General features: G+C 40.9%; 1 protein-coding gene across 6 annotated transcripts; it reads right to left on the bottom strand.

Annotated features, from left to right (window-relative positions):
* Positions 1 to 63,348: 63,348 nt before the first annotated feature.
* LOC131257018 (uncharacterized) lies at positions 63,349 to 142,801 on the bottom strand. Of its 6 annotated transcripts, none has more exons than XR_009177050.1 (16): positions 142,400 to 142,801; positions 140,993 to 141,055; positions 115,165 to 115,220; positions 112,735 to 112,815; positions 112,527 to 112,600; positions 112,020 to 112,102; positions 111,701 to 111,807; positions 102,897 to 103,039; positions 102,752 to 102,799; positions 96,652 to 96,704; positions 93,354 to 93,438; positions 93,197 to 93,263; positions 92,969 to 93,079; positions 67,613 to 67,744; positions 67,155 to 67,312; positions 63,349 to 63,589 (listed from the first exon to the last, which is right to left on the bottom strand). XR_009177050.1 is itself a non-coding variant. In XM_058258178.1 (15 exons), exons 1-15 carry the CDS (start codon positions 142,588 to 142,590, stop codon positions 63,513 to 63,515), a joined length of 1,371 nt encoding a protein of 456 aa, XP_058114161.1. In that variant the 5' UTR covers positions 142,591 to 142,801; the 3' UTR covers positions 63,349 to 63,512. The 6 variants fall into 6 exon arrangements, 4 of the variants coding, with proteins under 4 accessions (XP_058114161.1, XP_058114163.1, XP_058114165.1 ...); XR_009177049.1 differs by having other exon boundaries at positions 67,626 to 67,744; XM_058258178.1 differs by lacking the exon at positions 67,155 to 67,312.
* Between the last annotated feature and the right edge of the window lie 1,378 nt (positions 142,802 to 144,179).

Here is a 144,179-nt window from a genome sequence, read left to right as displayed (position 1 = left end):
TTCATTATCGACCTTGTGCCCAGTGCGACACCAATATCTCTTCCGACTTATTGCATGACTCCATGTGAGATGGAGGAACTGAGGAAACAGATTGATGATCTGTTAGATGATGGCTTCATACGGCCGAGTATGTCTCCTTGGGGAGCACTCGTGTTGTTCGTAAAGAAGAAGGATGGATCTCTGCGATTATGTATTGATTATTGCAGATTGAACCAAGTGACGGTGAAGAACAAGTATCCCTTGCCCAGTATTTTTCGAAGATCGATCTATAGTCAGGGTATCATCAGTTGCGCGTCAGGGATAAGGACGTGAAGAAGACGGCTTTCAGGACCAGTTTTGGGCACTATGAGTTCCTCGTGATGTCGTTCGGCCTTACAAATACTTCGGCTGTGTTCATGGACCTGATGAACAGAGTATTTCGACCGTTTCTTTACCGATTCGTCATTGTGTTTATTGATGACATCCTGATATACTCCAAGAGTTAGGAAGATCACGAGGAGCACTTGCGGGCAGTCTTCGATACACTCAGGAAAAATCAGTTGTTTGCATAGTACAAGAAGTGCGATTTCTAAAAAGAAGAAGTCAAGTTCCTGGGACATGTGGTATCCAATGAAGGGATAATTGTGGACCTTGCTAAGGTAGCCGCAATTCAGGACTAGGAGCAACCCGGTTCGATTACCGAGGTGAGGAGTTTTCTTGGTCCGCCAAGTTACTATCGACGGTTCATTCAGGATTTCTTGAAGATAGCTAGACCTTTGTCTCATCTGACACGGAATGATCTGAAGTTCATCTGGAATGAAAAAGCGGAAGCAGCTTTTCAGGAGCTGAAGGACAGGTTGACGTCTGCCCTTGTGCTAGTATTGCCAGAGCAAGGGGTCAAGTATGTTATATATATAGACGCGTCTCGTGTTGGTTTGGGTTGTGTCCTTATGCAGAAGGACAGGGTGATTGCATATGCCTCAAGACAGTTGAGGAAACACGAGGAGAACTACCCTATGCACGACTTAGAGTTAGCAACCGTCATCTTTGCACTGAAGCTCTGGAGACATTACCTCTACAGAGAGGAGTTCGAGCTCTTTTGCGATCACAAGAGCCTCAGATACATATTCACTCAGCGAGACCTGAATATGAGGCAGCGACGATGGATGGAGACCCTGAAGGACTTCAAGTTCGAAGTCTCTTACCATCCTGGTAAGGCCAATCTTGTGGCAGACGGGCTGAGCCGCAAGAAGGCATTGGCGTTTGCGGCTCCGTTGATGGTGGCAGAGTGGGACATGGTAGAATTTGTGCGAGACTTTGAGCAGAAACTCACAGTGGAGGAGCCGCATGAGGGCATCACACATATTCGAGTATAGCCCCTTATTGATGACATGATTATCGTAGCTCAGGCAGATGATGAGCTATTGGCGAAGATGAGAGACCAGATTAGTGCAGATGAGGACTCAGAATGGAGAGTTGGCACGGATGGAGGCTTACGTTACCGTGGCCGCCTATGCGTCCCGAACCTCCCTGACTTGAGGAAAGAAGTTCTTGAGGCTGCTCACAATTTAAGGATGGCAATGCATCCAGACAGTACGAAGATGTATCGCGACGTAAAAAGGTCGTACTGGTGGGACAACATGAAGGCCCACATAGCAGATTACGTGTCCCATTGTCTCACATGCCAGCAGGTCAAGGCAGAGCATCGCCGACCTCCTGGACTACTTCAGCCCATGCCCATAACAGAATGGAAGTGGAATTTCATCTCTATGGATTTCATCTCAGGGCTACCGAAGACGAGGAAGGGTTATGACTCTATTTGGCTGATCGTGGACCAGTTGACGAAATCAGCCCATTTCCTCCCGATTAAAGTCTCGAGCTCCACAGATGAGTTGGTTAGGCTATACATCAAGGAGTTCATACGTCTGCATGGAGTCCCTTTGGAGATCGTATCAGACCAGGACACACGATTTACATCCATTTTCTAGATTCGCATTCAAAAAGCGATGGGTGTAAAGTTAAAGTTCAGTACCGCGTTCCACCCACAGATGACGGGCAGACAGAACGGGTGAATCAGATTCTGGAAGATATGTTGCGAGCCTGTGTGCTGGATTTCAAGGACAGTTAGGATGACTGTCTTCCTTATGCAGAGTTCGCCTATAACAACAGTTTCCAGGCGAGTATTGGCATGGCTCCCTATGAGGCACTGTATGGGCGCCCATGTAGAGCGCCGCATTGCTGGGCAGAGGTTGGCGAGAAGAGCTTGATTGGCCTGGAGTTAGTTCAGGTGACTTCAGAGAAATTCGACATTATCAGGCGCCGACTTCTGACAGCGCAGAGCAAACATAAGAGCTATGCCGATACGAGGCGGCGACAGCTAAAGTTCGAGGTCGGAAACCATGTGTTCCTCAGAGTTTTCCCTATGAAGGAAGTCCTTCGATTTGCAAGAAGGGGAAGCTTACGCTGAGATTCATTAGCCCATTCTAAATACTTGATCGAGTGGGTGTGGTGGCGTACTGCCTTGCTTTGCCTACTCCACTTGCGAGCATGCATAACGTATTTTATGTATCTATGATGGAGAAATATGTTCCCAATCCTTCCCACTTTATCAGATGGGAGCAGGTACAGTTGAGCGAGGACGCTACATATATACTACGACTGACGCGTATCCTAGACAGGAAGGAACAGGTGCTACGTAGCAAGGTTATTCCACTTGTGAAAGTGTTGTGGACGCATCACACAGAAGAAGAGGCTACTTGGGAGACAGAAGCCGAGGTTCGAAAGAACTACCCTCAGATTCTTGAGGAGTACGAAAATGTACTAATTTTGAGGACATAATTTTTCTTTAAGGGAGGTAGATTGTAACGTCTCGAAAAAATTCGTACAAGGACCCAACTACCACCTTAGGCAGAAATCGCCCAGGACCAAAACCTTTAGAAATTAGGCAGTATCAGCAAGTGTTAAACTAGAGTACTTGTGAAATTAGTACTAATCACTTTAAATATGATCTGCAAGACCCAAACCGTCTAGTATATTGACGCTACATTACCCCGAAATCTAGAATCCATCCCTAAACCCAGTTACTCTCGCGAGCATACCGAAACTCCATATCGGACCTGGACCGCACGTCAAAAGTTCGATGACCGTAAAACTATACAGTTATGACCGCATTACTGGACTTGACAACCCCTTCAGAAATCAAGTCTTAATTGTGTCTAGAAATACACAACTTGAGCATGGAGCAAAGTGTGTGAGAAACGTAAATATCTTTAGAAATGAAATCCGAATTTAAGTAATTTGAGTCATGTCGCTTGCAGGCCAAATATAAGGATTCAGATCGTTAGAATCTGACCCAAATACACTCTCAGATCAGGAGAAATGTCCCACACATGTCGGTGTACTTGTGGCCCTGATCGAGTGATCGTGATCGTTAAACTGAAACTAGTCCGCCACGGCTGATCTGTAAACCCGATCAGAATGAAAAATCAGACTGACCTAGATCCATGGTCAGGGAGCTTAAGTTCGACTACATGTGAAAAAGGGCCCACTAGAAGTGCTCTGTTGGGCTGAAACAGACGCCCTTTGGATATAACCTAAGTATACCTTGGCCCTGGGGCCATTTCCATCAGTCCTGGGCCTATATAAGGACCATAAACCCTCTCTCTCTCACCTCATACGAATTTGAGAAACTCTAGGGGAGAGAGGAGAGAAAAGAGAAGGGAAAAGAGAGAAAGTGAGAGTGAGAGTTGGAGATTCTTCTTGGGATTCAATCCCGCTATTTCATGCACTCAACCACCATTCCTGTATCGCTATACAGGCAATTCTAATTCCGTTCTTAAGTAAGAAAACCTAACCTTAATCTGTTTTAGGGTTTCAGATAGTGTAAGTTATGAAATAGCTAACCTAATTCATACTATAGCTTGCCAATCTGTCGTTGACAAAGGCTAAGTGTCTAAAACGAATCCGTTACGCATTTACCGGCGTAAGGTGCGGACTATAAATGTATAGGTTATGGTTTTCAAGGCTTTCAATGTCAGTTAATGGTTTATTACTGATATGGGTGTTATTTCACATGCTAAATACGATGTTTGTTTCGTGTTTCAGATATACATGAACTATATTGAGTTTAGTGCAACCCATGTATTTGTAGAAAGGATCGTATGGGTGTGAAATTTGAAAGTGTGTTTGCCATGATTAATCGTCGTGTATTTATACTAGTTGTATGTGTAACAACTCTTTGGCAAAAGGATTTGGCCCAGTATATGTTATGGCCAACATACGTTCTGTATGTTAAAAAGGTGTAGTCTAAGTGTTCGTAAAAATGTCTGAATGAGTAAGTACTTGGCATCATGTACTTTATATGAGTGTTGAGATAAGATTCTCAGCTACCTTGACTATGTGTTTGATTTCCTCCATGCAACTTATATTATATTATCTGTTTTACTTATGAAATGCGCATGTGTGAATTCCTGAGTATGTTGTACTTCATAACATGCTCAAATGGTTGTAGGATTGGAATTATTTGTTTATTACTGCTTTGATTATTTCATACGAATACTTGTTGAAATTGGATATGTTTGGGACTACGATATAGTCTAGGCAATCGGTAACAGACCCTGATTTGGTGGCTGAGGTTGTTTTCGCCCCACAGGACGTGTTCGATGAGTCCGAGCCATACTTCAGTTGTTGACAGTGGTTAGGCCACACAGAGTGCTCGTGCACTTCATGTCGATCAATTTGATGTGCGCTCGTACTAGTCAAGCTCGTCAAGTAACCCGATTGACCCGATGTATGTTCACTATGTATGGACGCTACTGCTTGAATGTAAGATACCAAACTCACCAGTGACAACCCCTTTAACCTTGGCACCTCGATCCACTAAGACTCATGAGCCGGACATGGTGGTATATATGGGACACTGTGGTCGAGCTGTCAGCCTACGCTGGGGTGACGAGCCTCCCCGTAGTGTCTAGTGAGCAACACAGCCTCGTGAGCTGAACACGGTAGTATGGGACACTGTATTCGAGCTGTCGGCCTACACTGATATGGTGACGAGCCCTTTGTAGTGACCTCGAGTGTACTCTAAGACTGCGTAGAGGTGACGATCCCTTACGTAGCAACAAAAGTACATACTAGGCCTGCATTGATAAGGTGACGAGCCCTTTTCAGTGACTTAGAACCGTAACATCGTATGAGATTTACTAGGATTGACGACCCTAGAATGGATCATCGTTTGGGAATTGATATAAGGGAGGTACTTTAGCTTCTCAATCCTGCTGTATGAAAAGGACTAATAAGAACTTAATAATCATGATCATACACTGCACTGCATGTGCCATTTGGCGTTGGGCAGAGCATTGAGGAAGTGACTGACATGCACAACCGTTAGATGAAGATCGCAAAGGGAGTGCAGACGAGGGCATGCATCATTTATACATGCCATTCTTGCATTTATCAGAGTACTTAGAGATGTTTGATTGTATTGTTTTATCATTATTGCTTGACTGAATTGAGAACATGTTAACCTTTGCTTTATTGTTCCACTGAGTTGATCACTCACTCCCACGTTTTGGGACGGTGTTTTAAACACCAACCAGACTCTGTCTTAGTTGCAGATGGAGACCCGACTGATGAGATAGAGGTAGACTTCGCAGACGATGAGGATGCCTTCTCATATATGCAGTACTCAGGCAGGTTTACATAGACCGTTCTGATCGGCGGGGCTTCAGGGTTATATTTGTAGTGGACCATTACATTTTTGTTCATTTTGTATTTTGAAACAATATATGTAATTATTGACTTGGCAATGCATACATACTTTGGAGACCATTACTGATTTATAAAGTTATACCTATTTGAGTCAGTCTTCCGCTTGCGTATTATAACTGTCATTGAATATATTTTGCTGATTTGGGTTAATCTTATTAATGTTTTATGCACTAATATAGACAACATTTAATCATCATCAAATATGTTGCATAAGTGATGTGTTGGAACTCGGGAGTTCGACTTCTACTCGACCTCCGATTTTCAGGGCGTTACAAGAGACCTCACTATCTGCCTTACCAGTGGTATGCCAATGCTCACCTAACTCGTTGATAGCGGACCCATTTACAAGCTGGTCAAATTTAACCTATCTTACAGCCCCCTACTCTCGAGCGGATAAGGTCACACCCCTTTTCAACCGACCACAACATAGTAGGAGACGTAGTCTACTGGTATTTGGCACTCGGGCGCTCATGTTATTCACTCAATTTCGACATTGAAGCATCCTACTGGTACCACAAGGGTTAGGGACTTTCACCGAAGGACATGCATAACGCCCAAATGCTAGAATAGATATTTTTGGTATCCAATCTGGTCATCCATGATATGCCCGTGGATGCCATAACCTTGATGTCGTCATGGCGTAAAGTGATCGTGATATACAAGATGCGAAATGCATGAGTCATACCATCCAAGTCATGCATCAAACATGCGCGTACTACGCGATCATGTGGGGCAACCCTACCTTATATAGGGTCCCCAAGTATCTCAGCCCAAAAACATATGTTATGATCAATCACTACCCATAACATGCATACAAATGATATGTATGGGCATATGTTTGGGCATAATGTCGGTATACTAAGTATGTTCTTAGTGTGTCCTACCAGGCCAAGTACACTAGCATTTTATCAGGCATATCAAACAATAATTGGCCTTAATCGACACATCATATACAGAGAGTGAGAACTGAATGACATGCCCTACTAGAAATATAGAAGTCTATGTGGTATGACTCACGTTAGACTAACATCAGCTCCTCATGTGGCGTGTAAGGCATGAATAAAATATATATTACAAGGCGGGGTCTACTGGAAATGACGCGGATAGACACCCACATATACAACACGTGTGTCACTAGGTTGCCAATCCATTTAGGCACATGGCCTACTAATGATGTCCCAAAATAATCAGATTATCAATGACATCACTATAGTTACTTTAGTAGAATGATTTGCACCTTCTGATCATTGCTAACGTAAATCGACGGTTATAGATCATTGGTTAGTCATTATGATGTGATCCTTTACTCATGGCCTATATGAGTCTTGGGATTTCATCAGTTTAGGCCAAGTATATGCTTAAATGGATTTGATATAACTATAGTTTCAACATTCACGCGCCTACTAATTTAAGGATTTGAATCCAAGATGTCAAACATAACCAAAGACCTAAGGGATATCGATTTCAAGGATTCCCAAGTCCAGGGGATCCTAAAACCAATAAATCCCAAGTCCAAGAGGTTTCTACCCTCACAATTCCCTATGGTGCAGCTCACCTAAGATCTGGATTAGCCTGACTTTTGGGCCCATGGCCTAACATGATCCAACAAGAGTAAATAGGATACATACATCACATAGGGTCCCATATATAACCCCGCCCACTGGGTATTTTATTTTACCTTTTTTTTTTCTATTTCTTTTTTTAAAAAATACATTATTAGTGCGGGTCCCACATAGATTTTCCACTTCGTTCACCGCATAGTCCATCTTGAGCGGGTCTAATGGGCTCTGATTTGGGTTGATTTGGACGAACAAAGACTCCACAGTGGACCTTGGAAGATTTCAAAAGTAATTGTTTGCTTCCTTCATTGCAGCCCACTTGAGACTCGAATCTATCTCATCTTTCGACCCATGACATAAAATGATCTTGAGAAGTTGGTGGGCGGTGTAGATCAATATAAACATTAGAATAGGGTCCCACTTGTGAGACCCAAAATCAATCAAGAATGAGTTACCGCCCACGTGCATGATATTTATAAACTTTTATTATTATTATTATTATATTTTTTGTAAGTTTTACATACACCATTAAGGTGGCCCTAAGTGGATTATCTAATCCATTCACCATCTTGGCCACCTTGAATGAGGTCAAATAGACTCTTACTAGGACTGGTTTAGATGATCAGGGACTCCACAGCGGGCCTTAGGAGGTTTCATTAGATGGGCATTGTTCTCCTTAATATGGCCCACGAGAGACTCAGATCTTCCTCAAAATTTGGCCCATGGTCTAAAATTATCTGAAGTAGATGGTGGATGGCGTGGATTAAACACATACATCATGGTGGGGTCCACGTGTGGGGAAAACCCAAGGTGGCTTCCGCCCTCACATCACTTGGCAATAACGGCCGAGGACACTTTTTTTCTTTTTCTTTCTTCCTTTATTTATTTTCGTTTTCTACTATGTGGGGTCCACTAATGAATAATCCATTCTCTCCATTATATCAACCATCTCTCTATAGACCGAAGGAGTCCAATGTTGGGTAGGTCCATCACCTACACACACAATAGTCAACCTTAGAAAGTTCCAACAATGGAACTTTATTTGCCTTATCATGGTCCACTCGAGGCTAGGATTTGCCCCATTTTTCAGCCCGTAGCCTAAAACGATATGGAGAAGTTGGTGGACGACGTAGATTAAACAAATACATCAAGGTGGGGTCCACGGTTGGGACACCCCCCCAGGTACGCATGGTTGATATGAGGGGGTACTCCCACCCCATCGTGGGCTGTAGTGTGATCAACCCAATGGTTGGATCAGCTTGATTCCCAGACTCCACTGCTAAAATGAGCCAGGATTTGGATGGATGGTGTGGATCTAAGAAATGCATCAATATGGGTCCCACGAGTGAAAACTCACTCCAAACCTCCCATGTAAAGCGAGTAATGGCGATGGGTGCCCCTTAGTATTTGCGGTATGGACCACTTGGGATTCAGATTAACTTCATTTTTTAGATCAACACCTAAAATGAGAAGGAAAATCGGATGGACGGTGTGGATGATACACACACACACATCATGATGGGGCCCACGAGGGAAGCCCACACGGTGGCTTTGGGAGGTAGAGGGTGCCAGCACTATCTCTGGACATTGTTACGCCCAGTGACATAGCCACTTGCCATCTCCCTCTCTTGTATTTTAAGAGTGAGGTAGGGCCCACCTAGGAAATCCACTCCATCCATTCGAATGACCAACTCATGGTGGGGCCAAGAAGCTTTGGATCACATCAATTTTGGTGTATTTTCATCATCCAAGTGTGCTTAAATAATCAATTGGTTTAAATAGAAAATAAACATTATGCTGGGCCACACAAGGTGGTCCACGTTATGATAGTGTACGGGATACACTCTTTAATAATGTGGCCCACTTGTGGATCCCACAATACTGTGAGAATAAGAAAAAGAAAGGGAAAGGAAAGGAAATAGATCCGGCCATCGGGGCGGCCCTCCTGCCACTATGGGGTCCACCACATACTCAATACATGATTGGGTCCCACCCTTATTGGCCCACCAAAATAGAGAAATCACAAAGAAGGGGAGGGTTTTGACCCTCCCATGCACTCACTTAGAAGGATAGACGGTTGGATTGTCTTGGATTGGCGATCGGATGGGCCACCAAACTCCTCTTCACCCCTAAGCTTCTTTAATCTTACTTTTCTTTTTCACTTACTCTCTTGATCCCTCATAACCCTCCCTCAAGCTCTCTATCTTATCTCTACTAAACACTCTCTTTTTTCTTAATCTCTCTCTACTCTTTCTTCTTTTCTCTCCTTTTCTCTTAAGATCTCCCTAATCTTTCTAATATTTTTCTCTCTCTTAATCCTTCTCTACTCTTGCTAGAAAATGGTAGAAATGAGAGGGAGTTAGGGAGTTTTTGTGGTAGAGATTTTAGGATAGGGAGGGAATAAGGGGAAGATGGAGGGGTAAAATGAGGAGAAAAAGAAGAAAAAAATGATGGCTAGCATAGGTAGGGGTATGGGTTGCATGAGAAAGGCATGAGCTTGTTTAACCAATGGGGAGAGAGTGACATGAGTGATGAATGGCTTGATTGATGGATGGATTATTTAATTTGACAACATGGGGATTTGTGCCAGTGGGGCCCGCGTGCATTGCGCGCCTTACCTTAGATTATGCCAAAATTATAACTTCTAATCTAAGGGTCAAAATGGGGCGTGCTGCGCTGCGTTGGAATCGTAATGCCCATGTGGTCGATAGGGTATAAGTCTCAGAGTATTGCGATACAAAAGTAGGGTAACGATCAAAACTTATCGATCTGGTCTGCCGGAAATATGCCGTTGTTTAAGTAGAAGTGTACGGAAGGTCTCCTGATGTTATAGGTCTTACACTTGGGTTCCAACCTCATTCTCCAAGCTAGGTCGGTATATTCGAATTGTGTTTCCTTAATTTATTCCATTCTTTTCCTAACTGTGTTCGTCTTTGGCACTTCTGCCCAAGTATCTCGCAGAAGAGAGCGGGGAGGAGCTTGCTAGGGTTGTCGAGGCAAGGTCTTGGAGGCGGCTGATCACGCCCGAGCTACTTCTCAAGTTAGGTCTTATTCTTTCTATAGCAAGTATGTTAATAGAGAGGTCGAGGAACCTAGTCCCCCTTTTATTGTACGCTGGTTAATCGTCTCTTTTTGTTGTGCAGGGATACCTGAGCAGAGGGGCTCTAAGTGTAAGGTGTCTTCTTTGGCTGAGGCGGCTCAAAAGAGACAGAGGTTGACCTCGAAGAAGAAGGGGGCAGTCAGCTCTTCGTCCTTTACAAGTTGGGAACGTGTGGATGTCGTATCGACCAGGCGACCACGGTTCCCTCCGCTGTTGTTCCCGAGGTGGTTGAGACCATCGTGGGGGCGACCTCTGTCATTGAGATTCGACCTGACAAGACTCAGGGGGTGTTGACGATCTAGGCTGAATCCTCTTCGCCTTGAATGGAAGGCTCGACTAGTGGTCGAGGTGAGGGTCAGGGTCTTCCAGGTTAGCCCGAGCCTCGGTGGAGGACCTCCTGCCCTGGATAGACTGGCACATCCCAACTCCGAGTTTGCCAGGACGATGGACATGCCTCCTGATGCCTTCATGGGGCAACTAGTGAAGCTTTTCTTCGGGGTAAATTGTTATTGTTTTTTGGAGTCGTCTCTTGACACTTAATGATTTTTTCATGCCTTCTAATGTGGATTTATTGTCAGTTCGCCCCTTCCCTTCTCGTTGTCTATTGCGAGATCCCGCGCGGCAAGACAATGTAAGGAGCCAGAAGCCGCGTTGTTGCAGGAGAGTGTTGAGACCGAGCAGCTTCGCTCTGAGAACACTGCTCTGAGGGCTCATGTGGAAGAGGCGAACGCCGTTCTGAGGGCCCAGGTGGAGGGAGTAACGATCGAGCTGGAGGCGTGCAAAAAGCTCCTCGCTGAAGCTCTAGAAAGGGGTGTCTTATTTGGGCGCATTGAGGCGCGAGTACGACACGAAGATAAGGGAGGCCCAGGCGGCTGCTATGGAGGAGTACAAGGCTTCTAAGCAATTTAGAAGGATATGGACGCACTTTATGGCCTTGGGTATGAGAAGTGCCTAGAAGACATCAAATAGGCGCATCCCGAGCTCGACCTCTTTGCCTTTGAGGTTGACCCTTTTAAAGACCCCTCTCCGCCAAATGACTCACCTTCCAAGCAGGCCCCTCTAATAGAACCTTGAACTTATATATTTTTTATGTACTCTTCTTGTCACATAAATGAAAGAAAGTTTTTGTTGCAATGACTGTTGTAGTTGAATTTTCTAGGTAGATTAATCAGATTAGTCCATCGTTAGTTAGCAGGTCGACCCTTTTGAACCATGCTGGAGCTCGCGCTTAGGCCCTTCATTTTTGGGAAGTATATTAGACGAACTATACTAACTCCTTCGTAGAGGCTTAAACGGTTTGCTTCTAGGAGCACCGTTTCCCTTTATTTAGAGGTGGGCATCGAGCCGAGTCGAGTCGAGGTGGGCCAAGCTTAGCTTGGCTTTTCCATGATGTACTCGAGTTCAAGCTCGAGCTCGAGCTTGGCCTCGAGCTCAACATTGAAGCTTGGCTTGTTTGCCAAAGCTGTCGAGTCGAGTTAGTGGTTCGAGTCGAGTCGAGTTTACCTCGAGTCAAGCTCAAGCTTGTTGGGTGAGAGAGTAATGGATTCTGTTCTTGATCCTCTTCCATTGATAAAAAATTCAAAAATCATAAGAAAATTAAAGCAAAACCCGATAAAAAAACCAAACAAAACTTCGAATCGGATGAGGAAACCTGTAAGAACTGATCTGTTCTTGATCTTCTTCCACCAGCAGAAATCCAAGTATTAGAAAAGAAACAGAGCGGAACACAGATCAGAAATCCAAGTAAAGAGCTCTAGCCAATCAGATCATTAGATTTTCTTAAAGCTCTAACAAATTTGAGAAGAACCCATCTCGAATTTCTTGGGTTTCTCACCTAAGAAGTAGATCTCAAGAGATTGAAATCATACTATTGTGGAGCTGAAATGAAAACTAGTGGTGGTGGTCGGGGCGGGAGTGTGGCTGGCAATGGGCAGAGAAAGAGAAGAAAGGGAAAGGGAAGGGGGTGCACGGTCGGGTAGAGACTTTAGGTTTTGTTTTTTATTTTTTTATTTTTAAGTTTAAACTTAAAACTTATATTAATAATATATATATAATATAATATTTAATATATTTATTAATCGAGTCGAGTCGAGTCGAGCTCGAGTTCGAGCTTCGAGTCAAGTCGAGTTGAAATGCCCCCTGGTCGAACTTGGCTTAAACTCCACTCAAGTTTCAAATAATTAGCTTGGCTCGGCTCAAATTGGCCATTCAAGCCGAGTCAATCCGAGCTAACTCGAGCCGAGTTGAGCGAGCTTTTCGAGCTAGCTTGACTCGTGAACAACCCTACCTTTATTGGAGGTTGTGTTGCTCAGGTGGTAGTGTTAGTTAGTGGTCCGACTTCTTCTTTAAGGGTCGGACGAAGCTATTTCTCACTTGTATTAAGGGAAGTCCCCGGTGGGCCATGTAAGAAATTTAACCAATGGTCCGACCTCTTTCTACAAGGGTCGGACTAGTATTAAGTAGACTTACACAGGTCGAACGTTCGTAGACATAAAAGTAGAGTAAATTTTCCCTACTTCGAGACTTTTATTGTGGGTTCTAAAAAAGGTGTAGATCCTGACAGGATTGGTAGCTAATTGTAGATTTAAAACGACAGAAAAGTAGATTTCGCTCGTGAGCTTGGTCGGCTTCTATGCATAGTAGATCTTCAGGTGCTCGGTATTCCATGGATGTATCAGGGGTCGCTCCTACATGTCTTTGATATGCTCTTGGTCAACTCGTGTTTATTACTTTATAGGGCCCTTCCCAGTTCAGCCTTAGGGTCCCTGAGTCGAGCTCGTTTGTAATCTGGAAGGTCTTGCGGACGACCAGATCTCTGGTCTAGAATCTTCTCATATTTACCCTGAAATTATAGAATTGGGCGACCTGCTATTATTGAGTTGTGACTTTAAGATGAGTTTGCTCACTTCTTTCTTCAATTAGGTAGAGGTCCAACATCATCTGCTCAACGTTTCGACGTTTATTGTAAGAACGGGTCCGAGCAATCGAGAGTCCGATCTCGATCGGAACTACAGCCTCAGCGCTGAAGGTTAGGAAAAAGGAGTTTCTCCTGTGGTCGTTCGTGTAGTTGTCTGGTATGACCAGAGGAAGTGGGTGAGCTCTTCTGCCCAGGCTCCTTTAGTGAAAATGAGAGCTAATGATGTCTTGGGGGGGGGGGGGGGGGGGTGAATAGGACAATGCCACATAACTGAAATAAAAATGGACTAAATAAATAATACAAAATCTCAATCGCCTAAGTATTGAAACCTTTATTCCAAATAATCTGTAGGACAACCTTCACGTAAAATATTATGCAAGACAACCTTATTTCACGAATGTCTTTAAGATTAATCTTTCAAACTAGCAAGACAATATAAAATAATTACAACATTCACCACAAGAATGAAAATAAATAACATCCATCACTAAAGAATAAAGTATTCACCATAAATGCACAAGAAGTTATAGTGGTTCGGTGCTTAAAACAACCACACCTACTCCACTCCCAAAATTACTACCCTCGTAATTTTGACTTTCACTATAATAAGGTTTTCATAGGTTCACCTTAACAACCTAATATAGTTCCTTGTGATTTTCATGGGTTCACCACAATAAAACCCCTTTTATGATTTTGAAAGGCTATTACAAATAAAAATTCGCTTTCTGATTTTCACGAGCTATCAGAAATCAACTCACTGAGATTTTCACAGGCTATCTTAGAACAACCTAAAAATATAATATAATAAAATATTTATCTTCAAACATAGATTTGAAGACGTAGTAGAAGCTTGTAGTAGAGGAACTTCTTTCTTGAATGTAGATGTCGCAGTATTCAATCAAACAGAAAGAGTATAGGGTTCTATAGATTTTAGAAATGAAAAACCTAAATATTACTTGATTCAATTCTCTTATATCTCAAAGAAGAGTATAGATTACTCTTTAGAATAAGATTAAAATGATCTTTAAGAAAAGGAATTAAATAAACTAAAAATAAATTATAAATACCACACAAATAGCTTGTCGAGGACTTGAGCTTCTCTCTCACTTGCAAAAGGTTTGAAGTGATTTTTTGCTGTAGTTTAGAATGAGATAAGGCCTCTATTTATAGCCAAAGATATTCAAAATTCGGATTGAATTTTCTCGATGGAATCGATGGACTGTTCAATCCTATCGAATGACCTTCGATTCCATCGAAGGGCCTTTCGATTAGATTAACCGTATCATTAACTGGCCATTACAAAATGGTTTCTTATAAAAAGACATTTGATTCTTAGGCATTTAGATATTTTTTTTTGTAATAGAAATATAGGAGATTCCCCACTTATATCCCTCATCCCTACCCTCTAAATTCATGATATATTAGTTATCTTTCTTGTGATTATTCACTTAAAAGAGGATTCCAACCTAAATAAAGAAGATGAACTTGATCTCCACCTTATTATAAAGATTATACTTGAACTTATAATAAATTCCTTATCTAAAATCTTTAAAACACCCATCTAAAATTTCTTAAGAATTACAACATTCCCATGAGTTGTAGGAGATTCATCCAACCTCTCATTACCTTGTTCACCTCAATGAAGCATCACATGCAATGTGTTTGATCTCGAAGTTGAAGCATTGATAAATCATCAATATCAATAATCAGGGGAGCAATTGAGGAGAGGATTCAAGCATAGGAGAGCTTTGAAGAAGTGACTCAAGCATGACGCGTCAAACAAGCTCAAGACAAGTAAGTGTCAATTAGTGAGTCAATACTTTTTTTTCTTATGTAAGATTGAGGGTAGGAGTTTATAACCCAAACTCGATAGGTTCTTATGTAGGACTTAAGCTCTTGTGTAGGACCGAATTCACCGGACATGAGTATATATGTGTTAGTCTTCGTAGGAGGCTTCAGCGAGAGAAAACATATGTCATTGGACTAGAAACGAGGTTGTTAGTTAGTTTATATAAAACTAACTAAAGTCTCTTACGGGAGCCTCTGGTGGGAGTTCACGCTAAGTAAGTCATTGTGTAGGCTACCAGCAAGGGTGGGTACGTGGTTAGTCTTTGTGTAGGCCACCGACATGGGTGAGTACATGGTAGGTACTTGTGTAAGGCTATAAAGGCTAAAGGTGAACCTAATTTAAAACCTTCGATAGTGAAATCTGGTGTACTTAGAAAGAGTGCATCCGTTGGGAGTGGAGTAGGAAAATTAAACCACTATACATGCTTGTTTTTAGGATTGTCATTTGAACACTTTTCTAATTATGCTTAATGTGATTATTTTGTTGAATTACCTGTATACATGATTAGATGAATGCTATGATTATAATAGTTAGCACATCCCATGCACATGTACACTATCAATTATAGACTAGTTGCTTGATTGACATATCTATTGTATTCTATGTGATTGGACCCTCTATTAGCTTGGAAGCCTTATAATTAATTGTTTTACTTAGTTTAAATTAACATATTAGTTTAAGTAAGCAATTATATATAAATTGATAAAATTTTATTTAGTTATAATCACCCCCTCTAGAACATAATCTTCATTTCCTAGCTCCGTCAAGCTTCCGCACATAGTTGTGGTATCATATTCCATGCAATTTCATATAATATTTGAATTTCAAATGCATTTCATTTACTCCCATCCAAATAAAGCCCAGTAAGTCATTTACTCTCAATTCATTTACCTCTAATTCCATTTCCCATTTACCTCCATTCACAAGCTCTTAAAACTCTCAAATTGGCCTCAAATCAAACCTTCTTAATTATGTTTTAGGTTTTGTTGTATCATGACGCTTAAATGATAATCCATCTAGGCAATGCTCAATACGGCCCACCATGATATATAGTTTTATCCACTCCGTCCATCCCTTTTTTCATATCATTTTAAGGTATTATCCTAAAAATGAGGCAGATCCAAGGCTCGAGTAGACCACATGGTGAGGATTGAATGCCTACCATTAAAAACTTCTTGAAAGCCATAAAAGTTATATATTAAGTTGATATTTGTGTTTTCCCATCATCTAGATGTATATAATGTTACGAATGGAAGATTGAGTGGCCAAGAGGCGACTAAATGCAGAGCGAGTGGGTGAGAGGCATCCTGAAATGAAATGAGCGGCCGAAAGGTATACAAAAGTGGAACGAGCAACCGAGAAACACACAACCTAGTCGACAAAAGAGAACTGTCACAAAAGGGAAACGTAATAAAAAAATAATCTAGAGAAAGACTTTTTGACTATTGTAATCATTGCAGTAATGGAAGAAGGATTTAGAAGAATAAGCTGCAATAGAACTCTGTAAATAGTAGAAGAGTTCAACAGAGAAAGACACGATTCCAATAATTAAAAAAAAAACCAATCAAATTTATTAATTTACTTTATCTCTAAGATTAGTTAATCTTAGGATTAGCGGTAATCAAGTAGCTATGGTCCTTAGTTGTAATTCAAATCTATGCTCATATGTTATTTTATTTTCTATCCAATATCACGCATTCTTTTAAGAGATGCATTTTTACAATCACTTCTAGGGACTAATTGTGAGTTTTTTTCTTTTATTTGATTGCACCGGTATTCTGAAGGTCCTTTCTTGTGGAAGGCATAAAGTTACCTATTTTCGGAGGAAGAACCCACCCTCGGATTATCGCCTGATCATTATAAATTTTTACAAGTTGCTAAGTAAGCGACCAATCTTCTTAAAATTTCATCATATATGTTTGTATTATGCATATTTGCTTATTTTGGCACTTGTGGTTAAAGTTGATCAGTTTGGACGAGCCACTTTATTGATTTTGACACGTCCATGCACATTACACCTGACATAAACCAAACCAAAGTGCAAACATTTTTGGCATACATTGTAGGACTAAAAAAATTTACTGGTTGTCATCAATATTCATTTTTCACCAGCTGTGCAAAATAGAACATTTCTTTCATGCCCGGTGGAACCCTAGTTATAAGCATACTTATTAGTGCATGAAATCATAAGCCAAAAACAGGTTCATTATGCACCTGAGCAGTTAGGTTTGCTACCGAATTCGGTGCCCTTTCCATTAAACCCAGATGGGCATAGAGTTGTCCATGAGTCGAACTGAGTCAAGCTTGGCACAGCTCTACTTGTCTCGACCACTAGCTGACCCCAGCTTGAACTTGGCTCAGCTCGGTCCTTGAGCCTAACTGGTCGCTTGACTTGGTTCGGTCAACAGCTTGGGCTAGTTCGAGCCGAGATCGAGCCTGTGCGGCATTTTCACAAACACATGGAGTGCACTTTCAATTTCTTACTATTTGTAGCTGTTTACTGGTATTTCATCAAACACCTTCTAGGCAACATCAAAATCAAGAAAAAAATGGTATTTGTTTCATATACATACCTTCCTTGCCACCAGCAGACACTTCGTTGTGTCATTTCATCAAACACTTTGTGAGCAACACCAATATCAAAGTAATCGAGTCACCGAACTGGTTCGATTCGAGTTGGGGTTTAATCCAAGTCGAGTCGAGCTTGAGCAAGCTTGAACTTGGTTTGAAGTTTTTTTAAGCTCAAAAAATCAGCTCGACTCGGCTCGAACTCAGTTTCGAACCAAGTCGAATCGAGCTTTTTCGAGTCGAGTCTAGCGAGCAAGCTAAGTGAGCTAACTCGGTTCATGTATAGCCTTAGATGGGCATCCTCATCTCAAGTTAAGCCTCTTAAGATTTCGTCTGCCACAATGCTCGATATGCAAAGAAGAATTCAACATATTACTTAACAGTCATGAGTTCAGACTGAAATTTTAGGTAGATGGATGGCTAGTAGTGCTAAAAACATAAATCAGATGATAACTCTATTTACCAAAAGAACACATGTGACGCCTCAGCAACAGGTCAATACTAATTATGTCGAAAATCTGGCACCGGCACCACTGGTACAACCTGTGGTGCCAACACCACAGCTAATACTGCGAATACCTCTTCCGCAACGGAATACACCTCTTCTAGTACATGAAGTGCGAAATCTTCCACCGCATTTTGAATTAAGGCAACCAGAATGGGAAGTCAGGAATGTTGTTCCTGAAAAAGGAAACCAATGTGTACCCGAGGGCCAACCCTTTATTGGGAATCTACCGTATCAATATGGAAGACAAAATTAGGTTGACCCTAAACCACCTCAAATGGTTGAATCTCGCTGTTTATCATGACCAAATTATTCAAATAGTCAAGAAAGTAGCAGCTCAAGTTCTCGACCATATTACTACATTGGTCAACCATAACTTATGGTCTATAAGCCCTATTCAGAATGGATTGACCGACAATCTCCATTGTCATGGTTGCCTTTGCCATTTTTCGATCAGGACGACTGGATTTGTTGTCTCTCGATCAAGATGACTGATTTTAACCAAGATAACTGAATTCAGTGTTTTTTTAAATCAAGATGGCTAAGTTCAACCAATACGACTGAATTTTTTGTTTTTCGATCAAGGTGGCTGAGTTCGATCAAGACAACCGAATTTGATGTTTTTCGACTAAGACTACCGAATTCGACCAAGATGGCTAAGTTCGACCAATTCGGCTGACTTTGATGTTTCCGATCAATATAATTGAGTTCAAACAAGATGACAGAAATTGATGTTTTTACATAGCTGAGCAATCACATTTATTTCAACAAACAACGAATAAACATCACATTCACCTTTTATCAAAAGTGAAGCAACGTGGGGGGTAATGTTTTACCTTATTTTTAATCGTTCTTGAAAAATCCAATTGAAAAGGATACGTGTTATAGCAAGGGAAAGATGTAGTATACTAAAAAATCTTCAAGGTAATAAAAGAATGATCTGAAGGAATAAGCTGCAAAAGAACTTTATAAATATCATAAGAGTTCAACAGAGAAAGACATAATCCTAACGATAAAAAACAACCAATCAAATCTATCACTTTTCTTTATCTTAGCATATCCTATGTAGTGATAATTCTTAGCTATAGTCCTTAGTTGTAATCTAAATCTGCACTCATGCACTGGATTTATTTTCTATTCAATATCACGCAATTCTTTAAAGACACGCATTACTGGAGTTGCTTCTAGTGGTCGATTGTGAGTTTTTCCTTTTGTTTGATTACACTGTTATTATGAATTATTTTTTTATTTTTTTTGTGAAATGCATAAAGCAATCCATCTTTGAAAGAAGAATCCCACCCACTGTTTATCGCTTGATCATTATAATTTTCTATAAGTGTTTGAGTAAGTGATTAATCTTCTTAAAATCTAGTCATATAACATATTTACTTATTTTAACGCTTGGGTTCAAAGTTAATAAGTTTGGATGGAGCTACTATATCATTTCTGGTACACCTGTATGCATTACCAGTGATGGAAAATAAATGGAAGTGCCAACAATAAATGTCCAAGTAAATTTTTATTCATGATACATTTAAACTGGTGTCATAATTTGGATGGTCTAGTTTAAATTATTTCTTCCATGTATGAGACATTTTTGAGTAAAATTTAGCTGGCAGCGTATCATCACACTACCAGAGCATCAAAGTATTTCCCTTTTAAAATTAGCCCTAGCTATTTTTAGAGCCAGAATGTCGGACCGCAAGTTATAGTCCATCCAACCCTTCCAATAGGTTGGCTTGATCACGAAGATCACCTGTCAGAAAAATCAACCTATCTTTCTCATCAGGTGGGCCACACCATAAAAACAAAGTCTAGCCATAGATAAATACAAAATACGAGTGTGGTCTAATTGGTAAGTCGATAAGGTTGAGTTTTGTCAGAAGGTGGTCCACATCATGGTGGTCCACTTGATAAGTGACCGTGTCGGATTTTTGCACTAGGAAATTGTAACAACTCACGCTTGACCCAAGTTCTTAAATAGAAATTTAAAATAACTAAACTCCCTATATGTCACTACAATTCGATCTTACATTAATATCATAAATTAATGGTCAAACTTTAGTTAAACAACTCTTTAAGAAGTTTGATGGCTTAGATCTTTTTAGAGGATCGGGTGGGACCCACTTTAGAACCACACTAACACCAGAAAGACTGTAGATTCCACTAGAATGGGCATTTTTGACAAAAATCCACCCAAGATTGCCCACCTAATCTTTTGATCATGTAAATTCCTAACCTAGAGTGATCAGCGGTCGTCCCAAAAATGAATGGACGATGAAGATCAACTCCGATCATCACGTGGACCCCACGTCTGAGTCGAGTGCGTGCACCAGTAGCGTGCACACGCTATATATGAGACCAAGCCATCGGGTCAAAGCCTTTAACTTGATGGAATTTGCAAAGAGTAGGAATTTTGAAATTCCTCTCCCGCTCGGTGCTACTCAAAATGGGCCGTCCGTTTGATGATGCAAACGGCCACCATCTGAATGAAGAATTGAGATCCAGACCGTCCATCTGATAGCCAGGGTCCCACTGACCCTGACCACGTCACCATCTAGGATTGAAATTTCCTTGGGACGGCACGGATGGTGTCTGATCTTGCGTTGCAAAGGAGATGCCCTGACGGGGAGGATTGAGACACATACGTCACTCCTCTGGAAAATCCGACTGTTGGGAACCATCAGGCGGCATCCACGTACACAACTAGAGCCCCGTCAACCCTATGGTTTCCAAAAATGCTGTCCTACCCGGTGATAGTCGGGAAGAATCCTTCCTTATTGAGAAAAGATGGATCCCAACCAACCATCAATCTCTGGAAGCTTCTCTAGAGCTAATCCAGGGTGTTGAGATTAGGGCTGTCTGGGAAATCTCATAAGGAAGTCGAGATATCGGCAAGATGCAGCCACCTCTCGAACCACCTCTGTTTTAGAAAGAAACCTCATCAGCGGACCATCCAATACCGGTTAAGTGGACCCTACAAGCCTATTGGGTACCATTTGGACCATCCAAACGGCCTAGATCATTGAATTAACCGTCCTATACGAAAACATCATTATCAGCCAGTCATCTTCTCCAATCTGGCCGGTTGACCCATATCCTAAAAATCTAAGCCATTCTCGGCTAACTCGTGCTATCTCCACGCTAATCTTTGTGATTAGTTGGGAATGTTTCCAAAAACAGAACGGCTATAAATAACCTTCTATTAGGGCGAATCCCAAGGAAGAAAAAAAAACATAGAACAAAGAGAGAGAGAGAGAGAGAGAGAGAGAGAGAGAGAGCGAGTGAGTGCCGCTGGAGCGAGTTGCATAACCAGTTGCAACTCGACTCAGTGGAATAATCCATCTGCTATTAAGAGAATAGAGAGAGAAGTAAGATTGAGAGAGGAAGGAGTTTGTGAGAGAAATAAAAGAAGGGAGAGAGTGAGTAGTAGCTACTGGAACCAGTTTCCAGTTGCTGCTTGACTCAGCCATCCAAAACAAAATTCCTGACTCGCTCCGCACCCTATTGCAAACGGGTTTCATCCCTACCAAGTAGCATTATGGATTTTAGTCGGGGGCAGAGCCGTTTTCTTTCCAAGAACGGCCAGATAAATCAAATCCTGAGACCACTCGCTGTCTAGCTGCATCATCCACTAGTGAAACCGGTCATTCCAAACTTTCTTTCAGCATCTGAATAGCCTTTGATCAGGTTACCACACCTACCCTCCCTCTATTCCTTTCAGATTTCAGCCGCTCATCCATGTGGGTTCTCAGTCACCTCAACTCGGTCACGAGTTAAGTGACTTAGTTCTGCATTCCAGGGTGAAAACCCTGGTCTGCCATCATGGCCGTGATCAATTTGTCTAGAGCAAGAACCTGCACTTCGAGCCGAGCTATGGTTCGCCACAACCAGTTAGTAGATAGCCGTCTGACTCAAGTCACTACTGAGTCATTGACTCAGGTTCGGTTCAGGAATGCAAACCCTGACTTAGCTGGGCCTGAGAAGCAGTTCCTGTAAGTTTAAGGCCCAGTCCAGGGCAATCTAGAATCACCCAGTTGGGGGCTGACTCAGCCTGTCCTCCTACTAAATCAACCCTGCACTCAGCAGTGGGTTGACTCGGCTAACCTCCTAACTAAGTCGGGTCATCTCCCATGTTAGAAACCATCCGAAAATGAATTTGAAAAGCATGGGATTCAATGGATCATTAGCCTAACCTCGAGGATAGTAGATCTCTTAAAACTAACTTCTCTAATCATTAGTTGAAAACCCCATCTGAGTCAACTCAGTCATGACTCACAGGAATCTTGAAATGCCTCATCCAGGTACTGTTTGCAATTGATATCCTTGAAAGATGCTCCACTTCAGTTAATCTCAAATCATGTAAGTGAAGGCAATCTCAAATTATCTATGGTCCATGCCTAAACTAGAATAAAATTTGATTTACATCCCTTAGTTTAGGAACTCATAGACTCACCTTATAAGAAGGCTCAAGTTAAGAAGAACATTCTCTCCAGGTGAGGGATATCCCATGTCACGCCCCAAACCCAGGGACGGACAGCTTCCGTGATGCCCCGAATTCGGCACTCGACTTCCATACACCAAGTCCCGAGTTCAGCACACCACAAGGAAGATTTTTGACTGAATTTTTATTTATTTATATACATAGTAATACCTGAGCATGAAGATTCATGATCAAACTACCAAGTAACACTCTCCATCATAAGTCCCGATGGTTATAAGTATAATGCTTTACAAAAGATACGTAACGTCAACATTGCCCAAATCGAAGAATAGATGCAATGCATCAAGAAAGCTAAGTCTTCCAAGCTACTCCAACCCTGAAAAAAAAAGAGAAAATAGGAGGCTTAGGCAAAAAGCCTAGTGAGTACACACGTGTGTGCAGTGTGTCCTACATGCAGGCATGATAAATATGCTACAAAAAAATCATACCACAGCCATAACCATATTACATGCATCCGTAATCACATCATTATCATCATATTGTCATGCCATAATTATACAATATCGAAAATACTGATAAGTCCATGAGTCATACAATATCAGAGTACGCAATATAAATCAGCATGTAAATGAGGAGTTATAAAGAGCAAAATATCAGATGTCGAGGATGCAATGTAATATGTGGTGCGAATGAAATGACTATGCTGGAGTGAAGTCGGGATGGTAGTACGTAGTATCGCAGACTATGGGGTCTATCACAAGGGACTTCTATCTAAAATAGTCCCATACCTAACTTGGATAGTCAGACTCAATGTGGTAAACTCCTGATCTCAGGTTAGTTGCGCGCCCTAATCGAAATCCTGGCCATTGCGAAGGTACACTCAATAAATAGTTACGCACTACCAGCCCAAGTGAATAGTGAATGAATGAATGAATGAGTATACAACTCCTGCTCAATAAGTCCACATATCAGTACAGTTCATCTCTGGGATCATCACCGGAGTTTAGTACACTCCAAATGACACCGTCTCTCTCCCAGCAGCACAGTCCAAGTAAGCGTAAGAAACCTCACTATCCGCCTGGCCAAGAGTCTGCCAATACCTATCCGGCACGTCGATAGCAGACTCATTTACGAGCTGGTCAAACTTAGCCTAGTAATGCCCCCTACCCTCGGGCGGGTAAGGCCACACCCCCTCCCAACCGACCACGACATAGTGGGAGACGCGGCCTCCTGGTATTCGGCACTCGGGCGCTCATGTATCCACTCGGTCTTGACGTTGGGGTGTCTCCTGGCCTCGGAGGTTTAGAGATTTTCACCTAGGGACATTTATGGCGCCCGTATGCTAGAACTAAATATTTTCGGTGTCCCATCTGGCCATCCACAATATGCCTATGGAGGCTACGACACTGATGTCGCTAGGGCACACAATGCAAGATGCATGAGTCATATAATACAGTCATGCATCAATCCTGCGCATACCGTGCACTCATATGAGATAACCTCCGCCTATCAGGGAGTCTCATAACAATCTGTCCAACGACATATGCAATGGTCAACCACATCTCATAACAAATATGCAGATGATGCGTATGGGCATGTATGATAATGCTGTGCTGTCACATACTCATAATCTGTATCAAAAACCGGCCTCAACAATCGGCTTCGACAATGTGGACATTTAACCAACATTGTCCCCAAGGAATGACCCACATAAATATCAATACATACATCATGGTGAAATCACACCATATCGATCCTCAGATACATCGCTTCGGGTCTCACACAAGGGCCGCACATTCATCCCATTGGGCCTCACTCATGGGCCGCATATACATCACATTGGGCCGTATCATATGTGCACTACACATCGCAATGGGCCTTGGCTCATGGGCCATGAATACACCACATCAGGCTTCACGACCCATGGGCTTCAAATACTCAAGAGGTGAGCCCTACACATGGGCCTCAAATACATCACAATGGGCCACAACCCATGAGCCTAAAATATATCTCAATGAGCCACGCTCATGACTCTCAAATACATCACATTGGGCTTCGTCCATGGGCCTCGAATACATTGCAAGTGGCCTTAAATCTATTTCACAGGTAGACCACATACTTGGGCCTAATACACATCACTATGGGCCACATCACATGGGCCGAGAATACATCACAATGAGCTTCATCATATGGACCAGAAATATATCTCAATGGGCCTTGCCTATAGGCCACGAATACATGGCTACACCAATTATGATAAGTCTTATACCACAACCAATTCACACGTCACATAGTTAATGACTCATATTTAGTGTCGCATGGTTAAAGGCCAAGAGCCACATTTCATCGTACCATTTACGGTTTAGAGATCACAGTGTATAGAATTCAGGACCTTGATAGCATTAGCTTGGGTAACATAACCCTACATCACATTCGGTTTAGTGTACAACTTAGTTATATATGATTCAAGCAGCGGTATCTATATCGATAAGCACAAACCTACGCTATTGAATGACCATCAATGCCACTTGATTTCATACGGTTAGGTGGCCTTGTACGTATCTCTCATTCATATAATTAAATGACTACATATACTACATATACTCCACCATTGCCTATGATTAGGTGGCTATATATACATCAAATACCTACATCATTAATGGTCCAAACAGGGATATCACACCCTCACACCACTAGAGTCTACATATTTGTTATAATTAAACATGTTTAAGGGTTTAAACACAAGTCACATGATCCTATTACTTAGGACCATACTCTAACCAAAGTGCCAAGTGATCAAGGGCTGTCCACAACCAGCCCATTAAAGGGATTATTCATCATTACTCCAAAAATTATAATACTAGTTCTTCATATGTTCAACACATGGAGATTACCAACCCTTGTCGAAGAGGCCCAATGGTTGGCCCAAACAAGGCTACCACTGATGGGCTCATATAGCATTCACTTAAAATGGGCCTTAACATTCTTGGACCCACAAATAAATGAAATTTACAATGAGTTCTATATGATGGAGCTCATGGGGCTTTCCCATGAGGTTAAGTCGTATGTGACTCACTTAAGACTTAGGTCTACTTTGATTTTAGCACAAATTCTAAAATGATATGAGGAAGTGGATGGTCCACATGGATTAAATAGATACCCCATGGTGGCCTTAGGTTGGATTCAATAGTTAGGTCCTTATTCTCGCAACCTTGTATTATATGGTCCAATTCAGGTTGGATTAACTAATCTTTGGGACAATGCTCTAAAGGGGACCCGGTACATGGGCTAGATGGGTTGAATATGTAATACATCATCAGGATGACCCATAATAAATTTTTTAGTGATGAGAGTTCAATTTATATTATTTCATAATGTACGGCTGTCTAATCATTGGATGGGCCTGCTTCATGGTAACATACCGTCAAAAGGGTTAATAAAATAGATAAATGATGAGGATCTTAAATATATATCGTGTCATAGCCATGCTAGATTAAGTGGCATAACACCTGCATCAAAGTGGGCCATACCACACACAAGTTGAGAGGTTTACCCTCCATTAAATATTCATAATCGGGTCTACAGAGATGTGTTTCATAAATCCGGCCCATCCATTATGTGTGTCCCATTTAGTTGAGGGGTCAGACCAAGTTTTAGATACATCCATATTTCAGGTGGACCTAATAAGTGATTTTACATGCTCGAGCATCGAGTTGTACGAATGGTTCAAGGAGATCAAAGTAACATGGGTCCTAAAGTGATGTATTTATTATACCTACACCTTTCATTTACTTTTAGAGATCATTTTAGAAAATTATCTAAAAATGAATCATAACCAAAGATTATCTGGACCTCACCTCAATTAGCAGTGAGGATAATGATTTCACCGTTAAATCATGCATAGGGCCCTCCATAGTGTTTATTTTCCATTCGATATGTTCATAAGGTCACCAGGACCTGAATTAAGGGGAAATACAAATTTCATATTGGTCCAGAACTTCTTACCCAAAAGGGTTCCAATGGTAGATATTTAATCATTGCTGCTTTTGTAGTGTGGCCCACTTGATAGTTAGATCTATCTTATTTTTCTCCTCAAACCTTAAGACAAGCTCACCAAATGGATGGATGGTTTAGATATAACATATACCACATAATCAGACCCATGAAAATTGTTGATTTATTCAGCTTCATGAATTTATTTTTATTTTCATTTTTTGATGGTGTGGGCCACATGAGTTCCGTGTACGGCTGGATTTTGAGGGTGACCCATTTTTAAAGGGGACCCATCAAATGCACGGTGCTGATGTTCGACATACATCAAGGTAGGGCCTGTGGTGGGGCCCATCTTCTTCCAGCGTGAACAGCAGACGCTGCTTGCTGCAGCGTCAAACGCTGACAGCAACAGCGTCAGGCTGTTTTGCATATTTTATTTTTATTTTATTTTTTTTTTCATATTTGGGGCCCACAACAGGACGATCCAGTCCATCTGTTGTATGTGTCCCTCGTGGTTGATGGGTCAGTCCAAGTTTCAGATGCATCTAAATTTCAGGTGGGGCCCAGCAAGTGCTTTTATATGTTTTAGCCATGTCTGCACATTATTTTAGATGGTGTGGGCCACCTAAGTTCTTTGTACGGTTGATTTTTGGCGCGACCCATTTTTAAGAGGGAACCCATCAAATTCATGGTGTTGATTTTCGACATACATCAAGCTAGGGCCTGTGGTGGGGCCACCTCTTTCCAGCGCCAAAAGAGACGCTGCTTGCTGCAGCGTTAGAGTTCTATTTTTTTTTTTTGTTTCTCATATATGGGGCCCACAACAGGACGATTTAGTCCATCTGTTGTGTGTGTCCCACGTGGTGGAGCGTTCAATCCAAGTTTCAAATGCATAAAAATTTCAATTGGGCCCCAGAAAGTACTTTTATATGTTTTAGCATGTCTTCACATGATTTTTGATGGTGTGGCCTACCAGAGAAATGGATTGGCTTCATTTTTTTGGCTTAATGCCTAAAATGATCTGAAAAATTGAATGGACGGCGTGGATTTAATACATACATCATGGGTGGGGCCCATTGTGGACCCACACCTCTTCCCTTCTTTTTCTTTCAAACGGCGGCAGGCGTTTGGACGCCTGCCTTTTTTTTTCTTTGGTGTGTATGCACGTGTGCATGTGTGAGTTTGCGGCCAACCAAATTGCCATACTTGAATTGTTTGGATGGCTACAAAATTCTGATGGAGCCCATTATCAATGGGACCCACATAAAGCCTATAATAAATTATTTATTATTATTATTATTATTATATTTTTTTCCATGCATCCATACCATTAATCACATCATTATCATCCTATCATCACAAGTATTAATTATTATTATTATTATTATTATTATTATTATTATTATTATATGTACTCTCTAATGTATCCACACCATTGATCACATCATTATCCTCAAATCATTTCCACTAATAATTATACAAATAATTAGAAAAAAACAAACAAACCAAGAGTGGAGTACTGGGTGTACTCACCTTGATGAATTAGATGGATGGTTGAGATGGAATTGATGGTGGAGATGGATGGAAGGGATATGATTGATGGCCCACCAAGATCAATCCTCTCTCTCTCTCTCTCTAATTGTAGAAAAATGGTGAAAGGCTAAGGGGTGGAGGTGTATTTATAGAGAAATAGATAAACTTTTGGTTAAGTTAGGCTAATGTGATTAATATTAGCTTAGGCTATAATTTTGTTAATTAATTCATGATTTGTAATTAATGGTGGATTAAAGAAGCATGAGATGGCATGGTTTGATGATGTCATACATGAGGTGTGGCATGGAGAGATGTTGACTTTGGGAAGCACATGAGAGATGGGAAGTATGGGTGTGTGACATCACACACATGGGTAGAGATTCTCTCACCCATGTGTGGCATGTACATGTGTGCATGACATGTGTTGTGCACATGTGTGGAATGAAATATATGGTGCCATGCGCACATGATACACTTATTATTCTTCACGCCGTATCTCACTAACGGAGTATCATACCGACGCACGGGTGGTACCTCCACGATCGCAGCGATGGGGCGGTTGATATGAGATAAGTTTCGAGGTCTTGGGGTTCCGGTCAGTTGGGTGTGTACTATTAATGATCAATCCATGTCTAGCTAAGGGCTTCAATCATCATAAGCATGGAAAATAGTACCGAATGGACCAGGTGTTACATCCCACATGGCTTCTTCGTTTCATGACATTCTAAGATGGTTTAAGTTTACTTGCATAAAGACCTTATGATTTTGTACACGTTGATGATCATGTAGAATTGTTTTGTTACTTAAATCCTTCCTATAAGAATCATATTACACTCTTCATGCCACCTTGAGATCACTCATGCATACTTTTACTCTTACTAGTTATAGTAAGAGGTAGGAATCTTATACCCATTTAAATGGTTAGTTTACTCTATATATGCTAGAGTGGTTTAAACTTGAATTTACTAAAGTCCTAGAACAATACAATTAAATGATTTGACTCTCCTCATCCTAGTTGGTTGTGTTGAATATGAGTTAAGGTATAAATTTCTATTACCCATGTCGTATATGTAGTAGCTCGATGATTAGGATTTAATTCTTGTATTTGGCAAGTTATTCTATCATTGCTCACATTATGGACATGTCTCTACTTGATCATGATAAAAATCTGGATGCCTTAATTCATCTTATTCCACATGTTGTACATTGAAAACTAGGTGTGGAATGACACCTTTATTAAAATATGAAATGAACTTGTCACAATTCTATTACACTTGGCATATTATATTAGTGGGACCTCATTTAGACCTTAGAAAGTTAGATGGAATTACGTTGAGTTCATGTATGGATAATTGATATTCTATTAAAGGACCGCGAGCTTTAACCATGTTTATGAAAGATATCTTGTTAGTAGTGTATGAGAATCTTGTTAGTAGTGTATGAGAATCATGGTACATAACATCCACGCGCTTTTCCAAGTGCCCAAATGTAAGCCACACTCTAATCGATTTACTGGAAGTTTTATCATTCCAGTTGAATTCATAGAACATGTGCATTCGGGTCACTTTGGGTGTTCTCCCTTTTGCATGAGGCTTTTTCGGGATTAGACACTTCTCGGGCGTACCCCGTATATTTTTCCAGGAGATATCCTTGGGCACACATGGCCTTTTTCGGGTGGTTAGCTATCCTTGGGCGTACTTTTGTGTATTTTTCTAGGCAACTAGTACTCCTTGGGCGGCCCTCTATTTTGACAACTGGATGTGCATCCCCAGATTGTGACTTGAACATACATTCATGCATCCATACATTTATTTATAAATTTATGCTACACTCCTTGTGATTGAATGTGCTAGTTTAAACCATTTTGAATGGATTGATATGCATGAATCCTTACAGGAAATTCCCACTGAGTTTTCACTCACCCAATTGTGCGGTTGCACCAAATAGACACAGGTATGACGGAGGAAGATGGTGCCTATGACGATACCCCTGGCGTAACGGAGGAGGTGTATGGAGAAGAGGAACCGTATGCTGATACGGTTGAGCTGTTGGGCCTCAACCGATGATTTAGGACATTTTTACTTTCATGCTTCAGACATTATCTTAGTTTGGTTTAGTTTGGGAATTGTAATTAAAAATCCCCTATTGCGGGATCTTGTCTTATTTCTTATTTCCACTCACGCATGTCGAACTCTTTTTATCAGTTTATACAATAATTATCCTTGATGTTATGAAGTTTGTTAATGGGTTGATGCATGATAGTTACATTTGATGATGTAACCCTTGGTTTCTTGTACTCAAGCAATCATCCTCGAGTCACGAAAATCAGGGTGTTATAGAGATACTCATGGTGGGACAAACCTATTGGATGTGTTGGATATCGTACACACATGAAAAGTTGGAGTCGGCTGGGTGGACCCTCACTTATATTCCAACTGGTTGGACCACTGTAAATAGATTTAATGCAATTAAGGTTCTTGCAACTCTAAGATCACTAGTTTGTCCATCTGTTTAGGCATATCATTTTGGGATTTTTTGAACAGGAGCCGAAAAAGAGGCAGATCCAAAGCTTAAGTGGACCACACTACAAACTGGTTACAAAGATGCCTGGGTGGGACACCTGACCGTGGGGCCCACTGTGATGTATGTGCCTTACATTCACACTGTTCAACCATTTGAACAAATCATTTTAAGGCATGATCTAAAAAATGAAGCAGATGCAAATCTTAGGTGGACCACACTACAAGAAACACGGTTGTGATTGAATCCCATAAATAAAAACTTCATGTGTTCCATCAAAATGTTTACTTTCCATCCAACTTGTTAATAAGGTCACAAAAACTTGTAAAAAGTGACCACACAAATATTATCTTGATCCAAATATTTTTTCGGCCCACAAGAAGTTTTTAACGGTCAATTACTTACTATTTGTTGTACGTCCATCCAAAATTTTGGATTTACTTCATTTTTATGGATCATGCATTGTAACGCCCTAAATTTCAAGGGTCGAGCAAGGCTCGACTCCCGAGATTTTAGGCATCACTTATGCTTTGCGGAAGTCGATTCCTAGATTTCTTTTATATTAGACATTTAAGCATGTATAGAATTATACTAAACGGTATAACATATTTTGAAATAAACATGATTAAAGTAGATAAGTAAATCAAAACATGTATAGTATGATTATCCAGAGTATGGGTCCACAGCTGGGTTCAATGTACAATTCCCAAAAATACAAAAATATAACAAGGCTACCCATAGCTAAGTCCATGCGCTCTACGCTCCCTGTCGAGAAGTGTACGGCCTACATCGGCTCGTCCGAGAACTGAAAGTGGGAGAACTCCTCCTCCTCGTCCATACACGCTTAGTCCAATGCATCGGCCTCGGCGGTCGTTGCATCTATATCAGTGTCTGGTTGGTGTTTTAAAACACTATCCCAAAGTGGGAGTGAGTGATTAACTCAGTGGTTCCATAAAGGCTGAGTTACATGTATTATCAAGTCTAAAGTATAAGAATGATAAAGCAATGTAAACAACCACTTCTTAAATTCTCTTATTAATGTGCATAATGGGATTTTTGAAATGATGCATGCACTTATCATCCAACACTCTCTCAACACGTGACTCCGGCTACCTAGTTTGCAAGTGACAACACTCCCTTAACACGCGACTTCAACGGTTGATTCTCCATATCCTATTCTAATGTGATGTGGTGAATGATTATGTTAGCCGAGTGATTAATTATGCCTATTCATCCAATAATTTGGGGAAGCTAGGATATCTCTATTTTAATCATCGATCTCATCTGAATCACTAGGCGCGGGATGGCCGTAGTGGTCCTACGACTATATTATTGATCCGTCTGGGTTCTTCACTCCCAGCTGAGAGCATATGAAGGCAAGTTGTAAAGAAAATGTTCACGATCACTACGGAGAGGCTCATCACCCTAACGTAGGTCGACAGCACGGATACGGTGTCCCATACCACTATGCCCAACTCACGAGTCTTGAGGATCGCAATGCAAATGGTTAATAGTGTACCTTCACAATGGTAAGGGGGTGCCCCAGATTCAAGCAATTGTGATCATACATGGTGAACATGTAGAAGGTTAGCTAGTTCTTTGGGCAATCTCGGTTGGTACTGGTGAACACTATTGTAACCGGCATAGGGCGTTGTACCCCGCGTGGCCTAACTACTATCGGTAGTCATTGTTCGACCCAAATCAATCGAACTTGCTCAGGGTGGCTAGCCTACTTTGGTTAACCCATACTTAGAAATTTGCCGACTAACGAGACTACTCTTGTAGTCCTATTTTTCATTCTAACCGACTCAACTAGCATTTAAGACTAAAAGTATTCACATTTGATAATTAAATTCAGTAATGTACTCATTTAGGCATTTCATCGAATACATAGGTATCGCTATACCATAATTTGCATTTCATTAAACAAAAATTGAAATACACCTAAGTTAACATGTAAATTCCATATTAGTAATCATAAATCATTAACTGGAATAGTAGCATTAATAAACCGCAACCTAAGCACTTATGGTCCACACCTATTGGTGGCACGTTTGACTCAGACTCATTCCTAGGGTTACGTTTCTAAGGAACGTCGACCACCTATATGAGTACATGAGTCCGTTAAGGTTAGAGAAAAACTCATTTGAAGATCTACATTTACAAGGAAGGTTCGTAGTTTTAATATAGATCGTCGTCGGAGAAGTTCCGACAGCGGGAATGGTCGTGGTTAGGCTCGTGAGTTAAACGGAAGAGGGGTCACCCTTCGTAGCAAGCACTCATTCGATCTCGCTCCCCCTTTTCTCTCTTCTTTCTTTTCTCTCTCTCTCGCTCTAGGGTTTTTAAATTTGGATGGGGAGGAAGGGGCACAAGTTGGGAGCAATTTATAGCTCCAGATGGTGCACAAATGGCCCTAGGGCCACTTTACTTGACATATATACCATATGGGTGGTCATTTCTAAATAATGGGGCCCCCTAAGAGGGCACGCGGGCTCATCTACACCATGAAGTAGGTCCCCTACCCATGGATTTATGCTAGGACACAGCCTCAGCATGATCGGATACGCAGATTGGCCGTGGGGAGCCTGTGTCAGATCAACAATCATCGATGCTCAATTGGGGTCGCTATTATACAAATGTGTATGGGGAAATACGTGTACCCTACATGAAAGTTTGACTGTAAACCGATAGTCCAAAACTATTAACTTCGCAAAAGAGTGTGCAACTTAATTCACTTAAGTTCCAGGGTCTTCTTCTAAGGTATTTGTACTTCTTATGTACCTGTCCTTCGGTTCATGTTGAGCGGTTCTAGAAACTATCCAGATTCGGTTCCCATGATGAACGTTAAGCCCTGTAAGACGGAGATTGATCTATAGTTTTGAGACTAGCGGACCCTTGATGCGCGGTCTAGGTCCATTACGGAGTTTCGGGGCACTCCCGAGAGGGGTGAGCCTTCAGAATTTCCCTCGGGTCTTGGTTGGCGTTGGGGCTAGTTGCACTTGTGATCTCAGCATCTCGCTATTTGTAAAAATGATGGCTCAACCTTAATTACCATAATGTTAAGTATCAACATACACTTTGTCGTTACCAGGTAATCGAATATGGCCGTCAGGTGGCTCCACGCATGGTTGAACTCAGGTCTCATTACGGATTTTTCCAGGACGCTGCATACACTAAAAAGAGTTTTGTGCGGGTAAACTACATGGATACAAGGCACATACATCACGGTGGGGGTCCGACCCACATCCGTGTAAGCCGCACCATAAAGATGCCCACGTTTAAAACTTTTGTAGCATTGGCCATTATGTTTACGGGGATTGAATGCTTACTGTTGAGAAGTTTTGATCAAGCTTATATTTGTATTTTCCCTTCGTCCAGTTATGTACTACTTCTCGGCAGGTTGGATGCCAAATAAATCACAGTGGCTCATAAAGTTTTTAATAAATCAACACTATTTTCCCATGTTGTGGTTCACCTGATATTTGGATCTGCCTAATTTTTTAGATCGTGCCTATAATGAGCTTAAAAAGTAGATGGACGGCCCGGATTAAACACATGATGGGCCCAAATAGCTTTGACTCCAGCTAGCTGGCTGGTGCTGGGTCACTAGCCAAACCGCGTCTCCTGATTTCCCTCAGCAGCCGTTAATAATTATTACTTTTAGTAAAGTTTAGTAGATGTAAGGGCACTTCAGTCACATGAAAAAGTAACCGAGACCGAAAGCAAAGGGCACCCTTTGTAATTTCATGAAAAGAAGGGCTGCTTTAACGAACGGCCGCCTCTTGAATCTCGTGATTTGGGCAGAGATGGCGTAATAAAGGCTACCGACACGCGTCATTTTCATAATGGCGGGACGGAGAGGTCTCAAAGACACGTGTCATTTGACCGTACGACCGGCTCTCCGAAGTCGGATCACTTACGACCGCCTTCGCCCGGCCATGACCGGTTCAGCTTGCGTGTCGACCGTGTGGTGTTGTCTAGTGTAACTTGCCGCCGCGGGCGCTTGAGATACAAAATACAAGCTCATCATACGTGACAGATTCAAATATCTGAAATTAATCTGGTACGTTATAAATGTGAGTCCCATGGTGGATAATTCTAAATGATAAATATTAGGCAGATAAGATTATCTGGATCGTCAAAATTCTATAACAAAACGTACGGTTAGAAAAAGAACATTATCTGACATAGTACAAATAAAAATGATAAGAAATAATTTCTAGGCTTTATTTCCACTAGTTTTCCCCTCTGATGGACGTCCTGGATTTCTTACACGTACGCATGTCAGAGCATGTGAGTCACTGGTATTTCTTAGTTTAACATGCGCGGTGAAACTATCATTCTTTCTTGTCGACGGCTCCTACAGCGCGTCTCCGGATTGGGACGGTGTATTATACAACGCTCAGGACGAGCGACTGGACAGTGCAGATTAGTACGGATTTCATTTTGTAAAGGTGAGACCCATTATTCATTAATCCAATCCGTTGATACTACGCCTCCACTCTGTTGATATAAAAAAAACCTCCAGATGGATTATTACATTAATAAATACCGTTATAAATAAATACCGTAACGGTTCCATTTCAGATGACATGATACCAATATTTTGTAGTAGATTTTTCCAATATAAAAGTAACTTTCAATTCATGAGCCATCCACAACTGGCTCTGCCGTATAAACGGTTTGGATCATTGAAAAATGGTCGACTTATAGAAAAACCGAAACGCAGTGTACAAAATATCTTGGCCATTGTACAATACTTCCAGAAGACAGCTTCCAATGAAAGGATAAAAAGCAACGCGGATTAGAGGACGCGGATTGCGTCCTACCCCGCCCGGACGGTAATCCATCCGGAGAGGGATCTGCGGGACCCACTGTGATGTAATTTTTTAATCCGCACCGTTCATCGTTTTTCTCAGATCAATTTAAGACATGAGACAAAAAATGAAGCAGGTGCACAGCTCCAGTGGACCACACAAGAGAAAGCTTCAGTGATAATAACATTCACCATTGAAACCTTTCTAAGGGCCACCGTGATGTTTTTTTACCATCCAACCTATTCATAAGGTCATGTAGACGTGGATGAAGTGAAAACACAAATATCATCTTGATCCGAAACTTCTCCAGCTCCCAAGAAGTTTTTAATGGTGAACGTTCAATCCCCATCTTGTGGTCTACTTAATCCCTGGACCTGCCTCCATTTTTGTTTCATAACTTTAAATGACCTGATAAAAACTATGAACGGAGTGGATAAATCACTTACATCACGGTGGGCCCCATAGAGCTCAGCCCGGACGGATTACTGTCCGGGCGGGGGTAGGACGCAATCCGCGTCCGTTGAGCAGCGAGGCTCGTTCCGTGTTTTTTGTATAATCAAATAATCGAATGTATCCCACCAAAAAAAAACAAAAAAAACAGTGAGAGATTGGCGCCACCATTTAAAATTTCCACAAAAGTATTCAACGAAGCTTGTATTTATGTTTTTCATTCTTACATGTATTTATTAACTTATAAAACAGGTGATCTCAAACAAACATCCCATAAGACCTTAGGAAAGTTTCAACGGTTAGTGTCACTGTACTTGGTTTTCTGTGGTGGAGTCCACTGCTCTAGATCTATCTCATTTTTGTCTCTGCTCTAAAATAATTTTTTCAAAATGGGTCATTATGAAGACAACACGTTTCATGATAGGACTGCAAAACTTGGTGATGTTACTTTCATAGCCTATCAACATTACACGTGTCATTAGCTACTCGGCGTGTAAAAGCCAGGACACATAACGGTCGATAGCAAGTTTGTCTACTAAAGTGACATTACTATGGGTGTGCATGATGACGAACCGCCTCAACTCGGCTTGGCTAGGCTACTAGCTGACCTCAGCTTAAAACCTCGGCTCCGTCCTCAAGAATGACTGGCCAGTTCACCTCGGTTCAGTCAACAACTCAAGGCAGTTTAAGCTGAGTTCATTATTACAGCATTTTCACAAACACCTGTACTACACTTTCAAAATCTTATTTAATTGGAGACCGCAACAATGATTTTATAGGTATTTTATTAAACACCTTTTAAGCAACATAAAATATTAAGAAAAAAAAAGTGTTGGTTTCGTATGCATGTCTTCCTCGCCACCAACCACACTTCCTTGAGTCGTTTCATTGAACACTTGGTGAGCAACATCAAAATCAAAGTAACCAAGTCACCGGAATTGGTTTGATCTGAGTTCAATTCAAGCTGGGTTCAATCTGAGTCAAGTCGAGCTGGGGCTAGCTCGAACTCGGTTCGAACTCATTTTCGAGCTCAAAAAATTAGCTTGACTCGGCTCGAAGTCAGCTTCAAACTAAGTCAAATTGAGCTTTTTCGAGTCAAGTCAACCATGCCAATGAAGCTAGCTGGGCTCATGTACACCCCTAGACATCACCAAGTTTTATAAGCATTGACATGATACACACCCTTAGTATGCAGTGCATCCATGCCATCCATCCATCCATTTGGCAAGATCATTTTAGAACATGAGATAAAGAATGAAATAGATCCAAAGCTCATGTGGACCCCACTCAAGAAAATAGTGGTGCCGGTGATACCCAGAGTTGAAACCTTCTTAGGGTAATCATGTTTATTTGAGGAGTAAATTGTTTATAAGTTAAAAAAAACGGAAAACCAGAAATATCAGCTTGATTGAAAACTTATGCAGCACCTAAGAAATTTTGAATGGCATTCGTTCCATTCTCAATTGTTTGTTATGAGCCCACTTAAGCTTTTGATCTACCTAATTCTTCTAGTCATGCTTTAAAATGATCTCTTCAAGTGGATTGAAAATGCAGATAAAACACATACTTCATTAGTATTGACAATATCAGGAGTGAATGGGTTCCAAAAAGCAACTCGCAGGTCTTTGATAATGCCACATGCACGCCCTCTTGCATGAGTACAGATGCCACCTTAGCAAGTGAGCAGGAATTCTAACCGGCGTGTCAGTGGCTCCTGCCAATATGGAAACATCGGATGTTTGACTCGTAAAGTGGGCCATCCCTATATGCCTGTTTGGGGAAAAGGTTTCCAGCCGTTCAATATTTGAGTCTGTTTGGTCAATGAAAATCTCCGTTGTGCTCGTTTTCCAGCTGACAACTAAACACAGCGGTTGCACGCTTAGCATGCAGCTCTTTTTTATCCACGAGAGTATGGGACGCCCCATCATGACCTATCAGTGCTGGCCATGTTCGACAAACGGTTTTTTATGAGAGGACAAAAGAACTCGTGTGATCTGTGAAAGTCCGGTGAGGAATGGAATCCAAGGATCCTATTTTTAAGTGATATTAGATTTGTAAATGTTTTTTTTTTTTTCTCTTAATGCGTCTAATAATAGTAGAAACGAAAAAAATGTAATAATTATATTAAAAATCTATCATTTCATTTACAAATCAAGCCAAAGAAAATAATAATTTTATACTTATACTTTAGATTTGTTCTTGTCAAACATGTTTAAAGGTTGGTGATAAAAGGAGAAAAGAAAATAAATAAATAAATTATAATAAAGAAAATAATAGATTTCAAAATACAATCGATATTATTATACATGCGGTCTCTACTTTACAACCTTTATGGATTTTGAGAATTTTAAACTCTATAATGATTTTTATTGCTTAATTGGTTGTAGACAAGATTTAAAGTTGACAAAAATACTGAATACTCAACTCTAACCATTTCAAAGGAAGCGGGGATGGGTCGACTAGAGGGGCAATTTGAGGAGGTGATGATTATTGTGAAAAGGAAAGAAAATGCTAATAAAGCTTAACTCGGTTATGATTGTGGAAATGGTGTGTTTATATATCAACCATAACTAAGTAGCTAATTATTAAAATAAAAGGTAAAAATTAGACAACCTTAAGTTTCCTAATGTGCTAGGATCCGAAAGTTCAGAATAATAGAAGGCAAATGCTTAGAAGTTGCCGAGACAAAAGCACGAGGTATATAAAAAATGAGATGTTATGAAAAATTATAAGTTATAAGTAATAGATGATGTCGCAATAGAATGACTATAAAAAAAGTATATGAAAGGAAAAATAAGAGACTTGAAACTCTTTGTGGAAGAGATTGTTAGATATATTCAATTCCGGTCCTACTTTGCAAAATCTAGCCTATTGAGATGACTTGTATTAATTGTATGATCCCACAAGATAAGTTGGATTAACTGGATGCTATCTAAGGTTTAAATGAGTGGTTCATATAGATATGATGGATGGCTTAGGGACTTGAGCTCTAAGGTTCCTAGAGTTCAAGATGTGGGGTATTGAGTTCTAAAGATTTGAGTTATTGGGTTCTATGGCTTCCACGTTACAAGTCATATATAATTTGAATCTCACCGAAATTGGTCATCCCATATTAGGGGGGTGTTTATGGATACATTGATCAACTAAATAAAAGATTTTTTCCAATAGTGAAGCAAATTGAATTTAAGCTTTCAATGTTATTTTTACCAACCCAAACTATCAACCAAATAGAATTTGGAGATTTCTAAAGAAAAATGGTGCCTGTTGTGGGTAAAAATAGACCAACCAGGATGACTCGGGATGGGAGGACGACTTCCATCTAAACTATCGCTAAGCCATGACCCACTTGACCTCGAAGTCAAATTGGATCCAGCCATCATCAACTACACCCTTAATTCGAGACCAACCTCAAGCTCAGTCTGATTAACCTCGAGCTCCATCTCAACTTCGGTTTGCCCAAGTTCGGGGATGAGCTCGGCCCACATTTAAAGTCAGGCTCGGCCCTATACCCCGACCTAGTAGACCGACCACCGCTTGGGATCTACCAGGATACCCCCTGGATTTTCTTTATGAATCTCGGAAGGACGATCACACCCCTTCCAAATTAGCTTCCTGGTATCATACGACATCGGGTGACAGATTCATTTTTATATATGACACCGCCTCTGAGAAATTTATATATACAGGCCTCTTTCACAAAGAAATGTACGCGTAGTTCTAAGTCTGAAACCTTATTCTCAACTAGACCCAGATTCCTTGGCCTGACTTTGGCCTCGGAGAGTCCCCTGCTCAAGTCGGGGTCTCCTTTGTCCATTTCTTGTGCAGGTGTTCAAGGGTCCTAGGAGGGTTATTAATTTTCTGCATCAACAGTTTGGCGCCGTCTGTGAGAACAACATCAAAGACGTTCTCTTTATCTATAACAACTTAACAATGGCGAAAAGGAAAAAAGAAAGCTTTGGCCGCCACTGCTGCACTAGATCTCACACTGCCAGAGCAGTCTATCAGCCATCGGAATTCCTCTTCCCAACTCTAGGCTGATTTTGAGCCTATAGGACTGATGCAGCGATCTCGAAATCGGGGAGGACGACTTGTATTCCTTGAGCAACAAGTTGAAGCGTTGAATAACAACATGAATTTGATGAAACAAAATCTGAAGCAATTACAGCCTTGTCCCATCTAGAGGACTGGGCAAACGTTGAGATAAGTAGCCACAGAAATTCCCGAGCCTTCTGAAGCGCCCATTGGCTCCCGAAAAAGTAAGCAGATCGAAATCTTGAGGCCACCTCCCTCCCACATCTCGGGCATTGTTGCGCTCCTTCCCTCCGACTTACATCGCGATTTGGGGAAAAAGAAGCACAACAGAGCTCCCAAATCAACAACCGAGGTGATAGCTAAAAGCGGGGACCCCTGAGAAGCCAAGCTCAACGACCTGCAAGGTCAGATCGGTGACATACGACAGGTTTATTGTATGAATGCTCCAAACTCAGTGGAGTCAATACTGGAACAAATAGAACCATTTATTGCTGACATCATGCATGCCCGGCTTCCACTAAGGTTCCAGATGCCCCAGATCGCCCCATACTCTAAAACCACCGACCCATCCGAGCACTTAAGAGTCCTTCAGTGCTTGGATGGAACTCCACGTTGCATCAATCGCGGTTATGTGCTGAGCATTTTCCTTAACCCTAACAGGAGCAACTCAGAAATGGTTCGACAACTGAAGCGTCAATCAATCAACTCTTTCACGCAGCTCAGCAAGGTGTTCACTACCAACTTTATTGGAGGGAAGGAGAGGCTCAAGCCGGTTTCCTATATCCTCAATATTATTTAGAGGGAAGACGAGTTACTCAAAGATTACATCAAGTGTTTTAACCTTGAAACAATGCAGGTGCAAGGATATTCAAAAGAGATCACCCTCGCTGCTATGATGGGAGGCTTAAGGGAAGGTCGGTTCCTCTTTTCACTCAGGAAAAACCCTCCGACAACGATGGGCGACTTCATTAATCGCACTTAGAAATACTCCTACGTCAAAGAGCTTTTCAGCTTGCAGAAGGCTGCTCGAAACAAAGAAAATTTAGCCAGAGAGAAACGATTTAAAGAGGAGCCGACCACAACTAACAAAAACAAAAGAAGGAAAGAAGACGAGTTGACCAAGGGCCAGCGCCCAAGTAGGCAACCTAAGACTAGGTTCAATTCATACACCCCCCTCAACACGACACCCGAGCATGTCCTCATGAAGGTCCGAGACAAACGAATTCTTAAATGGCCTAACAAGATGAAATCCGATACCGACTAATCAACACCATTAAGACTGCAATCCGCAGGAAAACTTGAACCTAAAAGATTGGGGACGACCTCTAAAATGGCCTACCTCTCTATTAATAATAATATTAACGAACATATACATATGTATACAAAGAAGGGGCAAGGTTCAAACACAGTGATCATTGCAATAAGAAGTACTTCTCATTAATAAAATAAGGGGTACACAAAATGAGTACATAAAAAGGAAAAAAGTGAAAAGATTAGCATAAGCCCAAACTACGCCTGACCTAGTTGAATTCAACAATTCCTAACTTGGAGTCATAAATCCGACGGGGACACCGATCGCCGGGTTTGCCCACTCCATAAACACGAAGAACCATTTGTCTTTTCACCCTTCATTGGATGAAGGATTGCCGATGATGAGAGCCTGACTTTGAGTGGCCTAGGCAGAGAAGTAGTACCATCCTAGGTTCAAGGAGTTAATTTTTATCATATACAAATACAAGAACTCATCTACAGGCAGCTCAAGATAATCGAGCCACTGCCAAAGAACACAAGTCCCGATCAATGCCCTCCAGGCATTCAAGATCAACTGACCCGAGGCTAACCTCAAGGCGATAACAACTCTCTGAACCATGGGATGCAAGGGTAAACAGAGTTTGCACTGCAAAGCTACAATGTAAACGGCCAGCTCGCCCTCGTGAGGCTGGCCTGGTACTTCCCCTAATTTGGGCACTCAAAGTACCATCGACTCAAGGATCTGATAATCCCTCCTTACTCGTGTCAGGTCATCACCCGTCATGGTAGACCTGTATTCACGGACCTCCCTAGACTCAGCAGAGGGACGCCCTAGTCCTGAACGAACTCTCTCCTCGCTAACTCCTTAAAATTCCATCTCTTCGCCTTCTGGCTCTGAGGAGGAAGGGACAGGCCTGTTCATCTAGGTGTCCTCGAGGGAATGGTGTAAATCGTTATAAAAAGCTCCCGACACTGACCAATTACCAGACATGTCCAACATCCCGACCAAAATCAAAACAAGAAAAGAAATGTTATGCAAGCTTGAAAAAGGAAAAATACAGGCCGGAGAAGGGAATATTGCCGGAAAGAGGGAAAATAAAAGGATTTCTTATTTATCAAAAATCGCCTAGTCCGATGGAGAGAGAGACGGTAGAATGAAAATAAGGGGCTGGGCCCTTCTCCCCCTCTTTATATCCATACCCAGCTCGGCGCATTCATAAACAACAATTAATGCCCTAACATGAGAAGTTGCAGCGTCGCACGCAAACACCCTCCCTATGGACCACGTGACAAGCACTCAACTCAAGAGTGAGCTCGAACATTGATCCACATACAGTTGGCATCTAACCATACGCTCGACAACCAAATGACGTCGTTACTCTTGCCGCTCCTAAGGTACGCGATTATCATTAAGAAATCCACTTTGATCCCCGCGTTCACCGCGTCCCCATCATTTGTCATAACAGTAGAATGACCAGATCTCTCGATCTCCCGACCTACTAAACACCGAGCATATGTCGGCCCAATATAACTTGCTCCCCGAGGACCTAAAGATCCATCGGGAGTAAGGGGGCTACTGTTGTGGGTAAAAAGGACTGACTAAGATGACTCGGGATGGGAGGACGGCTTCCATCTAAAGGATCGCTAAGCCATGGCCCACTTGACCTCAGAGTCGAACTGGATCAAGCCATCATCAACTATAGTCCTAATTCGAGACCAACCTTGAGCTCAGTCTGTCCAACCTCGATCTCCATCTCAACTTTGATTCGCCGAAGTTGGGGGACAAGCTCGGTCCAAGTTTAAAGTCGGGCTCGCCCCTATACCTCAACCTAGTAGACTGACCACCGCCTAGGATCTACCAGGATACCCCTTGGATTTTCTCTAAAAATCCTAGAAAGACGATCACACCCCTTCCAAATCAGCTTTATAGATTCATTGCTATATACGACACTGCCTCTGAGAAATCTATATATACAAACCTCTTTCACATAGAAAGGTATTCACAGTTCTAAGTCTGAAACCCTATTCTCAACTAGACCCAAATTCATTGGCTTGACTTTGGCATCGGAGGGTCCCTGCTCAAGCTAGGGTGTCTTTTGTCCATTTCTTGTGCACGTGTTCAAGGGTCCCAGGTGTTGGGGGCCTTGCACAAAACCTTAGAATCTAGCCTCCCGAAACAAACCAGAATTATGGAATAATAATGTAATGAACTAAATCAAAATATAAACCACACCACACCAGGGATTTTTACGTGAAAAACTCTCAGAGAGGTAAAAACCACGGGACCTTGTCCAGATCAACAATCTACTATAAAGCAGAACATTACAACCGATCACAAGCACACACCGCTTGGATCAAACCTTCTTCACTCTCGCAGGAGTGGATAAACAATAAGAGAAATAAAGAAGATGGAGAGATCGCACCGATTACGAGGATATGGAAGTGCTGAGATATGGTAGATCACTTCTACGAGCATAGCCTCCCTTCCACAAGCTTTCTCTCTCTCTCTTTCTCTCTCTCTCACACCTTTAATAACTGTAAACCCTCTTAGAGTACCTTAAGGAAACCTTAGAAACCCTGAAAAATACACCCCAATCCCGAATACACCCCTTTATATAAGAATAGAAGGAGGTAAAATCTAAATAGGAAACAAAATTCACAAAATCTACGTTTCCACAATTGCATTTGCGGAACTCTTCGATGATATCGAAGGTCTCTCGATAACAACTTCGATATCATCTAAAGGTCTCTCGATGATATCGAAACAGGACCAAAAACTGTCCAGCAACCAGGGGTGAAAATTCCAACAATTTCGATGTCATCGAGCCACTCTCGATGACAGCCTCGATATCATCTGAAGGTCTCTCGATGATATCGGAACAGGACAAAAAACTGTCCAGCGACTAGCGCTGAAAAATTCTGCAATTATCGATGATATCGAAACTTGTTCGATTTCATCGAACCCAACAATGAGGAGAAAATCCCCATCAAATCTTCCCCTTTTCGACTCAGGAGGAATCCACCTTCTTCAAGTCAGTCTAGTTTCTACAAACCTCAAACTTGCCCTTGAGCAAAGCCTTGGTCATCAGGTCTGATCCATTATCGTCTGTGTGGACCTTCTCAAGTTATAACACCTTCTGTTCCAAAGTATCCCTGATCTAGTGATACCGAATCTCTATGTGCTTCGACTTGGAATGCTTACTTGGATTCTTACTCAAGTGTATAGTACTTTGGCTATCACAATAGACTGCGTGCTGCTCCTGCTTCAGGCTAAGTTCCTATAAGAACCTCTTCATCTAAAGCATCTCTTTACATGCTTCTGTGACTGCAATGTACTCGGCCTCTATCGTCGACAATGCTACAACCTTCTGTAGCTTGCTCTGTCAAGAAACTGCTCCCCCTGCAAATGTGAACATGAACCCCAATGTAAACTTCCTGATGTCTATGTCACCTGCCATATCTGCATCTGTGTAGTCCTCTAACACAGGTTTTTCATCACCATAGTATAGGCTCAACCTGAATAAGCCTCTTAGATACTGCAGTATTCACTTCACCGCTGCCCAATGCTCTTTGCCAGGATTGGCAAGATACCGGCTGACAACACCAACCGCATATGCTATGTCTGGGCGTGCACACACCATAACATACATCAAACTTCCTCCTGCTGACGCGTAGGGTATCTTCTACGTCTCTTCCACCTCTGCTTTCGTCTTGGGACATTGCCTGTCTCTCAATCTGAAGTGATTCATTGGAGTACTGACCGGCTTTAATGCATTTATATTAAACCACTCTAAGACTTTCTCAGTATACCGCTCTTCTGATAGCCAAAGCTTCCTGGTGCTTCTGTCACGGGTTATCTCCATTCCTACGATCTGTTTAGTCGGGCCCAAGTCTTTTATCACAAACGACTTGCCCAACTCATGTTTCAGCCTGTCGATCTTCTTGATGTCTTTTCCCATGATGAGCATGTCATCAACATATAACAGCAGAACTAAGAAATCACCATCTGAGAACTTGCGCGTGAACACACAGTGGTCCGACTCCATTCTGTCATACCCATGCTTCAACATAAACGAGTCGAACTTCTTGTACCATTACCGTGGAGCTTGTTTCAGCCCATACAAGCTCTTCCTCAGCCTACACACCATATGCTCTTTGCCCTTGACTTCGAACCCCTCTGGTTGGTGCATGTAGATCTCTTCTTCCAGGTCACCATGGAGAAAGGTAGTTTTAACATCTAACTACTCTATCTCCAGATCCATGCTAGCCGCCAACCCAAGCAACACCCGTATGGATGTCATCTTCACCACTGGTGAGAATATCTCCTCGAAGTCTATACCTTTCCTCTGACCAAACCCTTTCACCACAAGTCTGGCCTTGAACCTCGTTTGTGAATTCTTCTGCTCAATCTTCTTTCTGAACACCCACTTGTTGCTCAAAGCTTTCTTGCCCTTAGGCAATTTCACCATATCATAGGTGTGGTTATTATGAAAGGATTCCATCTCCTTTTGCATAGCTTTCAACCACTCTCCCTTATGCTCGTCGGCTAGGGCCTCAGAATAATCTTCTGGCTCTCCCCCATCAGTCAGCATAATATACTCATATGGCAAGTGCCTCTTGGACGGTTGTCTATCCCTAAATGACCTCCTCACCCGTGGTTCAATAGGTGGATCAAGTGGGGGCTGCTCCCCTAGTCCATCTTCTAAAGGAACTCCCTCGTCCTCTGCACCTTGTTGTACTCCCCCGTCATCAGGCACCATGGGAGGAATAATCGGATCCATATCCTCTAGCTCACCTGAACTAGGCTGGTTCTTCTCTAGCTTATCAATGTCTTCTATACACTAATCTTCAAAGAATACCACATCTCTACTCCTGACGAGCTTCTTCTCGGTCGAATCCCACAATTTGTAACCAAAATTTTCATCACCATACCCTAAGAACACACACTGCCTGATCTTCATATCGAGCTTGAACCTCTCGTCCTTTGGTATGTGAACAAATGCCCTGCATCCAAACACCCTGAGATGACTATACGATGGATCTTGTCCAGTCCACACCTTCTCAGGTACTTCTCCATTCAACGGGGCTAATGGAGACCTGTTTATCAAATATACCGCCGTGTGCATTGCTTCTCCCCAGAACGTCTTGGGTAACTTCGTATGGGATAACATGCATCTGATTCTCTCTACAATGGTGCGATTTATTCGCTCAGCTACACCATTATACTGGGGGGTCTTGGGAACTGTCTATTCATGTCGTATATCGAGGGACTTGCAGTACTCATGAAAGTCATCAATGTATTCACCACTATTGTCAGTGCGGATGCACTTCAATGATCTACCTGTCTCTCTCTCGACCATAGTATAAAATAATTTAAACACACTAAAGACCTCGTCCTTAGATTTCAAAGCATAAACCCAAACCCTCCTAGATGTATCATCTATAAAAGTAATAAAATACAATGCCCCACCCAAGGTTTTTGTCCTTGTAGGACCACAAACATCAGAATAAACCAAATCTAATACATGCACTTTATTAACATGAGAAACAGTTTTAAAGAAAGAAACTCTATGCTGTTTCCCTGATAACCAATCAAGACAGGTTTTGAGAGGTGTACCTGTCACGTCTGGAAGGAGCCGCTTCCTCGCTAGTACATGAAGCCCTTTTTCACTCATGTGGCCTAAACACCTGTGCCACATGTCAACAGTTGAATCTTTCGCTGCGTTCAACCCACCCTTGCATACATTGATACTTGCCTTATAAAGGGTACAACACTTCTTTTCTCTGGTTGCGATCAACAAACCCTTGATGAGCTTCCAGCACCCACCAGCAAACCAGCTTTCATAGCCATCATCATCCAACCTTCCCGTTGACATCAAGTTGAGGCGAAGGTCTGGGATATGCCTCACATCCCTGAGAACCAATGTGCAGCCCACATCGGTCTTCACACAAATATCACCGACCCCTACGATCTTCGATACGCCAGAATTTCTCATCTTCATGGTCCCATAGTCACCTGACTTATAGCTTGTGAAGAAGTCCCTGCGTGGAGTCGCATGAAAAGAAGCTCCCGAGTTTATCACCCAGTCGGTGTCTTGACCTGTAGCCGTGAGACATACATCGTGATCTGCTGAAAGAATAATTACAACGTCGCCATTTGAAGCGACCGCAGTAAAATCTGATTCATCTTCCTTCTCCTTACCTTTTTCTTTCTTGTCATTCTTCTTACCACGACATTCATGCTTGTAGTAGCCCTTCTTGTCACAATTCCAGCAATCAACATCCTTTCTATTACTCGACTTGCCTCTTGATTTATCTCGGGCCTTCCCGCCATTCCTGTTCTTTCCTCTCCCCCGTTCCTGTGTCATAAGGGCTTCTTGCTAAGTAGACCCCTGAGACTTCCTCTCTATCTCATCATTAAAGAGACAGCTAGTAACCTGTTCCATGGATATCTTTCCGTCTGGCGTGGAGTTACTTAGAGACACCACCAATGTCTCCCAACTGTCAGGCAATGAACTAAGCAATAGCAAAGCCTGCAATTCATCATCCAGGACCATCTTCATAGCGGAGAGCTGGTTCACTATATTGCTGACCTCATTCATGTGCTCGGCCATAGAATTACCATCCTTGAATTTGAGATTCACAAGTCATCATATCAAGAAAATCTTATTACCGGTTGTCTTCCTCTCATACAGCCCTTTCAATTTCAGCTATAAGCTAGCGGCTGAGGTCTCCGTAGACACATGGTGAAACACAGAATCATCCAGCTATTATCTAATAAACCCCACCACTTTTCGGTCCATCTTCTTCCAATCATCATCAGACATATCCTTGGATTTTGTTGATATGCTTAAAATTGGAGAATATAGGTCCTTGCAATAAAGCAAGTCCTCCATCTTAGCCTTCCATATGGTCCAGTTAGAACCGTTGAGGCTAATCATCCTTGATGAGCCACCTTCCATAATTCCAAACCGATCTTACCCGTTTAATGAACTTGGCTTTGATACCACTTTGTTGGGGGCCTTACACAAAACCTTAGGATCTAACCTCCCGAAACAAACCAAGATTATGGAATAATAATGCAATGAACTAAATCAAAACATAAACCACACCAACCCAGAAATTTTTACGTGAAAAACCATCAAAAAGGTAAAAACTACGGGACCTCGTCCAGATCAACAATCCACTATAAAGCAGAACGTTACAACCGATCACAAGTACACACCCCTTGGATAAAACCTTTTTCACTCACGCAAGAGTGGATAAACAATAAGAGAAATAAAGAAGATAGAGAGATCTCACCGATTATGAGGACGTGGAAGCGCTGAGATATGGTAGATCACCTCTACGAGCATAGCCTCCCTTCCACAAGCTTCCTCTCTCTCTCTCACACCTTTGATAACCCTAAGCCCTCTTAGAGTACCTTTAGGAAACCTTATAAACCCTGAAAAATACACCCCAATCTCGCATACACCCCTTTATATAAGAATAGAAGGAGGTAGAATCTAAATAGGAAACAAAATCCGCAAAATCTGCATTTCCGCAATCGCATTTGCAGAACTCTTCGATGATATTGAAGGTCTCTCGATAACAGCTTCGATATCATCTGAAGGTCTCTCAATGATATCGAAACAGAACCAAAAAACTATTCAACAACCAGGGGTGAAAATTTCAACAATTATCGATGTCACCGAGCCACTCTCGATGATAGCCTCGATATCATATGAAGGTCTCTCGATGATATCGGAACAGGACAAAAAACTGTCCAGCGACCAGCGCTGAAAAATCCTGCAATTATCGATGATATCGAAACTTGTTCGATTTCATCGAACCCAACAATGAGGAGAAAATCTCCATCACCAGGAAGGCTAACCAATTTTCTGCATCAGCAATGCCAATTTCAAGTTTACAAAGGCTAAACAAAAACTAGGAAATTCATTACATCAACGAAATAAACCCTCAAATGGTCAAGCTCGATTTTATCAAATGACAATGTTCTTGTTGCGAATCAATTATGGGTGGTCTAGACTATCCATAATCGCAAGTTTGATGTGCATGTCTAATGTCCAACACTAGCAACCTCCATTGATCCCAAACTCAAATCCAATGTTACCAATCAATCAGGTTTGGGGTTGGGTATTAGCTTACCTGCCTTTGGATCCACTTAAGAGAATAGCATTCGAGTCCTCTTAGGTTTAGTTATAGGTTGCCATATATGAGGTCTTGGATCCAAAGTCAATCTTCGTTACCTTAGTTTAAATTAGAATAACCCATGTTGGAACTTGAATCTGATTTGTTCATTGATAGAAACATGGTTTTTTTTTTTTTTAAATAATAATATAGTCAATTAATGGATTAAACTAAAAAAAATCATATATATATATATATATGAGCTGATCTTTTTTGAGAACTCATCAAACTGGAAGTGAGCCCAAAATCTGAACGGTTCACGTGATACAACACCCCATGAATACCCCCGGTGGCCAACTTTTACCCTAATCCAAAACTTTGGTGGGCCATGGAAAAAGAAAACAGTTTCCTCCCTTGATTTGCATCTCTCTTTTCTATGGCCCACCAAAGTTTTGGATCAGGGTGAAAATTGGTCCCTGAGGGTTTCATGGATGCCACATCACATGGAACCTTCGGATTTTAGGCCATGACACGTGTACAAAGGTACGCACACGCATAGGTGAGCATGCCTATATATATATATATATATATATATATATATATATATATATATATTAAGAATAAGGTACTTGAAGTGTATCGGGCTGGGCCGTTCCAACCATATCGTTCATGAGTACTGGATTTGAATATGTGTACATAAACCCAACCCATCTATCAATCAAGTTTGTAATTTGAATTCAAATCCAAATAAATCTAAGTATCCGAAGGCTTTGATAAGGTTTAAGGATTTGAATTGGTCGGGCTAACCAGTGGGGTCTTTAGCATGGTTAAACGATTTGGCGACTCAGACCAACTCAGCCACTCACACAGCTCAGCTGAGTTAGGTTGGTTGCCCAGGTGACTCAGTGTATTGAGCTGGGTCAGGTCTGACTAAGTCTGAGTCAACTCAGACGTGTCAAATGGGTCTCTTCCAAGTCTTGGAACCATGGTCTTTAGACCTGACCCATCAGTAACTTAGCCCTAGATTCCAAGAGTATGGTCCAAAAAAAAGTTAGAACGTTTTGAGAAGAACTCACGTTAGAAAACATGATCTACTTAAGCCAAAGGGTATTGACCCTGGCCCAACTCGACTCAACCTGTGCTGAACCTTTTTTTTTTTTTTAGTTTTTCGTTAGCTTGTTAGTACACCCAGCTGTCAGTTGACACTTCACTGTTAGCCACCCCCACTAGGGATCGATGCCAAGACCTCGGTGTTGAAACGAGGTATCTTTCACTCGGCCAACCACTTGAGCTATGGATCAGGGTGTACCTGTGCTGAACCTTGTGTGTGATCTTTTGTAGGTGGGTTGGGCTAGGTGAGGATGGGTTAGGCATGGGCTAACCCTGACTGGATCCAAAAGCTGACCCATTGCCATCTCTACGTACTAGTAATTGGTTGGAGCTTGGGCTAATTTTATTCTTCTATTGAATTGAGCTAAGCCCACCCTCGGTTTGATAATATCAACTCGTGTGTGAAAATGATCATATGGTAATGTTCCCACCACAATTGTGTAATGGCTCCAAATGACCCCATGTGATGTATGAAAGAGATCTATACCACTAATTAGGTGGGCCGCTTTGTGTTTGGTGAGGGCCTAAAACTTTAGGCGGATGCAAGATTTAAGAGGGCCACACTAGCAGGAACAGTTGAGAAGGGATGCCCACCATTGGTTTCGCTGGCCCCAATTGAGTTTCAAAATGACCTAAATTTTTAGGTGTCCAATCATCCAAGTGGGATACATCAGATGAATGGATTGGGCAGTATTTTGAAACGACTACCTCCACCATTGTGGTGGTAAGGTTGCCATGCCACAATTTTCCATGTATAGAAGTAATAATTGTGCATAATGCATAATGGGTACTACTTGCTATTTCAATCAAATAGGGATCAAATGTGTTAACGAATAGCCGGCCTGTATTTAGTCAAACATGTGCAATTAGGATAGTGTGGGCTTACTAGAGTCGTACCCAACTCTAGTTCGATTGAATACTTGTAACCCTAGGTGTCAAATCAATTGTAATATCAAACCTGTTAAGGTTAACTTAACAATCCAACCACCAATGTTATAGCAATTAAGTGATTTAGAAGGATTGGATTAGTCCTTCTGAATAAGAACTTTTTCCATTGATATAAAGACTCTTCTTTCAACAGTGATTATAAGTGTCATATTTCTCAATAATGCACTAATGAATAGAAAGAATTAAAATAAATAAATAAATATTGAAACATAAATTTTTATTAATTATAATAGAATTCTAATACAATCAACGAGGAAATAAAATAAAAATAAATACTTACAATCACTTATATTAACAAACAATTGAGATGGATGGCCAGTAAGATGTGACCGAGTTGTTATCTTCCCAATAAGAACTTTTTTGATCCGAGTTGTAATCTTCCAAATAAGAACTTGTTTGATCCGACATTTGATGATGGTAAGTCTTGAATATTTAGACTATTGCTAAGTGTACTACAATGATGATGCTCTACAATAATAGTTAGTAGGATGTGACAGAAATAAAAAAATTATATGTAAAATTAAGATAAGCAATGTTGCACTATATAGAGAGATTATATTTGGCTTAAGTCCTGAGCTCTTCAGTTACTCATTATATAGTGTGGTAATACTAGTTGGAATTCTTGTTTGTTTAGGATCCTTTAAAGGTTATGAAATTAATCATGGTGTATGCGTTACATATTTAAATTCCTATTTCAACGAGTCTTTATAAGCTTGTGGATGTTACACTTACTGTGGGCCCAACTTGATGATATGTTGTATATCCATGTTGTCCATCCGTTTTTACATCCCATTTTAGGACTTGGTACAAAAAACCTTATTAGATCCAAATATCAGGTGGACCACAAAAGAAACAGTGGTGATTAAGTTCCTCACCGTTAAGAATTTCAAATTGTCCGTTGTAAGGTTTTCTTAATGTTTAGTTGCCATCCAACTTGTGTTGACAATGTCAAGAAGACCGCAAGGGAAAATACAAAAATCAGCTTGATCTGAAACTTTCGTGACACAAAAAAGTTTTTTACGGTCATTTATCACTTTTTCCAATGGTATTACTCAACTTAGATTTGGATCTTTTTAAAGTTTGGATTATATTTTAAGATGAGAAGAAAAACTTTTTAAGATGATATGATTAGGGTAACACCCGCTAAGCTGCTGTTGTTATCCCAATAACAACTAATCGACGCCTATTGTTGCGGCCCGAGCCCACAGGTGACGTGTTGTTATTGCTGTGTCTAAGATGATATTTCTCAAATCGCGGGTGGGATTTCGTCCTCCGTTAGTACGCAGTGCCTTTCGGGAGTCTCATTGCTGTGTGTGAACGTGGCAGGACAGAAATAAACAGGTCCCACGTGACATATGACAGATACATTACGTGCTTTATGAAAAAAACCAAAAACAAAACAAAACAAGCAGACCCAAAACTCAAGTCGACCCCGCCCGCATTCCATAATGGCCTTATTTTAAAAATATTTCTTAATCGGGGTGACATGGGGCAGATGAGTTGATTGAATGAGACGCGGATTGAGTACTGACAGCGTCAGTGGCCAGGTGGCTACTGACAGCGCTATGTGGGCCCGCATGATAATGATATATATTATATATATATATATATCTATGCGCGCCCGCGCGCGCGTTTTTTATTGTTATTGTTTTACTCCGGAGGGTAATTCTACATACAATTTCCAGCATGACATGAGAAACGAGAGACATTCAAATTTCTAATAGACCACGTCACAGGAAAATAGTGGTATTGAATGCCTACCATTAAAAATTTCCTAAGGCTGCTGTGGTGTTTATTTGTCATCAACTTCCGGCACACTTGGATAGACAAAGAGAACATAAATATGAGCTTAATCCGGAACTTTTGTGCCCCTAAAAAGCTTTTGAACGGTAAGTGTGTATATATGAGATGTGGATATACCTCATTTTTTGTATCATGACGTAAAATAGTCTGAAAAAAAAAAAATGAATGGAAGGCGCGGATGGGAAAAATGCATATTGGCAGGACCCAAAGAGCACTGTCAATACCCACCTTGGTACTGACGCTGTCAATATGCAATCCGCGTCTGATTGAATGACCTGTACGCATCATGGTGGGCCCAATCAAGGTGACGTCCCCTCTCTTGCCGGTACTTCGTACTTGGTATGGTTCCGGTCAAGCTCTGGCTCCGTCCTTTCCCAACCAACGTATTTATTAATGTGCCGGACTCATATTAATATTAATTTTTCACTATATAAATTTTTTATATGACTTATACCATCCAAATCACCGACCCATTTGTGGAGGAGAGTTAATAATAATAATCATATAGCGAAGGTAATATTAACCATCGAAATTTCCCTTGAGATTTGGACAACACACTTTTTTTTTTCAACCATCCATTTAACAAGCATTAATTGAAGGGTTGGGATTTCTTGATCAATGCTGGTTTAAATATATGCTCCATCAATAATGGGATACAAAACATGGATGGTCTGGATAGCTATATATCAATGCCGCATGTGGGGAAAATGAGTCACCAGCGTTTCCTTTAAATGGTGGAAAACTAGCATATAAGTCTTTGCCCCTTATTACGAATCAGGTGGCCCACTGATTCTCTACCGGACACGTGGCAGGGTGATCGATCAGGTCCACTATATCCAGGCCAGCGGGATGGATTGTTTTATTATTAAAACTAAAACCCATGGCACAATCCTATCTATTACTTCTTTTTCACATTAAACAGTTTTTGTTTTCCATCGTCACAGATCAGATGGATAGGAACGTCTGATAAGACTGAGTCTCGAGACCAAAAACATCCATGCTAGGGCCTTACTTATGAGCGGACCTGATCTGCCCACGTATCTTGTGAAGAGATGGTTCTGCCATTCTACGGTTATCCCTGCTCCACTTTATCATCTCCACATTTGGAGATGACCACAGCCAAAATTAGGGCGATCAACTTATCAGACGGTCCACAAATGTGCAAACAAGTTCCCTGTGGATCTTCCCTGGTCCTAAAATGTTGAAAAATATGTTGGAAATACTGAAAATAAAAATAAAAGAAAATAAATTATTTTGCGTTTTATAAAGCTGAATCACGTAAAATTTATATGGTCTTCTAAGCGTCTCACCCCATTATCAGTTATTGGTGGGTTACCAGCAAATTACTTTCAAGATAAGACAAGCTTATCTAGATCTTACACTAATTGTGTAGGGTTCATTTTTAATTGAAATATTTTTTAGAGAATTTGTTAGATGATGAAAGATATGTTGGAGTTAATTAATTTTTGAATCGAAATGGTCCAATTTATATAGGGTTGTTAGTTGTTCTGAAAAATAGCTAACCGTTCATATTAATTATTCGATCATTTTCTATAGCCTCTAAAACTCAGACTCATATATAAAATTTTCAAGTTTTTAATTTTTTCAAAAACGAAATTTCAACTTAAAATGCTTGACCAGTATATCATATGAGCCACACGCGTCTGCTAGGCAGGTCACGCACATGCCATCACACATGCCAATATGGCACATGAGTATTAGATCCAGTCCTTTCGTCAGAGGGTTCCCGCGACCTAGATACCCTGGACCAAGAATCAGGTTGGTCCACTTGTCAGTTGGGGGCACAGTTTTCAAATCAATGATATGGCTGAGGTTTTTTAATCCAAAGTGGATTGCTGAGTAACTCAGTGGGGTCCACAGTGATTTGGATATTTCATCCATTCTGTCCATCTATTTTTCCAGATAATTTTAGGCATTGAGCCTAGAACTGAAGCATATCCAAAGCTCAAGTGGACCACACCATAGGAAATATAGTATGAATTGAATATTTACCGTTGAAAAATTCTTAAGGGCCACAGAAGTTTTGAATCAAGCTGATATTTGTATTTTCAGTTCATCCATGTCTATCCGTGTCTTTGTGGTCTTATGAAGAGATTGGATGACAAATAAACATCACTGTAGGCCTTACGAAGATTTCAACGGTGAAAATCATTATTCCCACTGTTTCATTTGGTGTAGTCCACTTGATATTTTGTATGCTTCAATTCTGGGATCTACCCCTAAAAGGAGCTGGAAAAATGGATGGACAGTGTGGATATACCACATACATTCACGGTCGGCTCAACAAACTTTATTCATTTTTAATCGGTCCACCTATTTCATTTTTATTAAAGGACGTTCGGCACCGGCCGTCTAAAAAGATGATGTATCTCCAACGTGCATGGAGAAAGAGATATTTCTAATAGCGTGGCCCACCTGATGGATGGGCCGGCCTAATTTTTAATTTTTATTCCAGGACGTTCGGCACCGGCCGTCTAACAAACGTGGAGAGAGAGAGAGAGAGTCAATACGGGCTTTACGCGGTGGGTGAGTCCCTGACCTTGGGGCCCACCTTGATGTATGCGTTTTATATCCACACCGTCCATCCGTTTTTCCTGATTATTTTACAGAATTTTTCCAAAAATGAAGCATATAGAAATATCAGGTGGACCACACAACTGGGAACAGTGATTATTGAATGCCCACCGTTAAAAAATTCCTAAGGTCCATCTTAATGTTTATTTGCCATCCAACCTGTTGATAAGATCACACAGACCTGGATGAAGGGAAAACATAAATATCAGCTTGATCCAAAACTTTCGTAGCCCACAACAAGTTTTTAATGGTCGATCACCACCGTTTCCTGAGGTGTAGTCCATCTGATATTCAGATCTGTTTCATTTTTGGGCCCATGAGCTGGCAAAACGAATGGACGGCGTGAATATACAACACACACATTGAGGACATTGAGGTGGGCCCCATGGTCAGAGACTCACCCTCCAGGTGTTACCCGGACTCACCTAATCCGCGTCCCTTTAGGAATCTATTGCCCGTGTTAGTTTCACACCATTTAAAAAATGTTGGTCACTTTTAAAAAGCATATATGGCATAGTTATACAGCAATCCAGACCTTCGGTGTCGATGAAATTATCTTTGAACGGATCATAATGGAGAAGTTGTGCTGAGGAGATAATAATCAACCATCTAATTTTTCTCTTTCAGTTTGTACTACTCAAATTGAAACTATTGACCTGTGATATAACTCATCTAGCTCATTAAATTTTTAATCAAAGTCATTGGTTAAATAATTAGTATTGCATGACATGTTCGATGGATGGTCCAGATGGTCATACATAAATGCCACGTGTGAGGATGATGAGTCACCACCAATTTTCAAAATGGTGATAAACTAGCATAGAAGTATACATCTAAACTACCATGTGGGGATGATGAGTCACCCCCATTTCAATGAATCATATTTAATTTTCATGAATAATAAATTTTATCATTATATAAAATTCAATTAGTCAACTTAAGAATCCACCAAATCAACTCTGCTTCGTATAAAAATGCAATTTTCTTTTAATAACTTTCATATGAAAAAGACTAATCTGTATTAGGCGAGTTTTCTATAACTCGGGTGATTTTTGTAGCACAATAAAGTTTTGTTAAAAAAAAAAATTAATGGTCAGGATTTAAACCCCCCACCTACATTATATAAAATGTTGCTCACCAATGAAATGGACCGTTAATCTAGTAGCCCATAGATGATTGTCCAAGGATCATTGACAATTAAATCTTAATGCACAATGGATGGTTAAAGGATGAAAGGAGGAAGAAATAAGAATTACTTAGGTCCACTTTTAAGTAATCTCGTCCATTGATAAAATAAAATAAAATAACCTGGCAAGTTACCATCTACACCTCTAGATTTGAAGGGTGAAGATCTTATTTCCTTCTTGTGGTGGTTGGATTATGGATTATTGAACTGCTTCATCACTTTAAATATGGTTCTCAAATTTTATAGCTGTAAAAATTTTCAAATGCTTCGTTTTCGTGATTTATACCATGCACAATAGTGAGAATCCACTTGATCAATGGTCACTAACACTAGATGTGTCCTGATGTGCTGATTTCTACTAGTGAGGCCATCTTAGGTGATCGTGATCGTTGATCTTATGGGCCTCATCACGAAAGGGGTATCACGAAATCCTTCAATGTCGTGTGATCCTAAACAATCAATGATCAATCAAAAACTAAATGACTATGGACAATATATCAACGGTCTAGAGAAAAGTCCCGTGATTTTCTAAGATCTTAGGAAATTCAAAACATGGCAGCGAATTAGGATCACAAATGATAAATAATTAGCAAATTAAATGCATTTGATATCTTAGAACAGTGAAAAATGTTTGGCTTTCGGGCTATTTTTTATTTTTTTGGATTAGCTTGTTAGTACACACCCATGTCAGTACACACACTCCATGTTAGCCACCCCCACTAGGGATTCGATACCAAGACCTCGAGTGTTGAAAAGGTATCTCCACTCAGCCTGCCAGTTGAGCTATGGATCTGGGTGTGACCAGTTGAATGGTTTAGGTTGACTGCTTGCATGCCATGTCACCACAAGATGGATAGCAGATGCAAGTATTATATTTTGTGTGGCCCCATCAAATCATATGGTTCATAGACGTGTATTATTATTATTATTTTGGGTTAGCTTGTTAGTGCACACCAATGTCAGTACACACACTCCATGTTAGCCACCCCCGCTAGGGATTGACACCAAGACCTCAAGTGTATTTATTTACATACGTGGATGTGATTATTTTATGCATATGATAATGATATATACACGTTTTTGGGTGAAAACGAAATGAGATGTTATTCAATAACCATTTGTTAAAGGCCTTATTCACCTTAGGAATGACATTGATTATTTCGTGGGGATGCATTATATTAGTACATGATGAGATGCACGTGCATGAGAGATATCCCCTACTCATAGTTAATGATACTTCACTTTAAGCTTAGTTTTATTTTATTTTTAAAATTTTCTTAATTGGTTAAATGTTTAAAATTCTATACATTTTAGCATATGGGCATTAAAAAAAAAAAAAAATCGCATTTTTTTAGGCAACTCATTTTTATTTTTGTTTTTGAAAATGAATATGTTTATTCCCAAAATAAAAATAAAAATAAAAATAAAAATTCAAGGCAATCTTAAAAACAAATATTGTTTGTCGAAGAAAATTTAATGGAGAATGATCATTCATATGAGGATTAGTTTAATATAAGATACTTGAAATTAAAAATGAAGGATTTCTAAAGGGGAAAAGAATCGTGCTAAACCAATGTTTGAAGTATGTGGTGCATTCTAATAAGTGTGAGGAGTGTTTTCATTGTTTTGTAGTCCTTTAAAGCTCCTTATTTAGAAGATAATGATGTATATTTTCTTTTGTTTTATTTAATGAGAAGTTATCTCCTTGTATATAACTATGGTTATAAATACAAGATTTTAATTGAGAAGAAATATAAGTTTTCTTTGTCTTCTCTTTTCTTCTTTCTTATTATGTTTGACTCAAATTCGGTTGTTTGTATAATGTATGTGTGTTTGGGCGTGGTAGAGCCGAACACAGTACCCTAAGCTTCAAATAGACCTAGATAGTGAGTTTCATGTGGATTGGGTCATCTATCTCGCTACCAATTATGGATAACTAGGCAATTTGCAAAGGGGTTGGATCATCCTAATTTTAGAAGTTATAGGCATGATTTTAAATGATACAACCCACCTAAGTTTCAGATCAACTTGATTCTTAGATGTTGGAGAGAGAATCAGGGGTGCACATGATGGACATTGTTGAAGTTGTGCCATTAAAAATCAATGTGCATTGTGATCAACTGGCCTTATGGATGTACTAGGATCGATCTCAGCCATTGATCTTAATGGCCATGGGTCCAATTGGACAATAAGATATACTTCGGGGGTCCATACTCATGCCTCAATGGTAGGCTCACAAGAGTTTCAACACGAGGTCATACATTCGAGTGCCTATTGTGGTGAAAAACCATTGTGGTGTGAGTGCATGGGATGTGAATGCATGTATAAAAAATGCTTCGGCTTACATCTAGTCTTGTCTTAAACTTGTATGATACGCTGTGTGAAAAGTGAATCCTTTGGTTCATAAAAACTTAAGATTGGACACAGTGATCATTAACCAACAAGAGTTGTGTTTTATGAATCTCGGTACCTTGTTGAAACATGACTGGCACAAATGCTTAAGAGACATTTGTGAATATCATTCTTTGAGATGTATGATCATCTTATACAAGGGGAATAACTTAGGTTAAGATGGAAAGTCTACACTATTGAGAGGTGACTTAGTGGTGGTTATGCCTTTACCTTTGACCTTATCCTATACAGGAAAGTACCATTGAACACTTGCATTGGATTATCAAAGTTCGAGTCAATAATTTAGGAGCTCATTAGTCTAGATTGTGATCATAAGATCAAGAAGTTAATAACATATAAAGGTTGTATGTCTTGACGGAGTAACATTGGCTCACTTTACGAGGTTTCATAGAGATCACTAAAAGTAAGTGATGCTAAGTATGTTCATTAAAATTCATTAATTCTTGCTCGAGCCAAGTGGAAGGATTAAATTATAAGTACATACACGTACAAGGCGAATTATTAAACTTTCTTTAAGTATAACAAAATCCGTATGATGGTGGAGCACCATGCCTAAGTGTACGCCTAGGATTCTAATTCTTCATTTATAATATCAGAGATGTTACCATTGCCTCTAACTCTTCATTTATAAAATCTCAATCTTTCATTTGAAATTTTTCATCTTCGTATGCATGTAACATCATCCCAAACTAGATTCCTGATGAACGATTTGATTGGATCTTTGATAGAAGTACTAAATTTCTGCTACATTTGAATACGAGAATCCAAAAGATAAGTCGGATAAATTTCTGCTACATTTGAACGCGAAAATCCAACAGATAAGTTGGATTTGATGCACACATAATAGTGGGTCCCACAACCCATCTGCATTCCACAATTGAGGATTAGGATTCTCCCATGGGAAGGATCGCTGGGCATGGTCCAAACCATTGGGCTTATCATATGAGTGGTCTAAATTTTCAGGGGCACTTGGGATTGCTCCTCTCCCTCTCAAATTTTGGGCCTTTTCTTTTTGATGATGGGGAGTTAATTGGTTCTACTCATGCACTAAGAACATATACAGGTAGAGCTGTACATGAGTCAAACCAAGTCGAGCTTGGCTCGGCTCGGCTCAGTCAGCAGCTTGGGCCAGCTCGAGCCAAGTTCAAACCAAGCTTGAGCTTGATCTTTCAAGCCAGTTCAAGTTCAAGCCTACAAGTTGAGTTCAAGTTTAGGTGTTATATATATATATATATATATATATATATATATATATATATATATATATATATATATATATATATATATATATATAATATGTAATTTATTTAAATATATAAATATATGCAAAATATTTATACTAAGTAAACCTGAGTTAAATCGATTCGAACTGAGTCAAGTTTCGAGTCGAGTCGAGTCTGGTCTAGCTTGGACTTGGCTCGAAATTTTTTCGAGCTACAAAAATCAGCTCAACTCAGCTCAGACTCAATTTCGAGGCAAGTCAAGTCGAGCGAGTTAACCGAGCTAACTCAGTTTGTGTAAAGCTCTATATACAGGTCGTATGCATTAGCTAACATAAAACCTATAAATGTCGAACTCAAATGTTTCCAAGTCACAGGCCCAAAATCAGATTGGTTGACCATCACAACCCCTAATTTTTTTGGATATTTTTCATTTTTAATTGTCCAACAAATGTCCAGTTGGAATACAAATAGGGAGATTTTTTATTTTTTATTTAAAGGCAAAACCAGATTCCTCTTCATTAAAACACCATAGTTTTTTAGGGCCCCAAGTTGTATATATAAAATCCATTCAATCCATCAGGTTCTATCCTCGATTTTAGCTCCAGGAAGAAAAAAGCTGCTAGAGATTTGCAGATCAGGTCGGCCACACCAAGGGAAAATTGGTGATAAGACGTCAACCATAGGTTTGTGTGGGGTCACCGTGTATTTTTCACCAAACCGTTAATCAGGTGTAAGTTGTAAACTCACACGATAAGAGGGAATACACAAATCAGGAGAATCCAAAACTCATGCCGGCTACATCGCGTGAACTTTGAGGTTTTATAGCTGTTTTATTGGTGTAACCCACGCGAGTTGGGCTTTTTTTTTTTTTTTTTTTTAAATTTTAAATTTAATCAAGCTGATATTTTGTAGGTACGGTTCAAATAACTCCCCACCAGATAGGGCTGAAAGTCGAGTGGGTTGGGTTGGGTCGGGTTGGTGCTTAACCCTAGCCCAACTCAAGGTTCCTGTACCTCAACCCTAACCCAACCTTACCCAATCTCAGGTTAGGAATTCTCAACCTACACCCAACCCAAGCGAGCTTGGACAGGTGGTTATATGCTAATATTTTCATTATTACATTAATCTATTATATTTTCAATACCCGTATTATTTTTTGTACCTACGATTTTATTAATTATATACGTAGTTATTTATAGTAAAGAAGTTCATTTAGGAGTTTCAACACCTGGTCAAGGGCACGAGTACCCATAGGTGGTGAAATCCCACTAAGGTGTGAGTGTGTGGTGGTGTGTGTGCATGTGTTAAAATAAATTAATAATAATAAAAAAAAGTTCATTTTTAGTAAACAAACAAATTAAAATATAGGACAACTAATCTTTTAAAAGTCGAGTTGTGTAGCACACAATCTATTCAGGAGAAAGAAATCCGGCATACCTTGTTAGCTTGAGTCACCGAATATGACGTGGACCAATAAAACCCAATGGCATTTGAATTCCCTATGCCTTCAACAGGGACGTTCCACACTCAATTATAATTTATAAGGAACTTATATATTGATCGGGTTCGAGTTGGGTCGGACAACCTGAGCCCAACCCAAGTTTTATCGGGTCGGTGTTTGTATAGCCCAAGCCCAAAACCAAACCCAATACATCCTGCCCAAGGCCAACCCAATGTCGGGTCGGGTTTAACCCGCCCAACTTTCAGCCATACCACCAGCTGGACAGAGGGAAATTACATATACAACACGGTGGGCCCCAACGACCCTGGATTCAGCGAGGTGGGTGCAACCCTGACCTTAGGGCCTACCCCAATGTACGGGTTGTACACCCAGTCCGTCCATCCATTTTGCCAGCTTATTTTAGGGCATGGTCCCAAAAATGAAGCAGATCCAAATCTCAGGTGGACCACAGCACAGGAAGCCAGTGGTGATTGAACACCCACCATTAAAAACTTCCTAGGGTCCATTGTAATGTTTCTTTGCCATCCAACCTGTTGATAAGGTCACAGACCTGGATGAGGGGACAATACAAATGGCGCTTGATTCAAAACTTGTGGCCCTAGGAAGCTTTTAATGGTGAGAAATCAATCCATACTGTGCGGTTCACCAGAGATTTGTATCTGCTTCATTTTTTGGACCATGGCTTAAAATAAGCTAGCAAAATAAATGGACGGTGTGGATATGCAACATATACATCAAGTTAGACTCCACGGTCAAGGTCGCACCCACCTGGCTGGGTACGGGTCATGCTAATCCATGTTCATAAAACAGGTGTGGTAGACTAGTCTGGTCCATCCATCACATGCTACTGGAGAAGGCGACAGCTTCAGTACTTCGTAGCGGTAAGAAAATAGAGAAGAAGGGAAAGGACAAGATTCAAATTCAATTAAAAAATAAGATCCAATTACAAAATTTGGAATACATATAAGGAATGGCCCACATGACCACACTGTTCGTATTCCAAAGATGACTTCTTATATTCCACGCCCTTTGTATTCCAAAGATGACTTTTCATATTCTGAAGAATGTCCTTTCACAAGCATTTCTCAAAGAGAATTAAGTAATTAAGAAATTTAGTTACAAGTTCCCATTTGACGGGGTAGTGCAATGTTTCTTGGGTCCACTCACCACAAGCTAGTATTGATCCAAAGAGCTCAAACAAGAAGAGGCAAAACTCAATTTCACATGATCCGCCTTTCCGATAATTCACTTTCATACACTAGAGAAAAGCTTCGAAGAGGGAATATTTAATGTCAGAAACAACCCGAGGACAACATGAAAGGAGAGATTACCAAAGTGATTTTGCATTCTTTCACATTCAATTCTTTGACTGGGATGTTGTATGCACCTTCCAATACTTCACAAATTGTTGCTGGCTTCGAGTTTCGTTCTTCCCTTCAAATGAAAACAAAATAAAGAATAAAGACAAATGATCATGTAGAATGGATTCGGTATGAATGCCGCATGCAAACTTGCTCAAACTCCAATCTGACACGTGCGAAGGACATCCAATCCACCCATAAGTTGGTCCCCATCATGAAGATCACCAGGAGCAAATAAAAAAAAGAACGCAAGTTCTCACATCAAGCAGGCCACACACGTATGTTGAATTAAACTGTTGATGTGTTTTATAAACCATCTATTGTTTCCATGCATGGAGACCTGCCAGATGAACAGGCACTTGTTTTTTGAATATGTGATCTTCATGGTTGGGCCCAACTAATCCACAGTTTGGATGTGCTACATGTGCCACATTGAAACTAGAGCAAGGTTGCATGTGAATGTCACATGCAAACCAGTTGTAGCCATAGGTGATTGGTCCTCAAACATGCAAAGGATAGATGTAATTGGAATAACTTCATGCCAACACATGACTAAGATAACAACCCTGAGAAAGAAAGTGTAAATATAGTTTCATGAATAACGATCATCATCATCATCTAAGCCTTGTCTGTGATTGGGCTCGGCTACACGAATCCTGTTCCACCATTCCATTATATGTAAGGACCATACCCTCAGTTGAAACCATATTCATCAAGTCTTTCCTTACTGCCTCCACCTATGTCCTTTTTGGCTTACCTTTGACCTTTTAGAGCCTTCAAATTAAACCAAATCACTCCTAACCAGAGCAGTTCTTGGTCTCCATTGCACATGGCCAAAACATCTAAATCTACTTTCCCTCAACTTATTACCTATTGGTACTACTCCTAACTTCACTGGAATGTATTCATCTCTAATTTTAACCTACCTCGTCTTGTTACTCATCCAACTTAACAGACTCATTTCAGTTACAGTCATCCTATGAACATGTTGCTCCTTGACCGCCCAACATCCTGTCCCATAAAGCATGGCTGGTCTTATATCTATCCCAAAAGATTTTCCCTTCAATTTGATTGGCACGTGGCAATCATATAAAACTCCAAAGGAACATCTCCCAACTCACAATCAACCCAAGATACTGAAAATGGTCATTTTGGGTACTTCTTGGCCAACGATCTTAACATATTCCTCATTTTCACTCCTATTGTTACTAAATTGCAATCTGCATACTCTGTTTTAGTCAAACTACTTTTAACATATCCTCTTGAGACTCTTTCTTTCTCAACACCCACCAGACTCTCTCGGGACCCCATCTTATGCTTTCTCCAAGTTAACAAAGACCATGTGAAAATCCCCTATATTTCTCCATCAACTGTCTAAGAAGGAAAGCAGCTTCAATGGTTGTTCTTCACATAAATCCAAACTAATTTTATGATACATTCATCTCACACCTTAAACCTCTGCTCAATCAAGCTCTCCTGACTTATTAGTCCCACTATAGTTAGTGCAAGTTTGTATGTCTCCTTTACTCTTGTAAATAAGTATTGTGGTACTAATCCTCCATTCATTTAGCATTTTCTTCGATCTTAAAATCTTGCTAAATAACTTTATCAACCAAAACAAATCAGTATCTCCCACGCACTTCAAACCTCTATTGGAATACCATCTAATCCCCGGGCCCTTCTTGTCTTCATCTTTTTCAAAGCTTCTTCCACTTTAGATATCCTACTACAAAAGTATACTATGGTCTCCAGCCTCATTTTAGTTTATGATTCTTCTATCCTAATGCCCTCAGAGTTGTCATCATTTAACAAGCTCTGGAAAATCTTCTCCACCTTTAATATCACATTGTCATTAACCAATACACTCCGGTCATCGCTCTTACCTCGTTTCCACAACTTTGAAGGCATCTTTCTCGCCTCTTGTCCCCATTATATTATACAAATCATCATATGCCTTAAGTTTTTGCCTCATTTACTGCTTTCTTGGCATTCCTTTTAGCATTTATATATTCTTCTAAATAATTTTCATCATTTCTATTTGCCGGCAGGCCCTTGAAATAGGATAGTTGATTGAACCTCAAGTGCCCATTCAACCATGAAAATCTTAAAGAATTCCCCCCAAATGAACTTTGCATCATAAAACATATGGGTGTGAGTCTATGTTGTCTTATGTGGAAATTGTCAAGAGAGGATCCTACCGTAAACCATTGTCCAACAAAAAACCACGACACGTGGCGGGGCCACTTGCCCAAAATTGTTGCACCAGGGCAATTACTTCATTGATTTTAGTCAAGCTAACTAGCTTCTTTTTTCTTTTTCTTTTTTTGTGTTAGCTTGTTAGTACACCCCACTGTCAGTTCACACTTCACTGTTAGCCACCCCCACTAGGGATCGATACCAAGACCTCAATGTTGAAACGAGGTATCTTTTAGTCAAGCTAACAAGCTTGAACCCATAAATCCTCCCAGGAACTTCATAATTCCCTTCCCTCTCTCCCTCCCATACACATTTCTATAAAGTTTTGCACTTCAAGCAAGAGGGATGCACCCATGATGTTACTACTTTCCTAATGTTAGCAATCTTACCGAAATTAATGACTATGACTTGAAAAAGAAGAAGAAATTGCTTACATTTCACTCCCACATTATTACCATTTGGTGACTATTAATAGATATCTCGAACACTTGAAAAACCTTCTAATATCAAATTTTATGTTGCTTCTTTTCTTTTCTTTTTTAACTTTCCAATTTTAGTCTCTTAAGCTATGCTGCCAAAAACAGTTTTCGGGGTCTAGTTATGATAGCAATCAATTCTGTAAATCTCAAAACTTGTTCCATATGCCTCTGTTTCATCACCTGGAAGTAGTTAAGAGCAACATGATTAAGTGGACACAAAACAAAACAGAACTATGAAAGCTTTTCTCAACCATGTAAAGGTATTGAAGTAAACAACCAGCTCCTAGGAATAAGGCCTCTATTAATTTTGGCTAAAGCTACTAAAATTTCCAATGCCTCGTCCAATACTGCAATAGATTCTAGTAACTTCAGTGTACTTGTTTGATCTTAAACTTATAGAACAACGTGATGCTTCGTCTTTACGAATAGCTTTGCACAGTCTTAATAGCATGTCCGTATAACAGGAATACATAAATGAAAACCCAGACCAGATCCCTCTATTAAGCTTTGGCTAAAGCTACTAAAATTCCCAATGCCTCGTCCAACATTGCAATAGATTCTACTAACTTCAGTGGACTTGTTTGATCTTAAACTTATAGAACAACGTGATGCTTCGTCTTTACAAATGGCTTTGCAGAGTCTTGATAGCATGTCCATATAACTGGAATACAATAAATGAAAACCCAGACCAGATCATCCTCTCATGCAGAGCTTTCTTTCAAAATAAAATAAAAAATTGATGAATAGGTTATATTTTTCTTATGCAAGGGAGATGCTCCACCTCATGCATCGGAAGAAACAATAATGCAAAGAGCAGAGATATTTTTCTTTAGTGATTGAGAGAAATTTGTGAGATGGAAAGAAAGGGTTCCAAGGACCTATAAAACTCTTCCTTCAAATTCTAAGATATTGACAAAGAAATCAATGAGATCTGTATCTTTTACAAAGAGAAGCAGTTAATACCTTGAACAAAGCGAACATAGTTGCTGATATCCTTCAGCTCTCCTCAAAATTCATTATAATGGTGAGAGCAAATGACCCATCGATGAAACTTGAGAAAGTTACTGTAGATGCTGGCTATCTTCTAGCTCTTGAAAATACATTGTAGTAGATGCTTTCAACTACAAACCCATCCTCGTGTCCTCATCTCAGTTACATTACATAATTAATACAAAAGAATGTAGAAATTCATTGCATATCTGAACCATTTCTTTATTCTTTTGTATTAATTAAAATCTGATAAATTAATGAAAGATAAAAGGTTAATGGCCAAAATGGTAGGGTTAAAAGAAAAGTAGACCCAATATGCTCCTATGATTTCAAGACTATTTAAATAAAGGAACAGAATGTAAATTTGAGATATCTATCATCGAAGGAAAACTCAAATAAAGGGCAAAATATAGTGGGTGTAAGAAATATACAGGAAGCTTTTACACCTCCAGAATCCTGTTGAATATTGCCTAGATCTTCAAATTCCGTTCCGGTGATGTTAGCAGCATCCATTGCCACTGAGGAGGAAGAGAAACCCCAAACTGAAACGCAGTTTTCATCACCTACATAGAATAGCAGGAACCATATAATGTCATCATATAAAATGGTTTGAAGCATAAGAATACGGTATATTTTAAGTTCAACGAAACAAATGGATACATCATGGTGATTAAACTAAGTGCATTATATAAGTATCCCAACAGGAGGGACACAACATCTGTTTAACGACAATGCATAACTTGAAATGTTTGAGATTCCCATGGGCTGCAGAGTGGATTGACTTTTGATTGCTGTAACTGCAGCAAAAAATAGAGTAATAGATTGAGGTGGCGAGTTTGGTATTTCAAAGTGGTTAATGATGCCTATGTATTACTTACAACTATCATCTTGTTACTGCTATTTACATTGTCATGATGTTCTCGGTAATGGTTTCCATCATACATATCCAGAACAAAGAAGGTAGGAGGGAACGCTGCTCTACCTCAACGATATGATCAAGCCAAGGCTCACCAGTCTCTAAAACTCATATTTCTCCATTCCTGTGTGGTCATACTGAGATCCAAGAGCATGAATTATTCAAACAAAAATACATTTTGGACCCATCAGCAAAACTTCTGCAAAAGGCTCAAGGTTCCAAAACTTGGCGAGTGTGGGACTTGGCCAAGTTATTAAAACCTGCATGACTAGTTTGGCTTTGGCCAAAACTAATGACTCTGTACAATGATTCATGACAAATGTATGCATGATTCGGGTCTCTTTCCTCTTCTTTACTCTTTTTTCTCTATCTAGAAGAGAAAAATCAATCTTCATTTCAAATTTTCCAAAAAACCTCTTACAATCTTTTTTTTTTTTTTGGAAAGGTGACGAAAATTTTGTTATTTTTAAAAAAAAGGAAGAAAAAAAAGGGGGGGAAAGACTACAGAAAGCTGGGGCCACTGAGGAAGCAGACCGCCTAAGCAATTAAGAAAAGAAGATTACATCCCTTTAGAGCATCTGAACTAGCAGCCCATTCTATGATCATATTTTTCACCCTACGGACAACAAAGTCCGACAATTTGGACTCATTCCTGAAAGTCCTACAGTTCCTTTCTTCCCAAACTGCCCATCAGATAGCCAGGAGAGATAATTCTCTTTTTTTCCTGATTCCCATTCCAACCCCTCTTACAATCTATCAAACATAGTGTTTATAGAACACCCTAACAAATCTCTAACTAATATTGATAATTAATATGCTAATCACAACTAACCAAAACTAACTCTAACAACATTATAACCTCCTACACAAAAAACTAACAAAGAAAATAAATTACCAAAATAACCCACAAAAGCTCAATATTACAAAAGAACCCAAAATCCTGCCAAAACTACAAATTTCTCTCGATCTTGGCACTTGAGATAAGTGGGGGGCAGATGGGCGCATCAGACCTCCCTGATAAAGAGAACCTATCCACCAGTTCCCATCGTTGTAGCCACTCCTAGAGTCGCCACTGTATGAGATAAGGCATTTGATGTTGAATGCATGTGCAAACAGACGTAAATTTAGAAATAGAGGTGATAGTCGTATCTTTGGGGTCTCGATTGTGCCAAGGTGTCTCGATGTAGGGCCATGGGCCATGATCGGGACATCAAGAAATATGGACGATGAGATAGTCTTGGCCCGATGATCACCTCCTAGTCGAAAAGGAGTCATCCCCAAGTCTCAACCAATGATGATTCTCATGTTGACAAATAACACATACCCAACATCACATGTGTCACAATCAATGCAAACAAACATAGATAACTCAAATTTGTGACTGAAATTTTCAAATAGATAATCGGTGAACAAACTACCGAAGATATCTTCGTCGCCATAGCTTGGGTGAGAGCCAGTCAATGTCAATTCTTTGTAGACATGGATCAAAGAAGTTACATTGCCATTGTTGATCATACTAACTCCCTCGGACTTCTTGTTTAAGTGTTCGCCAATTTGGGAAGCTTTTCCGGCTTAGATTGCTCCAGTGTTAGGAGGTTCTTGTGAAGCATTCAAATTTCGTCGTCATCACCATACACTACCTCATCATTCGAATCATCTTCATAACAATCATAAATCGGATCTCGGGAGATGCTCGACGACTAGATCAAATTTGCATCAAAGATCGGGTATCTTATAATGTTTTCAAACTTGAACAAATTCACGTCATCATAGTTAAAACCATAGATAGCTTCTCCCTCAATGCCATAATAATCGATGGATCCCTTGCCAAAGATTGGATTCTTGTCAAGACTCAATTCTTCAACATGAATGATAGGCACATCCTTGCTCACAAAAGAACACTTGAAAGCTCTAGGCACTGCAGTATCACTCATGGTGTTGAATTCTTCCACTTATTTATACATAATAGTCACAGACAATGATGAGGGCCATTGGAATCCTAACCAACCACACCAACTCTTCAATCCCCAAGATATGAAATGCACATTGTGATATGCTCTACTTAGAATGCAATGCATCGCGTCAACGCCTTAATTTGTCATCTTAGAGACTCGATCTCCTTGTCTTTTGTGTCATGTTTGAATCTCCGACAGCCTCGAATTCAGGGCACCAAGGAAACGTATGGCCGATGTGCTTGGTATCATAGATCACGTTGGGCAAGGTTTTTGATGGAGTAGATTTGCTGTCGGATTTCGAGGCGGGTGTGATTCAAGTGTGTAATTGTATTAGGCTATTGAATGGAAGTCGAGTGGAATCAGATTGTAGGAGTTCGTTATGGTTGTTGTTGATGTCTTGAAATAGTTGTAGTTAGGTAGAGAATGGCGAAGATGGGGATGGTGGGAAAGAGATTTGCGAGGGGAAGTAAACGGTAAATGGGAAGTGAAGATGGAGGGATGATGAAGAAAATTGGCCTAGAAGAGTGGGCCTGCAAGATCCAATGTTCTACACAATATGGGACCTTTGCAAAAGTTAATGATGAACGGCGCAGGTCCAATGGTCTGCCTAACCATTGCAGGAGCAGATGGGTCTGATCACCCATTTGATTCTACGATAAAGATGACCCCAAATTACAATCTACGGCTTGAATCGTATAAGGGCAGGCTAGATGGACATATAAGAAAGGGTACTCACCCTCTCTATATTCTCTTTCAACTCTCGAAATTATGGATGCTTTTTACGAGACAATTCCTTCCCATTTTATAGGGAAGCATCGACGAGTTTGGATGAGGCTGGAGGTTATCCAATCTCACTCTTATTCAATTTGAAGTTCAAAGTTGAATTCAAAATTCGACTTTAAACTATTGAGAGAAAACATGAATGGGTAATGCAGAAAAACTCTCGTGGGACCCACCCACTAGTGATTGCCCACAAGTGGGCCCCACGGGCCCATGTCTAACATATTCCACTCCATTACATTGTGTGATAGGCACAAATAAATTGTCTATCTAGCTCATCTCATAATAACCAAAACCAAACATCATGATTAAAAAAATCAAAGGCAAGGGAACATATGGAACAACGTTATCTTCTCACAGGTGTTTGAGTACTAATTGACCACCTAACTAGCACTCGATAACCCAAGTTTTGCAATACATGTCCTAGTCCGCATGACTACACTGAATGGAGTTAACTCCCAATCTAAAGTACTCGGCCAATAAACGCACTTATCCAACTTATTGAGTTATTTTGAAATTTTGATTTTTTGCAAACATCGATTTGAATTCTTTTAAAATAATACTATAATATATATACTTGTGAAAAGAATATTGTTTGCAAAGATCCGTCAAAAACTCAATATTGCCAGCGGATAAGTCTTCAAGCACGTATTAATAGTTCTAGAAACTTCTTGTAGCTGTCATGGGATCTTCCCCACATATATGTGTAATTTGGAATTGATCAAGCTACTTTCCTAGCATAACTGAGTATGACCAATCAAGGGTCTTTCATCAACATACACTAAAGTACCAACACTCAATCTCATCTTCCTATACACAAGAGGAGGATAACTAAGGACACAAAGTCACCTACGGGACTGGTTACTTGCACGTTGCAATGGTTAGATCGAACCAAAGCAATCTTTAGGTAAAAGGTCCCTACATGTGGCTACAATCCACACCATAATGTAGACATTATTAGATATATGTAGGGTCTACAATACGCAGGTCGTCTCACATGAGGTATGACTCATCTCATATCCTTGCGACCTAGCTTTAATTCAGGCTATAAGATTAATCGCATAAAGAGCAATGGAGCAATTATCTTATTCGATTTGATCAGTCGCATCTTCAATCTTTCAACATTAAAGGTAGATACAACTCACTCATATCCTCATCTTCTATTATTCACAATAAAGGGCGGTTCACACCTCAATGTATGAACGTCACCCCGAATGTACCTCTCTTGTAAATTCAGGGTTGTTCAACCTATGTGTGTGACCAGCCTGCCGACAAATGTAGAAATCCTACATGACCTCAAGACAAATGCTAATGATTTACATACCTAGTCAATATTAGTGCTCAATACTAAACAAAAGGAATGCGTTATTCATAAATGAAATATCAAAGGTACATGATACAAGTATATCACTCAAGCTCTCCTTAATCCCATCTGCTTAATGTGATCCTAAAATAGATCTCTAGCAATAGGCTTTGTCATGGGATCAACCATCATCTCCTTAGTGAGAATGTAATTGAGAGTGGCCTTCTTATCTTTCACTCGATCACAAACCTAAAGATATTTGATCTCAATGTGCTTGGACTTCTTGTGGTGTTTGGGGTCCTTTGTCAAATCAATGGCAGAAGTGTTGTTTATCCTCAACGATATAGGCTCACAAACGCCTAGTATAACACCCAGACCTAGTAAGAATCTACAAACCCATACACATTCTTGAACTGCAACACAACATGTAATGTACTCCGCTTGCATAAATGAAAGGGTTGTAGATGTTTGTTTCTTGCTCGACCATGAAATGGCTCCCCCTCGGAGCAAAAAGACATATCCTGAAGTAAACTTTATCTCATCGCCATCATTACCCTAGGCGGCATCTGAATATCCTTTGAGCTTAAAATTCATGCCTTCAAAACACAACATCAAATCCTTGGTTTCTTTGAGATAGTGAAATATGCATTTGACAACCTACCAATGAGACTGTCTTAGGTTACTTTGGTAACGACTAACTATGCCAACTACATAACTAATATTCGATCTGGTGCAAAGTATAACATATATTAAGCTACCTACTGCACTCGCATAAGGTACTGAGGACATATCCAATTTTTCGTCCTCAATCTGAGGACATGATTTCCTGTCTAGCTTGGTAGTTTTCTCCATAAGAGTTTCAACAGCTTTTGAATTTTTCATCCTAAACCATTACAATCTTCTGTATGTAGGTTTCTTGAGACAAGCCTAACAGTCTCCTAAGGTCGTCCCTAATGATCTATGCCCCGAGAATAAACAAAGATCTTTCATCTCAACGTTCGAGAAAAGTTAATCCTTAATCATCAACAATAGTTATATATCATTACCAACTAGCAGGATATCGTCTACATATAGAAATAGTATCAGAAAAAATCTTGCAGACTATATCATATATACACAATGATCTTCTTGACTCATTGTGAACCCGAAAGTGGTGATGGCTAAGTGGAAACACATGTACCACTATCTTGAAGATTGTTTCAACCCATAGATAGATTTCAACAATTTGTAGACTTTCTTTGAGTGCTTTCTGTCCACATAATCCATAAGCCAACACACACACACACACGGATATATCCAAATCACCATTTAAGAATGCGATTTTTACATCCATCTGACATAACTCTTAAGTCTAAACTTGCGACAATAGACAAGATCATGTGGATCAAGGAGAATTTTGCAATGGTTGAAAAAGTTTTCTCGTAATTAATGCCTTCTTCCTGTGTGAAACTTTTAACAACCAACCATTCTTTGTACTTGTCCACTGTACCATCTGCCTTTCTTTTGAGCTTGATTACCCACTTATTACCTATCGCTTTACGATTGGAAGGCAGATCTATAAGCTCTCATACTTTATTCTTCTCCATGGAGGTGATCTCCTTGTCCGTGGCACCCAATTAGCCAACTTTGGAGACAACAACGCATCCTGATAAAAATCGGGCTCATCATCATCCATCGCAACGCAAGAGTAAGACTGGCCCTCGATATCGAAGTATCTTCAGGGAATCAATCCTCTTTCGCTTCGACGTAACTTAGGAGGCCGCCGAGATGTACTCCCACTGTCCCGACAAATTATAGGAGTATCTCTATTTTGAGAAGCAAAACTCCTACTCTCCTGAAATACATCGGGAATTTCAAAAAGTTCTATAGCAAACTTTTTCTACTTCTGACTAGGTATCTGCCTTCGACGAAGGTCACGTCCCAAAATTCATCTCGGTCCATCCTCCATAGTCCTCATAAACTAAAACGTGTCCATTTTAGTGCATAGGATACCTAATGAATATGGACTCAACAGTTTTACTATCAAGTTTACTTCTATGTGCAGTAGGCAACAAAACATATCCTATACATCCCCAAGGCCATACACATAGATTAGCTAGAGAAGGAATACTCTCAATCTATACCTCATATAAGGTCTTAAGAATGGATTTAGACAAGACACAAATAGGATGTAGACGGCTATTAGCAGCATCTTCCTAGAATGTGATAGAGATTGGCATGTGCCATCATCAATCTAACCGTGTCCAACAATGTCATATTATCTCTCTGCAACTCCATTTTGTTATGGAGTATAAGCCATAGTGTATTGTCGGACAATGACAACTTTTCACGATATGGTTTAAACGTTTCTAATTTGTAGTCGCCACCTCTATCCAATCTAAGATTTTTAATCTTTTTCTCAAATTGATTTTTTACTTCAGTTTTGTATTTGAGAAAACACTCAAAAGTCTATTTGTGTGAGATGAGATACACTTATCCATAGTGCGAGTAATCGTCAACGACAGTGACGAAGAATTGGCATCCATTTCCAACATGTACATTCAAGGGCCCACGGATATTCGAATGGATTATCTCTAGCAAACCCTTGGACCTGGCCACTTTAGGGAATGATTTCTTAAAAGTCTTTCTGAACACGGAGTGTTCACAAAATGCTAAATCAACTTTGGATAATGAAGCTACTAGACCAAAACATGATAGTCTTGTCATACAATCATTTCCAATATGTCCTAACCTCGTGTGTCATTTTATAGATTCAGATACTACAGATTCATTCGACATGGCAAATAAAGCAAGAGGTGTATCATCAATCTATGTCTAAAATAAATAACTCTAAAATCAAAGTTCCCTATGCAAAGATGAGGTTATTGGGTCTTTATGAAACTCATCCCGGAAAAAATGAATATCAAAACCTGTTGTGCAAATGCCTTAGATTCTGGACAGACAAGTAGTCGAAGCAAGGCTATGTCAGTCAGACCGACAGACTGTCGGTCCGACCCACAGAGTGTGGGTTTTCTTAGGTGCATAATAGAGTTTTGTTAGTCCGACCGATGGACTCTGATTAAGTTATGCGGTTTTGCGCAAATAGGGGTGTTTAAGCTTAATTGTGATTATGGCTTGATATTACAAGTGTTTTTTCTCTCTACGGGCAAGGATTTTGTGAGGTGAGAGGATTCTCTACACTTGTAAAGGCTTGAGATGGAAATTTCTCAAAAGGCTAGGGTTTTCCCAGATGCGCATCGCAAGGGGAGATTGGGTGATTCTATAATCAGAGAAGATAAGTGGTGTAAACTCTAAGGCTTCTGATTATAGTGGAGATCTCTATCACTTTGTGCCATGGTTTTTTTCCCGCAAGGGTTTTCCACATAAAATCGGTATGTTCTATGTTTGTTTGCTTGATTGTTTTGGTTATTCTAGTTATTGTGATTATTCTATCTTCGTTCAACGTGCTTCCACAAAGTGGATAGATTGACAATGGTATTAGCTCCGAATTTCTAGTACCTAAGGTTGATCCAGATTTGTCGTGGCTCAAAATTACATCATAGTGGTGTAAGATAAGAGCCGGTTAAGTCCAACAAAGTGGTATCAGAGAATCAGGTTAAGGACGTTCGGGAATTCAACGAATATGTCAGGGTCGAAGTTCGATATACAAAAATTCAATGAGAAGAACAATTTTAGTTTGTGGTAGCAAAAGGTTATAGATATTCTAGTATCAGAGGTTGAGCAAGGCGTTGTTGGAGACTAAACCGGAGGAGATGTCGAAAGATGACTGGAGCAAACTTGGGGGAGAAGGTTATGAGCACCATTCGTCTATGTCTGTCGAATGAAGTCATGTACAACGTTCTGGACGAGAAATCGCCCCTGGAGATGCGAAAGAAACTAGAAGACCTATACATGGCGAAGTCCCTCTAATGCAGGGGCATTTTCACACTAGGCTCGAGTGGGGTTGCCTATGGAATGCAGGGGCACACTCGAGGTGGGCGGCCCGTGTGAGGCGAGCCCCACCCATGTGAGGCTAGTGGCTTGTGTGAGTCAATACTCATGTGATTTGGGGCCCACGAGGGGGGTTCGGCCAAGGCCCTAACCCATGAGATATGGGGCCTGGGCTATGAGATAAAGGGATTGATTCGCCATGCTCTAACAATTCGAGCTTTTAGAGCAAGTGGTTAATTATCCTGCATCAAATTGGTATCAGAGCGGGAGGTCTTGTTTTCGAGACTCCTTACCGGAGGTGATTAATGTAGGAGCATTTTCACACCGGGCTCGAGTGGGGTCGCCTATGGGATGCAGGGGCACACTCGGGGTGGGCCGCTCGTGTGAGGCGGGTGGCTCGTGTGAGGCGGTACCCATGTGATTTGGGGCCCACGAGGGGGTTCGGCCGAGGTCCTAACCCATGAGATATGGGGCCTAGGCTATGAGATAAAGAGATTGATTTGTCGTGTTCTAGCAGTTCGAGCTTTTAAAGCAAGTGGTTAATTGTCCTGCATCACCCTCACTAATAAGTTGTTTGTGAAGAAACAACTTTTCGAGCTACAAATGAAAGATCCGATCTCTTAAAATACCTTAATTCGCTTACCAAGATATGTAGTGAGTTGTTAAGGTTCGGAGTGATGATCGAGGATGAAGATAAAGCAGTGCTACTTTTAGCATCGCTTCCCAAATCATATGACCATCTCGTCATTACTATGTTGTATGGGAAGAATACAATGAAATTGGATGAAATAATCACAGTTCTCGTTTTTAATGAGATGAGGAAGAAGTCAAGCGATGAGGACTCTCAGGCGGAATGGCTAGTTGCAAAAGGGGGTCAAGGACATGGGAGATCCGCGAAGAGATCTCAGTCGGACAGGAAGAAAGTCTAAATCGAAATCAAAGGCTAAGGACGAATACTTCTATCGTGGCATGAACGGGCACTTCAAGAGAAACTACCAGAAATGGATAGATGACTTAGAAAGTAAAGGTAAAAAGAACGTGGGCGAATCAACTAGCGTAGCGAAAGAGAGCTCAAAAGGAGATCTCCTCTTAGTCTCCTCAAGTACGAGCCATCTTTTAGATACTTGGATGCTCGATTCAGGATGTTCGTATCACATGTGCCAGGATAGGACTTGATTTGATTCCTACAAGTCCTATGATGGTGGGAGTGTTCTGATGGGGAATGGCGCTACATGCAAGGCCATCAGAATAGGGACCATCAAGGTAAGGATGTTTGATGGAGTCGTATGTACTCTAGCTGATGTCAGGCATGTCGATCTAAAGAAAATTTTGATATCCTTGGGGGTTTTAGATACGAAAGGTGCACGTTCACCGCATATGACGGTGTAATCAAGGTCGCCAGAGGTGCAATGGTGTTAATGAAGGAACATAAGACGGGAAATTTGTACATTGGGAGCACGGTTATAAGTAAGGCCGCTACCACTTTACATGCAGAATCAACACAGATGACACTAATCTATGGAATATGCAGCTAAGGCATATTAGCGAGAGGGGCATGATGGAACTCCATAAACAGAAACTGTTGAAGGGAGTTAAGATGTGCAAGGTGGATTTCTATGAGCATTGCATCTATGGGAGGCAATGCGGGGTAAGGTTCAAGTCTGCTACACATATTAGCAGCGGGATGCTCGATTACATGCACTCTAATATCTAGGGGCCAGTGACAGTACCGTTTAAGGGAGGAGCACGATATCTCGTGAGCTTCATATACGATTACTCAAGGAAAGTTTGAGTCTACTTCTTAAAGAACAAGTCTATAAGTGTTCGCCAAGTTTAAGGAATGGAAGGCGGAAGTAGAGAAGCAAACCAGGAAACAGGTTAAGTGTCTCAGGTCAGATAACGGTATAGAGTACATAGAAGCGGAATTCATGAAATTCTGCAAGAAACAAGACATCACAAGGCACTTCTCAACTCTATGGACCCCACAATAGAACGGGGTGGCAGAGAGGATTAACAGAACTTTGTTGGAGATGGTAAAAGTATGCGGTTGCATGCAGGGATGCCTAAAAGCTTTTAGGCAGAAGCGATTAACATGACATGCTATATTGTGAATCGGTCACTATATATAGTACTGAACTCCAAGGTTACAAAGAAAGTCTGAATAGGCAAGGACATCGATTTCTCAGGATTGAGGATCTTCAAGGGTCCAGCATTCGCCCATGTGCAGAGTAGACAAAGGACGAAGTTGGATCCCAAATCTAGAAAATGCATCTTTATCGAGTATGAGAAAGGTGTTAAAGGTTATAAGCTTTGGGATGTAGTTTCTCAGAAGGCGGTCATAAGCAGAGATGCCATCTTCAATGAGGCATATATGTTGAAGGCCAACAAGGACGCTACAGAAAAGTCGGAAACACTTGGTAATGCGGAGAAATTGTTGGCGTAGGTGGAGCCAATTGAGTAGATTATCGAAGGAAAAATTCAGCAAAGGCAGGATACTGACCAAAACAATCAGCAAGATACCCAGGAAAGTATAACTAGGAATAGGGAGAGACGAACCATTAGAGCCCCAGTTCAATATGGGTTCAAGGACATGGTTTTTTTCGCATTATTCACGGGTGAAGATCACCTTTCAAGAGGTTAGGTCTAGAAATGATGGTGAGAAATGGATGTTGAGCATGGCGGAGGAGATGGAATCTCTACATAAGAATCAGACATGAGAGTTGGTGGAACTTTCAAAAGGTCAAGACGACTATAGGGTGCAAGTGGGTATTCAAGAAGAAAGAAGCATTAATGGAAAAAGAGGGAGAAAAGTATAAGGCACGACTTGTAGCAAATTGGTACTCGCAGAGGGAAGAAGTATATTACAGTAAGTTCTCTCCAGTTGTGAAACATACGTCAATCAGGGTGCTACTGGCTATGGTAGTGGAATCCAATTTTGATTGGAGCAACTCAATGTGAAGACAACATTCCTTCATGGGAACTTGGTGGAAGTCATTTACATGAGGCAACCTAAAGGATTCCGGGAGCTTGGTAAGAAAGATCACGTGTAGGCTGAAGCAATCTCCAAGGCAGTGATACAAGCAGTTCGATTCCTACACAGTGGAGATTGGCTGTGTCAGATATGAGTACGATTGCTGCATATATTACAGGGTGCTTGAGGATGGGACCTACATTCGACTGATGTTTTACATTAATGATATGTTGATTGCTGCATAGGATAAGAACGAGATATTCTTGCGTAAGTCTCTGTTAAGCAAGGAGTTTGACACGAAGGATCTGGGCGTTGCGAAGAAGATCCTAAGCATGGAGATTCACAGTTTTTACAAATGAGCATATTATATTAGACTTTCTTGGCTTCTTCTTTCCTTTCCTCTTCTTGGGATTATAAGGTGTCGTGGACTTCTGTTCTTGGTCATTCTTCTTCACCTTCTTGCAAGGTTTGGACTGCCTCCTTTTAGATTTCCACTTGTGGGTCTCTGTTACAAAGGCCTTGGCTGTACCTAGCTAAAGTACATTCAGTACAACCTCGCGTACTAAGTAGCCACAAAAATCTTTGAACGTAGCAATAAAATCAGTGTGGTTCAAAATTCTTTTGAATTGGGCCCACGATTCAGGCAAGAAACAATGCATAGCGATTATCTTTTGATTTTCAGTCAATTTACACCCTACGTTCCTAAGGGCACCTATCATCTACTCCATCTTGAGAATATGATCTTGAATGGGCCAACCGACTAACACTTATATTCCTTGAACTCGCACATCCGACTTCTACACATAGGCATTAGCCAGTGCATCCCATATCCCTTTAGCGGTGTTATGCACATCATACGTAGGTATGAGCTCCTTTTGCATGGTGCTAATTAGGACTTTATGGGCTGAACGATTTTGTTTACGCCACTTATTGTAGCGATTCATTGTGGCCCTATGTTCTGTTAAATTTCTGTTCTTACCCATTATAGGTTCCTCTCGAACCTCATCTAGAGTATGCAAAATGTCGTCCTCATCCAAAAGGCATCTCACCACGTAAGACCAGTCTTCATAGTTGTTGTCGTTGAATCGTTGACCCTTGAGTTGTTCGGTGATTAATGCCTTGGTGAACATCTCTACATTGAATTAAATAAACTATTCAGTTATGATTTAAGGTATTGACACTAATTATCAACATTTCTTCTTATAATTCAAATTTTCAAGTCATAAAAGTGATCAATCCATCTTAGAAGAGATCTGAAAGTCCACATACCCAAATGGGCAGTGCAGATCAATCAAATTCTTTAAATTAAGATGAAAATTATGCTTTTACGACAATCTATTTGTATAACTCACAACCCACCATTATGGGTGCATGCATCGTTTGGTGGAGGAATCTAGCTCCCACTTAGGTTATTCACAACCTTTTAATCTAGAGATCATTCTAGCACTAATTATTCAATTTTCTAATGAAAAATGGGACATTGATCTAAACACATCAAGCCTAATTATTACATATATTATAATCTTATCATAAGATTTAAAGAAAAAAAGTGCTAAGATGAATAAAAAAATCCGATCATTACCATTGATTGTGTACATTCGCGATGGATCCGCTCATCATCGTTAATGATCACCGTTGATGATGGATCCTTTCATCAATGTTGATATCACAGTTGATGAAGGTTCCGATCACTAGTGGACCCATAATCAATAGTGATTAGACAGATATCGAGAGGGATCTACATTCCTACACACACACATGTGCAATAATGTAGGCACACTTACATTTATAATCAAGGGACGGGTGGGGTTACACAGTTTGGTCATCGTGTTCCAAAACATGCGGCCCACCTTATATCACATATATGAACATGATCACAATATCAAAAAATCATAATAACATTCATTTAATTCAAAATTTTATCATATTATGTCCTTTTATTTTAATACATATATCAATCATCACCATTACAAGAGATCTTAACCATTAATCTCAAAAACAAATCCCAAAAAAGGACTGCACCATCAGTTAGATCTCGTAAAAAAACCCAAGTCACTTCTTATACTTGGACTAAATCAGCCCCCGAATGGCCGATTAAATGCCCTTTGAAAGATACACTTAATCTTTAAGATAGGTGGTTTGGGCATCTAATCCGGCCCATTTCAATTTGTGCATAAATGTGAGGCCCATTAAGGTTGTCCAACCACTCAAAGGAAGCATAAGATGGTGATGCAGGACATGGTCCCCAAATTTTGGAACAATGATTGAAAATTGTGGTATCACTAAAACCATCAAAATGCCATCATAATGGTTAATGGGCTTGTACTCAATTTTTGCACCCGCTTGTAATTAGAGGCCTTGGACAACACTTAAACAAGAATCAAATCTTTGTATCAGTTTTAATTCAAGTGGGAGAATAGATTAGATCAGTCCCGGGCCATCTAGTTTACAAGAAAACCCAGATAAATGGTCCTAAATGCGAGCAAGCCCAAAAAACCATGATTTTGGAACATCTCAAAACAACCCAATTCCTCTTCTTCTTTTTTTTAAAGGACTTTCACTTGTAAAGGGACCTCAATAAAAATCTATTTGGGCTCTAGAATGGGGTTGAAAACCCACTTCTACATACCTGGAACAAGTCAGACCTGCAAATATGCCCGAATCCAGGCCCAACTGTCTCTTTTCTTCTTCTTTGCTTATCTCTCTTCTCTAGGGTTTCAACAGAAAACCCATCACACAGAAAAAAAAAAAATCCCAATTCCATTTATAATAGGAACTTTTTTTTAGTGGAATGGGCTTCCATTGTCGCAGCGGTGGCAGCCATGACTGTTGCTGCGGGCGACAGCTTGCATGGAAGAGAGAGTCAAAGAGGAAGTGAGAGAGAGAGAGAGGGTTTAAGAGAGAAAACCCCGTGACAGTGGCAGCCGCTTGAGGCGCTGGCGACGACCATGGCTGCTGCTAGCAGTGGCGATCATGGCTGTTGTCGCTGCCCATTGTGGCGACGACGACCAGATCCTACCAAAACACGGAAAGAGAGCAAGGAGAGATGAGAGAGAGAAAGTTCGAGAGGAAGAGAGGCAGAGGCAGTGCCCATGGAAGCTGTTGCCACCGCTGCCTTTGGTAGTGGCAGCCAGCGACGCCGGATCGACTGGCAGCCAGAATTTCTTCATGTTGTTGTTAGGGTTTTTAAGCACCAACAATCACCCCTCTCCTCTGTTTCTTTTCCTTTCCAATCCAATTTCAATCTCTCTCTCATCAAAACTCATTTATTTAATTTTTTTCAGATATAATTTCTGAATTGAAACATTATATCTCATAATCTCATCCCATGTGATGAGGCCCATTGTGATGCCTATGAGCACTGTTTTAAATATCAACGTATCGACCGATATATCCCACTACATATCTTGTATCCCACTAGTGCGATACAAAACGCACAAGTAGTGCGATATATCCCACGTGTTCGATATAGTGAGCATTTTCGAATTTCAATGCTCTTATTTTCTGTAAATCATGATAAATTAGTGTCAAATTCTTACAAATTCATGATTTTTCATGTTCTACATGGATTGGGAGCTTCGATTTCGAGATTTGGAGGAGATGGGCCGAGTTACGAAAAATCGAAAAAAAATCAAAGTTTCCCAATTTCTCGCAAATCGTTTACAATCTGTGTTCAAACATCACATCAAACATGTCTGTAACCTAATCTAGTGATTCTTCTTTTGCTTTTGATGTATTGCTTGTGTTTCCATGCGTCTTCTTACATTTATAAATTATCTGAATAGACATCGAATATACTTGCATCAATTCATTTAGACAATGCATAGATTAGGAAGGACCCCAAACAAAAAAAAAACAAAAAAAAAACATATTATGTGTACTTCTTTTTTGTTATGTTTTGATTTATTAGTGTGTATTGATGTCTTTTTTAACAATCACCGAAGTTTCATCAAAAAATTCAACCAATTTCCCAATGTTTCCCCATGTTTCCAACAACAACGATGCATTACACAATACAACCGATATATCCTCTGCGATAACCAATACGTATCCGTATCCCAAGAATGCGATACGTAACATGATACCGATATTTCAAATACTGCCTATGAGGCTCTTATGTGAGGCCCATTGTGAAGTGTGGCCCATTGCACTGTATATATGAGGCCCAATTGGGATATGCGAGTCCACCATGATGAGTGTGGTAATGTTTATGATGCCCATCTATCTCCTAGTTAGTACAAGGACTATGGGCCCCCATTATAGGATAGGTCCTAAATGAGCCACACCTTGGGAGCAATGGTGGTTAAATGTCCCCGTTGTACACCTCCCTAAGGCCCATTGTTAGGCCCATTCTCATCTTCCCTTAGTGGGCTAACTCAAATCGTTGGGCCCCTACTGTTATTAGCATGACCCATCTCACCTTATTGGGCTAACCCCAAACTGTTGGGCCCCCATTATAGATTGTACTTCCACCATGACTTATAGAGCCCATCTTATGCTTATTGGGCCCTTATGAAGCCCAGATTGCTACGTGATGGGACGGGCAAGGAAGCCCACTCCTTGATCTTAGGCCCATTCTTGATATGAGTAGGCCATCTAGGCCCATCGTTGATATGAGGAAAGTACATCATCACCGTAGATGGAAGGATCGGTGGTATCAGATTTGGTATATCCACTGTTGAGGACCGATCCTCATGTTACAGATTAGATCTATTGTCCTTTTATGGACCCCACCATATATAGGCCGATTATTGATTACGACTATATTAGTATATGCACTGAGTATGTGTTAGCATAGCATTATGATTGTATAAGGTCATTGTGAGGTTTATTGTGATTATATGAGGCCCCATTGTGTGATTGCATGAAGCCCATTGTGACCATGTGAGGCCCATTGTGATCGTATGAGGCCCATTGGGATTGTATGAGGCCCATTGTGATTGTATGAGGCCCATTGTGTGATTATATGAGGCTCATTGTGATTATATGAGGTCCATTGTGATTATGTGAGACCCATTGTGATGGAATGAGGCCCACTATGATTGTATGAGGCCCATTATTATGGTATGAGGCCCATTGTGATTGTATGAGGCCCATTGTGATTGTATGAGACTCATTGGGATTGTATGAGGCCCGTTGTGATTGTATGAGGCTTGTTATGATTGTATGAGACCCAATTGTGATGTATGAGGCCCATCATATGTGTGAGGACCATTATATGCGTGAGGCCCATTGTATGTGTGAGGCCCAATTGTGATGGTGTGATGCCCACCATGTGCAGGTGATTATGTGCACACCACCCATCCACTTATACGGGCCATGGGCCGTCTTATACCGGCCCACCATGATGTATGTAATTATAATCATGCTTGGTATACTTCATGATACATGCCCATACGCATCATCTGCATGTTTGTTACGAGGAGTGATTGAGCATAACATGTGCCATTGGGCTAATTGTTTATGGGACTCCCTGAGAGACGGAGTTGCCCCACATGAGCGTGCGGTACGCGCAAGTTTGATGCATGACCGGATGGTATAACTTATGCATCTCGTATTTTGTGATATGATCACCGTACGCTGTAGCAACATCAGGGTCGTGGCCCCCACAAGCATATCGTAGATGGCCAGATGGGACATCGAAAATACTTGGTTCTAGCATATGGGCGCGATAGATGTCCCTGGGTGAAATTTCCTAAACCCCTGAGGCCAGGGGATGACTCCAACGTCTAGACCGAGTGGATATATATGAGCGCGGGAGGGCCGTATACCAGTAGGTCGCGTTTCCCACTGTGTCATGGTCGGTTGGAAGTGGGTGTAGTCTTACCCGCCTGAGGGAGTAAGCAATGTTAGGTTGAGTCTGACCAACTCATAAATGGGTCCGCTATCGACGACCCGGGCCAATATTAATAGGCGAATAGTGAGGTCTCTTCCACTTACCCAGTTGTGCGCTTGATAGGGCAGCAAGCTGGTGTGGAGTGTACTAGACCCCGGTGATGATCCCAAAGAAGTACGGTGGCATTTGGTTTACCACGACCCCGCATTGTATACTCTGATATTGTACTACTCATGGACTTGTCAGTATTTCTGCTTACTCTGATATCGTATGACTCATAAACTTGCCAGTATTTCCGACATTGTATAATTTATGGACTTGTATTGTATATTTGGCACCTGCGTTGCGCACACACGTACACCACCCTCTAAGCTTTCTATAAGCTTATGCACGATAGATGCATGCAGGTGACGTTAGGACGCAGCCAAGCTGAGGCAGGAGCGTGCGGCAGAGCTTCTGGAGTTTTTGATATCTATCTTGTATTTCCCTTCCGCAATATACTTAAACGCTTTGATTATAGTGGATATGTGGTGATGTTATTTGCGACTTGGTTATGTTTATGGTTATGCTTCTTACAAAAAAAAAAAAAAAAGTTCATGTTTAAAATCCTCCTTGTAGGATCCCAGGATCGGAACCTGGCATATGGCTGTCAGGAGCCAAGAATGGAGTGCTATGAAGGCTGTCGGCACCGGATTCGGCGATCGGAAATTTTATAAGCCCGGTTTCCAAGTTTGGAGCATGACAGGAGTTAGTATCAGAGCATAACTTGGGAATACCTGAGGATAACATCACAAATCTACTATGAACTTAGGACGATTAGGTCCCGAGTGCGTGACCTTCTGATTTAGTTTTCTAACGTGTCTTCGAGAGTTCTCAAGGCTGATAGGCCCCTTTTTCCTTCCTGTAGGACATGGCGCCTAATAGAGCAACCTGAGCGACTCTCGCTCCACCACCCGCGGTTTTGGCTCCCCCACCTAAGTCTCCTGTTTCCGCTCCCGAGACTCCTGTAAACCCTGCGCCCCCGTCCGAGACTAGTGTCACCCCTACTGTGCCCGTAAGTGGTGACCAGTTACAGCAGATGTTGCAGGTTAACTGCAGCCCTCCAGGGGCAGGGTAAGCGCCCCGCTGAGACCCCGGAGCAAGCAGAGCAGGAGCGCGCGAGCACCCTCTTGCAAGATTTCCTTCGGCTCGATCCCCCACGATTTCAGGGAGAGCCAGATCCGTCTGTAGCCGAGAGATGGCACTCCCAAGTGGAGAAGATGTTTGAGACCATGAGATGTACGACCCAGTGTATATACTTGAGGGTGAGGCAAAGCATTGGTGGGCCTCCATCGCCCATGCTGCAGGGCCAGATTTCATTTGGACATGGGAGGACTTCGTGGATCGGTTTGACCAGCAGCATTTCCCCGACCACATTCGTTAGCAACGTGCACTGGAGTTCGAGACTCTGGTACAGCGAGATATGACTGTGGCTCAGTACGCGGCTCACTTTGTCATGCTTTCTAGATTCGCGCCATATTTGGTTGATGATGTGGGGCGAAAGGCCCGTCATTTCGAGAACAGCTTGCGTTACGGTCTCCGAGGCCGTGTTGTTGGGCATGAGCTCCCGACTTTTGAGGAGGTAGTACGAAGAGCCCATATTTATGAAACTGAGTGGGACGATTCGCAGAGGGATCGTGATCAGAGAAGAGGCCAGAAGAGGCAAGCCCCCTCCAGTAGCTCCTAGCAGCAGCAATGTCGACGGCCGCAAAGGCACAGGAGCAGCCCAACCGTCCGAGCATCGGCAACAACCCTAGCACCATCTCCAAAGCAGTTCGCTGGTATCCGTCATCGATGCGGTGTGACGGGACACCGTTGGCGGGAGTGTCCCCGCCTTCAGCACTAGCAGCAGCGACAGCAGCTCCTACCACCGAGACCCCAGCACCAGCCGTAGCAGCAATGACCACAGAGGAAACACACCTCCCAACAGGCCCAGGGCAGACTTTATGCAGCGCAGCAGGACCCTCAATCGTCAGGAGGAGTCGCCGACGATTCGTGCAACCAGGCCTTAGGACCATCTTGTTAGATTAATCATTAATGAGATTCTGAGGCTGTAAGGTATCCCAATTTCGATTGTTTCTGATCCGGGATTTGTGGTTCAGTAGGGGTCACCATGGTGTTGATGAGGCGTCTTAGGAGAGCAAGGTTGAGATTAGAGAGCGCTATCCCCATACTTTTGTAGATTGATTGTGCCTACACACACACACACACACATATGATGCTTCTTCTCTTGTCTATTCTGCAAATTTTGAGGACGAAATTTTTATTAGGAGGGGAGAGCTGTCAAGCATGTGTCCTAGTGACCATTCCGTTCCTTAGGACCTCGTGATCCTCCCGGTCGAATACCGGCGACCTGCGACCTGTAGATAACGTTTGTGAGCAACCCTGAGTTGCACCCTGTCAACCCGAGCCGACTCAACCCGAGACCTATGCCATTGCGACCGCCTCGTCGCCGCGTTTTCAACGCCGCGTCCCGTACGTCAATGCGACGCTTAAATCTTAAGATGTGGACCGCGCATTATAATAGCCGTAGACCGCACGTTGCAGGACCCACCTATCCCATGTAGCACCATTTCCTAAGCAATCATGATGCCTAGGCTAGGATGACATCATCCTAGCTTTAGTCACCTCACCCTAGCCATAATTACCTACGAGCAATAATTTCTCCCTTCCTTATGAATCAAAACTAATCATTGCCTAGGAAAGACCACCCCTCTCTTATCTCTCTCCCTCCCTCTTTCGTCTTCATTCTCTATTTTTGCAAGGGGCTTGGACGTTCATGAGAGCTTCATTTTCCAGCCACTTTCTAATTTGATCTCCGTCAATCCAGCCCTCCAAACCCCATCTCAACCATTAAATCTCTTCCCTTAGAGCATTAGAACCTAGTGGTGGAAGAAGAAGTTCAAGATCCAAGGTGGGTGATTGTTTAGGACTAGATCTTGCTTTTCTTTATTAGATCTTTGTTTTTTATTGCTTAGGATCATGTAGGACCCACCAATCAGTAGTAGAGATCCTACTTGACCCTTTAGATGTGGCTAATGGCCCATCCTTGATACATGCATGATCCATGATGGGGCCATTCTCCATGGACCCCATCATGATGTTTTGAGTTAATCCATGCAATTGATGGGTCATCTAGACCCTTGATTTATAGTGGGGATGGCATCCCCACCTTGATTTACTGATTTGAGGGCCATACAGTGCATGGGACCCATCTTGATGAATATATGATATAAGATGTAGATCCTAGAGGGACCCATAGTGGCGGAGCCCTCTCTCTCTCTCTCTCTCTCTCTCTCGATCCTTTGCATGATGGCCCACCTAATGCATGTTGTTATCCATGCATGGGATGACCACATATCCAGATTTTTGGGACACCTTGCTACCCATTTTCGAACCAATCTGGATGAAGGAAAACACATAGTTCAACCTAATTTTTTTGGATGGGTGGCCCACCCACATGGACACCCACTATGATGTACGTGTTTTATCCATGCCGATCATCCGTGGGGCCCACCTTGCTGACGTCCAGAGGGCCTGATGGTCAAGGCCATACAAATATCAGCTGATCCAGAGCTCTGGCGGGCCACACGTGTGGACCCACCTGATGCGTGCATTGTATCCATGCCATCCATGACCGTCCGTCCCTGACCAGGAGGTGGGCCCACCTTGACAACGTATTCCATCTAGGCCGACTGTCTAGTGGACGTCCAAGACGCGTAGATGGGGTGGAGTGAAATCACAAATATCAGCTTTATTCAAAGCCGAGGTGGGCCACACATGTGGACCCATCTCTGATGTATGAGTTTCATCCATGTTGTCCGTCTGTGCATGGCAAGGACGATGGGGCCCTGATGTGTGTGGCCGTCCATGTGGGACGTGGACCCCACAATGATGTATGTGCTTCAGATCCTGGCCGTCCGTCCGGGGCCTGGACGTGAGGCCTGCCATGATGCATGTGTTGTAGATCCACACCGTCCATTTGCTGGACGTGTGGGGCCCACCATGAGGTATGTAATCCACACAGTCCATCCATGGGGGCCGCATGACGTGGCCTGGGCCCACCGCAATGTACGTGCTATCCACATGGGCCCACCATGTTGTACATGTTTCATCCTCGCCGTTCAAGGCAGATAGCCCACCCAAAACGTATGTGTTGTATATCTAGGATGTCCATTTGGTGGGACCCATCTGGCATGTGCAGGGCCACCTTGATGTATTTATTTCTCATCTATGTTGGCTAGACCATGGGCTGCCACATGAGGCCCATTTGGCGATGCACCAAGCCCACCTTGTTGTGTTATGGGCACACTATCTACCTGATTTTCTGGACCATAGGGGCAAACCTGTGAGGCCCACCTTGGTGTATATATTATACTAAGATCTACATCTTACATCATACATTCATTAAGATGGTTCCCATGCACTGCATGGCCCTCAAATCAGTAAATCAAGGTGGGGATGTCGTCCCCACCTTAAATCAAGGGTCTAGATGACCCATCAATAGCATTGATTAACTCAAAACATCATAATGGGGTCCATGGAGAATGGCCCCATCATGGATCATGCACGCATCAAGGATAGGCCATTGGCCACATCCCAAGGGTCAAGTAGGATCTCCACCACTGATTGGTGGGTCCTACATGATCCTAAGCAATAAAAGACAAAGATCTAACAAAGAAAAACAAGATCTAGTCCTAGACAAGCACCCACCTTAGATCTTGAATTTCTTCTTCCACCACTAGGTTCCAATGCTCCAAGGGAAGAGATTTAATGGTTGAAATGAGGTTTAGAGGGCTGGATTGAGAGAGATCAAACTAGAAAGTGGCTGAAAAATGAAGCTCTCATGGACGTCCAAGCCCCTTGCAAAAATGGAGAATGAAGAAGAAAGAGGGAGGGAGAGAGATAAGAGAGAGAGGGGTGGTCTTTCCTAGGCAATGATTAGTTTTGACTCATGGAGAATGGAGAAATTATTTCTTATAGGTAATCATGGTTAGGATAGGGTGACTAGAGCTAGGATGATGTCATCCTAGCCTAGGCATCATGATTGCTTAAGAAATGGTGCCACATGGGATAGGTGGGTCCCGCAACATGCGGTCCATGGCCATTATAATGCGTGGTCCACATCTTAAGATCTAAACGTCGCATTGACGCACGGGACGCGGTGTTGAAAACGCAGCATCGAGGCGGTCGCAATAGCATAGGTCTCATGTTGAGTCAGCTCAGGTTGACAGGGTGCGACTCATGGTCGCTCGCAAACGCTATCTACAAGTCGCGGGTCGCCGAAATTCGACTGGGAGGATCGCAAGGTCCTAAGGAACGAAATGATCACTAGGACACAGGCCTGACACTACTTACCTCAATACGATATGTTCAGCATTAAATCGGAGATCCGCCGTTGAGTCGCTCTAATACCATTGAAAATTGGCCCGAAAGAGTGGATCTGCAGGATCCAACAGTCTACGCAATATGGGACCTTCGCAAAAGCTAATGATGAACGGCGAAGGTCTAGTGGTCTGCTTAACCGCTACAAGAGCATATGGGTCAACTCTCGTGGGACCTACCCACTAGTGGTTGCCCACAAGTGGGCCCCAAGGGCCCATGTCTAACAAATGATACCTTGGATCAAGAAAGATAGCATTCTAAAGCTTCAACAGACTCTTCCAACAAGCAAAGATGCAGATATGGCAATTCATCGACAATCATAGACGAATTTGCAACAATCTCTCTATGTGGATTTCAGTGTAGATCTAGCAATTTGTCAAAAACCCCGTGAACAAACCTAGCTCTGATACCACCACTTCATGAAGGAGAGGGACACCCCAAATCCACGATGCGGCCACCTACAGTGAGGAATCCGAATACAGTACAGACTGTTGGAAATCCTCTAAAGATCGAGCAATCCACAAAGGTCTTGAATGTCAATCAAACCCAATCTCAATACGAGCCAGAGAAGGGAAATCCCTTTCCTCATGTTTTCTCTCCTCTTCTTTACTTTGAAGGGGGAAAAAACCAATTTTCACTTCAAAAACCCAAAAAGACCTCTTACAATCTTTCAAACATAGTATTTATAAAACAACCCTAACTGATTCTAGTAATTGGTGTGCTGCTCACATTTTTTTTGTTTTTAAAATTTTTTTGGTGCTACTGACAATTAATCCTAAACTAATCAAAACTAAATCTAACAACCTTATAAACCCCTTGCTAAAAAAATAATAATAATAATAATAACAAAGAAAGGAAATGACTAAAACAACCCCACAAAAGCTCAAGATACAAAGAAACAAAATCCGGCTATAATTACAAATTCCTCTCCATCTTTGCCCTCGAGATAAGTGAGGTGCACATGGACACATCACACATCACTAGCCCTAGAACCTATGTTCCCATTTATCATGGACGGTAAACACATAAATGATAATGACAATGGGGCATAAAAAGCCTCATAGGGTTTAATTGATCTCCAAGCAAAAAAATCAAATGCCCATCAATTATCTCACACATCCCAAGAACAAATCTTTAGACGAGCATAATATCCTAAAGTTTGCCCATTACCTACCCATTCATGGAAGATTCCCTTGAAAGTTGAAACCATTCTCTCGAGATTGGCAGAAAAATCCAGTTTTTATTCTTTTCATAATCATGGCATCTTTGAACTACATTACCCAGAGTTTCATTTCAAATTATTCTTACTTGTAGATACACCAATAAAGGATCACTTTGAGTTGAGTATTATCTACGAAGTGGCAAATTTTAAAAGCTAGGGCACAACAAATACATCAGTCATCATTTGTGTAAGTTTGTCCCACATCTCAACATTACATTCAAATCAGAGACATAATAAAGTCAAATGTCATAGAAAAGTATAAGAGTATTGTAAATTGGTTATACAAATCTTTAAAAGATGAACTTCATAGAGCTTTGTCTTAATTGCTGATGGTCTAAAAGTTGGTTCATTATGTGTCAAGGGAGAAGAAATCGAACTGACTATAACATACTAAGATCAACTTCTTTCCAATATCACCATTACCAATGCACTATAATTCTGCATTGTATGTAACAAGTTAGGGTAGACAAGGCCACAACTTATTTTTCCAGATTCTAAAGTAATTTTTATTAATTCAATAATTCTGTAGAAAAAAAAAATCAAGAATATCGAATGATATACAATACAATTCTGAATTTGCTCGCCCCATTCACGCTAACTGCATTTTCATAATGTTGAGATAAGAACACAAAAGATGCTTATGTCACCTTAGGATCTGCCTCTGTTAGAGTATACAGTCCTCGATGCGCATGCGTTGCAGTATATTTGAGTTGTTAGAGTATACAATCTTGTCATAGACCATTGTCTCCAAGGATATGATGCACCACAGGATGACTGAATATGTTTGCACTCTCAAACTCAAATATACCACCACATGACATCAAGGACGGTATACTCCAACAGACCCAAATCACAATTTAAAAAGGTCCCATGATCCAAAGTAACAACTAATCTTTGCTTGACAGTCCACTCAATAGGTCACCTCTTACACCCATTGAAACGAATCATTTCACATAGTCGGACCAAGCAATCCATACTTGGCTCAGCGAAAAGCATAAAGAATGCTGCAGAACTAGACTGAAGGGGTTTTCCTGTGAAGGGAAAAAGATTAAAATGGTTTCCTATCAGGTTTAGGGGATCTAATGCCTAAGAGTTCAAATCACTTGGAAATTATCTCTAGCAAACTGGGTAGCAATTCATGTTCAGTAATTCATAGGACCACTCAAGTTTCATTGGGCAGAGATCATTTCCAACTCTCTGCTACATAAACACTTTGATTGAGTTCTTAGATTGGCAAGCAACATTCTAAGTATTTCTAATGATTTTATCACGATTTGAAGAGCATAGAAAAATAATAGACTAAACAACAATAGTGTTGTAGGTTAGGAAAGTACAAAGACCTACACTAGATTGACCTCGAAAGAGAACTGCATTAGATACAGGGATGCTTTGCAATAATTTAACTTATAAATGATTCAAGATACTAATGACAGGAAGGGTAGGTAAATACCACTCAGACTCATATTCTCCTCACAATTGTCAGGCATGCCAAATCTTCGGTGGCCTGACGATGAAGCAGCCATTGGCAGAGACGGATGGAAACAGAAACCATTGGCAGTATCTACATTTTAGGGAGGTGAATGAATGAGAGAAAAAAGACTTGGAAGCAAGCAATAAAATGAAAAATATTACACGCCTTTCCTGCATGCCATTTCTTGCAGGAAAGGCAACAGTGTACCAGATGCAGCTTGAAAGCTAGCTATCCACTGCCCGGATTGAAGGTCATAAATATGAACCTGACCATCCTGGTAAAAAGAGATCCAGAAGCTCAGTTACTTGCATTTAGTATATTATCTGAAGTTGGAGCACAACAACAGAAATCAGAAGATAAGTACCTGCCCACCTGTACCAAGATGCCTGCCACAGGGCTCAATATCAAAGAATATCCGCTGATTTGTGAACTCCGATGATCTGTATAACCTAGTGCAGGGTCCAAACAAAAAATGCAAGCACTTCAAAGCTGTTCAGAGCCAACCAACTTAATTCTGTTTGGTAACCGACATTAAACAAGCATTAACCTGCATGGCAACTACAAAAGCAATATATTGTAGGAAAAAAGAACATAAATCCATTTGCAAGGACATGGTATTGCCTTGTGAAACATATGTCACCCTCTCATGCAGGGGAGCTAAAGAGTTATTTGTGTCTATATATTAAGCAGCAGCATGGAAAACAAAAATTGCTCAACAGCTCAATGAACTTTCAAGTGGCTAGTCTAGGCAACACTTGATATGTGCAATGCCAAGAAACTGTGATATTTGATCGGTAGATGATAAGTGCTGAGATATAAAGTCGTAAGGATTTTTGGGCGATAAAGAGTTCTTGAGGGGTTTATATGTATTTTTATTAAGTTTTTTATAGAATCATAAGCAGGGGTTTAACGCCTTAGCCTTTTCTACTCTTTTCCTATCTCTCTAGTTTTGATGCAGGACAATTAACCACTTGCTCTAAAAGCTCGAACTAATAGAGCATGGCGAATTAATCCCTTTATCTCATAGCCCAAGCCCCAAATCCATGGGTTAGGTCCTTGGCTGAACCCTCCTCGTGGGCCCCAAATCCATGGGTTCAGCCCCCTCATGGGCCCCAAATCCATGGGTTCCGCGTCACACGGGCCCCAAATCTATGGTTTCCACGGGCCACCCGCCCCGAGTGTGCTCCTACATCCCACAGGCCACCCCACTCGAGCCCAGTGTGAAAATGCCCCCGCATTATGTTTCCTTTCTCTTCCTTCTTCTCTTCCTTTCCTCTTCGAATCTTATCTTAATCTCTCAACTTCTACTTGATATCAGAGCGAGGTCGAGGCACTGATTTTTTTATTTTTTTTATTATTATTTTATTTTATTTTTGTGCTGGGAGCCACTGTTGATGCCATCATGCCATACAGATGACGTCAGAAGAGTACGGACTTCAGACGACTAGGTTCCTTGAAGGCGAAAAGGAGACATTCAAGAAAGGATGATTCAAGAAGATTTTTTTCATCATTTTTGGAAAAGTATTTGATGGTTCTTTTCTTGAAATAGAGAAGTCTCGAAGTAGTGGACCGATTTTGATTTCTTGCTTGAGCATTTTCCTAACAGTTTTTAGTGGAGTTTTTCCACATTGATTTGGTATGGTTGATCATCTAGCACCCCTAGAAACAAGAATTATTTCATTCCATGCAATTTTGAGAGATTGGTGATGAAAACTATGAAGAGATGGTGCCATAAAAGCCTCGAAGTAGTGGACCGATTTTGATTTCTTGCCCGAGCATTTTCGTAACAGTTTTTAGTGGAGTTTTTCCACATTGATTTGGTGTGGTTGATCATCTGGCACCCCAAGAAACAAGAATTATTTCATTCCATGAAATTTTCAGAGATTGGTGATGAAAACTATGAAGAGATGGTGCCACAAAAGACCGAAACACCCCCCCCCCCCCCCCCCCAGGTCAGACTTACTGATCTGATTTTCTGTTGAGCCTTAATGGTGCCATATAAGCCTCTTTTTTTTGTATCAAATTGACAATTATGGGAGTGACTTAGTGATTTATTTGTGTTCGATCATATTTGGCCTGATTAGATCATATCTAGTGATGCAGCGAGCAGCATTAATTCCTGGATCATATTTTTCATACTTATCGAAAATACATACATACATACATATATATATATAGATAGAGAGAGAGAGAGAGAGAGAGAGAGAGAGAGAGAGAGAGAGGGAGAGAGAGGTATGCTCACCTATGCACCTTTGCACATGCGTCATGGGCCTAAAATCCGAACAGTCCATGTGATGCAGCACCCCATGAAACCCCCAGGGCCAAATTTCACCCTGATCCAAAGCTCTGGTGGGCCATAGCAAAGGGAGATGCAAATCAAGGGAGGAAACTGTTTTCTTTTGCCATGGCGCACCAAAGTTTTGGATCAGGGTAAAAGTTGGGCCTTAGGCGTTTCATGGGGTGCTGCATCATGTGGACCGTTCAGATTTTGGAATCACATCACGTGTGATGAGTTCTCAAAAAGTACTTACGATAACTCGTGAGAACTAGTGCACAGCTGAGCATTGGGCTATATGTGTGTGTGTGTGTGTGTGTTTGTGTGTGTGTGTGTGTGAAATGGTTGATAAGCGATCTCATTTGGCTTGTGCATCCTTTCATCGATATCTATGGCCCCGATGCATCAAGGTGATTTTGCCACATAGGCATAATGTTGGTCTGAATATTCCTCCAGATAAAGTATAACATACATGGGAGACCAATCCATTAGATCCATACATAGATAGGACCATCATTCCACCAAAAGATCCATAGAAGGGACCATCAGATCAATGATTTGGATCCTTATACCCATGGGACCACTAATACAAGATGAAAACCAAGGATTTTAGGCATATTTTCAGATAAGATTATTACTCTAGAAACCAAATAGCACATTGATCAACTCTCCATGCTTCAAAATTTCTAGATTTCAGAAACTATTGATTCTAAGAAGTAGCTCAAAGTATCAGATTAATGTAGGGGTAGGTTAGATTGACAATACTCAACAATTGCCAGCAATGCATGGAAGGCCTCAATATATGGAGACCCGTAACTTTTGGAGAGGTACGAAAAGGTCTTCATTGTTATCCACCTACAGTCTTAGTTCCACATTTTCATTTCACGACCTCATACAGAGGTGACCATGAAGGTGAAAATAACCATCTTTTGATTTATATTTTGGGAAGCCAGTGTCAAGCCACTATCAATGAACTTCAGTACAGATTATTAGAAATCTGGATGGTTTATGTACAAAATAACTCGGCCAACCTAGAATAAGTAGATCTTAATTGATATACAGTAACGCGCAGTCATAAAATGGAACTACACTGACCCAATACAAACACAAAGCAATGCACAACTAGGAGAAAATAAGCTGCCATTTGCTAGAATACTATTAACTTGTTCCCTCCCCTTTCATTTTTTATAGTTTGTCCCAATACCCTACTGTTGTCAGCATGCCTGATATCATAAGTAATAAGAGGCGGAGCATAACTTTATGATTTATTTTTTTTTGTTTGACAACATGAATTTATCAAAAAGGGCACAGACATTGCATGCAAAGCAAGTGTTTGGAATCCCAATATCTTTTTACCCTAGTACCAACAGGATTGTTGAGTGCTTACTTGTACACAATTCCAGCAGTATTCCGAATATCCCAGCACAATATATACGGATCCTTCAAGAAATTTAATTGAGTTTAATTTAAAAGGAGTGTCAATAAGAAGTATCAGAGACAGCATACAAATTGCAAGCAATAAAATATTAACAAGTTAAGTAGTCCCCTGGCCCATCAAAATAAAAATCCCATTGAAGGAAAAAGCCACTGGAATGCATTATCAGGGAAACAACTGGAGATATGCAGCTTTTGTGCGATTTCATCCTTAGGAAGGAATCTTTGGGCAGTCAAAACTGGCATCCAACAAAGATGAAATGACAAATATATTTGAAATCTGGATAAGATGCAGAAGCTTGTGATCTACCTAACATAAAGGATCCAAGTTTGATAGTTCGAACTTTAAATAATACATAAGACTGATCTTGTAATTTTCTCTTTCTAATAAATTCATCTTTTACCAATCAAAAAAGGAAAACAAAAACAAAAAACAAAATATAAGAAAGAAAAAACATACGACCGATATCACAACTATTTGATGTAGAGACAGAACCCAGAGGTTAAAACCATCCCTGCCCCTTAAAGTAATTAATGCAATGCGATCCTTTGACCATCTTTTCAATCATTTCAAGCCATCATCTAATGACTTCAGCCAGACAAACAAGCATCTGATTTCTTTCTGCAGGCCATGCAACTATCTTTCATCAAACATAAAGAAGTAACTAAATTCAGAGTCTTAAAACCCAGATTGCACCGGCCAGTCAGACTGGATTGGACCTGGACTGCCCTATAAAATGAGCTGGCCCCTCAAATAGCCCAGATTTGACACTAACCTGCTCAGGTATGACGGGTTTTGCCAATCATAAAGAGAACCCTTTGACCCGTGTAGTTCTGACTGATCCGGGCAGGTGAAACACACACACACACACACACACACACACACACACACACACGTGTGTGTGTGTATTGTATTTTAAAATGTGTAAAAATAAAAATTAAATTAAATAAACTGTTTGCATCCATGTTTTAAATAGCATGCTATATAGCCTGTAGGTTGTAGCTTATCTTTAAATTAATTAGTGAAATAATATGATTAACAATATCAAATCAGTTCCATTGTTATTCCTTTAGCTTTACACTTAATCTTTGCAGTATGTTTCCAACAGTAGGTTGTTTTTGGTTGCACAAAATATCATGAAAATGAGTTGGTACTTTCATGATATTTGGTGCAAGTTAACTACACAGTATTTAGTGTAAGCTACAACCTACTTCTAGATTTTTAATTAAGGATTCATTTGGTCAACCTACTTCTAGATTTTTAATTAAAGATTCATTTGGTTGCACCGTGAAACCAAATGAATCCTTAATTAAAAATCTAGAAGTAGGTTGTAGCTTACACTAAACATTGTGTAGTTAACAGCTTAACCTGTAGAGTAAATGCTACACTACATGCTATTCGCTATTTAAGACATTGGCATTTGACCTAGCTGCATGGGGTTCACCTTGATGTTTGAGTTCAATCCAAACCAAACAGCATATGTGCCCTCGTGTTTTACCCCAGAGACAAAATGATCAAGAACTTAGGCGGGCCACACCAAAGTAAACAGCGAGGAACATGGAGGGGAGGACGCCCGCAATAGCAACGTTCTAGAGAAAGTTGGTGTCAAAAGCTTGTTGATATGTCATCCAACCCATCAATTAGTTGAGGCCCACCTGCATGAAAGTATATACTAAAAATTAGGCCATTTCAAGAGTCATGTGGGCCACACATGAATATAATATATAAATATCAGTTTTAGGAGTGATTATACATTTCCCCAACTAGTGTATCCCATTTCCGATTTGTATAATCTTCTCCGTCCATCCAGTCAACAAGCTCAACACCAAACCCATCATCTACTGTCAGCAACCCAACACATTCCACTAGTTTCCCCGATGGTCGCTCCTCGGCGGTCTTCCAACCGCTTCGTAGTGGCATCCAGTTGTGTCCTGTCATCTGCATAGTCTCCGATCCACCTCTCTGACTTCTAGCTTTAGATTCAACGCCCATCACCAGCTCTGTCATCAAATCTCTATCGCTAGATCTTTTGGTTGTAACTATCACAACTTGTCAGATACGATGAGATTCTGCCACCCGTTAGACGTCAGAATCCACATCTATGCTCGTCACCATTGATCCATTATACCACCATCGATCTCCGCCTATTACCGTCATCAACTCCGGTCATTGACAACCACTTTGTCATTCCAACGTCTAACAAATCCAGCTTTGATCCCCATTCAATAGGAAAAAAAAATATCCCTTAAAACTAAAAAACTATGGAAGAAAGGGGCAATGGAGCTCTTCTTCTTTGGTTTGGGATATCTTGGTGCACACTATTACGTGAACTTTTAGCCAAATTTGGGCATCAGTATATGCCCCATTTTCAATCAAGCAGCATCTATGTCGTCATCTCCTCCATTCTCCCTCGACAATGTGCCTTCTCCATATCGTGCCTTGTGACAAGATGTGCTTGATGTTTGTGCCGGGCATTTGGACTGGTCCGATTTTTGGGCTAGACATTTGGACCGGACTTGTTACTGTGCCAGGCATTTGGACCCAACATATTTTTTCTTTATTGTGGGAACATCTAGAGTTACTGGAAGAACAACAATTGAACTCCCAACCACTGGAAGTGTATATCCACCAGAAATGCCATTAGATCATTCGTCAATCGTTGGAAGTGTCAATAGTTCACATTCCAAAAGTTGTCAAAAGTGCCCGCTCTCCACATGTTACTCGTTGTTTCGTCGCCATGGAATCGTTGAAGGTTTCTTTTGCTTTTGAATAAATGGTCACCGTACCTTTCAAACTCAACTTACTGCTTCCAAAGCAACTTGAGTTTGAGGTGGATGTTAGATTAGATTAGGTTTTCTAGATTATGATATTTCATTATTTATTAAGATGTATATCTCTTAAGATCTCTCTATATCTTTACAGATCTCCGATCTCTTATATATTCTAGTTATTGCCAATGAAACAAACAAGTTACAGCTTCCACAATGTAGTCCCTTGTCATTTAACGCTTTCATTTGTTTGGAGAGAAAAGCGGATTTGGATGTGGAAATCAATATCGAAAAGCGTATGGTACCGAAAAACCAATCGGTGAGTTTTTGCGAATTTAAATTGTTCTCTTGTTTAAATTGCTTGGAATATGTGGAATGAAGTTAGTAATCCATGAATTTGCATGTTTTGCATGCTCAATCATGAATTTTGACCTCCGATTTTCAAATTTGGAGAAAATGGGAGAATTTAGAGAAAATCCAAAACTTCTCTAATTTCATCCATTTAACTTGCAATTAGGGTGTGGAAATATCATGTGATAGTGCTTGGAGGCTTATCTACACATTTATGGAACTTTCTGAACTTTTTTGGGAAAAAAAAAAATATTTTAATTAAAAAATTGAAATATATATATATGAGAAAAAATATGGCATTGACCATATGTTATGTATGTATTTATGAGTGTATGTTGATCTTAACATCAACCACATTCATTTATTTATTTTCAAAAGTAAATTTTAATTTTTTTTATAAAATATTTTTTAAAATAAATTCACTGTACATTGTAGGACATATTTGGCTTTTGAATGTATTAGGCATGCTTACATGTCTTGTATTATTTAATATGAACTGATTTTGAATATAGTTGGATCACTTATGTCAAACAATGCTTAGTTTAGGACCCTATACAAAAAAAAAAAAAAACAAAACAAAAAAAAAAAAAAAAAAAACAAAACTTATCATAAGTACTTTTTTGTGATCTTTTGAGTTTTAAGAGTGTATTAATGTCTTATTTAACATCCTTTGAAGTTTCATTGAAAATTTTAACCAATTCCCAATGTTTTCCAAAAACAGTGATACATGCGATATTTCCCAAGCGATACCCGATATGTTTTCGTATCCCAAGGGTGAGATACATGTGTCAATACTGATACTGAAAACACTGGTGGTGACTGCATATGAGTAGGTGTGGGTGAGGCTTTTTCTTTTGTTAGGATTGATTTTTTAAATTTTTGTTTAAAAAATTATGATATTAGCTGACATCAGTCATGGCCTGACTCAGGTTGACCCAGTTAAACTGACACTTGAATCAGACAGCACAAAAAAGAGGTTGACTTTTGTTCCGGGTTTAAATACAATGCCCTAAATTAATGATGAACGAATCAATGATTCAAGTAAAATCCTATAATGGATATAGTAGATTTGGAATTGAAAGTATTCCTTAAATTTACTACCTATGATTTGATATGGGAAGCAAAAAGCCTATAGTTGGTAATTCCCAGCATCCATCACCTACTTTGATGATCAAGATCCGTCATGTAGTAATTTTATAAGGATAAGTTATCATTCTACAAGAAGCATCTAAAGCTTCTCCCTACTATTTAGTCACCCGTACCCAGTGTTCAAATTATCAGTATTTTGTTACGTATCACATCCTTGGGATACAGATGTGTATCAGTTATCGCACGGGATATATCGTTTGCATTAGGTAATTTATCACACTTTTTGGGAAACATGGGGAAACATTGGGGAATTGGTTGAATTTTTCAATGAAACTTTAAGGATTGTTAAAAAAGATCTTAATACACATTTAGATCATAACATCTCAAGAAACAAGTGCACATAATAGGTTTCCTTTGTATAGGGTCCTAATCTATGCATTGTCTGACTGAACTAATGCAACTATGTTCAAATTCAATGCATAATATATGGAGTATGTGTGATAGAGTTGTACACGAGTGGAACCGAGTCGAGCTTGGCACAGCTCGGCTCGGCTCGGCCAATAGCAAACCCTAGCTCGAACTCGGCTCGATCCTCGAGCCTGACTAGCCATCTCAACTCGGTTCGGTCAGCAGCTCAGGTCAGTTTGAGCCAAGTTCAAGCCTGTACGACATTTTCTCAAACACATAGAATGCATCTTCAATTTCTCACAGAATGCAAAATATTAAGAGCACTTTATAGGTATTTCATCAAACACTCGGCGAGCAACATCAAAATCAAGATATGAGGGCAATCTTATAATGTGAAGTTTTTTTTTGTAATGATTTATTTCGTATCCATTCCTACCTCGCCACCAGCCAATCTTGCAAAGAATATACGCACCCGAAACAACACTTCTTTGAGTCATTTCATCAAACACTCGGCCAGCAACGTCAATATCAAAATAACTGAGCCACCAAGCCTATTCGATCCGAGTCGATTTGAGTTAAGGTTCGAGTCGAGCTCGGGCAAGCTCAAACTCGACTCGATCCGAATCCAATTTTGAGTCGAGGCAAGTCGATCTTTTTCGAGTCCACTCGAGCGAGCAGACCGAGCTAACTCAACACATGTACAACTCTAGTATGTGATGATCATTTCATCAAAAACTCCTAAATACTTCGAAATTAGTCTTAATTGACAATTGGTTGAAGGAAAATTTCGAGAAAAAATATTTTTTTATTAATTTTTAATTAAAAATTGATTTTTATTTTTCAAAAATTGACAAGGACTTAACAAATCAATAGATCGGCCCTCATATATGCTTGATTTCATATTTGGAGTGCAACATTCCAGGCAATTTGGGAGAAATTGGGGAAATTTTGAATTTTTCCCAATTTTCTCCAAATCGGACCACCTACTCTCAAATTTTGAAATTAGAGTGTACGTGATGATCATTTCATCAAATACTCCTAAATACTTCAAAATTAGTCTCAATTGACAGCTGGTTGAAGGAATTTTTTGAAAAAAAAAAAAAAATGGAAAACATGAAGAACCAATGGATAACAAAATCAAAGCTTCGACTCCATGATTTTTCACACAAAACACGGAGAACCAATGGATTTATAACCATTTGACACTGATTTAACATAATTTCAATGAAAAAAATAAATCGGAAATTGAAAATGCTCACCGGATCGAACATGTGGGATATATTAGCGTTTCGTATCACACATGTGGGATACAAGATATATCGGGTATATATCGGCCAATATCGTCAATATTTAAAACATTGCCTATACCTAATATGTTGACTGATTTGAATTTACACAATAGGGACAGCAAGGTCAGTTGTATGCATTGAAATTACCTTCCGGCCTCCAGTATATAAATAGTTCCCATCTTTCGAGAATAAAACCTGCATGTTTAACCATTATCAGCCATTTTTTGCTTGAAGTAGTCACTGGCTGGTCAGAATATCATCATAAGAAAACTGATAAGAGGGTCTCACATACATGAGTAACCCCACCCATCTGGCCATGTAAAACATATAAAAGTTCCATATTATCTTCTGCATAGATTGCTGTAGTCTGACTGTACGAACCCGTTGCAAGCATGCCACTGTGAGCGGGACAAAAAGCGATGGCAGATATAATTCCTAGAATCAATAAACATTTACATGGTTACAGATAAATTCAGTGTGGGAAAAGATAAGGTGAAAGTCAATGTTATAAATAGTCAGATTAAATATATCAATTTCAAATTTAGGCAGAAAGTACGGGCATCAATGGGCTGGGCTAGGGACAGGCTGGGTAGCCTTGCAAAGAAAAAAGAGAATAAAGTAAACATAAAAGATTCATGCATGCAATTCAACATAAAATAGAAAATTGCAGCATTAAAAAATATAAACAAGAGATACGGAAGCAAAGAAAGGAGCTCGCACTGGTCATACCAATACCAATGTGAGCTAATGTCGTACCAGTACCGTTGTAAGCTACATGGTACCATGCAGAAGTGGGGTCCACGTGATGTATTCACGATATCCAACCGTCCATCAGATGCATCGCACATTACCCATAGGAACCAAAAATCAGCCCAAAGGGAAACTCGGGTGGCCCACAGCAAAGGGGACAAGTTGAGAGGGGACACCCACCTTTGATTTGTATGGTAGGCCTACCATGTGGTGCATACAAAATCCCGGCCATCCAGACCCTTACTTCTGCCCTAGATGAATGATCAGGACAAAAATCAAGATGGTTTGCAACTCAGGCGGCCCCGGTGAGAATAAAGGGTAAACAAACCCTCTCACCTTGTTCCCTATGTTGTGGCCCACCAGAGTTTTGGATCAAGCTGGTTTTCAGGCCGTAAGGGTAACTGAGAGGACGCGTCCTATGGACAGTTGGATGTGATACATACACCACGGAGGCCCCATAATGCAGGGGCATTTTCACACCGGGTTCGAGTGGGGTCGCTTGTGGGATGCAGGGGCACACTCGGAGTGGGTGTGGCCCACGGAGGAGGTCTCGTGTTCGAGATTCCTCACCGGGGGTGATTAATGCGCATTTCACACCAGGCTCGAGTGGGGTAGCCCGTGAGATGTGGGGACACACTCGGGGTGGGTGGCCCATGTGATTTGGGGCCCACGAAGGGGGTTCGGCCGAGGTCCTAAACCCATGCGATGTAGGACCTGGGCTATGAGAGAAGGGGATTAATTCGCCATACTCTAACAGTTTAAGCTTTTAGAGCAAGTAGTTAATTGGTCCTGCATCAAATTGGTATCAAAGCAGGAGGTCTCGTGTTCGAGACTCCTCACTGGGGGTGATTAATGCAGGGGCATTTTCACACTGGGTTCGAGTGGGGTCGCTTGTAGGATGCAGGGGCACACTCGGGGTAGGTGCGGCCCACGGAGGAGGTCTCGTGTTCGAGATTCCTCGCCGGGGGTGATTAATGCGCATTTCACACCAGGCTCGAGTGGGGTAGCCCGTGAGATGCGGGGACACACTCGGGGTGGGTGGCCCATGTGATTTGGGGCCCACGAAGGGGGTTCGGCCGAGGTCCTATACCCATGCGATGTGGGGCCTGGGCTATGAGATAAGGGGATTAATTCGCCATACTCTAACAGTTCGAGCTTTTAGCGCAAGTGGTTAATTGTCCTGCATCACCCCACATCTACCCGGTACCACTAGAGTGCACCGCAATAAAGAAACCTTAGAAAATGAGATAAGAAGAGGATAGAACTCATAGCTAGGGAAATCAATGGATAGTTTTGAGTACCCACGGCATCTTTGATTTTTCAATTGAGAGAGAGAGAGAGAGAGAGAGAGAGAGAGAGAGAGAGAGAGAGAGAACAAGTTTGCATAGTGAGGTAATAAAAGGGAAACTTTCTTTTATTATGGAATACAATTCTCACTTATTCCTAAAAAAATTGAAATTTCCAAAACCAGTAGGCAACCTCATCATTATTGTGGGTGAAACAGGAGCCGTTGGATGATGCTTTCTGCCTATATCATCTAACCACTGATGCTAACTCTCATATTAAGTATAAAAATAAATAAAATAAAAATAAAAAAGAAGAACAACAACAAAATTCCAAAAGCATCCCCCACTTACAATATGACATTTTAACATCGTGTACCTAACTAACTACATAAAGAGAAACATGGACAAATGGAATAAACGCAAGATTAGGTGGGTCATACCACTGCATGGCCGCTTATTCATCTAGGTTGGCCGTACAGTTGTACAACCTATATCCACAGTCATTAACACTCCCCCTCAAGCAAAAGCATAGATGTCGTTGATGCCTAGCTTGGAATAAGTATGTGCAGACTCACTGCGGCCAAAAGCTTTGGTCAACAGATCAGTAAGTTGATCTTAAGACTGAACATAACGTAGAAATTTCATCATTAGAAACCTCCTCATGTATGAAATGATAGAAAACTTTAATATGCTTGGTTCTCTCTTGATAAACTAGATTGTCTGCAATATGGGAGATTGCTTGATTATCACAACATAACTGCATTGATAGGTTCACCGCAAAACCCATTTCCTACAACAATTTCTTAATCCACACAAACTCATAAGTGGTACGAGTCATCACCCCATATTCTGCTTCAGTGCTTGATCGGGCTACAACACTCTGTTTTTTATACTTCCACGTGATCAAATGTCCTCCGACAAATGTGCAATGCTTAGTAGATCGTCTATCAGTTGGGGACAGGCTAGGAAGGATGAGAACTGGCTACATACGAGTATCTTCTATACTTCACGATTAATGGACGTTGCTCTGCATGATCATTGACAAAGGTAGTTGCGAGAATGTCATCGCCCAAAAGGTGATAATAAGCTCTAGATTCCTACAAAGAAGCATCATACCCCATATAATCTTTTTTGGTTTAAGAAAGGTAATGAGGTAACAGTTTCAACCCTTGCACTTATTTCATTTTCGGTAAGAGGAAAGTATCATGACAATGTGTGGTGTGACATCACCTCAATGGACGTGCCGCATCTTGTTGGGTAGACCACAGCACTTTGATCGAAGTATTGTACGTACTGACCAGAAGAAAACTTTCACTTTTTGAAAAGATAATGTGAAAGTCCTTTTAGGTCCCACTAAAGAGAAGGAATCTGTCAAACCCAACTTATTGTTGGACATGAATTTCCTCTCAATGACATAGTTCATCGTAGAGATGGAAGAGAGTATGGTAGTATTTGTCATGGCTAGAATGGATATGATGAGTGGTATAGAAGTGTTAGATGTGATGAAGCCTATGATGAGGGAATTTACCAATGTTTTTACCAATGGCTTGCTAGTTGGATTGTTACTTACGCAGGACATGCAACACCATATTGATCTTAACCTAGGGGCTAGTTTGCCCGATAGACCAGCCTACCGAATGAGCCCAAAAGAGCATGAAGAGCTCAATCAGCGAGTTAAGAGAGTTATTGAATTGTCATCGTACAAGGGGGAGCATGAGTCCCTATGCCGGTCCGGCCCTCTTAACAGCTAAGAAGGGTAGATCGTGGAAGATGTGTGTAGATAGTAGGGCTATCAATAAGATCACAACAAAATACAGATTCTCAATTCCATGATAAGACAACATGCTTGATATGTTGATTGGAGCAGAAGTGTGCTCTAAGATAGATATGAAAAGTGGTTACCACCAAATTCGAATTCACCCATGAATGGAAAACAGCATTGAGACGTGTGAATGGCTTTATGAGTGACTTGTTATGCCATTTGATTTGTCAAACACACCAAGCACTTTCATACAAGCAATAAACCAGATACTTAGACCATTCATTAGCAAGATTGTTGTGGTTTACTTTGATGATATATTGGTATGCAACCTAGACGAGAAAACTCATATGCAGCGCCTTCAAGAAGTGTGCAAGGTTCTAAGAAGTGAGAAAATGTATGTGAATATCAAGAAGTGTAGTTTTACGACCATTTAGGTGATATTCTTGGGTTATGTGGTGTCTGCAGCAGGAACTACAATTGATTATGAGAAGGTGATGACAATTCAAGAATGGCCTACACCTTCTAACGTGCAGGAAGTGCGGAGTTTCCATGGGTAGGCATCTTTCTATCGCCGATTCCTAAGAAGTTTCAGCACTATCATAGCGCCAAAAACAGATAGCATTAAACAAAGAATGTTCATTTGGACAAAAGAAGCGGCTATTAGCTCAGGTGTGATTAAGGAGAAATTGTCGGAAGCTTCGATTTTGGTACTACCAGATGTTGAGAAGATATTTCAGATGGATACAAATGCATCACATGTAGGTACGGTATTGAGCCAAGATGGAAAGCCTATTGCAAATTTCAACATGAGCATGATGCTCAACGGAGCTAAGACACAGTATTCCACTCATGATATCGAGTTTTACACTATCATCCAGGCCCTACGGCATTGGGGCATTATCTGATTCAGCGGGAGTTCGTCTTGTGCTCCGATCATGAGGCATTGAAATACATAAATGGGCAACATAAAACAAACCATAGACACGCTAAGTGGATTTCTTACTTACAAGAGTCACATTCTCTTTGAAGCACAAGTTTGGTACAAACAACAAGGTGGTTGATGCATTGAGTCGAAAGGTGGCATTATTGGCTACTTTACGAGTGCATGTAGCTGGGTTTGATATATTCCCCGAGATGTATCAGGAGGATCTGGACTTCAGACAGATTTGGTCAAATGTTCAAGGACAACTGGGAGAGTCTTATGCAAGATGGATTTCTATTTAGGGGTGCACAACAATGCGTCTCAAATTGCTCTATCCATGAGCGGATCATTATGAAGCTACATGCAGATGCTTTGTCAAGCCACTTTAGTTGCGACTTGCAACATGACAATGGCTTAAGTGGAACATGAGTATTTTTTACCCAGATTGCATTGGGATGTGACTTGGTTCATGGAAGTTGTCATATTTGCTAGATGATCAAAGGTCAAGCTCAGAATATTGACATTTATACCCCACTCCCTGTTCCCGAGGCACCATGGGAGGATGTCAACATGGATTTCATGTTGGGCCTTTGCGGACCCAATGAGGTATAAACAGTGTTTTGGTAGTTGTTGACAAGTTCCCTAAAATTGCACACTTCATTCCCTACAAGAAGACTTCAGATGCTTCATATGTAACAATCTTTATTTCCAAGAGGCGGTTCGTTGCATGGTCTGCCAAAGACCATTACTTCTAACAAAGACACCAAATTCGTGGGCCACTTTTAGCGCACTTTGCAGAGAAGATTGGGGACAAAACCTATGCTTCAACACTGCCTATCACCCATGTACAGATGGGCAAACCGAAGTTGTCAATAGATGCTTGGCCAACTTGCTTTGTAGTTTGGGGGACCATCATCCAAGATAGTGGGACCTTATGCTTGCCTCATGCAAAGTTCACCTACAACAACTCACACAATAGATCCATGCAAATGAGACTTTTTGTGATTGTGTATGGAGCCAATCCAACTAATGTCTTGGACCTTGCACCAATCCAAAAGTCAGGATAAGTGAATGAGGATGCCGAAGAGATGGCCCAAAACATTCGAGCAATGCATGGCGAAGTGTGAACACGATTGCAAGTAGCAGTGCCAAGTACGAGTTGTGGGTCGTTGTTTTAGAAGAGAGAGACTTGGTTTGGATCTTTCTTCGACGAGAGAGGTCTAATGTTGGCGCTTATAATAGGCTTAAAGAAAAGAATATTGGGCATTGTCATATTCTAAAGAAAATCATTGCAAATCTTACAAGGTGAAGCTACCCTATCACGTGAAGACTTTCAATGTTTTCAACATAAAAGATCTCACACCCTCCAAGGGAGAGCAGCCGACTGTTGAAGTGTTAGAGGCAAATGAGTTCTTCTCAGGAAGAGGAGACTAATGACAAGATAGATCAAATGATCACATTAGTGGAGGAGTTCTTGGATCATGTCGAGAGCAACAAGAAGGCTCGAATGAGTTTGATATCTGAGAATGGATGGCTAGATTAGTGGATGACCTACATGGGGGGCCTACAAGCCTAACCACGATTGGATCATTATTCAAGGAAGATATTTTTGGAATTTGTGTTGGAATTTTATTGTGTAATTACGCTTAAAATGTCTAGGTTTATTATGATTAAAGTGTATAGGTTCATTTAGTAGCTAAGTTGCTTTGGGGTTAAGTTTTCTGTCTAACAATATATAATCCTTGCTGGAGAGAAAAGGGGGGGCGGGGGGATATAGTTTTTTTGCATATTAAAGAGTTCTCAGCTTGGTTTCTAGTGTGGACCTTGTTAGTAGAGCCTATTGGAATGTGAAATCAACACCGGTAAGGTGGTATTTTACGTATCTTTCTTGGGTTAACACTTTGGTTCTTGTCATTTCATATTTGGGAGTCGTGGTTGCATCACTTTGGGAAAAAGTGATTGAGCAAAGACTAAGGCATGAGACAAATGTATCAGAACATCATTTTGGTTTCATGCCAAGGAGGTCTACGACTAAAGCTATTTTCCTACTTAAACAATTGGTGGAGAAATATAGGAAAAGGAGGAAGATTTCCACATAGTCCTTATTGACTTAGGGAAAGCTTACGATAGGGTCCCTAGAGAGTTAATCTAGTGGGTTAGGAAAGAAATGAGTTTCAAGAGGATATATTGACATGATTAAGGATGTGTATGAAGGAGCGGTAACAAATGTGAGGACCACTAATAGAGAGACAAGTGAGTTCCCAATCACGGTAGGCACGCCAAGGGTCGGCATTGAGTCCATACCTTTATGCATCAATTGTGGACGAGTTAACGAGGCATTTATAGGAAGAGATCCCATGATGTATACTATTTGCAAATAAAATAGTTTTGATGATAATGAGAGGGAGGGCATAAACAAAACGCTAGATTTATAGATGGGTGCTTTAGAATCTAAAGGATTCAAAAGTAGCCAGACTAGAACAAAGTATATGGAGTGCAACTTTAGTAACAATAGGCGTGGGAACAAGGAATTAGTTAAGATTGCTAACAAAAGAAGTTTTCCCAAACTGGCCATTTTCAATATCTTGTGTTGGTAATTAATGAGAGTGAAGATTGGGAAGGATGTTGCCCATAGAATTCAGGCAAGGTGGAAGAAATAGAGATGTTGAGATGTATGAGTGGCAAGATAAGCAAGGATAAAATTAGAAATGAATGCCTCAGAGAGAACTTAGGAGTAGCGCCGAAGAGTAATAAGATGAGGGGAAGTACGCTTGGATGGTTGGTCATGTGCAGTGGAGACCAAGAATTGTGCCGGTTAGAAAGAGCGAGTTGGTACAAATTGAAGGCTCTAAAAGTGCAAGGCAAGGACCAAAAGGACATGAGTAGAGGTAGGGAGAAAAGACTTGATGACCTATGGTCTAACTGAAGTTATGGCCCTTGATAAGTGGAAAGGACTCATGTAGCATACTGCATACCCCGATTAGTTTGGATAAGCCTCAGATGATGATGATGATGATATAAATTAAATTTAAAAAAGTACCCAAAATCTCCAAGTGTGTTTTAGGCATTTTAGGGACAGTTGCACCCGGGGGGAGGGGGGGCTGTCTAGCGCCTTTGACTACATTGCTTATTCCACAATTAATCATTAAACTGCCATTTAACTTGGACATGGATGCATGTGTAGAATCATTAAATCTCTACAATCATGCCATTTAACTTATACACGGATGCTTGAGTAGGTATCAAACAAGGATATAAAGTATCAATTAAGATGACCAAGATAGTCAACAATGTTGACATGTTGGGACAAATGCATTTATATATAAAACATAGCGCCATATGAGCTCAAGAATAAAGAGAAAACACCTACAATGTAATGAAGAACATAAAGGCCATGTCCAACCACGTCAAAGTGTCTCAAGACTTTAAAAACGTATCAACAAGGCCAAAGAGACTTTAAATGGGGGAGTTCTCTCTCTTCTTTATTTTTTTTATTTTTTAATAAAAAATTTTGTTAATCTTTCGAGGGAAAAAAACCCTAAGATAGAGAGAATCCAAAATATGGAAATCCTACAGAATCATCAGGAAATGGAAAACTAAGGAATCCAATAGTAATTCCATTGTCTAATTATCGGTGTCATTTTCCATGGAAATGTTAGAAGGACAATGGTCAAATAGCAAGACCGATAGGAAATGTTTTACTCATTTTTTGAGGAAAAGAAGGGCAAAAGAAACCGATTTCCCCCTCTTTTTTGGTTTCCCGAATAGAGGTAATCATACTAGGGGAATTCGAATCTTTTTCATGGTTTTTCATTTAATCAAACAGGTCTCCTGTCCTTGTTATATATTTTTAATATCTTCCTCGGGACAATATCATGCCGCCCACTTTCCGATCTACAGCATGAAGAGATTTCAAATAAAATCTTTCTCATGACATGTACATGTTCTAAGGTGGAAAATAACTTTTGCTCCTCAACAAATTACGTTTCCCATACTTCCAGCACTTTTTACAAGGAAGACAATACAATGGCGCCAAGGGCGCAGCTCAATAAGCATTGCCCTCAAATGCACTTAACCATCCATCTTGTAACAGCTACAACACAAAAGGGAAAATGCCATCGGATTTCTGCACGAACTTGTATTTTTGCAGCATTCCCCTTTCAGGAGAAAGATGCTCCCTTTCTTGAAGAACTTAGGGGAACCATTGATCCAGAGTAAAGTTCTGAATACCACCGTTGAAAAAACATTAAAATAATCTCCACACAACATACAAGAATCTCAAAGCATTTTATATACTAAAAATGAAGAGTATTACCTAAACTGTACTTTTTCATCATCAAAACCTATACTGAGGAATAACCAGCTCATAGAAATACCTGACTGTCCATCTTTATTACCCTGGAGGGTTGAATACTGTTGGAAATCTCGACCAGGTCGATGTATGTCAAACACTCTGAGAGACTTATTATATCCGGCAAACAACCTAGCAGAGAAGACCAGTTTGCAGGCAACAGAAACACTCAGAAGAATTAAAGGTGTTTAAGAATCATAACAACAGCAAAGAAAGACAGAAATACAGTTAAGGATGTCGATGCTATTCTATCATACCCAACAAAATCAGTTCATTTTTTAGCTAAAATAATATAATAGTGTGTAAAGATTTAAAAGGAAAGACATCCAAGCTGAAGAAAATACTTCGTCCCAGCAGGGTTAAAAGCAACTGAAAAGGCAGCAGTTATTTCATCCATGGAATCATATGCCCGATAAGTGCAACGGAGCTGCAGTCATCAGTAAAAGATACTCAGCAACAAGAATTTCTATACATAAACCATTATTAAATGAAAATCGAAAGGTTTAGGATCCCATGTTCTGACAGTACCAACAAATAAATGGTGTCAACCCTAAAAACCCTGGACTGGTGCACTTTGGCAATGGACCTGGACTGATCAATTAGTGGACCACCTTTTGGATCAGCATAGCCAAGAATCGTGCCAATTGGAAGTTTGTAGCATCCAATCTATCACCCTTTACCGGATGTTCAAGAAAGTTGGTTGGTTCAGTTTGATTGACACATTCACCGGTTTACCAGTGTTGATACCTTTCACCAACTAATACTGGACTCCAAGGGATCCCACTTTAGAATACTACTTGTTTCGAACAACATTTTTTTCATAACATTTTTTTGATGTGGTCATTTATTACCTCGCCAGAAGTGGCATCCCAAAGATGAATAGGATGGTCGCGGGTGGTGCTTGCAAATACACAGGTAGTTGGATCTGAATAACAGCAAATATAGAAAAGGTTACCATTTTGACGAAGATTTCTTAGTCATCATAATTACCTCCACTAAAACGCACTGCATGAAATTTTATTTTAAAAGAAAATTTTGAAGTGAAGTCACTCTGAGCACCTGAAGCAAGCATGTAAGGGTACCAACAATAGTCATAGACAGACTCCGCCTCACTCACAATGAGATTAGAAACATATGAATCTGCAAATGAAGTAACCAATGTAATTACAAGAAGAATTTCTAAACAGCTAAAAAAAAGTTGGAACTTCAAGAGAAAAACTGAGCTCTGAATTCAGCAGTAATTCTTTACAGAAAAAAAAAAAAAACAAGAAGTCAGAAAAAGCTTCTGCAGTCTCCAAATACAACAATGTGCAGAAATAGAAACCTTTGTCACATGGCAGTGATTTTTTTGGATAAAAAGGAAAATACATTAGATAAACATAAAGTAGAAGTTATTTTAACATTGCTGCCACCATCTTATTTTTATTTCAACTTTCATTTTGGTACATTAATTTCCATATCTGATTCTGACTGGTTTGCTCTTTTTATCTCGTACAACATGAGGAAGCCTCTTACTGGCTTTAAATAAGAACCCAATTGCATTTCATGTAGCTTTAGAAAATGTCCAACAGAATCTCCAGTTCTAGAAGGTGTGGAAAGCATAAAAGTGGTTAAAGAGTTGGACCAAGAAACATGAATATGAACAAAAGCAAACAAAACACAAAAACATACAATTTTTTGAGGAAGGGCAATTTTATTCCGAAGAGGCCAGGGGACAAAAAATACAAAAAAGAAAAAGAAAAGAAAAGAAAAACAGAAAAGGGAAAAACGGAAAACTATTTACAAACAGCCCAGCAATCTAGAAGCTGAGATAAAGCTGAAGAATCAGCAACCCAATCCATGACAAGATCAGCGGCCAGCTTGCAAACCTCCGAAATATTGTAGGACCTGTTCTGAAGCACTACCGATTCCTTTCTGACCATATTGACCAAACCCCAACTAGTAGACATAAGTGCCAAATCTTCTCTTCTGACTTCCCGATGCCCTGCCATGCCATGACAGTAGCAAAGATTCAATGGAGACTGGCAGGACCCATTGAAAGCTGAACTTGTTGAAGAAGCAGCCCCAAATCTTCCTAGTGAATGGACAGTGAGGGCATGTTTGGTTTCCAATTTCCAATGTAATTCAAAGTAAATGAGCCATCATCATCTTTTCAGATTGTTTGGTTAAGAGAGGATTATGCCACAAAAATCAAGTGTCAAATACACATGTAAAGTAAACAGGTAAAGGAAATTGTAATCATTACATTTTTACATACCAAAAGGCCCATTTTTACAGTGATGCCCCTGTAAAACAAACAATGGTATAATGTAATCATGGCAGTCAAATGAAAGTGATGTCACCAAACAATTACAGGTGTAAGTAATCATTACCCATTTCCAGCCAATTACCCTTGTAATTGGAAAACCAAACAGGCCCTGAATGAAGAGTGATTCACTCATTCCTTGTTCTGGAAACATAAAAGGCACACATTTGGGAGAATCATATGCCTCTTATGCAAGTTGTCCATTGTGAGCACCCTGTTTTTGCCCACCAACCAGGCTAGTGCTGCCACCTTACGGAGAGCACCACATCTCCAAATAAAAGCAGTATCACAAATCGTATTGTCATTTGATTCTCCAGAAATCTTGCGATAGAATGATTTCACCATGAACTTCCCAGATTTGTCTGCTAGCCATATGAAGGAGTCTCTTTCCAAAGGCGATGGGTGGGTCTTGCTAAGCATACTCAACAATTTCAAGAATTCGACTATGAGTTAATGATTACACAAAATATTCTGAAACTACTAGTCCACTACCAGACAGTTGAAAACAACAACATAGACGTGAGACATATCCATATGAGGTACTTCAAATAAATATTTATCTGCTGCAGCATAGCAACAAGAGAAAATAGCAGTCCGGAGCTTAAGAATTCACATCATCTCAATTGCAGTGAAAACATATTTTCACTTGGGATGCATATCCAGAGGCAATTAAAAGCCTAAGATTTTTGGACAGCATAATTCTTCCCTGCAAAGATACTCAGAGGGTAAACTTGAAAGAGCAAAAGTAAAATATCAAAAGATACCAGTTTGGCAACCATGGATGAATTCCGCATTTCTGATATCCAGTTAAGTTCATCATGAGTCCATCTAGGGAGACAAACATGATTCATTTATAATGGTACACAGCTTTTCCCTTTATTCGAGTAATCACAGAAAAGGTGGTACTCTAAGATATGCAAGCCATCCAAGTAACTTGTAATCTCTTTTTATTACATTTTTTTCGATTTTTTAGCCCATGTTCTCAGAAAGCAACATTAAGTAACAACCATTCAACTGGTACCATCAATGATTTTTTTTTTCTTTTTGAAAGGTTACCATCACTGATAGAAACAGAATCATCAAACAGTTTATCCATCCTGTAAATGGCATTTTTTCTCATATGCACCAAAAAAAAAAATTTGTCTGTCTTGTTTCAATGAAAACATTCATGTACCATATCATACCCTCATCAGCGGCAGGTAAACAAGCATCGACGTGAGCACCACCAACATTATCTGGTCTGATCAAAACAACATGCAATGGTTGGAATTATTTTTTGTGAATATCATGCAATGAATCTGAGATTGAACAAACAAACAAGAAATAGGAATGCTGGCAGATAAGAAAACATCATGCAATAGCAACCATAGCCCATAGATTGCTAATTTTGACTTGTTTACTCTACGCTAGGTAAGCATTCGGCAAGTCTGAAGCAGCATGGCGACTTGAATCCAAGCCTATGACTTTACTAAATTAGTAAAATAAACATGTGGTATTGCAGTTTATGCATTTGACCTTCATTGAATGAAAACAATTGCCTTCCCCAAGTAATTGGGATAGGGGTTAGATGATGATGATAATTGAATGAAAACAATTCTCCAATGATAGCACTCCACAGTTAAAGGGGAAAGTTTCCCACTATCCACAAAAAACATGGAAACGATGCTAATCACATTGCATTCAAAAAATAAACTGGTAAAAGAAATACTAATTAGCTATTGCCAATTTATTTCTTACGAAGTTCATGTTTGTGTTCGTGAGTGTGGTCATTCCGTGTGGTTACCCATTATTTCTTTCAAGGAGTTATGATGAGGACGTCCAAGCACCAGTTAGAGTATACCAGAGGAGGAGGAGAACTCCCGTTTCTTTATGGCTAGGTGATGCATACATGGCGCCTAGTGACCCCAATTCGAGTGCGTAGCCCGTTGAAAACCCTACATGCATGATTATGCATCTTTAAAGGCCTCACACTGGGAAGATGCATGTGGGCTACTTAGTTGAACCATTCCAACCGTTGGATCATCGTCATTGAACATCTTGATCGTGGGCCACAAAATAGTTTAGTTTATTTAGTTGTTTATATGTTTCTTATTTTTTTGTTTCGCTTATATTTTGTTAAGTTTAGGGAGTTAGGAACAAATTTTATCATATTGAGGTTCTTTATGTGAAACTTATTATCTGAGAGCAACTTTTTGTAAAAAAGTTTTTTATGAGACTATAAAGGCTTGGACGTTCACACCAGGTTCTGAAAATCGGTATTGTATAGTCCGATACGGGCATATCATGTCCATATCGGCTTGATACGATATGCGATATGGGGCTGTATCAGTCATATCGGAATCGATTGGACCGTACCGGTTCATATCGGCCGATACAGCCCGTATTGGTGCCGATACAAGGCCGATATAAGCCGATACAACCATAAACCCCAAATTTTTTATTTTTATTTTTTTTCAAAAATTCACTCATGTCTCATCTTCTTATTTTCATTTAAACCATGGAAGAATCTTAAAAAGTTATTTTAGGCTATATCTAGACTTATTTTGGGATCCAAACAAATGATTTGAATGGGATTCGACAAATCGAAGCGAAGTGGAACATAATGGGAAATTTTGGAAAGAAGGGTAAACCTTCACTTTCTTTTTTATATTTTCATATTTTTGTTGTATTCCCAATGTAATGGTCATTGTTCACCATATCATGTTTAATTTATGTTCAATTAGGACCCATTTAGTTGACCTTCAACAAGTCAAATCGACAGACAATATTTTCATCAAAGAGTGGTTTGATACACCATTGAATACATGGTCAAAACACACCCAAAAAAAAATTGATAGATTCGTGAATATCTCTTCTTCTTTTTTTCCTATTTTTCATATTTTTTTTGCTTCAAAAAAAAAAAAAAATTTTGAACGATACGGGCCCATTCAGCCCTGATTCCGATACACAACGCCGTATTGTATCATTTTTCCACAGGGCCGATACTGTCATTCAGAACCATGGTCCACACCCTAGCCCATTATTGAGCATATGAAATAAAGTTCCTCTTTTTCTCTACTTTGTGATGAAGTAAAACCTCATGTGATTGGAGTGTTTTGGTGTGATACCATGGAGTGAATCCAAGTTATTCTTCTCTTTCATTCTCTTCCATCAAAAGGGTATTTCTTCTCTTCTCTCTTTCTCTTTCTTTCTAGTTTTCTTTTCTTCTTTCTCCGTTAACAATCAAACCCTACCCCCGTTTTTGTTCTCCCTTCTCCAATCCTTACAGTCTTACACCCTCAACCTAACGTGACCTAAACCTCCACCCAGCCCAATCCCCCTGACCGTACAACCGTATGGCCATCTTTGGCCATACCACCATGTCCGTACGGGCAGCCCCCCCTTCCCTGTTGTCTTTTGTTTCCCCTATTCAACCTTAATCCCTAGAATCCCAAATCCCAACCCTAGTTCCCTAAACCCCAACTCTAAAAACCTAAGTCTCAAACCCTAATTCTCAAAATCCTATTTCTCACAAACATAATTCCCAAAAACCCTAAATCTCAAAATCCTAATTCCCCAAACCCGAAAGTCCTAACCCTAACCTACCCAAACCCTCACAAACCAAGTGAACCCCTTTGAATTGAGAACAATTCCTATGTTGGATGGAAGTCCTACCTTCCATGGGTCCTATCTAATCATCTTTTATAAAATCTAACTGACGGGTTGTGATGTAGTCTTGAATATGAGCATAGTTAAATAGTTGAATTCATTAAGCTTGTGATTGATTAGCATTATTTTTAGCTTTAAATTATTCTAGTTAATCCGTTGATGATCTCATTGCATGATTCTAGGCTAGGTGATCTGTCCCGCATCAACTTATTAGACCCCATGAAAACAACACCCGCCTCCTCATTTAGAGCCTATCTAAATTAAAAGAATTCAAATCAATTTGGGTTCTTTTGACATGGACATGCCCTTAAAGTAACATTTTCACATTACCTTTCTGATCATCGAAACAAGTTACCAAGCTATTGAAAGCAGGGTATTCAAAAACAGCTATGTAACAGCCGTTACGACTATTACATAACAATAATGGTGGAACCGTTCAGGGTTATGCGGCTGAAACGGCCATTAAGGAATACATTTTAAAAGAAATGGCTGTAAGAGCCCATATCATAACGTCAATTATAACCACCATTATCGTTATTGAATACCTTAATTGAAAGATCCCAACAACTCTAATAAAGTCATGGAGAAAACTGTATATTATATGTTCTATGATCACAAACACATTCCTTAACAAGTATTGAGAGCAATTTCAATAAAGAAAAGTTATCCATTTTAGAATGAATTAAGCTTGTAGTAACAAGCACAACTTATCACTCAATATTGCAAACACCTTTATCTGATCTAAAATTCATGCCAGACCCCACATCAGAAATCTCTTATCCTCTCTCTGAAAAGGTAAGCTTTTTATGCACTAAGATGCATGTAGAGTTGTACACGAGCCGAACCGAGTCAAGCTTGGCCCTACTCGGCTCAGTAAGCAGCTCGGGCCAGCTTGAGCTCGATCTTTCAAGCCGAGGTCGAGTTTAGGTTTTAAGGTTTTGAATATATATATATATATATATATATATATATATAGTTAGTTAGTTAGTTAGTTAGTTTATTTAAATATATAAATATATACATATTAAGTGAACCCGATTTGAGTCGAATCGATTCGAACCGAGTCAAGTTCCAAGCCGAGTTGAGTCGAGCTTGGTCTAGCTCGGACTAGGCTCAAAAAATTTTTGAGCTCAAAAAATTAGCTCTACTAGACTCGAACCCAGTTTCATGCTGAGTCGAGTGAGTTAACCAAGCTAACTTGGTTCATGTACAGCTCTAGATGCATGTGCTTTATTCATGGTATACAAAATCCGTTACGTAACGGTAATGATCATAAACGTTATTGATGCAGAACAACTAACAAGTTGCTCTAAAAGCTCAAACTGATAGAGCATGGCGAATTAATCCATTTGTCTTATAGCCCAGGCCCCACATCCCATGGGTTAGGACCTCGGCCGAAACCCCCCTCGTGGGCCTGACATCACATGGTACCGCCTCACACGGGCTGCCCACCCCGAGTGTGCCCCTGCATCCCACAGGCCACCCCACTTGAGCCCGGTGTGAAAATGCCCCTGCATTCGCCATTGCCACCATCGTTACCATTATGGAACACCTAGGTTTTGTGGCCTAGAATTATAATCTAACCCTCATGCATCTAAAGTTAGTACTAATGATGCAACATGAAATCATATATGTTCGGAGCAAAAAGGGAATGCATGCGAAATAAACAAAATAATTACCAATAAAACTCATACTCGTACAATAATCAATGGGACAGACCTAGTCTTGACAATCTTTCTTTTGCATCATTTTCTCCTTCAACGGAAAAATCCATAGAAGGGTCAACGCAGTTTCAAAGTTGGGGAGAGATAAGGCACCCGGGCCGGATGGTTATCCATTAGCTTTCTTTCAAATCTTTTAAGAGCCGGTTAAGCAGGATTTGTTTAACTTTATAAGTGAATTTGTTGAATAGGATTATTTAGCATAAGAGTTAGAAGCGACATCTATTGCTCTAGTTCCTAAAAAGGAAGGCATGGAAAGTTTAAGAGATTTCATGCCAATCAGCAACCCCCCACGATATAATTGTAGATTGGTATAGAGATGAAAAAGAAAAGAAAGAGAAAAGAAGAGGGAAGAGTGAAGAAAAGATGAAGGAAGAAAAGAATAGGTTAGGGTTGCACATCCCCACTCCCTTTTCAAATATGACAAAAATACCCCTATAAATAAACTTTATGTCCAGCATATCCCAAGGCTAAAAACAGAAAGAAACTTGTGGACCGTAAGCTCATAACTAAAAGCAAGAGGGTCATAGGCCCATACCCAACTGTTAACACTCACCCTCAAGCTGGAGCATTAGATGTCTTACATGTATAGCTTGAAACAAGTTTGTCAGACTAAGATTTTCCAAGAGCCTTGGTGAATAAATCTGTGATTTTATTACGAGATGAAATATAAGGTGTGTGGATCTATCCCTGAGATATTGTCTCGAACGAAATGACAAGCAACTTCTATATGTTTTGATCTCTCATGAAAAACATAGTTATTGGCAATATGTATCGCAACTTGATTGTAGCGATGTAAAGACATTGGAACTTAAACTTCGAAACCCAATTCTTCAAGAAGATATTTCAACCACATAAGTTCACAAGTCGCATGTGCCATTGACTTGTATTCAGCTTCAGCACTTGATCCGGCAACTACGTTTTGCTCCTTACTCTTCCAAGTAAGCACATTACTGCCTAGGAAGGTGCAATAACTCATAGTCGACCTTCTATCATGGCTCGATCTTGCATAATTTGCATTTGAATAACCGGGTGCCAGAAGATGACCATAAGCTCCATATAGGATACCCTTCTCGGGGGAACATTTCAACTACCTGAAGATCCTCATAACTGCTGCTAAGTGTGGTGTCCTCGGACTTTGCATAAATTGACTCACCACACTAACTAAAAAGGCAATATCAGGCCTGGTGATGGTCAAATAAATGAGTCTACAACAAGTCTTCAGTACATACCGGGGTCTTCTAACAATTCTCTTTTTTCAGCTTCTAGTTTGAGATAAGGGTCAATTGGAGTATCAACCGCCAATATACATGTCTCTCTTATCCATTCACAAGTATATTTTCTCTAACGTAGATTTATTCTAACTTCCGATCTTGCTACTTCAACGCCCAAAAAATATCAACGAAGACAAGGATCTTTGATTTGAAACTAAGTTTGAAGATATGCCTTCAACCTTTTAATACCCTCAAAGTCATGACCAAACACTATAATATCACCAACATACACAGCCAAAAGAATGTAGTCGGAGGTTGAATGCTTTGAGAAGACTGAGTGATCTACTTTACTCCTTTTTAATCCGAACAATACAACTACACTACTGAACTTCTCAAACCAAGCCCGTGGTGATTGCTTCAACCCATATATTGACTTATTTACCCTGTATACTTTAGATGACTCCCCCTGAGCAACATACCCATGAGGTTGCTCCATAAAAATTACTTCATGTGGGTCTTCATGTAGGAATGCATTCTTCACATCCAGTTAAAAGAGAGGCCAATTATGATTTGCAGTGAGTGATATAACAACCCGAATTGAATTAAGCTTAACCATTCGAGAAAATGTATCCACATAATTTACCATATAAATCTGAGTATATCCCTTGGCAGCCAGCCAACCTGGCTCTATAACGATCAATTGACCCATTTGACAAGAATTTAATTGTGGACACCTATCTACACTTAACTGGAGTCTTACCTGAAGGAAGATCAATCAGCTTCCAAGTATCATTGGAGTACATGGCTTTCATCTCTTCATCCATAGCTCATTTCCAATTTTCATTAGACAATGCCTCCTAAACCGACTTTGGAATGGATACAGCAGACAAGGTAAGGGCAAACTCACAATAATATGTGGACAGATGGGTAAAAATGACAAAGTTGGAAATAGGATGAGTAAAGCAAGTACAACCAAACACTTTGGAATGAACACGAAAAGTTGGTTGAACGGTAAACAACATAGAGGACGGTTTTTAAAATCTAAAATTGATGAAGGCGTCCTATTGATCAAATGACATGCAGTAAGAATTGCATCACCTCGAAAGATTTGTGGAACATTCATTGCTAGTAAAAGGGCTCGAGTCACTTTCACCAAATGTCTATTCTTGCATTCAGCCAAGAGGTCGGATGGATAATGCATTGACTTTGTAAATAGATTTGAAAATCCTTATAAACAAATTCCAAGGAATTATCTTAACCTAAACATGCACAATTTCAGATTCTTTATTTCATAATAAAAAAATTGAAATACATGAAAGACTTCCAACCTATGCTTCATTAGATTAACCAAGTCATCATATAGTAATCATCGATAAAGATAATAAAGCATCTAAAACCTAACAAACTTGGGACTCAAGCCGGTCCCCACACATCACTATGAACTAATTTAAATGGAACATCACTTCTTAAATCAATTTTAGACAAAAATGAATTCTATGACGTTTACTCAGTTCGTATGCTTCACACTCCAACTTTGACATCTTCGGAAGAGATGGGATGAGCATCTATAGATTCTGGAGAGAGGGATGTCCCAAATGATGATGCCACTAAATTGTTGAATATGAAGCAATGTCGCAGCTACTAATACTCTCTCCAAGTAATACAGAACATTCCTTTCAGGACCTCATCTTGCCCGTCTTGAGGTCTTGAAACACATAATAAGAAGGAAAGAAGGACACAGAACAATTCAAGGATCTTGTTAATTTACTTACAGATACAAGGATAAATGGAAATTTGGGCGCATATAGAACTAATGACACGAAGACTGATATATTAGGCTGAGCAATACCAACTCCAACAACATCAAACAATGTACCATCAGCTAAAGTAACTAACGTATTTGACGAAACACAATCAAAAGAAGAAAAGAGATTACGATGACTACAAATATAGCCAGATGCCCTAGAGTCTAATGATCCAAGAGGAGGTAAAAGATGACAAAAGACATGTTTTACTTGATTGGGCCAAAGTAGTTGTAGAGGTGGGAGGTAGCATTGTTATTGGATGTAAAGCCATTAGAAGATAGAAAACGCGTATATTCCTCTCATGATAATGAAACATGGATCTAATCACCACCAGGATTAGACGAACCAAGAATAGTGGATCTACCGTTGGAAGAAGCATCCTCTACCATAAGGGCTTTATTGGTCCTTGGAGGTTTTCCATTAAAATCCCAACAAAAGTCCACAGTATGATTTATCAAGCCACAACAAGTACACATACGATCTCCTTGACCACTACAACCATTTCGACATCCCCCTAGGAATCTACCGCCTCTTCCACCACAAAGAGCAACATGCTCGATACGTCCACCACGGCCTCCATGTGAACTAAAATAACTAGAAGAAGCCAATGTAGTTTTATCATATGCGTTAACATTAAAATTATCAAATTCACTTGCCAACGAGATTCTCTAAAGCTTTGCATAAAACATTGCCACTGAAAGAATAGCTCCTCCCAAAATCTGACCATTTGCTAATTGGTATTCTTTTAACAGTTCAGATAGAAGTTTTGCTACTTTCATATCTTCCCACTACTTCTTCATTTGGGTGACATCTGACGTAATAGGATGATACATGGAGAACTCTTTCTACATTCCAGACAATTTTGCGAAGTATTCACCAAGAGGTTTATCCCCCTTTTGAAAAGACAAGATCCCCTCATATAATGATACACATGAGAAATGTTTTGTTCCGAGTACATCCTCCTCACAGTATCCCAAACATCTTTTGTCATGTTTAAGACCACCAGATTAGAGCTCACTTCAGACTCCATGCTATTCCATAAGGAAGATCGAATCTAGGATCCTCATGCATCCATTGTCTGTATTTAGGATCAAATTCCTCTGGTTTAGGATCCGTAAATACTGATCATGTTTTTAAGGCTAAGAGAAAGACCTTTGATAGACTTGGCTCATAGAAGAAAATTCTTCCCATTCAACTTGACAGAGCTTGTTGATGCATTGAAGGAGGGCCCTTACATTTCCCCAAGAGACAAGAAACCACCAACTACACTTTTGGGCTCCATAGACATTCCACAATAAACTTAATTCAATACCAATGAAGAACACTAATTTTAAATGCCAAATCCACACACAACTACATGTCTTAAATCCAACATTTTAAATAGTGTATAGCGTAGTGTTTGGCCCTCTATAGCGTGTAGCGTAAGCTACAAGATACTTAATATTTTTTAATTAAAATAATAGAAAATATGATCAAATTTACAAAATGCATAATTCCTATGAGTTCTTAACTGTGAATCTAGATCATCAACCACATTTCCATGCAAAATTTCCATCTCTTTGCCTTTAGACATCTCTAAGTATGACCTCTTTTTTTATTGAAACATTACAGATTCACAATATGGACCACAATTTGGATGGTGTGGATTGATCTAAGTGCTTTATCCACAATAACGACCACAATTTGGTTGGTCCAGATTGATTTAATGTAGTGCCACGTGTGATGGGAATGAGTCACCACCATTTAAAAATAGGTGTTGAGCTAGCATTAGAAGAAAAACTAAATTTTAAAAATAATAATAATAAAGGAAATTTCAGGTGGCATACTCTACCTGCACTATGCTACATGCTCTGCAGCATATACTACATGCCCTGTAGCTTACACTACTAGGGAGTTACACTACTTGCATATGTTACATAGAGTTTTAGCTACGCTATGCTATGTAGCATATGTTACAAGCGCTACCTAAAAAAAATCACATAACACAGAAATTTCTGGCCCGGAATAACTCTAATTCATGTCAAAATCATTCCCACATCGGATACGACTTTCGAAGTAGGAATATTCAACCAAAAACTACATCTACAAAATGAAACCAACATAAAAGAACCAACTTTAAACATCACCTCATAAAAAATCGCCAAGCCTTCATTATCCATCAATGCGCCTATGCTCCTTTTTTTTTAGTTGAGCGTTTTCCTTTTATTTGAAGAACAACACAGAAAACAAAATATTTTCTGCACACACACACACACACACACACACACACACACACACACACACAAAAAAGAACAAACTATTCCCTTAAGGCCTGATCAGTCCCCTATATTTCTTAAAGATCCCCAAAGTTAAATCTGACAACTTAGGAGGTGGATCGGAGAAGATTGCGGGGCTCAAACCACTCCTAACCAGGCTCTAATACCATGTAGATTGGTATAGAGATGAAAAGGAGAAGAAAGAAAGAGAAAAGAAGAGAGAAGAGAGAAGAAACGATGAAGGAAGAAAAGAATAGGTTAGGGTTGCACTTCCCCACCCCCTCTTCTCTTATATTAAAGTAATAAATACAAATATGCCAAAAATATGCCCTTATACAATAAACTTTATGTCCAGCATATGATATCCCAAGACTAAAAACGCTAACAACTTCGGTTCACCCCCCTCTCTGAAGAAAAGGGAGAGCGGAGTTTGTCTTTCCTCCCAAATCTTCGAAAGAAACTCTGAAATCATTCAAACCCTACAATCGTTTTCTAGGGTTTATATTCTTCTGCAAATCAAATCCTTGAAGGCTCGATAATCTATCGCTCTTTCTCTTGAATCCAAACTCTACATCTGCCAAATCCCTGCGGCAGCAGCACCGGTCTGAAATCATGGGTTCCGCTTCGTCCTGTAATGGTAACAGCTGGTGAGGCAGAGCCGCTCGCCATGGGCGACGTTCCAGATCCTCTTAGGGTGTCTAGAGGAAAAGGACAAGGGACCATGGTAGCTTCGTCCTGTAAAGATTCTCAGGAAGATTGGATCACAGTTGCTAAAGAAGTACGAAAGCGAAAGCTCCGGTGAAGAAAAGAAGTGTGGATAGCTACCCTACCCTGTTTGTCAAAGACTACCCAGCTAGGTGCAGTGTTCGCAATATCGATACTATCGGCCAATATTATCGGTATCGCAACCCGGCGATACGAAACCCGTCGGAAGATACCAAGAATTTTTTTAAAATGTATGTAAATATCCAAAAAAATCGAAAAAAAAAAAAAAAAAAAGAGGGAAACTTTCAACATGTGGATTTCCGTACCTATAGAAGAGTTTGCACTGATTAGAAGCTGCATTTAGTGGGCCATTCGAATCGAAGTGCATTGTTCGTAGGGAATTGATTTCGGAAGTTTGTAAGGAATTGATTTCGAAAGATAATGAGAAAAAAATCCGGAGAAATCCAGAGATTTGGGAGAGAAATTAGGGTTTTAGGGGCCGAAACCCTCTCTGCTTTGAAATGGGGCTTCCGAGCCTCTTTTTTTTATCACGCAATCGAAAGTTGATTTCATGCGAAAGATATTCATGCATGAAGTACATGCGCTGGGATGATAGGTGGGACCCATTGTGATGTTTGTGAGCAATCTGCCACGTCCATCTGTTTTGCAAGCTCATTTTAGGACATGCGACCGAATATGAGGAGGATCCAAAACTCAGGTGGGCCGCACAAGAGGAAACAGTAAGGATTCAGTGACCATCGTTGAAACATTTTTTTGGCCACATAAGTTTAGAATCAGGATAAGTTTTTATGTTTTCACTTCATCCCAATGGGAATGACCTCATAAGCGGTTTGGATGACATATAAACATCAAGGTGGATCCCACGAAAGTTTCAACAGTAGGAAACTCTTTCCCCAGTTTTCCCTCTCGTGTGGCCCACTTGAGTTTTGGATCCACCTCATTTTCAGTCGCATCTCCTAAAATGAACTCGTAAAATGGATGGACAGGGTGGATTTCTCACAAACATCATAGTGGGCCCCACCTAGCATCCAAGCGCAAGAACTTCCTGCGAAAGCCTTTTGCAGGAAATCTGCGTCAGGCGCGAATTAACGGATGGTCCTGTCAAAGGTTCCGTACGGCCCACCATGATGTATGTGTTTTATCCACACCATCCATCCATTTTGATAGGTCATTTTAGGGTATAAGGCTAAAATATAGTTAAATATAAGGCTCAACTGCACCACATGACAAGAAGTCGTGGTGGCAATGATATCCACCGTTGAAGCTTTCGTAGGGCCCATTGTGACGTTTATTTGTCATCTAGTCTGTTCATAAGGTCTTACGGACCTAGATGAAGGGAAAACATAAATATTAGCTTGATCCAAAACTTTTGTAGCCCCTAAATTTCTTTTAACGGTGGCCATTCAGTGACCACTTTTTCGTGTGGTGTGGTCCACCTCATTTTTGGATTTGCCTAATTTTTTGGCCTATTCCTAAAATAATATGCCAATGTGAATTGATGGTGTATATACACCATATTACATCGAGGTGGCCCCACAGTCAGGGTACCACCATATTAAGTACATCCTCTGATGTGGTCCACTTGATCTCTAGATCTGCCTCATTTTTTTCTTAGGCTTTAAAATGATCCAAAAAAATGAATGGATGGCATGGATACAGTGCATAGAGCCCACACAATCTGCCTCATTTTTTGAGCCAATACCTATCAAAAAGTATAGATATCAAAGTCAAGAACAGGAGAGCAGATAAGGTGAGACCCAATACTCACCCAAGACGGTGCGGCTGGGCCCACCTTAATGTATGTATTATGCATCCATGTCGTTCATCCATTTTTCCAAATCATTTTAGTGTCTTATCCAAAAAACGAAGCACATCTAATTATCAGGTGGACCATACCAAAGGAAAAAAGTTGTGATTGACTATTAAAGGGACACAAAAGTTCTGGATCAATCTGATATTTGTTTTTTCCTTTCATCCAAGATTATGTGAACCTATAACAGATTGGATGGTAAATAAACACTATGAAAACACTAAGGTGAGCCCTAAGAAGGTTTTAATGGTAGGACCTTCAATCAATATTGTTTCCTATGGCATGGTCCACTTGATAATTGGATATGCTTTTTTTTTTGGTATGGTGACGTAAATTAAGGTGTCAAAACAGATGGATGGTGTGGATATACATGTCTTGATGCATTTATAAATGTTATGCAACATATTTGAATATAGTTGTTTTAGTTCAATCAGACAGCGCATAACTTAGGACCCTATACAAAGGAAACCTATTATGTGTACTTTTTTTGAGATTTTATGATTTAAAAGTGTGTATTAAGGTCATTTTTAATAATCCCTAAAGTTTCATTGAAAAATTCAAACATTTTCCCAATGTTTCCCAAAAAGTGCGATAAATTATGCGATACAAACGACATATCCCGTGCGATAACTGATACATATCTGTATCCCAATGGTGCGATATATTGTGCAATACCGATATTTCGAACACTGGCTGGGCGGTTCCCTCTTAACTTTGAAAGGGTATTTGGAAGGGCGGGTATAGTAATGGATGTTGTGATGCCCAGAGATAAGGCGAATGGAGCTTATAGGGGTTTTGCTTTGGTAAGAATGAGTTCGGAGGAGGAACTGAGGAAGGCGGTTAAATCGTAAGACGGAGTGAGTTTTGGGGGGGTCAAAATGCGAGTTCAAAGGGCGAGATTCGGTCCTGAGCTTCGATTTAAGCCAGGTAAAAGGCCCCTGCCGCCTACTTCGCCCCACTCTCAGCCTATGATCAGCCACAAATCCTCCGTTCCAGCAGGGTTCCATCTCCTTCAAAGAGATATTGCTCGATAATGGAGGACGTGTATCGACTCCAGTGTGGGGATTGAAGGGGTTGAGACAGTGCAAAAGCAAAAGGATAAGAACAGCGATGTTGCAGGTATCTCCGTTAACCCGTTAGATTTTGCGAAATCGAAAACAGCTCTTCGGGAGTCAGTGGTCGCCCTTACTAGGGAAGGTGCCTCCCTTCCCCAAGTTCGTCAATGGCTGGATCATAGTGTCAGAGCTCCGGCGTCCTGCTATTCTATTACCCCGATTGGTTTCAATGAGCTATGGATAAGGATGAGTCCATAATACAACCTGGATCTCCTAATCATGGCTAGAGTTCTTCACAAAGATGGTCCAATTGTTGCGATTCAAAGATGGGGAGAATTTTCGATGTTTGGGTTCGAAGAGGTGTGGATTCTGATCTGGTCAATCCCTCTGGAGCTCTGGTATGATGATTTTTTGAAGTCAGCATTTGGAAGTTTAAGGCAACTCATCGACCTGGATCCTAAAACGTCGTCGGGGGAAGAGATGGGAGTGCCTCGAGCTAGGATTCGCCGAAGGAAAGGGAACCCACTACCGCTCTTTATCCAAGTTTCGGTGGATCAGAGAGAGGTGTTTCTCCCAGTTCAACTAGAGGCAAAAGGCTCCCCCATTCCAAGGTGGGGTGACCTCTGGAGGTCGAAAGAGCGGATTCAGCTGCCGTCCGCTGCTGTTCCAGCCAGGGAAGGAGTACGCTTTTGGTACTCCCCAGGTATACTGACGTAGCAGTACACGAAGATAATGTGCGTCGGGGTAAATTCGTCTCATCATCAGGACAGCTGTCGCCATTGCAGAGAGGAAGTGCGCTACGTGGCAGAGGCAGGGAAAGTCCATCAGGTCAGGCGTCATGACATCACCGATAGGGATGTCGACATCGGCAGGGATGTCAACACCTCTCTCCCTCCTAGCGACACGTGGTGTTACCCGGAGGGTCCTTCGCTCACTCGGACAACGGATAAGACCCCCTCCCCCTCGCGTGACACGTCTTTTTCTCACGCTCTCAAAGCGTCGGAGCCACATGTCATTCTCTCCCATAGTTAGGACGGATGAAACGCATCGGGAGGCTTGGCTTGCCATCTGTTTGGCTGGGGCTGCTGCTAGGCAAGAGACTTTTCCTTCGGAAGTCCCGAACCAGTGTCGGTTGAATCTGAACCTTCCTTTAAGGGCAGATTTAAATCCGGATCGTTCTGGTTGTCCTGAAACAACGCGTCTGGACTCTTCCTTCTCAGCTGTCGATACTCGTCTTAGAGAGCCTTTGGAAGAAATCTGTCCTAAACGCCAGGGTGCAGAAGATTTCACGACGAATGGCTCTTTTCGATTCCGACCTTTCGGTTCACCAACTGCTAGCGATGGAGGGTGGAAATATAGAGGATCATCGCACTATCTCTTCCTGCTCAGAGCTCGTCAAGACGCTGAGCTGCAGCTCTCCTTGCTCGGCTCTTCATTCCGAGACTATGTCAGACTCAGCCTGTTAGCTCTCTTTCAGGTATCATTGAAGTTGAACCCCTGCAGATCAGGATGGGATCCCCGACTCCAGTAGCTGAGAAATTAATGCTCTCGGAGGAGCAGAGGGTGAAGCTAGCGGACTCTATTCAAGCTAAGAGGTGGATAAGGGAAGCTCTGGGCCGCATGGGTAGATCCTTGGGGCTTTCTTTCGGAGACCACCTTGAGGATTTTATTGCTTTATTCCACTGTATCAAGATGCGAGGGTGCCCCTTGAAAGGCTCCAAATCTCCTAAAAGTCATACTCCGAAGTCAGGCAAAAATAGAGAACTTCAGAGCCTCCTATCTAGCTCCTTCAGCTGCACCGAGATTACGTTGGGTAGGCCCGGAGGAGGGCGACGGGGAAGGTCGGTTTCCTAGATGATAATCTTGTCTTGGAATGTCAGAGGGGTGGGGTCTAAGAAGAAGAGGAGCCTCATCAAGAATTATATTGGTAGAAGTAAAGTCGACATTATCTGTCTTCAGGAAACCAAAGTTCAGGACTTCAACATCTATCTCATGGGTTCTCTCTGGAAGGAATCTGATGCGAAATGGGTGTCGTTAAATGCTTCTGGCAGTTCGGGGGGTGTTCTGGTGGCTTGGAAGTCGTCTCAATGGTCTTTGGAGAGTAGCTGGGTTGGCATTTTTTCAGTCTCGGTTATTCTCAAACAGGTTGGTTCAAATCTGTCCTGTCTATTTTGTTCAGTGAATGGCCCCAACCATGAAGAGCATAGGTCCGCCTTTTGGGAGGAACTCACCTCTGTCAAGGAAAGTTTTGACGGACCCTATTGTTTCTGCGTCGACTTCAACATCACTAGATATGCTGAAGAGAAATCCAAGCCTGGCAGAGTTTCTTCTACAATGCATTCATTCTCCAGATGGATTGAGTCTCAGGCCTTGGTGGACCCTCCTCTGATTGGGTCTAGATTCACCTGGTCCAACCAGAGGGAGGCCCCTTCCTTAGCGTGCTTGGATAGATTTTTGCTGTCAGGGGAGTGGACTGAAGAATTTCCCCTCTTTTCTCAAATGGCGCTACCTCGCCCAACGTCAGACCATAGTCCTATTATTCTCTCTATGGAGTAGGATAATTAGGGGCCAAAACCATTCAGATTTGACGTTTCTTGGTTACAGATAAAGGGCTTTTCGCAGCTTATCTCCGAGTGGTGGAAGGGGTTCAAGATTGAGGGTTGTGCCAGGTACAAACTGAGTAAGAAATTCATTTTGCTGAAGGAAAAGATCAAAGAGTGGAAGAAAGTGGAGCTTCAGAGCAAGAAGGAAGAAACGGAGGCCATTCTGCTTGAGATCCAATCCATCGATAATGCGTCCGAAAGTATGGTTGCTGATAGCTCTAACAGGGCCAGACATGCAAAGCTCATTCAGGAGTATTCAGCAAGGGTGTGCAAAGATGAGATATCGTGGAGGCAAAAAGCGAGAAGTAAGTGGATTAAGGTGATAAAAATACGAAGTTTTTTCACTATTTGGCTAGTGCGCGTGCTAGACAAAATAAGATCTCTTCTCTGATGGTCAGTGGAGAAAGGATTGAAGACAAAGACAGAATCGAAGAGGAGGCCATTTCTTTCTTTTCTAATTTGCTTCAGTCTGAAGGGTGGGCCAAACCGACTCTTGACCTTCTTTCCTTCAGCGTATTTCCGAGTTGGAAGCGGAGTCCCTCGAGCTGGAGTTTTCAGTTGAAGAGGTCAAGAGGGTTGTTCAGACGTTGGGGGGTGATAAGGCCCCCGGGCCTGATGGCTTTCCGATTTCCTTTTTTCAACACTTTTGGGAGGTTCTAAAGGAGGATCTGATGGCTTTCTTCAAGGAGTTTTTCAATAATGGTAAGCTGTCTAGATCGTTGGGGGCCACTTTTATCGCGCTTATTCCTAAATCTCGTGGTGCGGTTTCACTGCAAGACTTTAGGCCGATCAGCCTCCTGGGGAGGGCCCTATAAAATTCTGGCCAGAATCTTGGCTTCTCGTCTGAAGGGTGTTCTAGACAAAGTTATATCTCATAACCAAAGCGCTTTCATTCCAGGAAGACAAATCATCGATAGTGCCCTTATTGCGGCTGAATGTCTCCACTCTAGTCATATTTCAGGTAAGAACGGTCTTTTATGCAAGCTTGATTTAGAGAAGACCTATGATCGGGTCGATTTGCAGTTTCTTTTGTATATGCTTCACAGGTTGGGTTTTGGGTCGAAGTGGATATCCTGGATTAAGGAATGAATTGGGTCAGCCTATTTCTCGATTATCCTCATTGGGTCCCCAAAAGGTTTCTTCAAGAGCTCGAGGGGTCTTCGGCAAGGTGACCCTCTCTCCCCCTTTCTCTTCTTGATTGTGGGAGAGGCACTCTCAAGTATGCTAGGAAAAGGCCAGGTTGAAGGTATCATTGGTGGGTTTAAGGTGAAAGGCATGGATTCCCCTATCTCCCACATCCAATTTGCAGACAATACCCTTTTATTTTGTGAGGCAGATGTTTCGAAAGTCAGCAATCTCCGCACCTCCATCCGTTGTTTTGAAGCGGTTTCAGGTCTGAAAGTGAATTTATCTAAATCTAGGATGATTGGGGTTAACTTGGATGTCTCTGAAGTTAAAGAGTTTGCTGATTTTTTTGGTTGTGACACGGGTACTCTTCCGACAACTTTTGTTGGTCTCCCGCTTTGCGTCGGTAAGCCTCTGGCGGCCTTGTGGGACAAAGTTATAACAAGGTTTGAATCCTACTTAGCCAGGTGGAAATGCAGATACTTATCGTTAGGTGGGCGTCTCACCTTGATAAAAGCGGCTCTCTCTTATCTCCTCTTATATTTCATGTCTCTTTTTAAATGCCCGGCTAAGATTATAGAGATCCTAGAAAAGCTGAGATAGGATTTTCTTTGACATGGGATGGAGGGAAAGAAGAAATTCCATCTACTTGATTGGAAAGAGGTGTCAGCAATATCAAGAAGGGGGAGCGGGTGTTAGAAATCTAAAAGTGATGAATCGTGCATTGTTAGGCAAGTGGTGGTGGAGTGATGCAGGACATGAAAATTAAATATGATATGCGAGATTTCAGGCTTAAGATCACCTTAGTTCAAAAACAATTACACAAATTCCATATCCCACATGAAAGTCCAAACATTCAATTAAGGGGAATCTATGCGGGTCCAGGCCTACACATAATAGGGCTGAATCAATAAAAATTATGAACCAAACGATACTCAAAAATAAGAAATAATCATCCACGCATGCATAGTAATCAGTCCCTAATCCAAGGGATTCAGAAATTCCAATTCGGGGAACCCTAGGGTAAGAAAATTGGCAAATAACTTAGGGAAAACGTAATCTAGGGCTAGGGTTCATGAAAAAACGGCTATGAGAGGATAAAAACCTGAGCCAAAAGACGATCCCGCTTGTGGACAGCAACAATGGCCCAGACAGACATGCGTGTGATCCTGGCCGCACGTGTGTGGGGCCCACTATTCAGAAAAAGGCCACCTTGGCCCTGGTCGATCAGGGATGGTCTCCAAAACCCCCAAATCTCAGCTCGATCAGATGTACGGTTTGTGCGTGGTGCTCCGCCGAAGTTTCAGCTCGCCTGCGGGCCGAAATCTGGAAACCTGCTGTAATGAAGAAATCTGATGCAACAAAAGGACGAAATTCGAAGTACGGATGGTGGGGGAAGATGGAAAAAAAAGATGATGAAGGATGAGGGTGAATCGGGATCGATGTGGCTTCGCACCACACTAGTTAGCCCTTCGAAAAGGGCGGGCTTCGCACCCACTTTTGAATTCTTCCACAACTCAAAAAGAGAACAGAAAAATAAAGCAGGAACTTTTTTTATTAACTTCAATGAATCAAAAGAATAACAAGGGGTGCCTATTTATAGGGAAAATCCTATACCCCAAAACTCGCACCATGTGCGCAACCTATTACTTGGCGATGAAGTAAACTAAAATAAAAACCAAACAAAGAAATCTAAAGCGTTCACAATGTTCTAAATAATAACAATAAGCAAAACCTAAAATATGAAATCAATCCAACGAGTGGGCCACGATCATGAGATCCCATGATGGACTTTTCTTGATTATCGAGCCCAATCTTTTGAATCAAACTTCGTCTTCTAGGTAGGAAGCCATCCCTGGACGTCATCATCGAGACAGATCGATGGTGGGGCCCTCCTACTCCGTGCGTACGTGCGTAGGTGAGACGGCGTGCATGCGCGTATGCACGAGATGTCCCCATCAATTCTCTTCGACTGCGAAGATTTCGCCACTGGCGAAATAAAACTCCTGAACCACTCCAGGACGTCAAAATCAAGTCTCTGAAGCTCCCCCGCAGTGAGCCACGTGCTGTCTGAAGCTGGGCATGACTTCCACTTGACCAGGTACTTCTAAAACTTGTCATCTGACGTTAAAACTATATGATGGTCCAGGATATCCTTTATTTCCTCTCTGGGTGTGTGAAGGTTAGATATAGGAGGAAGTAACTGAGAAGAAATGTCAGGAAGAATAGGTATGGGAGGGAGAGCCTGAGAAAATGGGTTGGGACGAGTACGTATAAGAGGTAGAGGCTGGGAAAATGGGTCGGGACGGGTAGGTATGGGACGTAGAGGCTGGGAAAATGGGTCGGGAAGGGTATGTATAGGACGTAGAAGCCGAGAAGATGGGTCGGGACAGGTAGGTATGGGAGGTAGAGGCTGGGAAAATGGGTCGGGACAGATAGGTATGAGAGGTAGAGGTTGAAAAAATGGGTCGGGAGGGGTAGATATGGGACGTAGTAACTGGGAAGATGGGTCGGGACGGATAGGTATAGGAGGTAGAGGCTGGGAAAATGGGTCGGGAGAGGGCCATGGATCAATGGAAAGGTCTGATGAATCAAAATGGTTAGGCGAAAGGCTAGACAATGCATCAATGGCCCCTTGAAATGCGACTAGATCCTCCACATTGAATGTGGAACTAATTCCCATGGAGGGTGAAAGATTTGCCACATACGCATTGAGACCGTTTCGTTTTATAATTTTGACGGGTCCAGCACTACGCGTGTGTAACTTATGAACGGCCCCCGAAGGATACCCGCTCGGGCCTGATGCGAACCATCACAGAGTCCCTTACATTGAATTTTTTAAAACATTTATGCTGGTCTGTAGAAAATTTGTAATGTTCATTACTAGTAGTGATCTTCTGCCTGATTTCTTGATGCCATGAATGAATGTGATGCACAAAAGACTCTGCAGGCTCTGACAGCCTATGGGACAGTGACATAGGGACAAGATCAATAGGTTTCTCAGGTTTATAACCAGTAACGACTTCATAAGGACTGAGACCTGTGGACCTATCGACGGAACTATTAAACGCAAACTCGGCTGTAGGTATTACGGTGTCCCATGTTCTGGTGTGCTCTACATCCCTCCTAGGGGGAGACTCATCCGGCAGATCATCAAAAAAGACATTACGAAACTCATCTAATACCGAAATGGCCTCAGTGGGTAACTCTATACTAGCCTCTAGGGCACTCTCTCTAGCCACAAGGTCATACGTGTTGTGCCACTCAAAATAGTGGTCTTGATGCCCATTGGGGTGGGTGCACGGGTGCATGCCCATGACTGATTCCTTGGCCACCTCCATTCATTGGTCTATCCTCCTGGCCACCTGCCTGAGATTGGACATCTACCCCAATGCTGGGATTTGTCCTGGTGGAGGCCTTTAGTTGGGTAATGCGCGCATCAAATTGATCAAAGCGTTGGTCTATATATTGTTCATAGCACTTACCCAAATACTCGATTTGCTGGGACAACTTGTTCATTGACTCTAGCAGTTGCTCCATGTTTAGTGTAGGGTGCAAGCCAAAACCATGACCCGTACGTGTGGGCATACACTGGCTAACTCAACCTAAGGACTTTCTATGACAACTATATGCATCTAAAAACTAAATGACCCTACGAGACTCTATATGAAGGAGACTACACACCGTTACAAAAATTCAGCTATATATATTAGGGACTATTATTTTCTAGCAGCTATATATGATGGACTGGATGCATGAATGACTCAAACAACTAAAGCCTAAATATGTGGTGAATTCCCCTACAAGAACCCTAGGCTCTGATACCAAATTTGATGCAGGACATGAAAATTAAATATGATATGCGAGATTTGCTTAAGATCACGTTAGTTCAGAAACAATTACACAAATTCCATATCCCACATGAAAGTCCCAACATTCAATTAAGGGGAATCTATGCGGGTCCAGGCCTACACATGATAGGACTGGATCAATAAAATTATGCACCAAATGATACTCAAAGATAAGAAATAATCATCCACGCATGCATAATAATCAGTCCCTAATCCAAGGGATTCAAAAATTCCAATTCGGGGAACCCTAGGGTAAGAAAATTGACAAATAACTTGAAAAAAACGTAATCTAGGGCTAGGATTCATGAAAAAACGGCTATGAGAGGATAAAAGAGGATAAAAACCTGAGCTAAAAGACGATCCCGCATGTGGACAGCAACAATGGCCCAGACGAATGTGCGTGGGATCCCGGCCGCACGTGTGTGGGGCCCACTATTCAGAAAAAGGCCACCTTAGCCCTGGTCGGTCAGGGATGGTCTCCAAAACCCCCAAATCTCAGCTCGATCCGATGTACGGTTTGTGCGTGGTGCTCCGCCGAAGTTTCAGCTAGCCTACGGGCCGAAATCTGGAAACCTGCTGTAATGAAGAAATCTGATGCAACAAAAGGATGAATTCGAAGTACGGATGATGGGGGAAGATGGAAAAAAAAAAAGATGATGGAGGATGGGGGTGAATCGGGATCGATGTGGCTCTACACCACCGTAGTTAGCCCTTCAAAAAGGGCGGGCTTCGCACCCACTTTTGAATTCTTCCACAACTCACGAAGAGAGCAAAAAAATAAAGTAGGGATTTTTTTTATTAACTTCAATGAATCAAAAGAACTACAAGGGATGCCTATTTATAGAAAAAATCTTATACCCCAAAACTCGCACCATGTGCGCAACTTATTACTTGGCGATGAAGTAAACTAAAATAAAAACCAAACAGAGAAATCTAAAGCGTTCACAATGTTCTAAATAATAACAATAAGCAAAACCTAAAATATGAAATCAATCCGAAGAGTAGGCCACATCATGAGATCCCATGATGGGCTTTTCTTGATTATCGGGTCCAATCTTTTGAACCAAACTTCGTCTTCTAGGTAGGAGGCCCTCCCTGGACGTCATCATCGAGACAGATCGATGGTGGGGCCCTCCTACTCCGTGCGTAGGTGAGGCGGCGTGCGTGCGCGTATGCGTGAGATGTCCCCATCATGGAGACTCGAGACTGTAGAGGGGGCGTTATGGAACAAGCTCATCAAGAGCAAATACGGTCGCTCGGCTGATGGGAGGTGGTCCAAGGAAGCTTCTTCCTATAGAGCCTCGTCTTTGTGAAGACGGGTGCTGAGATCTGGCAAGGAAGTTTCTAGCAGGATCGGCCACTCTATTGGCAAAGGTGACAAGATCAGATTTTGGGAAGACATTTGGGTCAGCTCTTCGACGTTGAGGGAGGATTTCCCTTCCATCTATCGCCTGGCTCCCAACCGTCTCATTTTGGTTGCAGATTGTTTTTCGATGCATGGTAATGAAGTCATCTGGCACCCCCCTTGTAGAAGAAATCTCCACGACTAGGAAATAGACGATTATGTGGCCCTTCTTCAACGTATCGACAAAGGGAACCTCAATACTATTCATGAAGACAGGCTGATTTGGCGCCCGGATAAGAAGGGTCTTTTCTCAGTTAAGTCCCTCTATTTGTGCATAGGCAGAATTTCAGCAAGATTGGATGAGGTTACAACAGCGAAAGTTTGGAAGTACAAAGTGCCTCCTAAGATTTCGGCTTTCGATTGGCTTGTAGGGAGAAGGAAAGTCCTTACGGTGGATAACCTTAGGAAAAGGGGAATGATTATCCCAAACATATGCCTTTGTTGCCTGGCTAATGAAGAATCGACCAATCATTTGTTCATCCATTGCCCATTTTTCCAGCATGTTTGGTCAATTTTTCTTTCTTCCTTCTCGGTTACCTGGGCTTTTCCGCGTTCTACGAACCATCTGCTTGCAGCCTGGCATGGTGTGGCTTTGGGAAAGGAGATTGATGTGGTTTAGAGAATGTCTATTATAGCCGTTTGGTGGGCTATCTGGGAAGAAAGAAATAATAGATGTTTTCGTGACATGTCGAACTCCGTGGAAGTAATAGTTACAAGGGTGCATCTTCTCTCGTTTGAATGGGCTTCCAAGGTTGTTAATCTTTCCTCTTGTAATTTTTCCCTTTTTGGCTAGTAGAGTGGTCTGCTACCTCAGCGGGTCCTCTTCTCTATTCTGTTTTGCTTCCTTTGCTCTTAATGAATTTCGCAGTTATCTCTATAATTAAAAAAAAAAAATTGCTAAGAAACGTGTGGGCCTTAGGCCCATTCCCAACCGTTAACAATAATATTCATCTGGAAGCGATTGCTAGGATCTCCCACTTCATGATGTCATCACCTTCCTTTGCCTTCCTTGTAGTTGGTCAATGATCTTAGCTCCTGAAGCTCTTTGAACCTTTAGGATTCAAACTCGCGAGAGAAACCACAAGCTTTGATCAGTTCCTTTTGGCATCTTTGTGAGAATAACCCAAAAATTTTGCTTGTCCTCAGCATCGGCCCCCAACTGCCTGCTCAACTTGTTTAGATTTCTTCTAACCCAACAGAATTCCTGAGGATCATCTCCCCCTTCTACGGCCCTCTCCTCACTTAAGTTTATTGCCACTAAAGCTTCTTTTGGCTCCTTTTTGCTGACCCAGGTGCACTCACAACCCCTCTTTAAAACATCAAGGACAACAACAAGGCCAGCCATCTCACCTCTGCCATTTCTCTCTCCCTACCAGAAGCCACGAAGGAAGGTCTAGCTTCCAAGGTGCGTCCAGTGATCTTGGGTTGCGTTATTGGAGCAAGAGCATCTCCTTCCTCCTCTCTGATGTAGCACCCTCTCAAACCAATCCCCACAAACCTTCCTTCATCTACCCATGTTTGCTTCCAGCAAGAAAATCCCAACCTACTACACCTCTATCATTGTTTCCTCTCTCCTTACATGTAAGAGGGCTGCAAATCACCTACATCTCTATGATAGCCATCTGTCCCCGATCCTTTTGCACCTTTAATGCCTCAGCCTACGCCCTTTCCACCCATCTTTGACCTTTTTCGACAAATGTAGAGGTTCAACGTTTTCTTTTCTTTTCTTTTTTCTTCTTATTTTTCACCTATGATTTACTTGTAGTTGTACTGATGAGGACTTTCACACACCATCCTAGAGGAGGAGCGTTGAGCCAGTCTCCTTATGACTAGACGACCATTACATGGGGCCCACTTGGCCCAATTCACATTCCTAGCCACGTTGAAGACCCCATGTGCATCTTTGAAGACCTTACACTGGGAAGATGCACGTGGGCTACATATAGGAGCTTGATGGACACATTGGACCATTGGATTGGGTGGACACGATGATCGGACCGTTGGATCATCATCATCAAACATCTTGATCGTAGACCCCCATTGGCCACGAAATAGTTTAATTGTTTAGATTGTTTACATACTTGTTATTTTTGGTATACCTTATATTTGTGTTGAGATTGGAGAGTTAGGAACAATTTTTAATTTATTGTCTTTATGTTGAGAATCTTATCTGAGGGCATCTTTTTGTAAAAGGTCTTTTCTTATACTATAAAAGAGAAAGATGGGTGTGTGAAGCCCTACTGCCATTATTTTGGGGAAAAAAAAAAATTTTAAAAAGCTTTATGCTTTCTCTTTTTCATGTGATTTAAAAAATACTCCATGTGATTTGGAGCTTGTGTGTAGTATGATTCCATTCCCCATTCAACGGAGGTGTGAGACTTCCATCTATCATCTTCTTTCTCTCTTCATTTCTATTCAAAAGAGGTATTTTCCCAAAAACTCTATCTCTCTTCTTCCCTACCTTTCCAAAACCATCCAAATTATCGTTTTCTTCAACTTTTCATCATTCAACTTCAACCCCAACCAAAATCAACTATTGAAGACCCAAAAACCCTAGCCAACGACCCACATATACGAGTCCCTAGGCTAACCGTATGGACAATCGCTCAATCATTTGATTTCTCCTTACTTCCCCCGTCAAAACCCCCTGATGCCCTATCCATAACCCTACCCTAAACCCTAAATCCTCAATTTCCTATTTTCCCTATTTCTAAATTTATAAATAAATAAATAAATAAAAAATAAAAAACCCTAATTCCAAAATCCCCAATTCTCATGAACCCTAATTTTTCAAATTCCAGATTTTCCCCTTCCTAACCCTAATCATAAAACCTACAAATTTGTCCCTTGAATGTGAAACATGCCTATGCTAAATTGGAAATTCTATCCTTCCATCGGGCCTAAATTTAATTGATTTATGTGATTTTTTAGCATGCGGGCGTGTGATTTAGGTTAAATCAGATTTTATTTCCTATTATTTACTCTTAATTACTTGGTGGATTAGCATCTTTTGTTAATTGTTTTATGGACATTTCATAATCTCCACGTTGCATGCTAGCATTAAATCATGTGCCCTGCATCATGTACTTCATTGGTTAAAGGTTTACGGTTATCATATTGGTAGGATTTTTTTGCCGCAATCCAACTACATAGGGGCCCATCAGATAAACAACCCGAATATGCTAACAATGGACCCAAGTTACAATGAAACAAACTCAAGTCGCCAATGATAATATAAATATCATGAGATTAAGTATCATACAATTCCTCCATCAAATAATACCTCTTTCAATAACACCTTGTCCATTCCAATATCCTCACATTTTACATTTTCTAATACAAATTCTTCCCACCATATTGTTCTTTAAAAAATTATTTTTAAAAAAAACATGGGAGCCCAATGGGCCCATCTAAGATGGGCAAAGATCATTGGGCATGAGGAGTTTGGACTCTGGAGATTGCACCAGACCAGAAAATAACCATGACTGGATGATCACAACCATATGATTAGGGCATTAAAAATGGATGGCGGCTGCAAAATCGGTGCTACCATCCACTTTGCAGGTCCTTTTATTAATGCCTGTGATCATCCAATTAGGGTGATTTTCAGACCATGTGCAATCCACAATAAACCACCCAAACCCAATGGTCCATTCCGGACAAAGGTAGTGCATTTGGACCCCACATAGATATGCACCATAAAAAAGATACAGAAGAATCCGCACCACATCATCGCTGCCAAAATCACATATGATCCAAAAAACGCAAAATTTCCTGACTTTTGATGTGCTTACAGTTCAAACACACGAAGAGTGTTATCCTCAGAGTTCGTAAGAAAACACGAACCGTCAGGAGACCTGCACCAGCAATACCAATTATGGTTGTCAGTGAGATGGACCAGCACAAAGGCCCATCAGGGGCCCAAGTGTCATGGAGCTGGGCTTCATGCCATGTTGAGCCCATAGGACTGAGGCTTAGGCTTAGGTATGGATATGATCAGGGCCTGGTATACATTCTGATCATATGATCTAAAATATATCAACGGTTGGGACCCATCTGATAAATGGATGGTCAGGAAGAAACGGCCCGGCTCATGCCCAAGTCTAGGTCCAATTACAACTGCCATGGACTGGACTCCATAAGATTGGGCTTGGCCTAAGCCCCACCCTGAACCCAGCCCATTGGCAACCAAGTTATCAATCCAAAATATCAACAATCCCAAATAGTCAGGAGGCCAATTCCTCTACAAGTCCGGGCTGAGTGTTGGGGCCCACTGTGGTGTTTGTATTGAATCCAACCTGTCCAGCAACGTCACCCAACCATGAAAGTTGGACGCTCCAAAAAGCAGGCCATTGCAACCATCGTGTTGTCCAACACATGAATTTGGAGGGGGTTCTTTTATGTGGTTGTCCATTGTTCTCTATGGTGTGGCCCTCCTAATGATTGGATAGGACTGATTTTTAAGCCATCTCATCAGGACATGGATTGCCTGTGACACCCTATTGAGGGAAGTTCCTGAAATCAGAAGCTAGGCAGTGCCCACCATGATATTTCTGAGAAATCCACTCTGTCCATCCATTTTGCTGGATCATGTTAGGCCATGAGCCCAAAAATGAGGCTGATCCAAAACTCATGTGAGTTGCGCGATAGGAAACAGCGAGAATTTAATGTCCACCGTTGAAACATTGGTGGGGCCACAGAAGTTTTGAAACAGGCTAATGTGTTTGTGTTTTCAGTTCGTCCCATTAGGAATGACCTTATGAACTGTTTGAATGGCATATAAACATCACGGTGGACCACAGGGAAGTTTCAACATTAGGCATTTCCCTACCCACTTTTTCCTGTCATGCAGCCCGCTTGAGTTTTGGATATGCCTCATTTCCAGGCTCATGTCCTAACATGAGCTGGCAAAACAGATGTATGGGGTGAATTTCTCACGAGCATCACGGTGGGCCCCACGGTGTCACAGGCAATCCACGTCCATCTCATCATCACAGTGGGGCTCACTTAATGCAAGGTTGGATGGCATCCACGCAATACAATGGCCCCCACACATGCAATATTGCAAAAGCAGGTGTATGAATAGGTGAATGTGAGTAGATTTTTACACTCGTGTGAATAACTTGTAGAAGTAGGTAGTAGCAGAGCGCGTCTCAATAGTCAGATACAAGAATTGAGACATGAGAGGACTGGAATATTACCATTTCACCCCCTTCTGGAAATTGTTAGGGTTGGAACTGTTTCTGAACTGGTGGCAGAAATGGTAAATTCTTTGGGGAGCAAGGTCAAATTGAAGCTGAGGCCAGGAGAATCCATCGCCGCCGTCCGGTGCTTCAGCGATTTCGGCGTCGGGATTTGGGTTATCGGTTTCTTCTACTGCTTCTTCTCCCATTGATTCTGGTGGAGAGATGGAACGAGAAATTGCGAGATTTTGATTGATATTATATGAGAAGTAGAAATGAGGAGATTTTGCTGAGAGAAGAGGCTGGCAGTGGCAGAGAAGCTAGTAGACGAAAATCTCGCGAGCTTTTGGGGCTTTTCGTCTTGAGAGAGAGTGAGGCTGCTGGCATTTGAGAGAGCCTGGCGCCAAAAAAGAAGTGAGGGGGTTTTAGGCTTTCAGCTATGGGCAATTGATACTCTGGCAGCATATGACTCTTGATATGCAGGCGCTCAGAAATCGTACGTGTCATACATTGATTGAAATTTAACCGACGTATTCGTGAAACCAGCTGTGGCTAAGTCAAAAACTCCAAAATCAGATTAGTTGAAGAGTCCTGACCTTTGATTCGTTAACACTTGTTTGTGGAAATAACCGCTGGATATTTTTCATTTTTAACCGTCCAACAGGTGTACACGAATCCAGCCACTGGACAGTCAAAAAAGGAGTTTGGTTCATGATAAACCTAAACTGGACCCATGAATTGGACGGTTTGTGTTGATTACCTTTCATGCCACGTGTTTACACCCGTTTCCAATACCACTAACGTGGTTCGGTAGAAAATTTGACACATTATGATTTTGGCACACCAGAAGAACACAATAACGATAGAAGAGATCTTTGGTTTGTCATGCATTCGATAGCACGTACCCTTCCTCACGCTTTCAAGGGAACGAATCATGTCACGTAGCCACGGCATACTTGCTCATTTATGAGGCAAACATACATGGCATGTCTAGAAATAAAAAATTAAAAACCGAGGATAGAGCTGATCTAATAAAAAATACAGCGATAATATTTTTTGCGAGGCCATCTTTAACATTCCTTTCCATAATGGGATTTCTTTTCAAAAATGTACAAAGAGTTAGTAGTGTCCAAGAAGGTTATAAATATCAAGAGATTGGACTGTCCAAGCTATGAGAGAGTTGGATGAGAAGGCAAGACTATCCAATGATAAAGTATTAGATGGATCCAATATGTCCAGCATTACAAAGATCAAAAGAGGTAAATAAATCGTCCAGACACATATAGGGTCAAACATCGATTAGTAACATATAGGGTCAAACATCGATTAGTATTAAGAGTTTGAGAGATTAGGATGTGATGGATCTTGTCCATCTATCCTCTAAAACACTCTATACCATCCTACATTGAATGGTGAAAATGTTGGAGTAGGTTTGATCCACGGTCCAACACCTCGAAGTGGACAAGATGGTCCATCAACAGAGATAGTAAATGATCGAGGTTGATTTAGGTCCAACCATCGGCCTGGTTTTCTTGATCGAATGAATCTTGATATATCCAAGCTCGATATTTGGAAGACCACGAACATCTCTGCGAATGATGGCCTACGAGAAGAATATATGAGAAGCCAATGAGTTTATATTTAACTAGAGTCATTTTTCCCAATTCAAGTCACCGGTTCTAAAGTAATCAATGGGATTCTTATATCCAAAATTGTAACGTGAGCTCAATGGATCCAGAAACAACAAGGAAGCCCAACGAGGGGTTTCATCGCCTCAACAGGCTATGAAAGCTACATG

This window comes from Magnolia sinica, chromosome 9 (assembly GCF_029962835.1).
Source record: "Magnolia sinica isolate HGM2019 chromosome 9, MsV1, whole genome shotgun sequence".
In the NCBI taxonomy this organism is placed as follows: domain Eukaryota; kingdom Viridiplantae; phylum Streptophyta; class Magnoliopsida; order Magnoliales; family Magnoliaceae; genus Magnolia; species Magnolia sinica.
Note: the sequence above shows the minus strand (reverse complement) of the source record. Positions and strands in the feature narration are given on the sequence as shown.

Coding starts and splice junctions, on each gene's coding strand:
- LOC131257018 (XM_058258178.1), bottom strand. CDS start 142,590: ATGGGAGAAGAAGCAGTAGAAGAAACCGATAACCCAAATCCCGACGCC. Junction 141,056..142,399: donor TTCCAGAAGGGGGTGAAATG/GTAATATTCCAG, acceptor TTGCTGGTGCAG/GTCTCCTGACGGTTCGTGTT. Junction 112,103..112,526: donor GGGATGCCACTTCTGGCGAG/GTAATAAATGAC, acceptor TGATGACTGCAG/CTCCGTTGCACTTATCGGGC.